The sequence below is a fragment of the Pecten maximus genome, chromosome 7 (assembly GCF_902652985.1).
Source record: "Pecten maximus chromosome 7, xPecMax1.1, whole genome shotgun sequence".
In the NCBI taxonomy this organism is placed as follows: Eukaryota; Metazoa; Mollusca; class Bivalvia; order Pectinida; family Pectinidae; genus Pecten; species Pecten maximus.
This window is the reverse complement of record NC_047021.1, coordinates 18,611,575-18,755,753: the sequence shown is the minus strand read 5'-3', so window position 1 is coordinate 18,755,753 and position 144,179 is coordinate 18,611,575. Positions and strand designations below refer to the sequence as shown.

Genomic DNA, 144,179 nt, shown 5'->3' with positions numbered 1-144,179 from the left:
ACAATATAAGTAGTCTACCCCCCTCTCTTTTGATCGACGTCGGGAAGCTGGTTGACCTGAATCTGAAGGAAAATCGACTGCACAATATTCCACCGAATGTGTTAGAAGCTCAGGTCAACATGGAATACCTTGACCTTGGAACAAATTTATTGACTGGAATTCCGCCTAATATGTTTGATACTACGAAATCACTTCGTAAGATAGACCTGTCTGCCAACAATATCACGTTCCTTCCGGAGAACATTTTCAAGGTGACACATTTTCTTGAAACAGTTAAATTGACAGGCAACCCTATACACTGTGACTGTGAGGTTCTACTTTTGCCACAGAACATTTTCGGTTTAGAATTACACGGGCATTGCTCGTCTCCCCAGGAGTATGCTTCCTCGCCAATACAGGACGTGCAGACCGGTGACGTATGTATTTCCACGACCACGCTCCCGACAACGCTCCCGACTACGCTCCCGACAACGCTCGAGCGCGTCGTCAGCATTTCCCCAACACCCGTAATAACTGTGAAAAACAAGTCCGGTATGGAATCCACGCAGTATGTAGACAGCTTCGAGAGTACACGATGGACGGCGAGTAGTTATGACGATATCCACCCTACGGCTACTTTAACCAATGTCAACATGTCTGCTTCGCATAATAATTCTTACAGGGCAGACGTAGATATGGCTCAAAGTGGTGGTCATGTGTTCGGATCGTTTGGTCTCAATGGATTTTATATTGCCATGGGAGTAGTTGGGACAGTGTTCATTTTTGGTTCAGTTGCTATGGTGATGTATCGTAGAAGGCAAGCTTCACGCAGTATGGTTTATATTGTCAACCCGGAAGAGTCCAATGATCATTCTGGTGACGACCTCGTAGGCAGCTTTGTACGGGTAGAACCTGGATCTTTTGATCGTGTTGTAGATGTAGGAAACTCTGAGATAGAAAAATAAGAAATCTTGATCATCAACGTTAATCTGTACGTATTATTTTCGTTGTTCCTTCTCATATGACAGTGCAGTAGTTAAGGAGTCATTGAACCGTTATCTCATTACGTATTATGTTAATATATATATGCTATGCCCACTTCAATGTACATACTAATGTTTTTATTTCGATTATATAAAGTAGATCGAGATCACGTATTTGTACCATACCTTTGCCATCAACTATAAGCAATGTGTTTATAACTTTCGCCCCCGAAGGGAAGAGATAGGGGGAGGGAGGACCACCCGAGGTAGGTAAAGTTAAGAAAACAAACTCTGCATGTGAATCAATGTATCAATTTCACTGAATTATACAGAATATACGTATGTTAAATCGTCGAAGTGAAATCATGTAATTTTATTACTGTTTGCAATAAATTTGTGTTAAATAAGCGACTCAGATGAACTGTTGTTGGTTGTTACTATGTCCAATTCTTCGTCCGTCAGTAAACCATTTTCGTTAACGCTGATCCTCCTAAACTGATGCTGATATAGAGAAACGACCTCCACTAGCGACGAAAGATTTAATTAACACTTTACCGGTTACTACTGATATTGTGATTTGTATTCTAAATACCTACCTTAGACTAGGGTAGTCTTTAAAAGTTTGACATTTTATATAGTACAGTATGAATATTGTGTTAGATTTACGATTTTACTATTCTAATTAATGATAAATGAAATATGTACTTGTTAATAACTTCGTGACAAAATGAAATAGTCTCTATAAACACTGCTTAGTATTTGGTTACTTTCATAAAATATTTATGTGTATAATTTACCGAATTGTACATTATTTAGTGATTATGCCGATAAAGTTTGTTTACTTCATGTTGAATAATAAAACATACAATATGGACTTAAACGACTCAGTGTTCGTTCAACGTGATAATGAAGGGAAATCCAGGTAAAATTGTTTTTGGACAAACAGGATTTTTTAACACATGTATAGCACAACGTTTTTTGTCTGCATAGTAACTACATATCAACATTAAATACAGATCGTGCTAAATATATATGGATATGCTTACAAATATCATAACCCATACGTTGAATATTTTTTGTTTATATATCTAAACGATACACAATGTCTTTATCTTTTTGTTGTTTTTTTAACTATAAATTACAACATAGTTGTTACACTGTGCCTAATGTGCCTGTATTTCTCACCTTCTTAATTATAAAGGGAAGTATGTATAATTTATCCTGGTAATTTCATTCTTTTGCGTATTTTAGATGCAAAATTAAACAAAGTTATTGCATGGAAACACATTTTCTATTCCTAGTAACAGTGACACAAAAACAGTTTGAAAATGTTGACCCCTGTGACTATGAACTGGCCTTAATCACTGGCATGCGACAGGCCATCAATTCCCTTGTCTTTTAATTGAGTTATTGAAGGGAAATACTTTTTAAATACATTTGATCCAGACCCAGGCTAATAAAAAGTACAGACCAAGGAATATATGCATTATGGAATAAATAATACCCTACTTCGAAAATAAACAGAAAGTTCAAAATGTAATACTGCAGTATTGTTGAGTTTTGAAATATACATGTACTGTATTTTGCCACTGCATTAACGACCCATAGAAACGGACCATATTTACAATCTGATTATTTACAATAGCAATATTAATATATGAAATGGATATTTTATGGACTCTTGCACATGATAATCCTAAATTTGTGTAAATACCAGTAACAAACTACGATAAGGTCCACACAACATCCGAGGTCACTTTGTGTGGTATAACTCCAGTATTCAATTGAATTTGACATGAGGACTGCATTCAAACTAGTTTCAGGTCAAAAGCAAAATGATGTTGCGAAAAATTCATGTAGTGAATAACCATTTGAATTTTCATGTCAACGGAAATAAATGGAACTACCGTTAAAAGGTTTTAACCTTTTTGACCTCTGTGACATTGAATGAAGGCGAAGGTCATTCATAGCAAGACACGTTGTAGCACTTCATCCCAGCATGCTACAGACCAAATATCACGTTCCTGGGTCTCTTGGTTTTTGAGAAGAATTAGTTTTCATATTTTAGCCTATTTGTGACCTTGGCCTTCGGGTAGATGAACTAAAAATAGTGATAACTTAATTACAACATTCAAAATTCAAGATTAAGCAACATGCTTGTCTGCCCTTTAGTTTTCAAAATCCAGCTCAAACCACATGTAAAATAAGGAACCATTGAAGTTCAACCTAAACATTAAGTTTGAAAAATAGTCTTTCATTATAAATATATAATTACTTTTCAAGTATTACTGATAACAAACTTTAACTAGCAAAATCAAAGAGAGCTGCCTGTCGGCCATCTTTTCTGGATCAGACTCAAAACTGAATGTGCACAACTAGCGACCAACAAATGTTTTTGAAAAACAGGGGCCCAATGGGCCCGAATCGATCAACTGCAATCCAGGATCCTTTTCAAACATAAACATAATTAAGAATAGATATGTATCAGAGACATATATAAGATCTCAAGACCTTGAAGTTATTTGAAAAGATGTCATTTAAATATTTGGCCAATTCAACTCTATCAAACATAAATTATGATCAAAGTAATTCATTTAAACAAATTTCCTAGTCTTTATCAAAGCATGCTACAAGCCAACTATAAGATCTCTGGGCCTTTCGGTCATTGAAAAGTCATGGAAATATTTCAGTTTATTTGACCTTGAATAAAGATCAAGGTCATTCATTTGAACAAACTTGGTAGGCCTTCACTCCAGCATATTACAGACCCAATATCAACTCTCTGGGACTCGTTGTTATTGATAAGTTGTTTAAATATTTAAGGCTACTTGACCACTGTGATCTTGAATGTAGGTCAAGGCTATTTATTTGAATAAACTTGATAGCCCTTCACCCAAACATGTTACATACCCAATATCAACTATCTGGGACTCTTGGTTATTGAGAAGTCATTAAAGGATGTTGGCTTGTCTGAGCCCTGTGACCGTAAATGTAGGTCAAGGTCATCCATTTGAACAAACTTGGTAGCCCTTAACCCCAAGATGTTACAGACCCAATATCAACTCCCTGTGACTCATAGTCGTTAAAGCATTTTTGCCTATCTGAACCATATGAACTTGAAACTACGGGTGACGTACGACGGACGACGCACAGGTGACCTAAAAACACATAAGGTACTTCAGTACAATTGTGCCGAGAAAGAATGGAGAATTAACCAAACGGTTTGTAATCATTGATGAACCGGTTTGAACCCCTCCAGAAATGTTTTGATGTGGTTTATTTGTCAAGGGTTGCTACATAATCATTAAAAACAGATATTTCTATATAAAATTGTTTGAATTAGATAAAATGATCCGGCTTATAATTGGTATATGATCAGAAACTATAGAATTCAGAGAGCTGAATTCGTTTTACAGTGATATCATTTTATTATTATTTTTTTATTTTTTATTTTTATTTATTTATTTGTAAAAAAAACAATGTGGAAAGCTCAAATTAGACCGTTAGTATGTTTTTATATGAATATAAGTAGTCGTTTTTTATCATGAAAATTGAATAAATAAGAAGCTTTTGAGACACTTTGTCCAATGTCTTGCTTAAATCTAGATATATCAAATCCACGTTTTTTCCGGAGTCGAGGCACGTGGTCCAGTTTTCCATGGATTCAAGTAGTTGTGTGATGCAAGATGTGCCTGATCTGAACCCTTGATGGAGTGAATAGATCATGGAGGTTCATATAGGAGAGTATCTCGTCTCTTAGAATTTGCTGCATAACTTTTGATGGGACCGATGTTAAACTGATAGGTCGGCAGTTGCTTGAGTCCTTTTTTATCTTTTTTTTTTTTTTTTTTAAATTGGTGTGACAATTGCTTCTTTCAATGCTAGTGGTAGTTTGCAGCTTTCTAATGATTTTTTAAGGATAATTCTTCATGGTATTTTGATTCCTTACGCTGAATTTAGGGTGTAGATTGTCTGACACTGGAGACGTACATCATGTATTCGGGTTTGTTCGTTGAATGACCTTGAGTACATCTTCTAATATGTTGATGTCGATTAAAGCATCTTGTTAGTGTCAAAGTATTCGTTTAGTGTGACTGCTGATTCCTTGTCGGTGGATGTAAATTTTCCAGTTGGTTTGATGACTTCTCCTAAAGTTGAACGGACTCTTGACTTTGACCTACCCCGGTAACATGAGACCAGAAAAGCTTTGGATTTCTTTTTCTTTTTTTCCTTAATGTCCTTTTGATAATTTTACTTTGAATATCTGGTTAGTTTTGTGGCAAAGGTTTTTGCTGCTTGATAAATTCTTAGTTCTGATTTGTTTGGTAGGGAACTTTTATCTTTAACCTACCGTGTTACTCTATCAATACAAATTGTTACATCCAAAACACGATAATCCATGAAAACATTGCCGAATTCCTTCTTCAAAACACAATTTTGCAAAGTGCTCCCTCAGCCTGTCCAGTTTCCTCATTTACATACGAGGGAGAAAGGTCATGCGGGTATAGACGTTTAGCATATTACGCCGCTATTCTGGGTCAGAGGTCAAGCGGTTATACTTTTGTTCATCACAGCTTCCCTTCATTGAACGTCGACAATAGCCGAGTACACCGTATCTGATGTACCACCGTGGCTTGTTGAAACACCCGATATTAACCTGACTCTGCATGAGAGGGTAAAGTCGAGTGCATTACCCGAAGAACACAAATCCTCCTTTCATGAGTGCATTGCAGATTTTCCCGATCATGTTCAGATCTTCACTAATGGCTCAAAAGATGGTGAAAAGGTCTCAGCAGCAAGCTACACCGATCACCATTGTTCCTCAATCCGTTTACCAGATTGTGCCTCTATTTTCTCTGCGGAAGCATGTGCAATCGGTTTGGCCCTCGACCACATCGATGGACACCGCATAAGAAATGCAATCATTTGTTCCCACTCTCTGCCTGTCCTTTATAGTTTACAATTACGAGATCTTAAGAATACACTCGTACAAAACCTTGTCTTTCGAATTTCTCTAATCTTTTTTTTTTTAAAAAAGCAAAATAACATTACTTTGGATTTCGAGCCATGTCGGAATTTCAGGTAATGAACTTGTTGACCGGCAAGCAAAATATGCTTTAAAACTGCAAGAGACAAATATCAAAATACCATATATACAGATTTCAAATATGTCATTTGTACTGCCATTCGAAGTAAATGGCAGCAACGCTCGTCACTCGAGACGAGCAACAAACTTTTTAAAGTACAACCGAGACTTAACATCAATTTCAAGCCGGAAAGATCGTAGAGAGGAAATTGTCCTCTCTCGGCTCCGTACCGGGCACACATATCCTACGCATTCATTCCTTTTAAAAGAGAAGATCCACCAATATGCCATGCATGCGAATACATTTTGATGATTTTTGTTGTATCACAGACGGTGTTTGCATAGATGCCGTTTACACAAGGGTACCCTATGCCATTTCCTTCGCATCAGTCGCTGATCATTTAACAAACTAACGTACCCCTTATTCCTCTTCTCCATAATTTAAGCTAGAGTTTATCGTAAGTAACACTATCAAATGCCTTACTATAATCGACAAATACACAGTAAAGCTTTCTATTCTGTTGTAATGTATTTGTTATTATACTATATAACGCAAATATTGTATCACGTGAACTCAAACCAGGCTTAAACCCAAATTGCACATCTGTAATGACCTGTTAGTTTAGTTTAAATCAATTGTATTGCAGATAAAAGCAAATGGGTTGGACAAAAGTTGTACAACTTACTTACGTCCTTTCCGTAACAAGAGAATATATAATTACAAAATTCGTCACGCAACAGATTATTTTAACTTATATTGTATTTTAACGAAGACGGGAATAAAGATTGAAAGGGGCAGAACAGATAAGAAACACCAACGAAAACAGAGTGTGGAGTTTTGTAAGATGAAGAACATGTATGCGGTTTATCTGGTCTTGTCGACGTAGGTAGACTGCTTTTCTAACACACAACACCTTCACATCCTGTGCTCAGTATCGTTCTCCATGTTCACTCGTAATCCTTCTTTGGTCTCACTACGAATACATATCCTTGGCTACCTTCGCCGACAAGACCAATGAAACCAGGTACACTCAATACGACATGAAATTAACAGATATATATACGATAAATGATATATTTTAATGGTACTTATACACAGCTGGTGTCGGAAGGAAGGGTTTAGATTGGATGTGGAAAAGAAAGAGAAAAGAAAGGGAAGATAATTAGCTACCTGGGTATTTGATTGGACAAACTAATATTTAAGCATTGAACTGTTTTTGTATGGTATTTATGGTCTATTTGAATGCCAGAGCTTTGCAAGCAAACAACATAATGTGCGGATATATTTACATTCCTTTTACTTTTTTTATTTTTTAAATGCTATAATTCATATTTAAAATTCATAATTCCCGCCTTACCGACAGTCAGCAGATTTTTGTCAGTCGTTGGAACAGCCGGAAAATGGTCGCGTGCTTTTTGGCAAACAAAATAGTACATGAAAAATTAAAAACAAAACAAAAAAAAACTCAATTTTGTTAAACATTTTATTATCAACGTAATACGCAAATGGCATATTTTTTATAACAAATTATGTAGACAAACTAATTAGTCGTTAAACTTAAATATCCTGGATATTGTAGTTCCGGTTTATGTTGTATTAATACGTTGATAAGTGTAGCGCTTGATGGATGGCATTTAAACGTACATCAATGCCAGAGCTCTCAAACAGACTATATGGTGATAATGCCAGACAAATATAAATATTACATATCAAATGTTAAATCTTTTCGAACCTGATATGAACATTTGTACAGACCTGCAAATAAGAATATTATGTTAAGTATCGAGATTTGCGTCCCCGAAAAGAAGATGTTCCACGGTGATTTCTTTGTACCAGTTAAGGGATTGAAGCATTATGCTTCCGACTCGATCATATTTTTTACAGTGTAGTAAGAAATGAGAGTTTTCACAAAGGTGACCGCAATCGCAGGTGGAGTTTGCTGAAAGATGGGCTTTATGAAGATCATATTTTACAGGGCTACAACGATTACGTAATTGACAATGTATTATATTGACTTTTCTTTGCCCGTATTCGAGAATTTTTTTAATTTGAATTGGATGGTATCTTGGCGTGATAGAAAGGTTTTAAAATGTCTGATGGATTGTGATGATTTTGCTTCTGTTGCTAGGTTATTCCAGAATTTGATGTACTTGGTATAAAAGATGATTTTGTGACTTGTAGTCTATAAAGTGGGTTTTGGAAATCATCTCTGTTTCTAAGATTATAATTAGTATGATTAGACACTGTGGGTGGGAGTAGGGACTTTAAATAAGAAGAAGAGTTATCGTTACGAATATTATAAAGCATACACAATTTTCTATTTCTTCGTCTGTCTGCTAGTGACTGCCATCATAGTTCCCTATAGATATAAACCGGTAATTTCTCAAGTTTATTTGTTAAAGTGGCGTTACAGTTATCCCATATTTCGGAGGCGTACTCGAAAAGTTGTCTTATAAAGACGAGGTATATTTTTTCCTATTAAAGATGTATTTTAATAGTTGATAGTTTTATTTAAAATGTCGTCAATGTGGGAATTCCATGTACCACTATTATTCATAACTACACCTAGATGTTTGTGATTGTTAACAACAGGGATTGGCGTTTTATCGAAAAGAAATTGTGGGTTAGAAGGTATAGTTGTGTTAATTGTGTTAGTTGTGTTTAATCAAGAGTATTTCGGTTTTAGTAGGATTGAAATTCATTAGCCTTTTTTTAATCAAAGATTAATTTGTTCCATGTCAAAGTTTATTACTTGTTTAATGTCGAGTTGATTTTTAGAAGAATGTGTCAGTACGGTGTCGTCGGCAAAAATCTATCAAAGGCTTTAGAAAAGTCTCAGAAAACAATAGCAGTATATTTATGGTTTTCCAAGGCAAGAAGTATGTTATGATAAAGTTCGATTAGCTGGTGAATAGTAGAATGGTTAGGTAGGAATCCAGATTGAAGATTGTAGAGAATTTTGTTCCCAAAAAGATAGTTGTAAATATGTCTATGGATAATTCGTTGGAAGAGTTCGCCAAGACAGCTAAGAAGTGATATAGGTCTATAGTTCAGGTTGTCCTTTTTAAAAATTGGTGTGATATGGGCTAGCTTCCATGAATCGGGAAATACAGAAGCACGAAGGGATTCGTTGAATATAAGGGTAAGAGGTTTGGTTATTTCCGAGGTTAGTATTTTCATTATCTTATATTTCAATTTCTACTCAAATTGGACTCGATGAAACTACCAAACTTAATCTGTTTCATTTGCTCATGAATTTGACCAGATTAACACTGATCAGTGCGTATGAATACATGGTTAAAATCCTTCCGCGGAACTATTTCACTTTTTCTACATTGTTGTTGTAAACATGGATTAATTATTAAAATTATCAAATTTATAATGTATTCTTGTATTTTATGAAAGACCAGATATGCTAGATACTTTTTTTTTGACAAAATAATGCTGTTTTTAATCCTAAAATTGCGGACTATTTTACTCGACCGACAAGACATGCACAATCCGGAACTCCTCGGGCTTTTCCGCATTTAGACTTGCACAAGCTACAAGATATTAATATCTAGACCGACTTTTTTATTCGAAAAAAAAAACAATTGAAATATAAGGATTGAATCTAGATTTGGTCGATTTCATGGGGTCATGAATTGAGTTGCTCTTGAGACAAATTCAACATGAACTGCTTCGCAGTTCATTAAATTTGTCTCAAGAGCAACTCAATTCATGACCCCATGAAATCGACCAAATCAAGATTCAATCCTTAAATGACTAATTCCGTCAGGACCAGCGGCTTTATTAATGTCGAGGGTATCAATTGTATCAGCAACCTCTTGTTCGCTTATGATAATTTCAAAAACGGATGTGTCAGTCTGGGTTTCAAAGTAGGGTGTATCATCGTCAGGGTCGTCTAAGTCAGAAAAAGATTTTAAAAAGTTATGAAGAATATTGGATTTCTCATAGTTGTCTGAGGTAAGGCAATTCGTTGTTGGGGTTAGCAAAGGAGGAAGAGTAGTAGTGGTATTACCTTTCAAGAGCATGCGCATTAGTTTCCAATATGTTCTAGGGTTAGATGAGCTATCGTTTATTAACCCATCAACGTGTAGAAGAGGGTTTTAGCGTTTTTGAGCATGTTACTTTTAATCTATTTCTACGCTTTATTTCCCTTCTTAGTTGACCGTTCATCCATGATTTGTCGTTTTTGTTCACGGTTATGGTCTTCGTAGTAATATATTTCAACAGAATCGTATTAAGTGTATTAGCAAATCACTTACATTTTCAGTATCAGAAAACAAGTTTTCCCAATTCACATTTTCAACTTCAGCTTTAAGGTTCAAAATATCTGCTATGTTGAATAACCAAATTTTCCACTTAAATGACGCAGGTTTTGTTGAAAAAGAAGATATCGAAATAAGAACAGCTCTGTGATCACTTATGGTTTCTAAAACAGGTTATCTGTATAACCATGGTTGAATCGGTTCTAATAGTATCACTAATGTAAAATGAGTCGATTAGGGATTGCATTGTATTAGTTACTCTTGTAGGACTGGTGATCAGGTTAGTTAAATTATATAGTTGGGCAAGGATGCTAAGATCATTGTTATCACTTAAAGTAGATCAGTGTCAGGGTCGCCTGCCAGTAGAACATGTGTTGTGTAATATAATGCCAAATCAAGAGAGTGTTTAAGTCTTGTCCAGATGCCAGAATTAGCATGTTGCCAAGGAGGTTTATAAACTACACAAAGGAGATAAGTTTTGTTTTCAATGAAAAATTCAATCCACATTGTTTCATCATTTTGAGTTTCGAGGTCAAGTCTGCGTTTGGGAAGTATGTCGTTGGTAGAATATAACATTATACCACCACCAAAAGCATTTCTATCCTTTCTGAATGTGGTTGAGAAATTAGTAAGAAGAAGATCAGAATCGGGGACAGAAGGATCTAAATATCAATAAATGTCAATATCAACTTTCAAGGAAGTCAATTTTGTTTTTGACGCTTCGAATATTCAAATGCATCATATGAATAGAGTTATCGTCTGGAAGAGAGAAGGATTCAGCATCAGAAATATCAGACGAGGAGGAACTAGCCGCTGTTCCTGGATTTGTATATATATCCCCGAACAAAAGTATAATTAGAATTAAAACAGTAGCAATATTGTTTAAATTACTGTAAGTTTGTAGAAGAGCGAAAAAGATAAAAAGCATGGGCAGACGTGTAAAATGTAAGTAAATAAGATCATGGTAGGAATATGATTTATTGCAAGGTCTGTAAGGTATCTTTAATCTGGACAGTTTACAATAATAAAGTCTAATTGCGAATCTCCATGAGGATAATGAGCACCCTGTCATGGCGGATAGAAATGGTAGGAAATTAATTCAAGGAGACTGCTAATGAACATATTTGATTTTAACACATGTATAATTATCAAATAACCAGGATGACGAGAATAGACATGAAAAGACGTAATATAAATGGGAATGGGGATAAAGCCGATGGTAGGGGACAGTGAATATAGAAAAAAGTAAATACAGACATAGTTATACAAAGAAAAGTAAATGGCGGAGGAAATCATCAAAGAGATAAAAAATAAAAGCGCCGGGGGGAAATTGGGTTTAAAAGAATTATCGGGGCCCCAAGGGGAAAAAACAATAAATTTAAAAGCCCGAAATGTTTAAAAATACGTAAAATTAAAAGAAAAACCCAAAAAAAGGCTGGTGTGGCCCAGGAACTTTGGTTAAAAATATGCTTTAACCGCCCCTTTTAAACCCAATATTGTTCAAAAGAATAGTTTTAAAAAAGGGTTAAAAATTAATGTAAAATCCAATGGTTCTGGGGTTTTTTATTTTTCGGGAAAATTTTTAAAACAACCCGTTGGGAAACCTTGGGGGGGAAATTTAAAAATTTCTTTAATGAAATTGGAAAAAACTTAATTTTAAAACCAAGGTCCCAAAAGGGCCTTTTTCCCAATTTTAAAAATCCAAATAAAACGGGGAAAAACCAAATTTTAAAAAAACCCTTTTTTTTAAAAACCCATAACCCTCAATTTTAAAAAATCCAAATTCCGTTTTGGTTTTCCATTGAAAAATGCCATACTCCCTAAAAATTAAATTAATTGAAAGGGGAGAAAAACAAAAATCCCGAGGGGTTTTGGGCGAAAAAAACCAAATTGAAAATTTTTAAAGGTTCCTGTGGGATTGTTTTTCCTATTTTCCCTTTCTAGGCTTCCAATCTTGAAATTTTCAGAAAAAACCCCTTCGGGGGTTTTTTAAAAAGGGGGAAAAACTTAAAAAAAAATTTTAAGTTTTGGCTTGGGCCTTTTTCGGCCAGTTTTTTTGGATTGGCCCCAAAAAGAAAAAAAACGGGGACCAAGGGGAACCTAATATAAAATTTGGAAAGATCCCCCCATTATTTTTGAAAAAGCGAAAAAACCAAATTTCAATTGTAAAATAAAAGGGATGGGGGGGGGGGGGGTTGGGGGTTTTCCCCCCCGGGGTCTCAAAATCAAATATGATAACTAGGCCCCAAGGGGGGAACCCCAAAAAAAATTTGGGGAAAAAAAAACCCTTTTAGAATTTTGAGAAAATAGGGGTAACAAACTTAAATTGTAAAAACCCAAAGAGGGCCCTGCCGTGGGCCCCAGTTTTTTCCATTGGTCCCAAAAGAAAATCTTTGGGCCCAAGGGAAACCTCCCATTTTTAAAAAACCCCCCCTTTAATTTTTAAAATTCAACCAAAAACTTAAATTTCAAAACCCCAGTTTCCTTCCCCTTTTTTTCCATTATTCAAAATTTAATTCAAACACCCCAAAAACCTCTATTTTCAAAATTTCCCCCCCTTTTTTGGGCCCCTTTCCCCTTTCCCCTCTCCTCCCCCATTTTTTTCAATATTTAAAATTTTTTCCTCCCCCCTTTTCCCCGGCATTAGCGGGGAAACAAAAAAAACAGTCCTGGGGCCCGGTTTGGGGGTTGGGGAAACGAAACCCTTGAAAACCCTTACAATAAATTAAAAAAGGGACCCTTCTTAGTTTGGAAAATGAAAAAAAAGGGGAATTGAAAAATTTCCAATTCGGGGGCCCCCATGGTTTAAATTTTTTAAAAAAGAATTTAAAAAAAAAAAATTTCGGGAATTTTTCAAAATTAAAAAAATTTTAAAATCCTTTTTGGGTTTTTTCATTTTAAAAATGCAAACAAAAAAGCCCCAAAAGGGGGAAAACCTACATATAAAAATTTGGGGAAAAAACCCCTTTTAGAAATTTTGGTAAAATAGGGGTTTAAAAACTTCAATTTTTCAAAACCAAAGATGGCTGCCTGTGGCCAGGTTGTTTTCCTAGGTCCAAAAGAAAATAGCATAACTGGGCACGGGGGAAAACCCTAAAAAAAAAAATTTTGAAAGCCCCTTCAGAATTTCGGAAAAAATAGCGTTTAAAAAAAACTTAAATTTGTAAAATTTACAAGAGGTTTGCCGGGCGGTTTTTTTGTTTTCCCTGGGGGGCCCAAAGATAAAATAGGCAAAACAAAGGCCAAGGGAACCTTACAAAAAATTTAAAAAAGACCCCTTTCAGAATTTGAAAATAGCGATAACAAATTTAAAATTGTCAAAAAAAAGGGATGGTGCCGTCGGCCATGTTTTTTTTCTTTTGGCCCCAAAAAATGAAAATATGAAAACTAAAACCAAAGGGGGAAACCCTAAAAAAAATTTTGGAAAAAAGCCCCCTTCAGTACTTTCTGAAAAAATAGGGGTTTAACAAACTCAATTGTAAAAAACCCAAAGATGGCTGCCTTTTGGGCCCAAGGGTTTTTTTTGGTTTGTCTCAAAAGCAATATGCATAACTAGGCACCAAGGGAAAACCTTATATAAAAAATTAAGAAAGATTCCTTAGAAACCTTTTGGAATAGCGATAAAAAAATTTCCATTGTAAAAAACCAAAGATGGCTTGCTGTGGGCCCAATTTTTGTTTTCCGTTTAGTTTTTTTTTCCCAAAAAAAATTTCCCATAAAACTAGCACCGGGGGAAAAACCTAATATAAAAATTTTTAAAAGTTTCCTTTAGTTTTGGAAAAAAGCGATAAAAATTTTCAATTGTAAAAATCCAAGAGGGTGCCTGGGGGCCCATGTTTTTTTTCCGCTAGTTTCAAAATGCAATAGCATAACTGGGCAGGGGGGGGAAAACCAAATTATAAAAAATTTTAGAAGTTTCCCTTCAATTTTTCTGAGAAATAGCGATAACAACTTCAATTTCAAAATCCAAGATGGCTTGCCTGTGGGCCCAATGTTTTTTTCCGTTTAAAGTCTAAAAAAGGCAATATCATAACGGGCACCGGGGGAAAACCTAAATATAAAATTTTAAAAGACCCCTTATATTTCTGAGAAAAAGCAAAAAAAAATTTAATTGTAAAAACCCAGATGGCAAACCTGCCGGCCATTTTGGGTTTTCCGATTAGTTTAAAATTTAATATGCAAACTGGCACGAGGGGGAAAACCAAATTGAAATTTCGGGAAAGTTTCCTTCATTAGTTTCTGAGAAAAGCGTTTAAAAAACTTCAATTGTCAAAATCCAAGAGGGGCTGCCTGTGGGAAAGGGTTGTTTCCGATTGGTTAAAAAGGGAAAATATCCCATAACAACCCCAAAGGGGAAAACCCTACTATAAATTTTTGAGAAAGATTTTTTAAAATTTTTTGAAAAAAAAGCGAAAAACCAAACTTCAATTGTCAAAATCCAAGATGGGGGCCTGTCGGCCAGGTTTTTTCCCCCGTTTTGGTCTCAAAATGCAATATGCTAACTGGGCACGGGGGAAAACCAAATTTTGGAAATTTTAAAGAAAGATCCTTTAGTACTTTCTGAAAAATAGCGATAACAAACTTCAATTGTAAAAAATCCAAGGGGCGCCTGTGGGGCCATTTTGTTTTCCGTTTGGCCCAAAAAAAAATAGGCCATAATAGGCCCAAGGGGAACTTATAAAAAAATTTGAGAAAGCCCCCTTATTAGTTTCTGGGGAAAATGGCGAAAAAAGAATTTTTTAAAGGACGGACGGAAGGGCCAGGACGCGGGCGATTTGAATCCCCCACCATCTGTGAGGGGGCCTAAAAAAACCCAAATTTGTATTAAAATTTTTAAAATATAATAATTTAACCCAAATTTATCTATTCTTTTTCAAATTTTTTTTTTGGGTGGGGGGGGGGGGTCGGGGGTTTAAGGTTGTCCCGACATTTTAAACCCACTACCCCCTCCCCCAACTGGTGTAACGAACCCCAGCTTGTTATTGTTTTAATGTTTTATTGTTTTAATCTTCAGGCCCCATGGGGATATGAAATTTAATAAGTAGTTTTCAAATCATTGTATTGTATTATTTTTACTTGATTTTTGGGAGTCGTCGCCCAATGGCAGGGGAAGGTCGAGGGGGTGCGGTGTTTTTCATTTGTGTTTTGTTTTTGAATTTTAAAAGTGTGAGGGTTGGTAGTGGTTTTTGTGCGAGTTTTGTGTCAGTTTTGATTGGTTTGGGGCCGCTGGATAAAATGTACATTTGGGGGTTTTTTTGGTGGAATCGATATTTTGTATGAGTTGGAGCTTTGGGTGGGTAATTCAGGTTAGTTCCCGAGAGTTGGCCGGTCGTGGTGATTTTTTCTGCTGTGTGATGGAAGCTCCCCAGTTGTGAGGGGGATTTTACGCATGGGGGAGAGAGAGAGGGGTATTGGTTTTTCCGGCATGGGGGTTGGGTTTTTGGCCCAAATAGGGGGGAAATTATGAGTCGGTTTTTAAAAACCCGATTTTTAAATTTTCCGCCATTCGTTTGGGTTTTTTAAACTTTTGGGGCCCAAATATACGCTGTTTTTTTTGGTTATTGATCACCAGGGGGGAAAAAAAGGGGACGAGCTTTGGGGGTTAGATTTCAGACTTCAAGTTCATTAAAGTTTTCCCTTTTCGGAAAACGGGAACCAAAAGAAATTCTATTCGAAAAGTTCAAACATTACTTTTCCCGCTTGAAGTGTTTTACTATTATTTTATATTTTTTTAAAAAAAAATTTTTTTTTTTGGGGGGTAGTTGTGTCTGGGCCCCCCCCCCTTTTTTTTGGGTTTTTTGGGGATTTTAAAATTTTTTTTAAAAATTTTTAAAAAAATTTTTTAAAAAAATTTTCCCCCCCCGGGTTTTTAAAAAAAAAAAAAAAATTTTCCCCCCAAAATTTTAGTTGGCGATACCAGCTAAAGGATAAATTTCCCCCCAAAAAGGGGGGCCCCCCCAAAATTTTTTAAAATTTTTTTGGGCCCCCCAAAAAAAATTTTTCCCCGGGTTCCCCCGGGGGTTGGGGGGGGGAAAGGTTGGTTTTCCCCCGGGGTTTTCCCCCCCAACCCCCCCCCCCCCCCTTTTTTAAAAGGGTTTTAAAAAAAAAACAAAAAAAAATTTTTTTTTTTTTTTTTCCCAAAAAAAAAATTTTTTTATTAAAATTTTTAAAAAAAAAATGTAAAATTTTTTTCCTTTTTTTTTTTTTTTTTTTATTTAAAATTTTTTTTTTTTTTTTTTTTCCTTTTTTTTAAATTTTTTTTGGGGGGGAAAAAAACCAATAAAAATTTTTGGGAATTTTTTTTAAAAAAAATTTTTTCCTTTTTTTTAAAAAAAAAAAAGGGAATTTTTAAACCCCCCAAAAACCCCCCCCTTTTTTAAATTTTTAAAAAATTTTTTTTAATTTGGGAAAAAAAAAAAAAATTTTCCCCCGGGGGCCCCCCCCAAAAAATTTTTAAAAAAAATTTTTTTTTAATTTGGGAAAAAAAAAAAAAAAGGGAAAAAAATTTTTAAAAAAGGAAACCCCCCAAAAAAAACCTTTTTAAAAAAATTTTAAAAAAAAAAAGGGGGAAGGCAATTTTGGGGTTTTTTGGGGGGGAAAAAAAAACCCCAAAAGAAAAAAAATTTTAAAAAAAAAGGGGGGAAAAAAAAATTTTTTTAAAAATTTTTTTTTTAAAAAATTTTTTTTTTAAAAAATTTTAAATTTTTAAAAAAAACCCCCAAATTTAAAAAATTTTTTTTTTAAAAAAATTTTTTTAAAGAATTTTTGGGAAAAAAAAACCGGGGAAAAAAATTTTTTTTTTTTAAAAAAAAAATTTTTTTTAAAAAAAAAAATTTTTTTTCCCCCTTTTTTTTTTAAAAAAAAAAGGTTTTTTAAAAAAACCCCCAAAAAATTTTTTTTTAAAATTTTAAATTTTTTAAAAAAAAATTTTTTTTTTTAAAAATTTTTAAAATTTTTTAAAATTAAAAAAAAATTTTTTTTTTTAAAAAACCCAAAATTTTCCCTTTTTTTTTTTTTTAGTTTTTAAAAAAAAATTTTTAAAAAAAAAATTTTTTTTTTTTAAAACCCTTCCCCCTTTTTTGGGGGTTTTTGGCACTTCCCTATCCTTGTGTGGCTATTTAAAACAAATTTTTTTCCCCCCCCTGGGTTTTAAAATTTTTTAAAAAACCCCCCCCCTTTTTTTTTTTAAAAAACCCCCCCCCCTTTTGGGTTTTTTAAAAAAACCCCCCCCTTTGGGAAAATTTTTTTTTCCCCCCCCACTTTTGGGGGTTTTAAAAAAAAAATTTTTTTTGGGGGACCATTTTTAAAAAAAATTTAAAAAAGTTTGGGGGGTTTTAAACCCCCCCCCATTTTGTGGAAAAAACCCCAAAAAAAAACCCCTTTTTTTTTAAAAAAAAAACCCCCCCCCCCCCCCCAAAAAAAAAAGACCCCCAAAAATTTTTTGGGGGTTTTTTTAAATTCATTTTTTTTTTTAAAAAAAAAAAAAAAACCCCTTTCCCCCCAAAAAAAAAAACCCCCCAAAAAAAATTAAAAAACCCCCCCCGGGGTGAAATGGGGTTTTTTAAAAAAACCCCCCAAAAAAAAAAAAACCCCCCTTTTTTTTTTTCCCCTTGGGGTTTTTAACCCAAAAAAAAAAGGGTTTTTTAAAGGGGTTAAAAAAATTTTAAAGGGGTTTTTCCCCCCCAAAAACCCCAAGGGGGGGCCCCCACCGGGGTTTTTTTTTTTTCCAAAGGTTTTTTTTTTTTTTAAAAAAAAAATTTAAATTTTGGGGGAAAAATTTTTTTTTTTTCAAAAAAAAGAAAAAAATTTTTTAAAAAATTTAAAATTTCCCAAAATTTTTGGGGGGTTTTTTGGGGGTGGGCCGGGGGGATTAAAGGGGAAAGGCGGGGGGGGGGTTTTTTTGGGGTTTTTAAAAAACCCCCCCCCGGGGGGGGCCCCCCCCCCTTTTCCCCAAGAAAACCCCCCCCCCCCCACCCCCCCCCGGGGGCCCCCCCCAGGCCCCCCCCCGGGGCAAAAAGGGGGGAAACCCCCCCCGGGGGGGGTTTTTTTCCCCCCCCAAAAAAAGGGGTTTTTTTTAAAAAAATTCACCAAACCCCCTTTTTTTTTTTCCCAAAAATTTCCCCGGGGAAAGGTTTTTCCCCCCCAAAAAAATTTTTTTTAAAAATTTTTAAAAAAAATTCCCAAATTTTTTTAAAAAAATTTTAAAAACCCCCCCAAAAATTTTTTTATAATTTTTAATTTTAAAAAAAAAAGGGGGGGGTTTTTTTGGCCCCTTTTATTTCCCCGGGGGAATTTTAAATTGGGTTTTTTTCCTTTTTTTTTTTTTTGGGGGGAAAAAAAAACAAATTTTTTAAAAAAATTTTTTAAAAAAGCCTTAAAAAAACCCAAAGGGGGGGGGCCCCCCCCTTAAATTTTTTTTAAACCCCCCCCCCCTTTTTTTTTTTTTTTAAAAAAAATTTTTTTTGGGGGAAAAAAGGGGCCCCCCCCTTTTTTTTTTTGGGGGCCCCCCCCCAAAATTTTTTTTAAAAATTTTTTAATTCCTTTTAAATTTTTTAAAAAAAATTTTTTTTTTTTCCCCCTTTTTTCCCATTAATTTTAAAAAAAAACCCCCGGGGGAATTTTCCCCCCGGGGCCCCAAAAAAACCAATTTTCCCCAAAAAAGGGGGTTTTTTTTTAAGGGGGGCCCCCCCCCCTTCTTTTTTTTCCTTTTTTAAAAAAAAAAAATTTTTGGGGGGTTTTTACCCCTTTTTTTTTTTTGGGGTTTTTTTTCCCCTAACCCCTTTTTTTTTTTTTGGGGGAAAAAAAACCCCCTTCCCCTTTTAAATTTTTTTAACCCCAAAATTTTTTAAAAACCCCTTTGGGGGGTTTAAAAAAACCCTTCCCCTTTGGGGGGGCCCCCCAGACCCCAAACCCCCCCCTGGGTTTTTTTTTTCAACCCCCTTTCCCCCTTTTTTTTAAAACCAAAAAAACCCCCCCCTTTGGTTTTTCCCCCCCGGGCCCCCCCCCCTTTTTAAAAAAAAACCCAAAACCCCCCCCCAAAAAAAAGGGGGACAAAACCCCCTTTTTGGGGGGTTCCCTTTTTTTTCTTTTTTAAATTTGGGGGGTTTTAAAAGGGCCCCCCATTTTTAAAAAAAAAAAGGGGGGAAAAAAAATTTTAAAAATTTAAACCCCGGGAAAAAAAGGGGGGGGGTTTTTTTTTTTTTCCAAATTTTTTTCCCCCCTTTTTTTAAAAATTTTTAATTTTTTAAAAAATTTTTTTTTCCCCCCCCCCCCAATTTTTTTAAAATTTTTTCCCCCCGGAAAATTTCCATAAAAAAAACCCCCCCTTTTTTTTGGTTTATAAAAATTTTTTTTTTCCAAACCTTGGTTTTTAATTTAACCCTCCCCAACCCGGGGGGGGCAATTTCCCAATTTTCCCAAAAAATTTTAAAATTTTAAAAAACCCCCCTTTTGGGTTTTTGTTTAAAAATTTTAAAAAACCCTTTTTTTTTCCCCCCCCGGGGGGGAAAACCCCGGGGGGGGGGGCTTTTGGGGGGGGTTTTTTTTTAAAGGGGGGCCCCAAAACCCTTTTTTCCTTTTCCCCCCGGGTCCCCCAAAAAAAACCCCCCCCCCCAAAAACCCCCCTTTTCCCCGGCCCCGGGGGGGGTTTTTTTTTTTAAAACCCGGGGGGGGGTTTTTTTTTTTTTTTTTTTTTGGGGGAGGGGTTTGGGAAAAAAAAGAAAATTTTTTTTTTAAAAAAAAATTTTTTTTAAAAAAAAACCCTTTTTCCTTTTTTTCCCTTTTTTGGAAAAAAAAATTTTTAAAATTTTTTTGGTTTTTTAAAACCCAAAAAAAAAAAAATTTTTTTAAAAGGGGGGTTAAAACCCAAAATTTTTTAAAAAGGTTTTAAAAAAAGGGGGGAAAAGGGTTTTTAAAAATTTTTTTCCCCAAAAAAAAAAAAAAAAATTTTTTTTTAAACCTTTTTTTTTTTTTTTAAAAAAACTTGAAAAAGGGGGGTTGGGCCCCCCCCGGGGGCCCCCCCCCAAAGGGGGGGGGCCCGGGGCCCCCGGGGCCCCCCCCCCTTTTGGGTTTTGGGGGGAAATTTTTTAAAAATTTTTTTTTTTTTGGGTTTAAAATTTTTTTTCCCCCCCCTTTTTTTTTTCCACAAAAATTTTTAAAAAAATTTTTTTTTTTAATTTTGCCGGGTTTTTTAAAAACCCTTTTTAAAAAAAAAATTTTTTTTTTTTGGGGGGGGAAAAAAAATTTTTTTTTGGGGGAAAAAAAAATTTAATTTTTTTTTCCCCTTTTGGGGGGAAAAAAAAAAATCCCTTTTTTCCTTTTAAAAAAAATTTTTTTTTTTTCCCCCCCGGGGGTTTTTTTTGGCCCCCCAAAAAAAACCCCCAAAAAAATTTAAAAACAAAAATTTTTAAAAAAGGGGAAAAAAAACAAAAACCCTTCCCCAAAAAAAGGGGCCCCCCCCTTTTTTTTTTTTTAAAAAAAAAAAAAAAATTTTTTTAAATTAAACCAAAAAAAACCCCAAAAAAAACCCTTCCCCCTTTTTTTTTTTGGAAACCCCCCCCTTTTTGGGGGAAAAAACAAAAAAGGGGGTTTTTTTTTTTAAATTTTTTTTTTCCCCCCTTTAAAAAGGGGGGAAAAAAAAAGGGGGGGGGGTTTTTTTTTAAAAAAAAAAAAAAAAAATAGTTCATAAGCTCAATAGAACTACTTTCAATAAGCAATTGACAAGTTTTCTTCTTTACTCAATATGTGAGCCTCTTCATCTTTTGTATTTTTATATCCACAATTATTGTATCTATACATTAATCTATGCGCTGGGTTAAGTTAGCAGGCTGTGGTAGATAGTCGCCTGTGGTAGATAGTCGACAAGTTTTATCTATAAGTTTATCTGACGTAAAATAGGGTTCCTCTAACGCCGATCAATTGTGTGTTATTGTACTTGCCCTGCAAGTAGGGCGAAAAAATTGTATATGTTGTCTGCATTGCATGATCGGAAAAACCGACTAAATATGGGATCTTCTTTTCTCCTCTTTCTAAACAACTTTCTGGTCCCTATTGTCTCCATTGACGCTGTTTCACTTTTAGTTCCGCACTACCACAAGAAGACAAACATATTTCAGATTCAACGAAAAACAAGAAGCAATTTTACAATTGAGTAGATATTGAAACATACGAACACACCGCTGCCTCCCGAAACACACAGGCTACACTACACACATACATCCAGGACACAAGAGAGACGGTCTTAAAATGACAGTAGCTGTTGATAGGACGTTAAACAATACAAAACAAACAAACAAAACCTCATTGTACTTTTTTGTCATTATTATTCATTCCTGCTTTGCTTAATTCGGCCGCTTGGTCATGAGGATCGTCTAAAATAAGCATGAATATTAGAAATGTATTGTGTTTTAAAACTTGAAACCTCCAACTTCCTGTTGAAACTGGTAGACGGTCAAGTATAAGAATAGAGGACCGGCTATGTCCCCCTTAGGTGTGATAGTGGAGAGTGCTATGTCCCCCTTAGGTGTGATAGTGGAGAGTGCTATGTCCCCCTTAGGTGTGATAGTGGAGAGTGCTATGTCCCCCTTAGGTGTGATAGTGGAGAGTGCTATGTCCCCCTTAGGTGTGATAGTGGAGAGTGCTATGTCCCCCTTAGGTGTGATAGTGGAGAGTGATACTAAAAGAAGGAAAAAACCTAAAACAAAAATCTTATAGTATGTGTATGCATCTGTATCCTGATACGAAGTTAAAGGGGCTATAAGTAATATGTACAATGTGTACATACAAATGTATCAGTAAGATGAATAGACACACTTGGCTAAGCGTTTACTTCGGTTGTCTTAATAGTCTTAAGAGGATATTGAAACCAACACATTAGTTTTATTTTGTTGTGTTGAGCACCTCTCCTGGTTCTATATTGACGGTATATAAGCCTATACTTAGTGATAACATGACTCTCCGTGTAGATTTGTACAGCAAATTACTGTGTCCACTTATTTCACACATTAGTGTAATTGAGTGTAAATCACGAATCTTTCAAGGTTACCGTTAAAACTCAATAACATTCATATTATAGATGTATCTTACAAAGGAAAGTACATACTACCACTTATAAATAAAACAATGCATGGTATCTCTAAACAACATAAAACTCGTCAACTTTCTGAAAACAAATGTTATGACGTTTCAATTATTATTCTCTCTACCAAATGGCATATCAAATTCTGAAACGAATTCGAAAGCAAACATTGTTAAAACAACAGAGGATATTGAAATTTAAACGAAAACGTAATTCTAGCTCAAAATCGATAAAACTTGGACAACATACATTAGTAAGGCGACCCTTGGAATCCAGGTGTTCCGATAGGATAAGCGTCTTCAGCTTGATCGACGACGGCGTCATACAAATCTAGGTCACGACGACATCCGCCATACAAATCTAGGTCACGGCGACACCCGTCATATAAATCTAGGTCACGACTACACCCGTCATACAAATCTAAGTCACAGGGACATCCGTCATACAAATCTAGGTCACGGTGACACCCGTCATACAAATCTAGGTCAAGTGACGATACCAGCCATACAAATCTAAGTAATGTCCAAGGTAAGTCACATCCTCAATATCAGAACTACGGTGGTGACAACTGAACCACCAGGCACCTCAACAAGTATCGAATACATCCTACTTTATATACAATACACTCAAACAATCTACACCCCATGACCACTATAAGATATTACACTTGTCCTTACGACCTAGACACCACGTCTGCTAGCGAACACACCACTATATATCTAGGATATAACATTTGTCCCTACGACCTAGACACCATGCCTGCTACCGAACACACCACTATATATCTAGGATATAACATCTGTCCTTACGACCTAGACACCACGTCTGCTACCGAACACACCACTATATATCTAGGATATAACATTTGTCCTTACGATCTAGACACCACGTCTGCTACCGAACACACCACTATATATCTAGGATATAGCATCTGTCCTTACGATCTAGACACCACGCCTGCTACCGAACACACCACTATATATCTAGGTTATAGCATCTGTCCTTACGATCTAGACACCACGCCTGCTACCGAACACGCAGATCGGTGAAAACATTACCTCCATCATAACACTCTTTGCCTGACAAAATCTATCATAACACTCTTTTCCTGACAAAATCCATCATAACACTCTTTGCCTGACAAACTCCATCATAACACTCTTTGCCTGACAAACTCCATCGTAACACTTTTTGCCTGATAAACTCCATCACAACACTATTTGCCTGACAAAATCCATCATAGCACTCTTTGCCTGACAATCTCCATCATAACACACTTTGTCTGACAAACTCCATCATAGCACTCTCCGCCTGACAAACTCCATCACAACACTCTTTGCCTGACAAACTCCATCACAACACTCTTTGCCTGACAAACTCCATCATACATACTTTGCCTGACAAACTCCATCACAACACTCTTTGCCTGACAAACTCCATCATACATACTTTGCCTGACAAACTCCATCATAACATACTTTGCCTGACAATCTCCACCATAACACTCTTTGCCTGACAAACTCCACCATAACACTCTTTGCCTGATAAACTCCATCATAACACACTTTGCCTGACACACGCCATCATAACACTCTTTGCCTGACAAACTCCACCATAACACTCTTTGCCTGACAAACTCCATCATAACACTCTTTGCCTGACAAACTCCATCATAACACTCTTTGCCTGACAAACTCCATCATAACAATCTTTGCCTGACAAACTCCATCATAACACACTTTGCCTGACACACGCCATCATAACACTCTTTGCATGACACACGCCATCATAACACTATTTGCCTGACAAAAGAAACATATGTGTTCGAAAGCTTGCAAAAAAGGGGTTTTCAATCGTTGTTAGTGTTTCAGATAAACATCTTTCCAAATCTAACTGCCTAAACGATTATCTAAAAGCGTATGAATCCAGTTCAAACGAGGCAGGTCCGTTTCGTTTTCAATAACCGATATTCTGAAACATATCCATACATCAACAAGTTCAAGTCCTTAAACATTGAGTCTTCCGACTCCTCGATATCACACACTCACATGATACACAAATTCTCATAACAATATCAAAAATAATTAATACATGAAAGAAACATTACACCGTTGGAGCATAACTAATCAAGCTAATAAAGTCTTCTTGTGTAAGTCGTCTATATATATTAAACATGTAAACTATACGTTCGCCTTTCGAAAAACACACACAATGATAGAACATAAAGATGGTAAATATGTAGTTGTTTTAGTTTATTCAAATGTAATAAATTAAGTACTGAAAACAGTATACTCGATGAAAAAATACTCAGACGACCTCAACATTACATACATTGTTCCTTTAAAATGCAGTGAAACAGTGCTTCCTGTTCATCCTAGATAGTCCTATTACTCAACAGTCGACTTGTTGTAACACGTATATTGGATTTTACATCCACAATCATTAATAAACATTGCAAATAAACATGTTTCTCGCTTGGTCTACCGCCCGTCAAATTTATGTAACAAATAAAAAATGCTGGCTGTTCGCGTAACAACAATCAACACACTTCCGGGAAAACTTTATCATTTCTTCATATCTTATGATTGATAACTGTTTCAGATTAAAGGGTAATTTTCTTCTGTCATTAAATACAAAAGATACACATTGTAGTTGTAAATATTTCTGTTTAACTTCTGTTGGGTTCGCTATGTTTATTGAACAATTAAGTTTCTTTTGTTCCTAAGGTAAAAAGGGTTTTCATTGTTAAAAGTGAGGTAGTGAATCCTCTTTGCCAGTTTTACATTTTAGATGTCCTAGGGTGATTTTGGAACATATTTGACTGCTACTAATTTGTATGAAACGCTCAAGAATTGAAAAATTTTGTTCAGTTATTTTTCTGACAGAATCAACAAATTAACCATAATTTCTTCGCAATATCTAACGGCCATTTTAATTTACCAACGGACATTTAGATGTATGCAAGTGCTACATCACAATAGATTAAAAAAACACCCTAATAGAAATCATCTAAGCTTTGTTCACAACATATTTACTACCTTAAAACATGTTGACGTTCTTGTGAAACCTGATAAGAAGCATGGAAACAGAATGCCACACCTCCCTATCACAGGAACGTGTAATAAAACACATTGTTTGAGATACCCTGTAACAGTTACCTACTCAACATGGTAGTAGTTTTTCTTTGATCAAGAAACACATGTGTCCCTTTAAATCGACAACTTTTATATATAAACTCGGTTAAATAGGTTCCTGTTTATTTTAGTAGTTTTCAGACCTTATTGTTAGAGAGGCGACTTGTTGTGGCACGTTTGTTTATAGCTAACGACGTAATGAATATTGAAATCGTATACATAGTGAGAAAAGAAAACACTTTTTTTCAGTGTTCGTCTCTCGTTCTGCTGTGTATTATATCTAACACAACAAACTGGTCATTCTTAAAAATAGATTTTACTCAAGAGGCACGGTCTGTCATAATATTTTAAAGATGATTGGAAATTGGTATTTATGATCGAATATTTCCAGTCGACTGACCATTAGGCTTGCAATGTTCGTGTTATAAGACACGCCATTTATCCACCTTTTATTGTTCCTAAACGGTATAACACGTTTAGAAAGCAGGCAGATTTCTATTGTCAATAAATACCATTGTAAGTAGCACCAATATGTCAGTGCGATCACGGATTATACTCTAAATAAACCAATATATAGGTGTGTTAGCTTAAGTGTTTAAGGTACAAATCACAGGGAACTGGTCATTCAGATTCGGTATAGAGTTACCAATCTAAACCTACCTAACGGTAGTCGGGCGATACATAAGCTAATACAATTAATGAAACGGGGTGGCAGAGGTGGCAACATCGGGGTGAAAGGGACAGGACAAAGCTAAAGTGGCTTGGACGTTTTCTAAATCTGACCATGCAGGTGATAAATCTGACCATGCAGGTGATAAATCTGACCACGCAGGTGATAAATCTGACCACGCAGGTGATAAAACGGACAAAAATCTGTCTCAGAAAAGAAAATAAGTTAAAATGACCATTTATGAGACATTTGCATACAGAGCGTGATCAGGTGAACGATGTAACTGTTAAACGGACACGACGGATTCTAATGCAAAAAGAACATGGTTTATTGAACGACACGATTGTTAAAATGAACACGACACATTTTAATGCCAACAGAACGCAAACGAACGCAGTCAAGTGACAGACACATGTTTTAAAAATCGAACACGACACAAGAACGCAAACGAACGTACTAGAAAATGGAGAAATATTCATTTCTGTGCAGAACTTTATTTGCAACAGTAAAATATGTTGATAATGTCAGCATCTTTAGTTTTCAAACACCACCGAGGTTACATCAATGTTTCCAGAGTTGGAAAGTTAATTTGTCCATCTCATTTTTGTGTGTAAATGTCCGTTACGCCGTAATCGTTTTTTAGGAGAGGAATTAGTATAAACTTCTAGCTTGTTTTCCAATCCTATATGTATATATGATTTGTATTGTGATGTGTGTACTTGTTTTCCAATCCTATATGTATATATGATTTGTATTGTGATGTGTGTACTTGTTTTCCAATCCTATATGTATATATGATTGTATTGTGATGTGTGTACTTGTTTTCCAATCCTATATGTATATATGATTTGTATTGTGATGTGTGTACTTGTTTTCCAATCCTATATGTATATATGATTTGTATTGTGATGTGTGTACTTGTTTTCCAATCCTATATGTATATATGATTTGTATTGTGATGTGTGTACTTGTTTTCCAATCCTATATGTATATATGATTTGTATTGTGATGTGTGTACTTGTTTTCCAATCCTATATGTATATATGATTTGTATTGTGATGTGTGTACTTGTTTTCCAATCCTATATGTATATATGATTTGTATTGTGATGTGTGTACTTGTTTTCCAATCCTATATGTATATATGATTTGTATTGTGATGTGTGTACTTGTTTTCCAATCCTATATGTATATATGATTTGTATTGTGATGTGTGTACTTGTTTTCCAATCCTATATGTATATATGATTTGTATTGTGATGTGTGTACTTGTTTTCCAATCCTATATGTATATATGATTTGTATTGTGATGTGTGTACTTGTTTTCCAATCCTATATGTATATATGATTTGTATTGTGATGTGTGTACTTGTTTTCCAATCCTATATGTATATATGATTTGTATTGTGATGTGTGTACTTGTTTTCCAATCCTATATGTATATATGATTTGTATTGTGATGTGTGTACTTGAATGTTAATACAAATATTGTTTTAACTAAACGAACGTACTCAAGTGACCGACGCATGTTTTAAAAATCGAACACAACACATTTTAATGCTTGCATAATGTGATCAAGTTAACGATACAATTGTAAACACGATCCCGACATTCAGATTTGTTTAACACGATCCCGACATTCAGATTTGTTTAACACGATCCCGACATTCAGATTTGTTTAACAGAACATATGGAGATTTTGATTGGTTGAGATTTGTTTAACAGAACATATGGAGATTTTGATTGGTTGAGATTTGTTTAACAGAACATATGGAGATTTTGATTGGTTGAGATTTGTTTAACAGAACATATGGAGATTTTGATTGGTTGAGATTTCCGATAGTCAATTGTGAAGACATTTGATACTGCGGACAATAGATAATTCCTGTGGATGATTTCAGACATCCCTTTATGTAGGGATAACTAGTCATTTCCTAACAGGCTATCCGGTAGCCATCTTCGCTGTCCACAAGGCTTCTGATTACGTTACATTCCCCGAAAGGTCGTGGAGTGTAAGCCTTGGCTAGCGTCGGTGGCCGGTAGCATGCATTGTATATGACCATGCCATCACAACTGTCACCAACACCAACAAGACTCCACGGAAGTTGGATGGGAGACTGTTTGTATGTTTGTTTGGTTTACAATCTGATTAAAATACAAATCATCATTATTCAAATTGCTGTGTTTATCTCGCCGTGAACAACCAGTTTCATTTTGAGGCGGGGTATCCTTACAATAGTTGGTAAAAAAACCCGAATATGTACAAGACTACCTCACTGAACATAATACGGGAGGCCGTCGCATGCCATCCAGAGCAATTAGAATAAAGCCTCTTGATCAAGGACACAACCACAACAGTACAGACTGACCAGTTTCTCAATTACCCGTGACACAAACCAAACAGGTAGGGAGCGTCGATGGAGAAACGAGGATTCGGAAACCTGCAAAGGCAGGAAATTATCTTTGAAAGAAATAGAAGCAATCAGAGTCCCAGATCAATAATTCGGCAACTACATACAGGCCATTCTTCATGTTAAAATTATGTCAAGTACAGGGACACATCTATATTTGCTACACTGGACTGGTTATAAATCGCGACGAAGGGGCCCATAGATTCTCGGACGTATATTTAGAAATGTTTTAAACAAAGCCTAACCGGATATGTACCATCGCCGTGTACATAAGAGTATAGTGTAGCCGAAAAGATCCTCTCGATTTGATCACAATTTGGTATACTCTCACCCCTCATTGTATATGTGTTTCGATCACTGGTCATTTTTCTGATGAAGGTGACAAAGTGAAGTCATCGAAACATCACGCATAAATGTTAATGCTGTGGTATACGACAATCTGTCCACGAATACACTTCCTAACTAGAAGAAAGTGCTTCGTAATATATTCAACTTCAACTTCTGCACTATCTTTTGTTAATAATATATATGCAACAATATTTGGGTTCATTTCAAACTTCGTAAACTCTCTCAAAAAAGGTCTCTTGCCTATCAACGTCTTTCAATGAATAAAGAGGCAACACCGCCGATTTACAGTGATGACTTTCTGGATGTAAAACAAGGTGGCACTATGCCATTAGATATTACTATTTTGTCGAACAAATGCCATATCCAAAAGAGGGTGTTTTCGTATCTGACTAGGTTAATCCTAGCTCGGGTTGGATTATGACTATTTTACAATCACTTACAAAAACTTTACCTTTGTTCGAAAGAATATTGATACCTAATTGATTCCGTTGAGATAACATCTTTTCATTATTTACAGAAACATCATTGAATAAAATAGAATACAGGTACTCCAAAGAAGTAATTAGTAAGTGTAACATTTTTACACTTTACTGGAAATGCCTATTAATTTCGCTGGCTCGTGTATCCTTATAATAGCTCTGTGGTATTTAAACAAGGTAATACGGGCGGTTTATACACGGCCGGCTAGTGTGTATATATTGTACAGCACGCCACTCTGGCCAGTTATTCTTTGCACGGTGCAGGACGTCGTACGTCAATTGATCGTATCGTACATGCACGTGTCGCAATGGCACACGTGCAAATGTGCACATTCTATATATTGCTACTGATGCTGACCACAGCACAGGGGTGTAGTATATCTGGAAACACATTGACGGTTAGTGCTGGTACATCATGTACGCTTACGTCCAGCGTCACCGTGACCACTGTCCAAGTGGACGGGACCATGACGATCTCTGGGACGCCAACCATTACGGCCGATGAGATTTATGTTGGATACACCGGCTGGATTAAGGCGGATGGACAAGGGATGGGCGCTCAACAGGGCACAGGAGCAGGCTCATCCACAGGATCCGGAGGTAAATTACATACATTTTCTCTAAAAATATTCTAGAATATCTGTTCTTGCTGGTGATATGCTGAGCCAAATCGAAGATGTTTTAGGAGAATTTCTAACAAATAAAATGCATCTATGTGTGAAGCCGTGTAAAAACGCATGAACACGATAGTTTATAGTCTTGATTTCAGTATTGAAACGGAGGAAGCCTTATATACAAACCTGCACTGAGTTCAATTTTACAAATCACGATTTAAATAGCCTATAAATGAGTTAAAGAACGTGTTTAAACAACACTCTTTAATATGTAATATTAAAGAAAAGACACCTTCATTAAAAAGCCATCCTTTTCTGAAAGTTACAAACTACATGTGTTCGTCGTCATCAGCCCATGCGAGAAACAAAAAAAGGTACTCCATCACTGAACTTATATATCATATACACAACAACATCAAAAACTATTCTATTTTCAGTCTAAGATTTGAATAATTATCCATACACTCGCGACACCTATTTTTAATCCTCTTATTGTTTACGAAATGAAAGTAGGTCTCATTCTCATTTTCCCATTAATTAACAAGCTGCATAAAAGATATTTAAGTTTTTTGTTTTTGCTTTTTGGTTTTAACCTTTTTAATTGATTTGACGGAAATTAGAGCTTCAGTTTATTACGTACCATAGTTGTTATTGAGAACAACAACGTTTATATATTATCATTGTACGCATAAGTGGATGTCGTCATCCTGTTTCCGACTCATCAATTCGCCGTTCCTGCTTCCGACACAGAATATGCGTACAAGCCCCCGTTAACGCGATATTCTACAGGCGATATCATCCGTAACTGACGCTTGACGTCACAGACTAGATTTGAAATAGTAATCAAAGTCCGAAACTGATTTGAAATATAAATGAAATGCACGAAATGTTCCTTACGCTTGTCCTATTAAAAAACCCAATATTTTAATCATATCGATATCTTTTGAATTAATTTGTGTATATTTCCCGCACCCTTACTGATAATTTCCGTCATCACTATGGCAATCACGAACGTTTCAGTAGTACTAACTTCCGGGATTATCCGGGGCCACTTGGACTGTAATGTCATGTTCAGTTTTAAGAAGTTTTCATTTGTGGGATTACATAATTTATAACCTAACCAAAGTGCCACATGTTGTATAACCTAACCAAAGTGCCACATGTTGTTTTTTTTCTTTTTCGGCGCGATACTTATAACCAATGTCTATGGGGTCACGACCAGATAAACAAGTACGTATAGCATTTAAACACCACCAAAAACACTTGGTAATCGAAACCATTGTCAAATACAAGATACAAAAGTTTGAAAATGTAACGTGGGTAAAACTGGACTGTTTAAAAACATAATCATTTATTTTCTGTTGAAATATAGGAAGCAAAAGCTTTCTGAAATAATAAACGATTATAGCATTTCAGATTTCAAACTTATGAATATGAAATTCCGTCAAAATTGTATAAACGAAAGCTCAATCTGATAACGAAACAGAGTTTCGTGATCTTTCTTTACAGAAAAGGGATGAGAAAAAAGTACCGACTATACTGGTCTGAAGTCCATTTGAACATGTATACCACCCTTTTCCCATTTTGCATTGTGTCCCCATTTGATGTCCATATTATGTTTTCGCTTTAATTTAATTATTACTCCCCATTCCAGGCCTCAGTCTGGTAATTTGGTGATCGTCGTTATACCCCACGAGAAACCACTACCTTTCTAATTCAATTAAATTTGTTTCCGTAAGTTTTACAACTTCCTGGATAACAGTACATATAACAATAGAACCTACTCTTCTTTGTTCCACCATACACGCGTTTACCAGTCTTGTTCATTATTAATATCAGCTTTAAGCTTGTGTTCCGATCCCAAATGATGAAAATGTATGCATACTAGTACTTGAATTAATGTTGAATAAAATATTGTTGAACAAAACAAAAATACTAGTCTTGTTGGAGCGAATTTATGATACCGACCTTAATATAGGGAATGGAAGTTATTTATTATTTTTATTTTGCTTACAATCAATCATTAACTATCAATGTTCATACGATTTTTAGGACGAAAACAAATGAAATTGATTGTTTCTTTGTTGTTGTTTTTTTAAATAATTATGCGTTACACTCATGCATCTTGTCCGTCCGTCTGAATAAAAAGAAGGTGTAAATTTATTTTCGATAAAATGTACTGTCAACCTGTATATTTAAACGGGCGATTCTGCCTATCTCGGGTAAATATTGTCAAACGACATTTTTCTCAAGTCTGCTTATATACTTGGCTGAGGAAAGTTTAAATGCATTGGTTTTATATATCCTTTTTATACTTATGAATAATTACAGCTGAAAATGAAAACGGAAACATTTCAACATTCAAAACTTTGCAACAATATTAAAATCCAATATTTTACATCTATACATTGCCATTTTGACAGAATAGCCAACTTGTTTAGGTTTCATAAGTTATTTGCCCGAGAAATGCGTTTTGTAACGTATAACGTTTGCTACTGTTGTTAGAAAGCAAAACTATTGACCTTAAAGACCTTAATCCAGAATTAAGATTCCCGAAATAGCTTGATTTGATAAAGCATTAAACAGGCTTAACAGTGGGATTACTGAATTATGTATTATTTGCCTTGGCAAATGACCTGATTAGGCCGGACACGAGCTCAAATCCTTATAGAATTATTTAATCAAATTATGAATTTTATTAACTGAATTTCTGACGATTTCCAATTCCGGCCATTATATGTAAATAGAGATCCACAAAACAATGCAATCATGCTCTGTCTGACCAATAGTTTCTGTTCAATCGCTGTTCTCAAACAATGTTTGTGATCAGAAATCGCCATTAGAATGTTTGACGCGTAATTTAGCCAAATAGAGACCTGGAATGTGATCTATACAGTACCGGGGTTTGTACTGACTATGAGAGTAATGATGGGCCAGTATGATAAGTGGGCTGGCAGGGGGCTAATAGGAATTATTCCGCGTCAATAACCGTATAGTGAAGTTTTGTTAAAAATCGGAGCGTTTTAAAAGAAAACGTTTCTCATCCATTTTATAAAGGCCCACACGTCCCCTGTACGTTAACCGAAATCAAATCGGTAGAACCATTCGGTGAATGTGTCAAAATGGTCGTGTTTCCAATTACGATTTGTTTTGGCGGTGACCTAACATGCGTGCCGGTGACCCAAGGATATGTAATCGCCAACCTTTTAGACATAATAGAATAGCTTATGTTTATTTAGAAATATATGATTATGTAAAAAAAAAAATCACATTCTCACGTCAGTAGTGACAACGTCTTGGCTAAAATGCCATTAGCCGTTTGAACCTTTGAAATCACTCCGCAGTTACATAGGGTATAACTCCGCGGGTACATTAGACGGAACTCTTTGGATACATGTGATATAACTCCGCGGGTACATGTGATATAACTCCGCAGGTACATGTGATATAACTCCACGGGTATATGTGAAATAACTCCGCGGGTACGTGTGATATAACTCCGCGGGAACGTGTGATATAACTCCGCGGGTATATATAATATAACTCCGCGGGTACGTGTGATATAACTCCGCGGGAACGTGTGATATAACTCCGCGGGTAGGTGTGATATAACTCCGCGGGTATATGTGATATATCTCCGCGGGTATATGTGATATAACTCCGCGGATATATGTGATATATCTCCGCGGGTACGTGTGATATAACTCCGCGGGTACGTGTGATATAACTCCGCGGGAACGTGTGATATAACTCCGCGGGTACGTGTGATATAACTCCGCGGGTATATGTGATATAACTCCGCGGGTATATGTGATATAACTCCGCGGGTATATGTGATATAACTCCGCGGGTATATGTGATATAAATCCGCGGGTATGTGATATAACTCCGCGGGTACATGTGATATAACTCCGCGGGTATATGTGATATAACTCCGCGGGTATATATGCGATATATCTCCGCGGGTATATGTGATATAACTCCGCGGGTATATGTGATATAACTCCGCAGGTATATGTGATATAACTCCGCGGGTATATGTGATATAACTCCGCGGGTATATGTGATATAACTCCGCGGGTATGTGATATAACTCCGCGGGTATATGTGCTATAACTCCGCGGGTACGTGTGATATAACTCCGCGGGTATATGCGATATATCTCCGCGGGTATATGTGATATAACTCCGCGGGTATATATGATATAACTCCGCGGGTATGTGATATAACTCCGCGGGTATATGTGATATAACTCCGCGGGTATATGTGATATAACTCCGCGGGTACGTGTGATATAACTCCGCGGGAACGTGTGATATAACTCCGCGGGTACGTGTGATATAACTCCGCGGATATATGTAATATAACTCCGCGGGTACGTGTGATATAACTCCGCAGGTATATGTGAAATAACTCCGCGGGTACGTGTGATATAACTCCGCCGGGAACGTGTGATATAACTCCGTCGGGGTTACGTGTGATATAACCTCCGGCGGGTTATATGTGATATAACTCCGCGGGTATATGTGATATAACTCCGCGGGTATATGTGATATAACTCCGCGGGTACGTATGATATAACTCCGCGGGTACATGTGATATAAATTCGCGGGTACATGTGATATAAATCCGCGGGACGTGTGATATAACTCCGGGGTATATGTGATATATAACTCCGCGGGTATATGTGATATAACTCCGCGGGTATCGTGATATAACTCCGCGGGTATATGATATAACTCCGCGGGTATATGTGATATAACTCCGCGGGTATATTGTGATATAACTCCGCGGGTAGTGTGATATAACTCCGCGGGTATATGTGATATAACTCCGCGGGTATATGTGATATAACTCCGCGGGTATGACATATAACTCCGCGGGTATATGTGATATAACTCCGCGGGTATATGTGATATTACTCCGCGGGTATATGTGATATAACTCCGCGGGAATATGTGATATAACTCCGCGGGTACGTGTGATATAACTCCGCGGGTATGTAATATAACTCCGCGGGTATATGTGATATAACTCCGCGGGTATATGTGATATAACTCCGCGGGTATATGTGATATAACTCCGCGTGTATATGTGAAATAACTCCGCGGGTATATGTGATATAACTCCACGGGTACATGTGATATAACTCCACGGGTACATGTGATATAACTCCGCGGGTATACGTGATATAACTCCGCGGGTACGTGTGATATAACTCCGCGGGTATATGTGATGTAACTTCGCGGATATATGTGATATAACTCCGCGTGTATATGTGATATAACTCCGCGGGTATATGTGATATAACTCCACGGGTACATGTGATATAACTCCGCGGGTACATGTGATATAACTCCGCGGGTATTTAAGCAATAAACTGCCTAGATGCGGCAGACCTACTGGTATAACTGCCACATGTGTCACAGACAAACTGAATGGTGCGCGCTAGCGCACCATGATTGTTTGTCTGTGACACATGTGGCAGTTATACCAGTAGGTCTGCCGCATCTAGGCAGTTTATCGCTTATATTTACGTTCTATTAATGAATCTAAAATATTAATATTAAAATCTCATGTCAATGTGACTTTACAATGTATGGCGGCCATCTTTGTTTACAGGGCAACTTCAGTTATACTCTCATAGATGAAGCTGCTTTTGGTAGGGATTTACTAGTAATATATAAGGGCATTGCCACACCAAATGTAAATATATGTGATATAACTCCGCGGGTACGTGTGATATAACTCCATGGGTACCTTTGATATAGCTCCGCGGGTACATGTGTTGTGACTCCTCGTATGTTTGTTTGTTCTTTATTAGCATGATTATCATCATACTTGTATACATAATGTATTTGCATGCATGATAATTTGTTTTTAATTTTTGACAAAATAAAACCTTTTTTTACCATTTACCATTTTCTTGGAGTCAACATAGTGTACATTTGTCATTCTCAATACACCGTCGGTATGCCGAACTGATGTCTAAATACACCGCCGGTATGCCGAACTGATGTCTAAATACACCGCCGGTATGCCGAACTGATCTCTAAATACACTGCCGATATGCCGAACTGATGTCTAAATTAACCGCCGATATGCCGAACTGATGTCTAAATACACCTCCGGTATGCCGAACTATGTCTAAATACACCACCAGTATGCCGAACTGTTGTCTAAATACACCGCCGGTATGCCGAACTGTTGTCTAAATACACCGCCGGTATGCCGAACTGATGTCTAAATACACCGCCGGTATGCCGAACTGTTGTCTAAATACACCGCCGGTATGCCGAACTGTTGTCTGAAACACCGCCGGTATGCCGAACTGATATCTAAATACACGCCGGTATGGCGTAGTGATGTCTCAATACACCACCGGTATGGCGTAGTGATGTCTAAATATGACGAATCGATATTTAAATATTTAAATATGCTTGATCACTTTTCAAATAAGTGAAGAACACTCTAAGCTCTCCCTAATAACCCACTGGTGTCAGTTGACGAATGCTTGTGTACCCTATGATTCGTCCACCAGGTATGTTTCCACAACCCGTAAACCTTCCCTAAACACATTACAATCAAATTCCGACGACCGAGTTTTATTAAACTTTAATAAACTCTCAGATTACGATATTTCAAACAAAGGTGTTGAATTGATATTGACATTTGAATTGTAAATGATCGACAGACTTGTATTTTGTTTAACCACCGGAAACTACCGAGCACCTCTGAGGGTCAAATGTCCGGGATCTTACTTGACACTGCTTCCGTCGTGGTACAAAATATACCTTATTGTTGTTTATTACCTGTGTGTTAGAACAGTGTATACAGACATTACAGTTTCGTATTTCAGTAAATTCCTGGCACTGTTTACTCCTTTATATGTTCGGTCAGGAACAGGAACTTTAAATCCTATCAATCAACACTTTTACCTACATGTACTCAACGTTAATCTTTTTTCGTCTCAGTTCATTTCGTCATAGGTAAATAAATGCGCATTTATCAGACAACATCTAAACCCTTCGTTCGGACATCAGAAATATGCACATTTTCTATTGCTGAAATCTATGTCCGAACGGTGATTATACGAGTGTCTGTACTTACATGCAATGAAATTAACACCGAAATGTGCAAGAGAAAGGCATAGTATACACATACCATATGTCTTTGCGGTAATTATAGTGATACTTCGGTTCGAATTAAGAATTTTCAGGACTTAATACTCGAAGAACTTTGGTTTATCTTGAGAGTAAAACTGTTTTATCAATGTAAAGATTATAATTTTTACAACTTGGAAAAAATACCTATTTTCCAGTTAGTCTTAAACTGTATTCAAACGAAGGAATGTCCCGTTTAACGTGTTGAAGAAAACAACAAGATAAGGATCGCACAAAATACATCAGATCTTCGCCGGGGGTTGCCCTACGATACTCGGTATGATGACGTCAACACAGTGATGTATTCGAGAAAGTTATATAGAAGCACTTCACGATAAGCACTAGATGTCAATTAGTGTACTATCAATTCTACACAGACAATTGGTACTCGCTTCTTATGCACTTATCATCATGAAGTTTTTATTTAATGCAGCGTAACTATTCACAATGAGACGATCTTGTCAAACGGATATTCGTACTAGAAAACTTACTAAGTGTTTGGTAAGGCTATTGTTAATTATCCTTATGAAAAAAGGAAGATAACGAATTCTTGTACACTGCATTTGAAATTACGATATCAACGTCGTCTGATCAGATTGAACCAATCGAATATCTGTTCTCTCCATTAAGATATGTAGTGGGGTTTTTTTGGGAGGCCATCCCATGGGTAATGGTACGTGACGACAAACAGGTCGTGGCAGATTGACAGATTGACTAATACACCAAAGGTGTGTCTATAGTCGTGATAGGATCCGGGTCACAGGGACCCGGAACACCAGAGGGACCCGGAACATCACAGGGACCTGGCAAATCACAACGACTCGGACATCACAGAGACCCAGAATACCACAGGGATCCGGAACATCAGAGGGACCCGGAACATCAGAGGGACCCGGAACATCACAGGGACCCGGCAAATCACAAGGACTCGGAACGCCACAGGGACCCAGAACATCACAGGGAACAGAATATAATAAGGTCCCATAACATGACAGTTTCGTAGAGAATCACCGGACCAAGAACATCACAGGGACCCGGAACACCACTGGGACCCGGAACACCACAGGGCCCCGGAACACCACTGGGACCCGGACCCACAGGGACCCGGAACACCACAGGGACCCGGAACACCACAGGGACCCGGAACACATCAGGGATCCAGAACATCACAGGGACCCGGAACAACACAGGGACCCGGAACACATCAGGGTCCCAGAACATCACAGGGATCCAGAGCATCAGAGTGGCCAATGACAGCACAGGGATCCAGAACAACACAGGGACCCGGAACAACACAGGGACCCGGAACAACACAGGGAACCAGAATATAATACGGTCACATAACATGACAGTTTCGTAGAGAATCACCGGACCAAGAACATCACAGGGACCCGGAACACCACTGGGCCCGGAACACCACAGGGACCCGGAACACATCAGGGTCCCAGAACATCACAGGGATCCAGAGCATCACAGGGGCCAATGACAGCACAGGGATCCAGAACATCACAGGGACCCGGAACAACACAGGGACCCGGAACAACACAGGGAACCAGAATATAATACGGTCACATAACATGACAGTTTCGTAGAGAATCACCGGACCAAGAACATCACAGGGACCCGGAACACCACTGGGCCCGGAACACCACAGGGACCCGGAACACATCAGGGTCCCAGAACATCACAGGGATCCAGAGCATCACAGGGGCCAATGACAGCACAGGGATCCAGAACAACACAGGGACCCGGAACAACACAGGGACCCGGAACAACACAGGGACCCTTACATCATATAGTTTAATTTCAGCATGATCGCGGGGACTGCCATTTTTGCTGATTTATAGCGATGATATGCTACTATTTAAGATGAACTTTTGACGTTTTGACATTAATCCCGGGCCCCGACGCCCCTGACAAAAACAGATCAGTCACACTGGATAGCTATAAAATAAATGTAGCCCGGAGAAAGGTATTTACTTTATATACAAGAGAAAAAATGAGTATTTTATAGCATGTCGGATAGTCATTTCTGACCATGTAAGTGTTTCTACACAATAGGCCGGGTATACACGATAACACTATAATTACTCTATCCTCTAGCTGACACAGACAGTAACAGACAGTAACCTTGTACCCACTTCTTGCAGGAACATGACAACAATAATGATAGAAGCCGTTAATTAAATTAACCGCGCCACAAAGGGTTGGGTCAGCTCTTCTTTCAAAGACAGACGCACCCTTTATTGAAGTGTCCTAGGCTCGGTTATAACCGGAACAAGGACGTTAAGCCCCATCAATCAATCAATCAAACCCTTTATTGAATGGGTGTATTATTCTAACATACGGGACAGAAGTTTCCCCCTTATTAAGAAATTTTCATTAGAGAAGATTTGTAATCGATAACGGAACCCTTGGATTTTGAAGGAGTTTTGCTGATGATTTTCATATTTCTTCTTGTCACACTTCTATCTTTACAATAACTGTTAAGTAGGATGTTAATATATGTGCAAACATGTTGCCGAATATTGATTATTGAAATTGATGCAATATTCACAAATAAGAAATAAAACCAACATTTAAAATTTGAATTTTTAACTTTAGATAGAGTGCACAATGCAATAATATATATGTAAATATCTGTATGTTGTATATAGTGTACAATACGTATTACATTAGATACCTGTATGCTGTATATAGTGTACAATACGTATTACATTAGATACCTGTATGCTGTATATAGTGTACAATACGTATTACATTAGATACCTGTATGTTGTATATAGTGTACAAAACGTATTACATTAGATACGTGTATGTTGTATATAGTGTACAATACGTATTACATTAGATACGTGTATGTTGTATATAGTGTACAATACGTATTACATTAGATACCTGTATGTTGTATATAGTGTACAATACGTATTACATTAGATACGTGTATGTTGTATATAGTGTACAATACGTATTACACTAGATACGTGAATGTTGTATATAGTGTACAATACGTATTACACTAGATACCTCTACGTTGTATATAGTGTACAATACGTATTACAATAGATACCTGTATGTTGTATATAGTGTACAATACGTATTACATTAAATATCTGTATATTGTATATAGTGTACAAAACGTATTACATTAGATACGTGTATGTTGTATATAGTGTACAATACGTATTACATTAGATACGTGTATGTTGTATATAGTGTACAAAACGTATTACAATAGATACCTGTATGTTGTATATAGTGTACAATACGTATTACACTAGATACGTGTATGCTGTATATAGTGTACAATACGTATTACACTAGATACGTGTATGCCGTATATAGTGTACAATACGTATTACAATAGATACCTGTATGTTGTATATAGTGTACAATACGTATTACATTAGATACCTGTATGTTGTATATAGTGTACAATACGTATTACATTAGATACCTGTATGTTGTATATAGTGTACAATACGTATTACACTAGATACGTGTATGCTGTATATAGTGTACAATACGTATTACATAAGATACGTGTATGCTGTATATAGTGTACAATACGTATTACACTAGATACGTGTATGCTGTATACTGTGTACAATACGTATGATATGTTGAGACCACCACAGGTTTTCGCCATGAACTGAATTCATTGCTTGCGTATATTGACACAAAAGAGCTAATCACCGTAAACTGTATTGATATTACCTAATGTTTCTTATCGTTGCATGTATAATGATATGTTTTTAAACTTAAAAATGTCGGTTAATTGCGTCCTTTTTCCAAATATAGTTCCTAGTTTTACGGGTCGGTGGTTATAAGAGGACGAATTGCTCTGTGATACACCCATGTCACGACTTCTGGGACAAAAGCCTTCATTTCAACAGTAAAACAAACTAATAAATCGTTAATTGTCAGTGTTTATTTTGCAATGTGTATTTCTAATTACCTTGTCTACCAATATAGATCACCGTGACCATTGTCTGTCCATTCTATTACGTACAGTGTACAGATGACAGTGACCATTGTCTGTCTGTCCATTCTATTACGTACAGTGTACAGATGACAGTGACCATTGTCTGTCTGTCCATTCTATTACGTACAGTGTATAGATCACAGTGACCATTGTTTGTCCATTCTATTACGTACAGTGTACAGATGACAGTGACCATTGTCTGTCTGTCCATTCTATTACGTACAGTGTACAGATGACAGTGACCATTGTCTGTCCATTCTATTACGTACAGTGTACAGATGACAGTGACCATTGTCTGTCCATTCTATTACGTACAGTGTACAGATGACAGTGACCATTGTCTGTCCATTCTATTACGTACAGTGTATAGATGACAGTGACCATTGTCTGTCCATTCTATTACGTACAGTGTATAGATCACAGTGACCATTGTCTGTCCATTCTATTACGTACAGTGTACAGATGACAGTGACCATTGTCTGTCCATTCTATTACGTACAGTGTATAGATCACAGTGACCATTGTTTGTCCATTCTATTACGTACAGTGTACAGATGACAGTGACCATTGTCTGTCTGTCCATTCTATTACGTACAGTGTACAGATGACAGTGACCATTGTCTGTCCATTCTATTACGTACAGTGTACAGATGACAGTGACCATTGTCTGTCCATTCTATTACGTACAGTGTACAGATGACAGTGACCATTGTCTGTCCATTCTATTACGTACAGTGTATAGATGACAGTGACCATTGTCTGTCCATTCTATTACGTACAGTGTATAGATCACAGTGACCATTGTCTGTCCATTCTATTACGTACAGTGTACAGATGACAGTGACCATTGTCTGTCCATTCTATTACGTACAGTGTACAGATGACAGTGACCATTGTCTGTCTGTCCATTCTATTACGTACAGTGTACAGATGGCAGTGACCATTGTCTGTCCATTCTATTACGTACAGTGTATAGATGACACAGTGGCCATTATCTGTCCATTCTATTACGTACAGTGTATAGATCACAGTGACCATTGTCTGTCTGTCCATTCTATTATGTACAGTGTACAGATGACAGTGACCATTGTCTGTCCATTCTATTACGTACAGTGTACATATAACAGTGACCATTGTCTGTCCATACATACATTTTTGTTTGCCTTGTTATATAAACATGTACATGTACGTCTTTTCGTAGCGATAAAACACGAGTTAGAAAGAAAGTGATCTTGGTTATGTCCCCACCCCCACCCCACCCTCCCCGAATGTAATAATGATCACATTCGTTCTGTCTCGTCAGAAAAATAGAAGATTTTCCCTGTCGTCTCGAGAAAATAAAAATGAAAAAATAGATAAATAAATAAAAAATAACAATAATAATAACAACAACGGTTTAATATCATGGTAAATATACTGCGTCGCACGACAGGGATATCCTGTTGTCGTTGTCTGCGTTGTGTATTACAACCGGGTGCGAAATGACGCTATTTAATGGGGCAAAAGACGGTAGCATTTATCTGCGGAATAAAACAATAATTACAATTAAACGCTTGGTAGATTGTATTTATTGGCAAGATCAATGCAATCTGGGTGACAGATAAATAGAATGACGTCCGTTAGGGCGTCATGTATATTTATCTATCACCCAGATTGCATTGATATTGACAATAAATACAATCTAACAAGCGTTTAATTGTTATATTTACATTAAGACACGCTAAACTTCACTTTCTCTTTGCTAAATCTGGGGTTTAAGTTCAGCTATTCCCCTGTTTGTTCAATTGAAAGAACGGCACATGTGAAATCGATTTCATTGTAGTGCTTGGCTTGCATTCAAATTCATGTGTAATACAAAGCCTCGGCGTGACTATGATCAACAAAGCACCAAAATGACGTCATATTTACGCGATTGTTCTAAGTCGAAATCCTTGCTAGGTTTGAATTTTTGATTCACCCGCAAGGCATTGACAAACATTTGTTTGCCGCTGACGGAAGTGACGTCATGTGATATGAGCTGCATTTTAATACAGGAGTAATGGGAGACTGTCACATAGAATGTAAATATCACATATTAGTCAGCATATTGTTTCAAACATCTCAAATATCAACAAACTAAAGTTTTTAACGCCCAAACTTGTCCACACGGCCCTGGCCATTGCCGCCCAAATCTATCCACACGGCCCTGACCATTACCGCCCAAAACTATCCTCACCGCCCTGACCATTACCGCCCAAACCTATCCACAAGGCCCTGACCATTACCGCTCAAACCGATCCATAAGGCCCTGGACATTACCGCCCAAACCTATCCTCACCGCCCTGACCATTACCGCCCAAACCGATCCACAAGGCCCTGACCATTACCGCCCAAACCTATCCACAAGGCCCTGACCATTACCGCCCAAATCTATCCACACGGCCCTGACCGTTACCGCCTAAACCTATCCTCACCGCCCTGACCATTACTGCCCAAACCTATCCACAAGGCCCTGACCATTACCGCTCAAACCGATCCACAAGGCCCTGACCATTACCGCCCAAACCTATTCTCACCGCCTTGACAATCACCGCCCAAACCTATCCTCAACGCCCTGACCATTACCGCCCAAACCTATCCTCACCGCCCTGACCATTACCGCCCAAACCTATCCACACGGCCCTGGTCATTACCGTCCAAATCTATCCACACGGCCCTGACCGTTACCGCCCAAACCTATCCTCACCGCCCTGACCATTACTGCCCAAACCTATCCACAAGGCCCTGACCATTACCGCTCAAACCGATCCACAAGGCCCTGACCATTACCGCCCAAACCTATTCTCACCGCCTTGACAATCACCGCCCAAACCTATCCTCAACGCCCTGACCATTACCGCCCAAACCTATCCTCACCGCCCTGACCATTACCGCCCAAACCTATCCACACGGCCCTGGTCATTACCGTCCAAATATATCCACACGGCCCTGACCATTACCGCCCAAACCTATCCTCACCGCCCTGACCATTACCGCCCAAACCTATCCTCACCGCCCTGACCTATCCACAAGGCCCTGACCATTACCGACCAAACCTATCCACAAGGCCCTGACCATTACCGCCCAAACATATCGTACATCAGTATTTTAGAAACTACAATGTATTTACGGGTTAATCCTGATTAGACTCCATTAGAAGTGGTCATTTCTATTCCAGAGCACATAATCAGGTCAATTTAAATCTGCAGTATTTTCGCAGTGCTTAAAACCTGAGCGGGAGCAATATTTAATGGAACTAGTTCTGGGACTGAAAGCTTAGTTAATGGAACCTGTCCTGTGATATTTAAGTGCTGGTTAAAGGATTAACATTGTGGCAAAATTAAACTGGTGACACCACTAAATATACTGTATAGATTAACAACTCAAAAAGACTTAAATACATTAAGTACAAGGATAATACTTACATGGAAAGGAGACCGATACGGAAGAGATCTTTTAATTAAACAGACATCACCCTAAAAACTATAGCCCCGATATGGTTCTATTAAACAAACACCTCAATAACAGACCCGATATGGTTCTATTAAACAAACACCTCAATAACAGACCCGATATGGTTCTATTAAACAAACACCTCAATAACAGACCCGATATGGTTCTATTAAACAAACACCTCAATAACAGACCCGATATGGCTCTATTAACCCCCCCCCCCCCCCCCCCCCCTTAGACTACAGACCCGATATGGCTCTATTAAACAAACACCTCAATAGACTACAGACCCGATATGGCTCTATTAAACAAACACCTCAATAGACTATAGACCCGATATGGCTCTTTTAACACCCCCCCCCCCCCCAGACTATAGACCCGATATGGCTCTTTTAACCTCCCCCCCCCCCCCCCCCCCCCCTGCCTATAGACCCGATATGGCTCTTTTAAACAAACACCCCCAATAGACTACAGACCCGATATGGCTCTTTTAACACCCCCCCCCCCCCCCAATAGACTACAGACCCGATATGGCTCTTTTACCCCCCCCCCCAATAGACTACAGACCCGATATGGCTCTTTTAACACCCCCCCCCCCCCCCCCCCCCATAGACTACAGACCCGAATAGCTCTTTAAACAAACATGATCAGGTAGATAAACGAGTAGACCTTAAATCCAACTAACCTTGTGTTTTGTAACAAATCCTTGTTACATGATGTATTTACACCGAATATATATAACAGGTATGTATTGTTTTAGACAAGGAATTAGAGTTATAATAAAAATTTGAGTGTAATGTACAGAATTTGACAAATGGACTGAATACTGAATTGTTCCGTCATCAATTCAGATAATTATATTGATGTTATCAAATCAACAAAGCTGTGTAATTGAATTAAGGAAAATAAAATACCAAAGTTCATCAAAATCACATCATGCGAACTATGAAACCGAAAATTCTTACTAATATCTATACATACCAGCTTTAAAATCGAATGTCATAGCACGTTTTACAGTTTTAAGTGTTTATAAACTACACATGTCGCTGTTACCTAATATAATCCAACTTGTCCGTTATGACAGCGCAATTTAGTTTTTGACCTGATAACAATGGCCGTTGCCAGTCGACTAAGGCGATTCCCAGTGGATAAGTAATATATTACAGGGGCATTAAGTAGGTACAGTATACAATGGCCCAGTTGTTGTTCTGAAGTATTTTATAATGTACACTACTGCCTTACACAATAAATAAGTCAAGTTAGTTCCCTTACATTACTGTAACAAACTAAATGTCAGCCGAATTTGAGTATACTAGTGGGTTGTTACCTTAACGTTGCCCGAATCTGAATACCAACGGGGTGTTACCTAAATGTTACCCAAATGTGAGTACCAATGGGGTGTTACCTAAATGTTACCCAAATGTGAGTATCAAAGGGGTGTTACCTAAATGTTACCCAAATGTGAGTACCAATGGGGTGTTACCTAAATGTTACCAAAATCTGAGTACCAATGGGGTGTTACCTAAATGTTACCAAAATCTGAGTACCAATGGGGTGTTACCTAAATGTTACCCAAATGTGAGTATCAAAGGGGTGTTACCTAAATGTTACCCAAATGTGAGTACCAAAGGGGTGTTACCTAAATGTTACCCAAATGTGAGTACCAATGGGGTGTTACCTAAATGTTACCAAAATCTGAGTACCAATGGGGTGTTACCTAAATGTTACCCAAATGTGAGTACCAATGGGGTGTTACCTAAATGTTACCCGAATATTACCTAAATATTACCTGACTGTTACCAGAATGTAACGGAGTATTAAAGTCTGTTTACTATAGAGGAGTTAGTTTTTCACGTAGATCGGTCTTGCACAGAGATCAAACCAACATTCAGTATAGTTCCTAAAATTTTGAAAACAAAAAACAATAACCAAATCACGCAGAAATGTTCAATGTTATAAATCGAAAGAGATCTATAACAGACAAATCGTTGTGGCCATAGGAAGACAATCAATAGTTTTAGATATCATAACATATATCACCAGGTCACATTTGTAGATAAACAAGAGAGAGTATATGAGTTTATTGCTGCTGTCTGCCCTAATAGGGACATGTGTAACTGACTTGAGTTAAACCTACACTAAGACGATCATTACTACACTTGACACCCCGAACAATAACTCTATACTTGGTTTTAATATCTTGACCACATCAGGTAAAGATATTTTGATATCGGGTCGTGTTTCGAGCTGAAAATAATCCTTCAGGTTATGTCAACTCCAATTTCACAACCATGTTGCAATTCCTCTAATCAGTATACTATATAATGAGCGGGAGACCATTGATCCATTGATGTGGACAGAAGTCAGAAAATACGATTACAACTGACGTCACTCTATTGAAGATTATCATAAGGTCAAAGATTATCCGATTATCACGTTTCATACTGACACCGTAATCTGTAATATATAATACGCATTTGTATCGTTAGACAATCAATATCAATATAAGACAATGTTCATTTTCTTAGCAGCAACATTGCTACCAGGATTGTCCTATATTGTTATTGTACGGCCTATATTGTTATTGTACGGCCTATATTGTTATTGTACGGTCTATATTGTTAGTGTACGGCCTATATTGTTATTGTACGGTCTATATTGTTAGTGTACGGCCTATATTGTTAGTGTACGGCCTATATTGTTAGTGTACGGCCTATATTGTTAGTGTACGGCCTGTCGTGTCCCTGCGCTAATTACTGCGACTGTCATTGTTTAAATCACTCTTAATTTGAAGTGACATAAGCCATTGCTGATTGTCAATAAAAACTATTAATACAACGACGCCTGGGCGGGAAACTGATTTAATGATCTGATCATAATTTATAAGCGTGATTAATATAAGTTGAGATAACTGGTTTCGCAATTGTTGTAAAATACATAAAATTTACATTATACAAAATGTATTTATGTCTTGGTGTCATTTGTAGAGTAAGCACGCCGCTTCCTTTATTTAACTTACAAGGTAATCCCTATTTACCGAAGCAAACTACTTCACACATCATAGCTGTTTAAAGATCTGTATTGGCCTAATTTAAATAAAACTCCAAGTAATCCCCACATGGTGTTGGTACAACAGCAAAAACGCAGATTGTACAGAGGAACCTGTCTATGGGTGAAAATGTATCGCCAAACAGATAACAAATATGTTAAAGATGTTTTAGTAAGGTCCAAACCTGCATTATTGTTTACCTAGTTGTAATAAGATATCGCCAGTATTATAACGACAAGCTAGCATTAACAATACAAAGGACCGAGAAGTGCCGGAAGTACTGCCAATATCAATAGACATTGGTCACTTACGCGTATCATAATGAGATACCCCGTACAGTAAAACAAAACGTTACCCTACTACTTCTTCACAATGCGCGGGATACCACTATGACTGCCATAACAACCTAACAAACATTAAATAGTTCTTCGCGTTGTTCGCGTTTTTCGCATTGTCACCTCCGTCAAATCACCAATGCGACAGCAGCACTATTTTACCCAGCAACGCGACAAAGAACTGTATCTGACAGTTCGACATAATACATGTATATTGTTCTGCGTTTTCATGGATTTAGAGTATCAAATAGATATGTAGGTATTTGTTGACAGTTTTTTTCATTTCCTCACTGATGAAATATAATTACGGTTATGTTTTGGAAAGGGTAATTCATCCATGCACTGGTATTTCATAATTTACTAAGAGAGACAGCAGTGTAACGTCCGTTTGGATTTCGCGTATAGCAGGAAATAAACAGTTCTATGGACTTAAGGTCGATCAATATTGCGAACGATTATTTTCTCGAGACATTTTCAATCGAAGTAATGTATGATTCTGCGTGTTGAAACATGCAGAGTAAAAACAGAAGGGTATTGTTCCCTTTTTTTCCGGAAAATTTACAATTTAACCTATTTGACTTACAATCATAATTCAATTCTTATTGTGTAACATTACGTCTCGGCATACTACCCACCTGGATGTCTCCCATTAACAAAGTAAATATCAACCTACATTGATGTGTTTTACTGATTCAGCGAGTAATTTTACTGATGAAATAAGCAAATATAATTTATGATTTACGGAGTGTCATACTTCTGTCTTTCCAATTTACGTTTTGTATACAAAGACAAATTTATAATTCTGATAGGCGTCTTGTATGGATACAAAACGGTCACGTTAATGTCGCAGATTCAATGGATTGTGGTACAGGTTGAAGATTGGAAATTCTCATGTGCTAAAACAATATGGAAATCAATGAAGATCAGACAACTGTTTATATTATTTTAAATTCAACTTCAAGTTCATTGGTTCTTACCTCAATTATGTTTTATTGGAAATGTATTATTTTGTAGTCGTCGAAAAAAATGCACTTTTAATTTCTTTAGAAAACAAAATCTCACTGAAAATTGCATAACAGTGTTCTGAACGCATTGCCAGGCAATTTTCAAGATTTTGTTCGGAAGACAACAAAAGTACAACTACATTTGGCGACGAGAAAATGCATAATAAATGCGCCTTAACCAACTAAGTAACTACGCGATAGGTTTACCTGTTTTATAAAGACATACAACACTTAAATACAATAAATCTTTAACTGATACAATAAGACAGAATGAGTACTCAGACAACAAATCGGCAGTGTCATATACAATTAATGACCCTGGCAGTTAATAGGACGTTAAACAAAAACAAACCAAACAAACCAAATACAATCAATACTATTAGAAGTGGTACCTTTAAGGGCCGAGACATAGACACTATTTGTAATACTCGATACAATCCGTTTAATTTTTTAAGATACACATGCCTGCAGCACGCAGTAATTTCTTCTATATATCAATCGCATGTTTTGTCTGTGTTCTCTCACCGCAAACGTTACCGCTATTGTCTCTATTGTTGCCAAAATTTAATTCCAATACAACATGTACTTGCAATGTACAATTATCAAACAGCAATGCTTCTTTATTTCTCGTCATAACACAAAATGCGTAAAAGGTTATCAGATAGTGGGGTATATTTCTCGACCTTGTTAAGAATGCCAACTTTCACAAACATGACTGAGGTGAAATTTGAAAAATCCAGGCATCTTCTGTCGAGCAATGAGTCAAAGAGTCGTAGTCTTTATCGTAAAGTTTGCGACCTACCTGATCATGTAAACCTATCTGACCGAAACTCACATTTAACGTCACTAAAAAACATATCTATACATATATATAGAGGATATTGAATGGTTTCCCGTTTGATATAACATATATTTCACGAGTATGACAGAATATCGATATTTTCACAAGTGCGAGTGGAATATATGTTATATTAAACGGGAAACCTTTCAATTGTCTTTTTATTGCATATTGTATACTTAAAAACAAATTCAAAAACATCGAAAAATTAATAGTGTCAAAAAGTGCGGGAATCAGTAACATAACTCATGACGTCATCTGTTTGTGACGTTATTCCACGTCAACTTGACGGCGCCATATTGAAAGGACTGATCAACGCAATTTAAGCGTTTTCTGCTGTTATCGGAGAATCTGTGCATGAAAAGCTAACGTCAAGTGAGTATTTTGTCAAAAACTAGTCTGAATATTTCAGAAATACAGCAAAATAACCAATTTATCTATCTTCGCTTCGATTGGAAAAATCGGCAAGTTTCAATGAGGTGAATACAAAGGTTCGCTCTGATTAGTCAAAAACGAAAAACTTATATTTCCACAGCAAAACTTAAATATTTGCACTGCAAAATCTTATATTTTCACTGCTCATCGCAGCAGTGAAAATATAAGTTTTATTAGTTTGATAATTTTCTATATTTCACTGGCATAAATGCAATAAATATATAGTCTATATGGATAATCATACTTCGAAATACAAGAGGTTATTTCATGATCTTACGACGTCATTGTGATGGAGATGAGATTTGTAAGTGTCATCTTGTAGCTTTGTCTTGCAATAAAAATAGGGAAGAACAAAATGAATTGACGCATTGTCGCTGTTCACGTCAAATAACATTGTTGTCACCAAACTTTGTGTCCAATCGAACTAATTGCTCTAAAGATTGACGGTTGATTTCGGGATAATGAAATGAATCAGTCAATGTTGTAATTTATTGAACATGTATAATTATAGTTTTTCAAACAGAAATTGTATCTGTTAGCTGATCACTGCGCCTTTCTTGTCTGGACGTTCACCTAAATAAAATGTTATCAATCACGGTATGCCATTCGTCACTATCCACACGTACCTGTTGAACAACTACGCTTATTACAAATACACGGCATATGTCAATTGCTGTTTAATTTCTAGTTCTAAGAACGATTGTATATCTAAATTCGATAACAGCACAAATTCGCAAGCGTGAAAAATAAAAATACCAACGTCCTAATTACCTAAGGCCTACCGTATATAACAAAAATATCGTTTACCTTTAATTTAGATCGCGTGGAATGGGGTTGTTGTTATTGTTGTTGTTGTTGTTGTAAAATAAACTTAAAACTGACATCAAATTGTACAGAACAATTGTCCACTTGTTAAATAGCTGAAGTTAATTGTGTTGAGTAATCTCTTTAAGAGTTCTCTAGTATCTTTTCGTTATTTTGACTTTGATTAAATGAATTCCTCAACAAAATGAGACCTCCTTTCAATCATGCGTCACGTTTTCTTTCAGTATATTGTAATTAAAACGCACACGATATTGGAGAATGTTAACGCAAAATCGAGAATGATAATTTATCATGAGTTTGAGGTTCTTTTTAAAACATACAATTTAAGTTTGTTCGTTTCGCCAATGCCTCCAAACACCTTAAATGATGTTACAATTTCTTATGTCAATGACAATTTTCCATCATTGGCACTCTTGAAGTCATACCATGGAAGATATTCTACCCGGAACCAAACGTATTTCATGTAACATACTATTTTCAGGTGGACACGGCGGGCGTGGTGGTTCAGTGGCTGGCTCCTACCTAACTAGTGCCAACGAATCCCAAACATATGGCTCCACCTTTGACCCCGCACACGTCGGTAGCGGAGGTGGCGGGTCCGGCGGCGGAAGTGGTGGCGGTTACGTCAAGCTGGTTGGCAACACGAAAATCGAGATGGACGGCCTGATTTCTGTCAATGGCGACGACGCGAGCAGTACCAACAGTGGTGGCGGGAGTGGAGGAAGCATCCACATTACGACAGCCTTCATCCAGGGTGTAGGAACAATCAGTGCCCGTGGGGGCGCCGGACAGGGTACCGGGGGTTCTGGAGGCGGTGGTCGTATTCTAGTCATCTCGGACAGCAGTGTCTTTGCTGGTATCATGTTGGCAGACGGAGGTGCAGTTGGTAAGTTATCTAAAAAGGTAGTTTTTAAACGCCTCGAGACTTTATGAGGTAGACAATCTTTTTTTTTAGAATTTAATAGCTCATGCTATGATTCATTGAGTTGGTCTTGAAACAAATTCAATAATTTGCGAAGTCCAATACAACGTCAAATGAAACTGGCAGAAATAAAGTAGTTTCATTGAGTCCAACTTGAGTAGAAATTACATATCCATTTACATTGTAGTATGTATTTTAAAACACACACAATAAAATTTTAACCTAATCAACTTCTCGCTTTGCAGCTTCCGACATTGCTAAACTCTCTATCGGCTCTCTGACGGCGTCGTCATATTATTCCAGCTACTATGCGTCCTACGGTAACATTGACACTCATTCCTCCAAGTCGTGGGTCCCCAGCTCCAACTCTGTGGGACAGTATCTGGAAGTGACGCTAACAGACACCAGCGTGGTCTACTCCATAGAGACCAGGGGCGATTACGGTACCAACAAATGGGTCACCAAGTACAAACTTCAGTATTACGACGATGATATAAGTTCCTGGGTAAGTTTGACGTCACGGTTAGCAGCTGACGTATCGCCGATATTTTACGTCTTCACAGTGTATACCCGTTTCCATGTTAATCGTTTTATGCTTCCATTATATTTTTTCAAAACATGTCTGTTTAATCATATAACATACTGCCTGGTACCGCTATATTCAAAGTGATAACATACAACAGGCAACAATGATTAATTGTACCGCACGTTTTAACCAACATTACACTAAATAAGATCGAAATATAATATACAAATATACGTGCATGTTTGACATAGTTAAAGCTTTAAATTGTCGCGTTATAATCAGAAAATAAAATGATCAGGTGTACGGCAAGTTATCAAACAGCCATACACTAAACACAAACTAGCTCGATATCTGTTTACAATTTTCCAACCTCACAAAGGAGTATCATTGAACGACATGAATCCATGCATCATATGCCAAATATATAATATGGCGATGATTTGAAAGGAAAATGTCACAAACGGAGGTTCTATGGCATGCATATACAAAAAAAATGTATGATAGACTTGACATAGAAACAATTTATACGCCCGTGATGAAATATATTGAAAAACTTACGTGTGCTCAACCGCGTCAACTCAGCAGTTTCGCCTCGTTGGTAGCAATTTCCGGTGTACGGGTAAACAATTTTCCAACCTCACAAAGGAGTATCATTAAACGACATGAATCCATGCATCATATGCCAAATATATAAGATGGCGATGATTTGAAAGAAAATGTCATTGTCTTCGCAATTCACGATGCTGCAACATGGCTCCTTTCTTGAAGTTGTTAGCGGATCGTAACCACTGACTAGCGAAAAGGCGGAATGTAATCTGGTTTATAATTTTTGAGATTATGCTGAATTGTCAATAGATTTCAACATATAGAATTGCGAATTCTTTCTTTTAGAGAAATCGAAAATTTACATTTTAACCGTTTTATCAAACTGCCCAGAATGAAAGGCAAACGTTTTTTTTAAACATTTCAGCAACACTATTTTTTTTCATATCCGTTATATCAAAGTTTAATAACTTTAATATTTTTACTTCCATTTGAACTTTTCAAAGTTTTTTTTTAAAATTTTCCAATGGCATTGTGAATATGTCATTCGTTTTGAAAATAAAGTGTTAATATTTGTGATTTCATCATCCGTTGCTATCTATATCAGTTTATAAAATTTGATCTTTTAATTGATAGGAAGGATACAGATATAATGTATGTCAAATATCAGCAAAATATCTTGATTGCCCACTTAGTAAAGGGAGATAATTAAGTGTGTTTGGTGTGATCAATAAGTTTGATAAAATAAAGCAATACTAGCTGTTATATATGCAGATTGAAACAAAACAACAAGTTAATACATCACAATTACTTTAATTATGCTATTGTAAGAATAGATTTCACACAATAATTTTGAATATATAATTATGAAGAAATTCACAAATTACACATGTATTATACATGTATATTAAAAACAATTATGACCTGGTCCGAAATTTTTTTGAATTTTGGATTCTTTCGATCTTTTTAATGCATCAAATCAAACTTTTTTGGCGAGAACAGGGACGAATATCTCAATTGAATTGGGACTTTGGACCAGATCTTACAGCCCATTTAGTGCAAAGGTTTTAATCACAAGTGACCGGGTCTCTACACCGGCTTGTTTTACTTTGCTGGTAAATACTATATACACTTTATCTTGGTTACAGAAGGAGATGTCCTATCCATACCAAGGAATCACCGGTAATTCCAACAGGAACTCGATCGTTTCACAGACACTGACAGTACCTATCGTCACATCTAAGCTGAGGTTCTATCCGCAGACTTGGTACCGTGGTATCGGAATGTCCGTGCGCATTTACGGTCATCAACCAGGTAAATATATGACGTGGACAGTTTTAGACTTCAGGGACGTTATGGGTTATCTAAAACAGGCGAAATCAGAGACGTTTATGTATACAAACAGAAACTATTTTCTGATAAAGTTGTTCAGAAGATTCTATTCTTTCAACTGACTGTTCAAATGCCCTCTTAATTATCAACCACAAATTTTCTATAATGTTAAGGTCGGGGCTCTGTGCCGGCCAGATCATTGTGTTTATTTGGCTTGTTTCCATAGAGCTATATGCTTTTGTGACTGGAACGGTGGACAGGAGCATTATCATCCTGAAATACATAATTATTATCTGGAAAATGCCTAGCAATTACTGGCCACAAGTTTTGGTATAAAATTTCAACGTATTTGTCAGAATTTATGTTCCCGTCAACACGAGTGAGTGTTCCTACACCGTGATAAGTGATGCAACCCCAGATCATAAGGCTCAGTTTTTTTATCTTTTACTCGGGGAGAAATACACTCAGGACGATAAGCTTCGTCAAATTTTCTCCAAATACACACTCGATTGTTCTTGCCAATCACAATCTGACTTTCATCTGAAAATATAACTTTTCTCCAGTTCTCCTCCGTGTACAGGCGCTTTTCATTACACCATGTTACCCGTTTCACCCTATTGACAGGAGAAATCCTAATTTGTTTCTTGCAAACACATCTACTATATCCATTTGATTTTAAAAACCTCCATACAGTTTTAGAAGAAACATTTTTATTTTCATTAGTGTTGAAATTGTTACAAATATTGTCCAAAGACATCCGTCTGTCGGCTTTCAATTCTCGTAAAATTTTCCTTCCGTCACGCGCAGTTAAACTTTTTGGTCGGCCCGTTTTTTCGCCGTTTTTCACACTTCCACGTTCACAGAAATTTCTATAAATTCTATGTACTGTAGTTTTAGGCATATTCAGTAGCTCACCAACTTTTTGGAAAGATACGCCTTTCTGAACCATAGCTACCACACTTTGTTTCTGGCCTTCATCTCGCTTCTTCTATTTGTAAACAAAAACCATGCTAGCAGACGACAAAAATAGAACGCCAATCAAAGCACGAGACCATGACCTTTCCGATGATGTAAGCGGTGTCGGTGTGCTTTATATACCGCGTTTATAGTTCCGACTTTGACAACGCGAAAACCGATGTGCCGTCATCGTGGAACGATTATCGTTCCACTACTTTTGTCCATAGACTGTATATACAAACTCTTTGTGCGAAATGTTTGGGTAGTAGACCTATTACAGTGGTACTAAACCACATCGTCGGATACCCATATATTGATCGTACTACGCTAAGTGCAATCAACCGTGTATTGAAATGAACGCTATTTGTGGCAAGCCCATCGTCGGAGACCCACGGTTGATTGCACTACGCTATGCTTATGTAGCGTAGTGCAATCTGCCGTGGGTCTCCGACGATGTGGCAAGCCAAGTTATCATATATTTATGGAGCAATTTTGATCTAGTAATATATAATATATCCAATGAAGTCTGACGTTATAAGATGTATTATCTATATTAATATTATAAAGGATATCTTATATAATTTGGTTGAGTACAAGTTAGATCAACTATACATTGCTCAAGAATAAATGACAACATGGTTTCCCATAGCTCTTACTTAAATTGCAATAATTAAATCTTTTTCAAGTTGAACAAAAATGCTAATAGCCTAATAATAATGATGCTAATAATAATAATAAGGGTCTTGCGGTTCTTGTACTAAATTCTGCATCTTAGAAACACTTATTACAAAAATTCATTACAAACACTATCGTGACCAAGATTACAAACACTATTGAGACCAAGATTAATGCAAAAAGACGCTGAGTCATCAAAGCGGGTACTGAAGATGTAACAAATTAGGCCTAATCACGATTGTAGGAAGGGAGATACCGCTGATTATTAATATAGTTTCCTGAATTGTTGAATTTTTTTTCAAGCCAAAGCCATACCTTTTTGTTTTCAACTCGTCGATGTTACATAATGCATAACTGTCTGACTTGCCAGAAAACAACCTCCAGGAGCAACGTAGTCTACTTGGGGTCAGGATTTTATAAAATAAGAATATATTTCCTCTGGAAATGATTGGCATTACTGACCAGTCGAGGAGGCGTGAATTTTGAAGGAATTTTTTTTATTGCAGTATATATTTCAACCGTGAAAAAAACAGGCGCTTGATTCTTCAATACACTTGTGCTGAGATAGATTTAAGAAATAACCAAACGGCTTTGTAATCAATGATGAACCCCTCCACTACTGATTTGGTATATTTGTTAAGGAATAGTTACAGAAACATTGAAAACAGATATTTCAATATAAAATTATTTGAATTAGAAAAATGACCTTCTTTATAATTAACTGGTATATAATCAGTAGAATTCAGAGAGCTTATCTAAAGAATTTTTTTGGGGAAACAGTTACAATGATATCATTGTGTTATAATTACTGTAGTGTTCATCTATGTTGTGCCAGGCTTATATCTGTTCAAATGATCACAATAGTGTTGTATTGATAATTTTCATGATAAAAACGGTTATTTATATTCATGTAAAACCATATAAACTGCCAATTGCTAACTGCTAATAATAAAATGATATTTTTGTAACTGTTTCACAAAAAATTAGTTCAGATAAGCTCTCTGAATTCTTTATATTTAGATTACACACAAAAAAGGTGTGTAAGTTAACCATACATCTAAAGTAAGCTTGTGGCTAACCTGTGTAGACTTATTCCAGGTGTGTCTTGACACAGACGATCAGTATACCTGTGCATGGTGTTACCATTCAGAGCAAACGTTCGCTGGCTAGTCAACTTTTCTCAAATTTTCATACAAAAGTTTTTTGAGCATTACTGATCAACATCAGTCATTTATTGATATCAACTGGTTGGCATAAAATTGCCATAAATATACTACATGTAATTATATACTCTTTTAGGATTCTGTTATTATATTTGATGGTATTGAATATTTATGCTGGCGTAATATGGGGAGTACAAGTGTCATGATCCATCTTAATCGACTCTGGATGATGCCAAAACATGCATGCAATCGGGGCCGGACCATCTTTGTTAGCCAAGGCTTCTGATTACGTTACACTCCACGAACCCTTGGCAGATATGATCAGTGACTTCTATCAATTGATCAAACACTGCCAATGTTTCCCCAAAGATTTTACGTCTCTGTATTTAGGTAAAATGCCATGACATAGTCGACAATGAAGCGCTGTACTGCCACAATTTTTGTTTACTGTGAAACCAAGCCTGAATGTAAACTGCGATTTGATTGGATGCCCTGGGATTCCAGGACGTGACAGTTTGAACATGACTAAATTCCGCCAAGGGTTTGTGGAGTGTAACGTAGTGGAGTTTGGGCCAGACATACATTGTATGCACATCTCTGACGCAATGAATTCTTATTTTATAATATCCATGAGAAAAAAATTCACTATGTAACATCTGCACAAGTATGGCAAATATGCATAAAATATTTCAAGTTTTGAAATAATATGTAACGTTATGCTGTATAAATGTATTTCAATGTAATTGCTGACATTGCAGATACGGTTACCACAGGCACTTGCTGCAGTAATGTATTGGCACATTTATACCACACCCATATAGACTAGTGTAGGGAATTTGTGTCAATGCAATTTCCTGTGACTGACATTTATTGAGTAGATATTCCCACAGGGGCATATATTAAAAAATAGCCAGAAATACCTATATACATGTATAAAGAGATTTAAAATATGTTGGTTTAAGGTATTAGTTTGTCAAAAGCAGTATATAATGTACTTTTGTAAAGTTTGAGAATTCTGTATACACACAATTGGAATCTTTTAAAGTTGGCAGTTAACTTATGAGGAAATGTTTTTTGCTTAATCCTTTGTTGTAAAAACTTCTCTGCAGTTGCCATAGCCTACTCTTACATTTGAAGTAATTAGCATTCTAGCTAGGCGCTCTGATATCTAAGCTTTGAAGTTTGATAACTTGTTAAGCCCAAAAGAGCATGACCTGTTCATAAGTACAGGCATAATCATACCCCAGTACAAGTTGATACAGTGCCAATACTGTACATATTACAATTATAATGAAAAAAGATTCATTGATAGATACTAGATATTGATGATCACTTCACCTGTTTTTGAAACCACTTTGTGCCAAACAATAAACTGTACTGGTAATTTGTGAACCTGCGTAGAGTTAAAATCTGTCTTTATTGCAGTTTTCACTTTTTTTCTGGGTAACTGTTTGTTTTTATGCCCCGCCATTAATGGGGGGGGGGGGGGGGGGGTTATACTGTTGCCAATCTCCATCTCCCTCCCGTACATACCGTCCTGTCCTATCCTGATGTAATTTATCTAGCTAATCTCTGCTGAGGTTTTGGGTTGTCAAGTGGCAGCAGGGGCATTTATGTCTTAAAGACATTTTCTAGTTTTTCTAAACATTGTGATTGAATTTTTTTACCTGTGTAATTTGTCACATGATTATCTAGGTTTGCACAAGGTATCTTTCCAGTCGAGTCCTTTTCAAATTTAATGTGACCCTATCAAAATTTAATGCATCAAAAGGCTACAGGGACACAGATTCAGTGTAATCTCTACCCTAGCTGTTATTTCTGTAATGATGTTCTTTTAGAGAACAAATCGGAGCATCAACAACTTCTTTTCCAAATGTAAGGTTCACTATCGGAAAATATTTCAATGCTTTTATCTTGTTTCAGAATACAATTTGCCACCTGAATTCTGTACAAGTAATACCAACGGTAAGAAAACAATCGCTAAATCAGATCAATGCTATAATCAACCAGACAAAGTTACTACCTCAATAAATAATTTATATGCATATTGATTTTTTGAGTCCAGCTTCTTCATTTTGGCACTCTGTAATTTAGCAGTTGTGCTTTTGTAACCACATGTATTCATTATTTTGAGATGATAAAGTTATTACTGTACCTAGTGAAACTGTTCCTTAGCATATTATATATATAAATGACCAGGTACTGCTTGTGTATAAATTTAAAGGATTTTGATTTCATGTATACAAAAGATGTTTAACTTAATGCCATAAAAGATTTGCTTCATGTGTCCAATTATTGCAGTTTTTAAAGATAAAACATTAAAATTTTGTAAATACAAAAAATTTAATACCAAATTTTATATAGTTAGTATGAAGAGTAAGTAATGTTTTGTGATCTTATTATATTTTCTCTGTTAACCAACTTATAAAAAAATCTTCATAAGGTCTAGGGTCATGTATTTTTGCAACAAGTTTAGAAGCTAGGAGGTACCATCTTTTTTAAGATCACATGATTCAACACTTTTAAAATCTTTAAACAACTTCCTTATCATTGGAACAACATGGCCTGGAGTTATGGTAGTTGGCCTTGAGTTTGCTTGGCAGAAAGAGTCTAAATAAGTTGTCTTGATCCATATACAAGGTCACAGAAGTCAGAAATTGATATCTAGAATTGCTGCAATGGTTGTTACATTAGTGTCAAAATTTTCACTATCTTGTTTTGTTTAGAAATAAAAAGATAGGTAGTATATATAGATCCCATAAGCAACTGAATTGTTCAGAATGAAAATCTGCAGATAAGTCTAGACATTGATGAATACAATTTTATCTTTTCAAATATCTATAAAACAGCTGGTGCAGGTGGGCCCGGTACAGTGTTTTCAGGACAGACAGGAAATGGGATTGCTCGCCTGACCATAGACAACAGAGGCAAAAACCCCATGGTCAAGATGGATGCTGATTGTTTGGAGTTTGATGTGGTGACATCAGGTAAATTAATATTCTGGTTATTAAGTATCGTTTAAGTATTTGTCAAGCAATTTGTTATAATCATATCAAAATAGAAGTTAATTTCATTGTATATACACGTTCACTTCATATTAAAAGCTGTCCAATAATCTGTTGGATAATGTTATGTACTTGTACCACTTTGTAGTAAAATTTCACAATTATTAATGTTTGCCATACATAAGAGTCTTTTGAATTGAACTATATTTAATAGATTTGAGGAATGGCAAATCTTGTTTTTAAAAGAGGGAAAACCTATAAAAACCTGGTGGCTTTAATACTGGTGCATGCTTATCCCCCAGCTCCCTTTCCAAGAGTTCTTTTAAAAACAAGTATTCCCACTGTTGATAATATAGCATTTTTTTCAATTTTACTTCAGAGTTTAACAGTTCATGTTAGAAATTTTGAAAATTAACTGAATAAAATTTAAGCATGTTGCTAAATACTAGGTTAGGTAGGAGGGTGGGAATACATATTTGTTTCGCTGAATTTTGTGTTTTGTATTAGGGGCTGCTGCATGGGTCACTGACACAAGTACAGATCTGGATGAGATTGTTCTTGCAAATGGCGGTCATCTTGTGCTGGACACTGATATGACGATGGAGATCGCTGGGGATGACTATGGTGTTGTTCATTTAAAAGACACCAGGACCTTGACACTGGCAGCAGCTTTGACTGCTAATATGTATATATCAACAGGAGCAACACTCAGACTACCAGCTGGAAATACTGTAGATATCCCTAAGTGGGTTTTTGTCAGGGGCACCTTGCAGTATGATGCTTCAGCAGAAATAACTGTTAAGGGTAACTTCTCTTTGGAGAGCCAGGATATTGATGTGGGTTTACTCAAAATTGACACAGATGCATCCATGGTTGTGGTTGGCAGCAATGACTTTCAAGTTACCACACCCAAATTCCAGTCTTACGGCAACTTTACAGCTGGAATTGTCAACATGACAAGTTTACAGGAATTCTATGTTGGCACAGCAGGAAATGCAACATTTGAACCTGCGTCTTATGACATGTACTTGGGTAAAAAAATACAAGTGCTTGGTGAGCTGAATTTGCTGAAGGCACTGTCTATACGACAAGTTTGTGAGGAGTTTACAATTAGTGGTGGAAAGATCACATGGCCCAACGGTACTACCATTATATTGGAATGTGATGTTGTTACAATCAATGGAGAGTTTGATGCAGGTACAATAAATTTCAGAAATGGTATTGGATCACTAGAAGTTGGATCATCAGGGAAATTCTATTTCACTTCTGATGGACCTGTTTTGACAAATGCTTTAGAAGTGTCCGGTGAAATGTTTGTGAGTAACATTGTAGAATTCAAATCTTTTAACAGAACTGATGAGAGAATTGAACTTGTGATTATACAGCCTACAGGAAATCTCCAACTCAACAAAGATTCCCTTCCGAAGATTTCCGGTGGAGCTCAGGTAAGGCTATAATTTAGTTAGAACAATATCTTATTCAGTTTTGACTCTCTAGTTTAAGTGCATGCTATTGGGAATATGTATAAACTATTATAATTGATGTCCTGAACATTGTGATTTTGATTTCTGAAATTGCTAGAAGTCAATAGTCAACCTGAAGTCCTTGGCTTGGCTTAATGTATACATTCAATTTCTTTGTATGAATCATTTGGAAGGAGATAAGAAACACTCAGACAGGGTATTTCCATCCTTCAGAGCAGGTAATTCAGTCTTTTGGTGTTGGCCATGTTTTCACCTATTTTTTTTTTACCAATTTTAGGTTAGTACCAACTACAGTCTTATGATGGCCCGCTACCTGTTTGTGAATGGAACCATGGATGGTGGTATCCTTGACATGTCTCCCGGTATTGACACCTTATGGGTCGGGTCAGCTGGAAACATGGAATTCACTCCATCCACAAGTGATCTGTTGCTCTCGGATGCCTTTATTGATGGATCGTTTACCTCCAAAACACCAATAGTCATAAGGGGAATAACTGCTGCAAATGCCCATGAACTTTACATCGGAGTAACTGGTGTATTTACTCTAGATTCTACAGTTCAGTCTTCAAAATCATGGACAGGTCCCTCTACACTAGCCTTTACCAACTTGTATGTGAGTGGTAAGCTATACGCCGGACAAATGAGGACACATGTGGACTCGTTGACCAGTGGCTGGGACTATTTATTAGTGGGAACTGGGGGCGATATGAAATTTAAGGCTGATGAGGGATCAGATTTTATTTGTAATACAGTTGAAGACAATGGCATTATTGATGTCTACAATACCATTCAGATGGTGGGCAAGACATCCATGTCCTTAAACTTGGTCATTGGAAATAGTGCCAGATTCAAACTAGACGTGGATTCATCTCATCCTAGTGGTCCATTTAGTAGTGTGTCTAACATCACAGCCAACGTGTTGAGGACAAAGTCCAGCAGTAACACCTACCTGGGTGACACAAACCTACACATTACATCAGTAGAGGTGGATGGCAACTTGTATTGTATGCCCACCCAGTCTGTAGATGTCACTTACCTAACTGTACAATCCAACGGCCACGGCTTCTTCCCAACAGATGTTGTGTTTAACGGCAACACCGTGGACATAGAAAGTGGAGGGAGATTAGAGGTTGACTATCAGCTGGAACCCGATGATCCACTGGAAGGCAATCCTAACAGCAATATCAATTACCAGTCTGTAATTGTTGATGGTACACTACAGGCAGGGTCGCTACAGGTTACTGGGACTAATATGATGGTATCAGGAACCGTGGATGTGTCTGGAGGAGGATACAAGTCACAACAGGGACCAGGTAAAGAATTGGAATAGAAACACAAGAAATAACTATGATGAAACATCTTGTAACATTTTTTACAGAAGGAGGATTGTGCACAAAATTTTACTCATAAGACACTTTTCATGTTGTTCTGGTTTGCTATTCATGTTTGATAATAAATATCACAGGTTTTTGTGGCTACTCTTTTGACAAAAATGTTGATTTTGATATCTCCAGCAGCAATCGGCGTATTTTAATTTGATTCTACAAGTATTTTTTATTTTATTTTTTGGAGCCTGTTGTGTCCCTTTACTTATTTCCTAACATAATTTTCACATAGATGGGGATTATCAGTTAGGCTTACATTTTGCTTCTTGACAACTTGTTGCTGCTTTTGTGTGACATTTCTATTGTTGTTTGTAGGTGCTGGAAAGTCCTCTTCGAGCAGAGGGAGCGGAGGAAGTTATGGTGGCAGGGGAGGTAAATCTACACACGCTTCCGCCTCTGATTCCTATGGTACTATCTATACCACGGGTACCTGGGGAAGTGGTGGAGGAGACTCGGGCAGTTATAAGGGTGGACGTGGAGGAGGACGACTGTTAGTACAATCTACTGAGACCTTCACCATGAATAGTACTGGCTTGATCAGCTCCAATGGTGATGACCGTTCGGTAAGGGTCAATCAGTCCAGTGAGTGAGTGTTGGATCATTGAGGGGCATTTTATTTGTCCAAAGAATTACCAGGTTACTGTAAACAAACTTTTACCTTTGCCCGAGTTCTAGATAACTGGTAGAGCAAGGGGAGAGATATGTGATGTATCGATGATAAAAACTAAATATTTCAGATATGTTTTACTTGTAGCCAGGGTAATTTTAAATATTGCATTGCTATCTGCTGGTTGCCTTGGTAACTTTAGAGATGTATATATATATATTCTGCTTGTTGCCATGGCTACTACATTGTTTGGCCCTCAATGACTCCAATTGTCAATGGGTCATTAAAACAATTCAAATCACTATACTATATATTGCATGTTAGTTACACAATAATCTGATGCTTGTGATGCTACAGTAACGGCTGATATAAATCTGTATTTGTTTCTATGGAAACAGCTACATAAATCTGTGTGTGTTGCTAGGGGAACAGCTGTGTGTTTGGTGTGAAAGGGTGATCTAAATCTGTATGTGTTGCTAGGGGAATAGCTGTGTGTTTGGTGTGAAAGGGTGATCTAAATCTGTGTTTGTGTTGTTAGGGTTCCTATGGTGGTGGTGGCAGTGGTGGCTCCATCTCCATCACCTGTAAAACACTGGACATGTACGGACAAATGACTGTTAACGGTGGTGCTGGCCACACTAGTGGCAGTGGAGGTGGTGCTGGTGGCAGGGTTTATGTTAAGTTTGAGAGCGGCACATATACCAGTGGTCTAGTTACAGCTAAAGGTAATGTCCTATTCCTGTGATACAGGGTATTTACAATAATGTTCCTTTGTAGGGATATAATTAGCTTAATGTTATTGTGCTGTTGGCTCCATCTTATATTAATTACAATTTTTTAGCCCATCACCTGATATGTGCAAAATAAAATGATTCTTCTGAAGAATTGGCAAAAATAAAAACATGTCTTGGGAAAAAGTAAAGTATTCTTAATGTTCTTTTATAAGCATTTCTCTGCAATACATAAACAATGATTTATTATGAAAACATGTCTTTTTTGTCATCTAGGTGGAGTGGGCTATGAGCCTGGAGGTCCAGGAATGATATATTTTGAGGGAGATCAGTCTCGCAATCTTAGAGTTGACAATAAATGTCAAAAACCCACAGTAAGTATGTGATGGCCACTTAGTATAGATTTGAACTGGATACATGCAAAGGAGTTCAACCTTTGTACTACATAGTTTCACTGTCTTGGTGATAAAGAAATATGACTGAGTTGTATTTCCTTTTGACCTATGGGTTCCTGCTTCATTCTCGTGTCTAGTGCTTCACAGGCCAGATTTGCTTACTAGACTAAGTATATTACAATCTTCAACGTAACAATAGCATGATTATAATCTAATGTTAGTTGAAATTCAGAAATGAAGCAAAGAATCCACCTGTGATAATCTTTTTTTTATCTTGAAAAGATATATCAAATACAGAAATAAGTCAATTTCGTTAGGCAAAGTACTATGATGATTTGATATTAATTTTGATATTGTTGGTTTATTTAAGTTCATTTAACCCCTTGATTTATCTATTCAGGAGAGGAGACCACTATTAATCAAAAAAATATAAGACATTAGATTTACAGGTACAGTCTTGTTAATAATTGATGATGAAGCACATGTATGACCTTGATTGGTAAAGCACAGAGGTGACTTTGATGTTCTCTTCTGATAAACAGCTTACTACATGTAATTGTAACTGTCTAACATGGACCTCATTAGGAATAAGTGGGCTATTTTATCTGATTGAAAGAAAGTCCCAAGTTTACAATAATACTGTCGTCATTGTCATTTGTGGGAAACTGTGTATGGTAAAAACTTTGAAAAACCCCTGCAATTCTTTTGCTTTTGATATGATGTATGTACAGCTTGATTACCCGTTAAAAAGACCAGATCGTCTAGTATGATGATGACTTAATAATGGGATCTGAAACTTTCATGTTGAACACATACAATCGTAATTAATTTCTTTAAGTCATTGTTTTTTCAAGTCATTGATAATATTTAGTTGTTAATTATTGATTACAAACTAATTAATCATTTAAAATCCAATTTATATACCTTTGATTTAGAAAATGGGATTATATAGTAATGACGTGGATGAGTTTATCCATAGAATGTTTATATCCTGAAAAAAAAACCTTAACTGATTTGTTCCTATTAGCACATCATTATAACATCCAGTGATACAACTGATTGGATTTAGGGGGTCACATGTCAGGATTTAAAGGTCAATGGTCCTACAACTGGGAAAATATTACTGTTCATTATATATACATTTATATTTGAGTCCCTAGTCACTTTGATTTGATTTATTTAAATTTGTGATACTGATATCTGCTTTATAAAGCAAGTGATGTGAATCGTCATACTTTATTTGTTCAGGTAACAGAACCAACAGGTAACACTGCAGAGGAGTCTCACTTCAATACATACATAAACACAGGTAAGGTTGTAAAGTTTGAAGAGGTGGAAATTACCTGGTACCTTAAGACATGATGATTAATAACATGGTAATTCTCTGGTTCACTCCATCACACACACTGAAGATATTCTCAGAATTGGTCAGGAGGTGTTAGAGACTGACGTTTATATAAAAATGAATGTATTTATTTTTCTGTGAAATATTTGTCCCTATATAAAATAAAATGAAATCTTTCCTTGAATTTTTTTGCGATTCTAAAATAGAAGCAACACCAATAGCCGCCATATGTTAACAATCTCTGTTTCAGGTGCCATTGCTTTCCTCTATCCACCTATGGACGACTTTGTGTATGACTTCACAACTGTTGAGATATATGGAGGGGCCCACCTGACAACTATTGGTAACAGGACCACTATAAAGACATTAAAAGTTGTTGGAGACGACACAGGTCATTTGCATATTCCACCCACCCACACCTTGGAGCTAACTGAGACTACCCAACATCGCAGGGCAAATGTTACCTACCTTCTCTTCCTGTATAAAAATGCTACTTGGATTCTTCCGGATGCTACTGTAGAGTTTCGCGAGTCACTGAATGAAGTGTCCCAGGGTATCAGTTCCTCAGCTTGTTCTTCTTCATACCTTAACAGCAACACAGTGAAGATCTGGGGTACTGTAGTTGGCGACAAGGCAAACCTCTTATTGGCATCAGGTACAGTTGTTCCCTAGAGAACATATCAATATATATCAACAGTGCAAGATTGTTGTCTTTGATAAAAGAAACAAGCCATTAATTTTAGTTGATTCATTAAGTGTCAAAGATTTTATGGTATTGATTACTATCTTATTATCTTTAGTGATAGTACTGTACAGTTTTTATCTGGCAATGAATGCTGCTAGCTGGTTAAATAGACCCATTCAAGTCTAGGCATTTCAGTAAAAATGCTAATTACTTTTAGTCAAAATTTATATATAACAGAATTTAATATGATGACGCCCTCAAAGATTTTCTTTCAACAAAGACAATATGTTTTTGTTCTGTGGACATAGAGTTACTGGCTATGATTATGGTATTCTCGGAAACTTATTGAAACACATCGTAACCAGTCATTGTTTTGTTATACCTTGTCAGGAGCAACCCTGTCGTTTGAGGATTCAGCCGAGCGCAATGTGAGGTTTTCCAACGTCACTATACAAAACAATGCAGTTCTGGATCTAACAGATACTACTGATGATGAGAGTGATTCCTGGAACTTTGTGGTAAGGAGCGATGGTGGATTTAGTTGATAGGAATTCCTGTGACATTTCTTTATCTATAGGATTTGTTGGAAGAGTTCTACATAGTTGTTGAACTTGAAATATTATCCATTACCATATTTGTTTTCATGATTCTTCTCATGGTTATCACTTAAAATGTCATTTTCATATTTATCAATTAAGTAATTTTTTTTTAAGTCCTAAATTTTCATAATGGTCAATCAGATCTAACCCTTTCATAGTGACAGTTTGACACTTTTCATGGTGATCATAAACAATTATTATTTCTGTTACATAATGCTTATGTTCCTGCTCTTATATGGTATGCTAGGTGAAGAGACAAGGTCAAGTTGGTCAGTTCCTTGTGGAGGGTGACGGTGTGGTCACTGCCAAGAACTTTTATTTGGAGACAAACATTTTGAAAGTTGACAAGAATGGTTTGATCTCTGCTGAGGGTTTAGGTCTGAGACAAGGAGATGGGATGGGTACTTCTCCTGCTGGAGGTGGTTACGGTGGTCGTGGTGGAGCTGCATCTACAACAGGTACAGTTTAGACGATACACATTAATGTACACTTGACGGTAGAGTTTTGGCTTTCATGCATATTTAAAGTAAAGGATGAAATGTGCTAATATGTATTGGGCACTGCACATCATACCAACTCGGAATGTAAACATAAACAACTGAATGACTGACTTCCTGATGTGACACAGGTACAAAGCTTCAATGCAGAATTGTGTAACAGTACTTTTTAATGCTGTGTAATTTTCATTTATCTTGCATTTTGATTTTCAGTTTGAGTGAATAGTGAAAAATGAATTTGTTGTCCAGTTGAAAAAGACACTTTAATTTTAGGTGCAACTTTTTCAGGAAAGCAGGTCATTTTAAAGATAGTTTTAAAACTAACAATGATATTAGAGATAAAAAGCTAACAACGTTTTGATTTGAAATGTAGTATGTTCTGGTAGATAAATAATTACTGAAGAATTCTTTGAGATTGTTGTAGTCATTATTTTTATTATAAATCTGTAATATGTGTAATTGGTATATAGCTTAAAATAGTATAGTCCGACAAGAATGACCTGTTGCGCTGACCTTTTCGTGGAATATTCAAAGTAGGAGAACCTATTTGTGCATAGGTATGTCAACCTGTTAATTGATGTTTTGGTGCATCGAGTACATAATGCAAGTGTACATGTTGAGTAACTTGGCTACAAAATAAAATGATCTCTGATATGCAATATCAAATATTGTATTCAAATTATTCAAAAATTAACATACACACAATTTTGGCTGACCGACAGCGAATTGCCTTACAAAATTATGCAATATAATCAAGCTTATTGAGCCTGGTCTCTGTGTCGCATGCTCAATGTGCCTATAGACATAGGTAAAATAAAACAAAATAACAGATGCGGTCTTTGATTAGTATATATTAATTAAAATAACATTGGATTGTTAAGGTTATCAAACATATTTTTATATTTTGATTATCAAAATTTGTAAAACGGTATGTTCTCAATCGTTCGGGGTGTCTCGTCTCATATGTCAATAGTTTAGTCGAATAGTCAAGTTGCCAAAAGTTTGATATTAATTGAATGTAGAATTTAAAAAAAAACCCAAAAAATAAAATATAAAAATACGAACAAAATATGCACCGACACATGTTAAATAGAATGGAAACAAAAAAATATCTTCTAATGGGAAAAAGTACTCTATGGAATTTGAACCCCATAAGACTGTCACCAGTACTTTGATAATGTACCACTTAGCCCACACGACTGGTTTGTCAATGTGAACAGTTAGGTACATCATTAAAACTTGTTGCATATATACACTTTATGAACAAAAGACACAGAAAAAGTATGAAGATTCAACAAATTTATTTACATATTTAAATATTGGGCTGAGGAGCTATAACAGCTGTGGCACTTGACTAGACTTCAGTTAGACATGGCTAGATGTGAAAGCTTAGCATATATAGCAGAAAAGCTGTTGCCGAGTCAATGTCACTGAAGAGTGCAAGCTTTATAAAAGAATTCTTGGGGGACTTACAAATACGAAATGAAGTAAGATGCCCAATTGATGCTGCAGAGCGGGGTGCCTAAACCCTAACTTCCATAAAAGAAGGGGGAAGGTACGATTATCCATGCTCGGAAACAGCTGGCAAGTGTTGTCTCACTTAAAATGTCTTATGAATTTAGAAGCTGTTATAGTTCCCGGCATCACCTGATTCGTATAACATGTATATATAAAAGCATAGACATGTATGTCTTTGTTCACAAAATGCACTTATGTGAAACATAAGTTTTAAGTATGTAATGCCTGTATTTCCCTATATGATTATCGACTCGACTGCAATCTAGATGCTAATCATAGTTCAACATGACAGGTCAATCTGGTCAGACTAGAACACTGCAACTTTGTCATGTAAAAGATGGATTTGGACATACATCGTAATTGGACATCTTTTTATGTTAATCTTTTAGGATACTATCCTGGTGAGATCTATGGATCCTACATGGAACCTCGGTCATTTGGTAGTGGATCCAATGTAGCTTCCTCTACCTATGGTCGTGGTAAGTAAGGGGTTAAAACTATGTTTACCTCCCTTGTTGTTGGGTAAGAAAGGATTTTGGATAACTGGTTGCTAGGTAAGAGGGATATTATATCTCTGGTTGCTAGGTAAGGAGGAATACCAGATCTCTGATATTCCTTAAACTTCATGTGTAGACTCCCCTTTTTCACTTGTTGTGCCATTTGAGTTTAGATTTTTGATCAAAAAACAAAATGGCTGACAGGTGGCCATCTTGGATTTTGAGAATTGAAGTTTGTTATCGCTATTTCTCGAAAAAGTACTAGAGGGATATTCCTCGAACTTCTTTTGTAGGCTCCCCTTGGATTTAGATTTTTGATCAGCAAATCAAAATGGTCAACAGATGGCCATCTTGGATTTTGAGAATTCAAGTTTGTTATCGCTATTTCTTGAAAAGGACTTGAAAGATGTTTCTCAAACTTCACATGTAAGTTCAACTTATTGATGTTATCAGAAGAGCAAGAGGTAAAAAAGAAAGAAGGGAAAAGTAGAGAGAAGATCAGTCTGACATAGAACCATTAAAGATCATTCAATGGTGTGCACAAAGATCCCTCTGGGATCTCTTGCTACTTATTAGTATGGAGTGTCTATTACTTAAGAATCAAGTGTCTATTACTTTAATATTAGTATTGAGTGTCTATTACTTAGTAGTATGGAGTGTCTATTACTTATTAGTATGGAGTGTCTATTACTTAAGAATCAAGTGTCTATTACTTTAATATTAGTATTGAGTATCTATTACTTAGTAGTATGGAGTGTCTATTACTTAGTAGTATGGAGTGTCTATTACTTAGTAGTATGGAGTGTCTATTACTTAGTAGTATGGAGTGTCTATTACTTAGTAGTATGGAGTGTCTATTACTTAGTAGTATGGAGTGTCAATTACTTAGTAGTATGGAGTGTCTATTACTTAGTAGTATGGAGTGTCTATTACTTAGTAGAATGGAATGTCTATTACTTAGTAGTATAGAGTGGTCTATTACTTATTAGTATGGAGTGTCTATTACTTATTAGTATGGAATGTCTATTACTTAGTAGTATGGAGTGTCTATTACTTAGTAGTATAGAGTGGTCTATTACTTAGGAGTATGGAGTGTCTATTACTTAGTAGTATAGAGTGGTCTATTACTTAGTAGTATGGAGTGTATTACTTCATGGTATGGAGTGTATTACTTAGGAGTATGGAGTGTCTATTACTTAGTAATATGGAATGTCTATTACTTAGTAGTACAGAGTGTCTATTACTTAGTAGTATGGAGTGTATATTACTTTGTAGTATGGAGTGTATTACTTCATAGTATGGAGTGTATTACTTAGTAGTATAGAGTGGTCTATTACTTAGAAGTATGGTGTAAACATATTTCTAGGTGGCGGAATTTTGAACTTGGTGGCATCGAAGAGTACATGGATCGAAGGTATAATCCAGGCTAATGGTAAAGTGGGCACCTCCTCTATCCCAGGAGGCAGCGGGGGTAGTATAATGATCACCACTGACCACTTAGAGGGCTCTGGATCCATCCAGGTATGACAATCAATCCTTTACTATATATAAATGAAGCTATAGCTAAATAGCAAGTAAAAGATTACAGAAAAACAAAATCAAGATAGAAGTATTTTCCTTCATGAAAAATAGGATTAAAGCTCCAAAATTTGAATAACCTTTTTTTGGAATGTAAAGGTTTTAAATATAAATGCAATATTTAGAAATATAATAGTAAGAAATAAAAAGCTTACGACTTTTTTTAAAGATAAACAAATTGAATATTTACTAATTCAGCAAGAGACAACTACTAATCCAGAATTGGTTAACAGGTCAAGGGAGCAAATGGTGTGTCCTCACGTGGATCTGGTGGTGGAGGACGGATGGCTGTTTCTTATAAAAGGATACAGTTTTGGTATGGAGAGTTCCAAGCCTTTGGCGGTACTGGGGGAGCAGGAAGTGGCGGAGCAGGGACCATATACCTAACTGTAAGTTTTATACACAGGTTAGAGTAAATAGGAACACAGGTGATGGTACTTCAAAAGTAGGTTCTACATCTAATGATTTGAAAACAGGTATTAGAGGTAGAATGAAAAAGGGTGGGAATAGTAATGGAGATAATTTACACAGACATAACATCTGATTCTTAAATAAGAATGATGGTATGGATAGTTCATTAATTATTTTTAGTTTTACTGAATGTTTTGCCCTTTGATAACTATACAAGGATTGACTGTTGTAGGATACGCTACTGAGTGCTGGGAATACCACTCTGTACATTGACAACAATGACTACACGCCTTCCACCTCCACTATAACTGCCTCCTACACATCAACTGTATACAGTCGTGATGCTGGCCGTACCTGGCTCAACACCACTGAAAAGTTTGATAGGATGGCTCTTGTACGCAATGCCCACCTGGCAATCCTCCCGGACATTATCTAGTAAGTTAATATAAGAACCATACTTCTCCATCATTTCTTCTGTATGTCACTGATTCTATTTTTATTTGTCATTGTTCATTCTTCAATCACTCCACTCAAGGGACTCTTCCTTCATTAGTTCATTTTATCACTTCATCCCCCTATCCACTGTTCAATTTTCCATACCTCTATGTCTTTATATTTTCAGTGTAAACAGTATTTGAATAAGTTTTGCTCCAAAGCTTATTCTTAAAACATTGTATATGAGGGATAAGAAAACAAGCTGTAGACTTATATCAATCTATAATGGTGAAATCACATTTGATGGCACATTGAAAATAAAATATCAGCCATAAATTTCAATTCTTTGTAATGCATTAAAAATGTATTTGTCCCCTATTGGTGAAACCAGGGAAGAGTATAGGTTTCCTCTCTGTCCGTCTTGTACATATGAACGTAACACTGTTGTTGGGTCAAGGTCACTTTTACTATTTTTAGAAAATCTAAGTTTCATTAAAAAATATTACAGTGTAATAGTTGGTAGACGTGTTGCTTAAGCAATACTCGGTGTGCTTGTTTCATTAGTGAATATTTATTTTACTTAATTTTTAGTCCAGTAGAGTTTTCGTCACTGAAATATGTTGGAGACAACACAGGAACTGTACACGTTGGTCCGGACCAGGTGCTAGTTGTTGATCACGCTAATGATGGTGAATTCCTAGTCAATGTTTACGTGTATGAGGGAGGCACCCTCCTTCTTCCTCCAACTTTCCAATGTTACGACATTAACATCATCGTCTGGTAAGTGAAGTTACATCACAGCTTGGACCAATCATTTTGGTTTTTAGGTCAACTGAGATCTTCGATCGCCTTGTGTGCGTCGTAAACAATTTACATTTTCAACTTCCTCTCAATTACCAACAGGCCTAGAGACCTGATATTGGGTGTGTAGCATTCTGGGATAAAGGGCTACAAAGTTTGTTCAAGTGGATGACCTTGACCTTCATTCAAGGTCACAGGGGTCAAATTTGCTAAAATCTTTATACAACTTCTTCTCATTAACCAAAAGGCCCAGAGACCCAATGTTAGGTCTGTAGCATGCTGGGATGAAGGGCTACTATCTTTGTTCAAATGGATGGCCTTGACCTTCATTCAAGGTCACTGGTCAAAATGCTAAAATCTTTAAATGACTTCTTCTTGATAACCAAAAGGCCCAGAGACCCAATATTATGTTTGTAGCATGCTGGGACGAATGTCCACCAAGTTTGTTCAAATGGATGACCTTGATCTTCATTCAAGGTCATAGGGGTCAAATATGCTTAAATCTTAAAATGAATTCTTCTTAATAACCAAAAGGTCCAGAGACCCAATATTAGGTCTGTAGCATGCTGGGATAAAGGGCTACCAAGTTTGTTCAAATGGTAAACCTTGACCTTCATTCAAGGTCACAGGGGCCAAATATGCTAAAATATATCAAAACTCAGGTGACCGTTAAGGCCCATGGGCCTCTTGTTTAATGAAAACTGTGTCAAAGTCATTAGAAATGAAAAACCTTCAAAAAAATATAATTTGAAATATCATGTTATATCACATAAAAAATATTTAAAAAAAATAAATGAAAATAATGTTGCAGTAGTACTGTTGTGTATAGTAGAATTTAGTATAATACCTCCTATTAGGTTTTAATGCAACAGTTTTTATTCAAAATTGGAGATAAGCTAATTGTAGGACAATGAAATCACAATTTATGTAAGCATTTATATGAACTGTAATAGATATGGGCTGCCTTATAACCAGGCATGGCTTATTTTCAGTGTGTTAAACCTAAATAATCTGAATATTATATAAGTTTGATGTTTTATAACAGGGGTATACTTGGTGTTGAAGACGTTATAGTCAGTAGTGGCTGTAAGTTGAAGCTCGGGGCTTCAGGTACAACACGAACAGCAACCACTCAGCCTGGTACCGTGGGCACATACACATTTAACTCCCTCACTGTGACTGCTGGTGGAGAGGTTACTGTTACTGACGACCTCACCAATGACCATAGTGAACTCAACATCGTCGTAAGTACAGTCTGCTAATGTCAGTCAATCTTGTTATTCTTAGGCCTGACAATTTATCTCAGTGCTTTTAATAAAAATTACAACTTTTTAAAACTACATTTTGCAATCTTCCTGTATTCCTATTGGTAATTTGGTATGATGTTTTTTGTTCTATTCAATAGTTTTGTTGTTATTGTTGTTGGAGCTTAAATTAATTCAGTTTTCAAACTAAATAATACTGTAAATATTGAATACACTTGCTCACATGTACAGTAAACCTTTTTGTTAATTTTGGTCAACACACAATGCATTTTATGAATGTGAATTGCTCCAATTAAATAATTTCAGTGATCCTGTCAGACCATAGTTTCATATACATTTCGAAAGTCTGTTTCTTTGATAAGCTTGTCATTGCACGAAGTCTTTAAGTTAGAAGATTTTGTATCTAAGATTTGTGAATGCTCAGTAAAAATATTACAATTTCTGTTACAGGCCAACAATCTTTGGGTAAAAGGTGGTGGTCATTTGCATGCAGTCAAAGTCAACATCGATGCTGACACAATGATTGTGGATGACCTTGGGGAGGTCACAGGTGATGTTCACACAAAATCCTGTACTGTAGGTCAAGGTTACCAGGCATATGGTGGATCAGGTAAATACTTAAAATCTGTCACTTCTGTAACACTGAAATATGATGATAGGGTACACAGGAAAATCTGGTTTAGGAACATTTAATGTTTTAAATAAAAAAAAAATCATATGAATTTTACACTTCGATATTATGCTTTCAATACTGTATCATAGTATGTTAAGTAATTCTACATTGAGTGGCTATAATATTTACCATGTTTGCTTGAATCAAGTTTCTTAAATTTAAAATTCAAAAAGGAAACATGCTGTGAACTTTTGAAATATATTGTTGAAAATACCCAGTAAAGTTCTTGATATTCATACATGTATTCAATAAGTAAAAACGAACTTAAAACTGCATAAACATTCCTAAAAGCTAATTCAAAATAAATTTTGCCCTTTAGGTGCTGGCCATGGTGGTTCTGGGGGACATGGAAGGAATCAAGCTCGGGTTGGCATGCCATATGGATCTCTTTTTGAACCAACTGACCTTGGATGCCGGGGCGGATCAGGAACAAGTGGCACAACAGGAGGACGAGGTGGTGGCTCTGTGTATTTACGGGTGAACACCACTCTACAGAATGATGGCACAATCAGCTGTAATGGGGAGACTGCCACCAGCTACGCTGCAGGTGGCGGTAGTGGAGGGTCTCTTTATATCAACGTCAACAACATTAAGGTAATAATCAGCAATAGAAATTGTTGATTGAATTCTATATCTGGTGGTGAAATTTCCCTCATACCTCTAAAATGACTGACAACTGATGGTGTAGAGTTGGGCAAATTATACTTAATGTCTTGGGTAGTCATGTGGTGCAGTTGTAGCAAATTTGCCTTTCAACTACTAAGTGACTGTGGTTTGATTCTCTGATCAGGTGTGAAAAGGTATGGAGCTCACCTGCTTGACCATAAAGGATGCCCGCTTTCATCCAGGCTTACCTTAAGAACAATTGATATCCAAATATCTACATGCAGGTTGGATAAAATGATGTGTCATATCTGCATAATGATTTTGTTTTTTTTTGCTCGTCTTTTCAAATTCCAGAAATTTCAGTAAAATATTACTTTGCCAATGGAAGCAAAATAATCTCTTGTCTTTATGTTTCAGGGCTTTGGGAAGTTCCAGGTAATTGGTGGAGATGGTGATGTTTACTCTTCCTACACAGGTGGAGGGGGATCAGGAGGCCGTGTAGCTGTATACTTAGCCCAGAACAAGACATTTATGGGGAAATTTGATGCATATGGTGGTCTCGGTGGTAATAGTGTGGGCAATGGTAGTCCAGGGACAATCTTCTTCTTTCACACAGGTAACCATAATTTAAATGTCAGCTCGAAGAAAAAAAAAAAATAGTAATTGCATTAAAATGCTGTAAAATTGATACTTAGATTATAATACAATAAGTAAAATACATTCTAAAATACTGAATGTTAAGGTCTAGCATTAGGATAAACCTAGATGCAACAAAGAATTAATTCTGTGCCACTGTTTAGTAATGTACAGTGTAGGAAAGTTTAATTCTGCAAATTAACAGGAATTTGGATAATTATGTTCATGAATTACAAATTCCTGTAACAAAGCATCAATTTTGAAGTTGTGAGGAACAGGTTAATATTTACATTGTGACTTTCATTTGTCATTATTCAAACTATCAGGATAATTTGTTGTTAAGTAGACTGGTGTAATCCTCTTTCAGTTCACAAGCACTCTACTCTGTTGCTGAATAACAACAACAGAGGACCATCCAATAGTGACGCTATCACTGACTACACAGACCTCACTGAGGATGAAGGTCGTGCCTGGTTCTTACCAGAACATGGCAACCACAGATATGGTTTGTAATCCAGGAAATAACAATTTCAAAGAACTGAAAAAAATTATATGACAAAAATCAAAAGAAACATCAGAAAAGGATACCAAAGGATTTATCTTTAAGCCCCATCCCCTACATAGTGTTAAAGTTTGGGGAGGGCTTATTTCATAACCACATTTAAATTACTGTTTTAAAATCAATGATTCTATCAAAATGAAGGACAAGGTTATTTGTGTACAGGGGCATATATATGTAAAATTGATATCATGGTATATTTTAAATAAAATTATCAAAAGAAATCTATGGTATTTCATTATTTCGATCCCTATAATTCATCCATTTTGCTTTTTAAAATGTTTATAAAACCATGTAAATTGAAAGTATAACCCCTCTTCCAAACCTTTATGGTATGTGCATAATATTATATACACAGGCAAACTTCGATTTTTGAAGTTCAAGGGACTAACAGAAAAACTTCGAAACAGCGGGACTTTGAATTATTCATGGTTGACAATAGACAGATGTTTTCTTGATAATTTCCATAATTGTTACATAGCTGTTACATGTCCTTGATGTTTTCGTCTTCGTGTTGATCGTCGCCTGTCAGGTTCACATCAAAAAGTTTAGTTAATTTACCTCAAACACAGCAGAATAGAAAACACTTTTAGTCAATTAAGCATTTTATTATTCAAACAAAGTATGTATTGTTTACAAAACAAGTATATCAATTGTGTGTGTTTAAAGTTGATCTGCTTGTTTTATGTTACTTAAAATTTACTCACCGACTGCTGGTTTCAATGGCAGAGGTGATCATCAAAGATGGCCACCAGTATGTAATACCAGAGTGATTAAATTGGGCCCGATTATTTATTAACCCCATGAGCGGCAGTAGACAACACACACTATTGTAATCCCTATTGTGAGAGCGTTTGTGGTAGAGGTGTGAAATTTTGCCGCGCGAGTAGCTATATCATAGATAACCGTCCATGAATAAAGTTTGATACATTGTAAACTTTGATTTGTAGACATTTGAATCATGCCTAGGTTTGTTAGTAGCATTATATAGTGAGAAAATTCAAGCAAAAAGTTTGATACAGTGAGAAAATTGAGTCAACAAAAATAAAATCATAGAGGTTTGACTGTATATACAGAGAGAAGATATAAAATATAGGAGAAAATATCACTACATTAACTTTTTCTTGCTTTTCTGAACAGCATTAAACTCTGCCTTCCACTTCAATGAGCTACAAATCTACGGTAAAGCACACCTTGCCATCCTCACGAATCCTGTCAACACCAATGCTACCATCTACTTTGACAACATGATAGGTGACAGAACTGGAGTACTTCATATTGGAGACCAGCAGGAAATGGATTTGGAAAGGCAGAAAATAGACCTTCCATTTAGCGCTCGTATTTATAATGGTGGTCATCTTGGCTTAGCTCCTGACACTCATATTCATGGTATTGATATATACATGAATGGAACAATGTCTCATGTCCAAAATCTGACAATCTATGGGAATGGAAAGCTGTACCTCTATCGGGAGGGCAGAACAACAGGAAGTGATCCCAGTAACTATGTTTATAAGTGGGTACATGTGAAAGCCAATGGATTTATTCATATGATCACCGACATTGTATACCAAATCGGCATTAACTTCACCACGATAGACCTTCAGATTGACGGTGGTGGACTTGTGAGAGGGACAGCTGTGTCCTACTTCTCAACAAACATCACTGTTGATGCTGGCGGTGTTTTGAGTGCAGATGAACTGGGGTATGAAATGGCTAATGGTTACAAGACAGACAATAGCGGTAATTATCGCATAGGAACCAATGGTATAATAAACCCTGGCCGAGGAATAACAGATTCGTATAGAGCAAGTGGTGCAGGTCACGGAGGAAGTGGTGGTAGAGCTGAAGGTAAATCTGGATTTTTAGTTGGGCTACAACATTTACCCATTTTACTCTAGGCCGAAGGATAATTCGTGAGCTATTGATTCTGTTGTCAGTTTTAATTTGGTAAAAATATTCTGGTACTCTGAGACACAAGTAATATTCCAATTGATTCAAAAATACTGTACCGCTCAAGAATTCATTAACTTTATGCCCTACTTTTGAAATGTCTCTAAAAGCTGAAATGTTAACTTGTAGAGTTGACTCCTTAATACTATAAGTTAATCAGTAATGTATATGAAAGTTTTTCTTATTCTGGTGTAAATTTACAGGTTCTACTAAAGGAGGAGGAGAGGCGTATGATGACTTGTATGAACCAAGTTTGCCTGGAAGTTGTGGAGGAGGCGTTCTTGGTGGTAGGGGAGGTGGGCGTCTTTGGTTCAATGTCACCGATACTTTCTGGATTGATGGCACTGTCTCTTCTAATGGTGGTAACGGTGCCACATCTGGCTCCTCTGTCAGTGGTGGTGGAAGCGGGGGTAGCATTCTTATCCATACATATCGCATCACTGGCTTCGGTAATGTTGTGGCTGCTGGTGGCCAAGGCTCCACATACTATTACTACACTGTCAATCATCGAACGGGTGGAGGCGGTGCTGGAGGCCGCATAGCCATGTATTTCCATGTCAATTCGACCTACAATGAGTTCCGATTCCTGGCAAATGGTGGTCTGGCTGGCAGAGTTTGCACTGACTGTGAAGCCGGAGGACCTGGTACAATTTTTGTCTTCCATGAAGGTTATGAACACCGAACTCTCATCATTGACAATAATGGTGCTCCAAGACCAAGAACCTTAAAGGTCGATTGGGAAGACCCATCAAAAGATGGTGGACGTGCTTGGATTCTGCCACTCTCTGGAAACCATGACTTTGCAGGAGGGACCTATAGATATACATTTGAAGAACTACAGATTTACGGCAATGGAGACTTGGCATTGTACCCACCCCAAACAAATCCTTCCTCAACTGTATTTGTTCCAGGACTGGGATCTGTGAACCTGAACTCCTACACCTCAGATGATTACAATATGACTGTGTTCTTTAAATACATGATAGGGGACAGGACTGGTGCAGTACACCTTGGGGCCGGACAAGTGATGGATCTGAACAGACTGGAGATCGATCTACCATTCAACTGTTACGTATACAACGGAGCCTACTTAGGTCTCGCACCAATGACTTATGTTCATGGAGTTGAGATACATCTGAGTGGTATCCTTGCTAATATCGATAACATTACAATCCATCATGGTGGGTATCTGTGGCTGAAGCATGGTGGAAGAACCCTTAATGCTTCTCTTAGTAAATTTGAATTTCAATTTGTAAGAATTCAGGACCTAGGTGTTTTGAATGCCACCACAGATCCAATAACTGATCCTGGTATTGAGTTTGACACAAGATCTATAAGTGTTGAGGGTGGAGGTGTCCTGCATGGAACATACCTTACATTCAACACAGAAAACATCACTGTAGATGGTGGAGGAAAAATCTCTACTGAAGGACTGGGTTATCACGGACAACACTCACAAGCCAGCCATGGTTCTCAGTCGTATGGTGGCAGATTAGTGAACTTAGGACGTCCTGCAGGAATAGGAGTTGGAGGTGGGCATGGTGGTACCCCAGGTAAAGGCAGTAGATCTGGACAAACTACCGGTACACCCTACGGAAATATGTATGAACCAGATGCCATAGGAAGTTCTGGTGGGCCTGGTCCAAGTAGTCATCGTGGCGGAATTGGAGGCGGAGTTATTTGGATGAATGTGACAAAAATGATTGACATTGATGGAGAAGTCACTTCTAATGGTGCTGATGCAGATTCAAATGGTGGCGGCGGTGGCAGCGGAGGCAGCATTTGGATGTTTTGTAACATCATTAGAGGGTTTGGTAAAATCACGGCACACGGAGGTCAAGGTTCTCAAAATTCGGGTAACAGTGGCGGCGGTGGTGCTGGTGGTCGTATAGCCATCTACTTCAAGGTTAACCTAACTATGATGAGCTTTAGCTATGAGGCCCACGGAGGTCCTGCTGGGAATGAAGTCTATTCACAGAATGGAGGAGCCGGGACAGTGTTTATTTACCACATGCTGGAGGACCATAGGACTTTACTGATCGACAATAATGGTCGGAAATGTAATAGTGATAATGTTATAGCCGACTACAGTGACCTAACAACAGACTTCTGTCGCACTTGGATCAATCAAGAGTCTGGTAGCCATTCATTTGCCAATAGTAATAATGAGTATCACTTTGAAGAGTTACAAATATATGGTGATGCTCATCTAGCATTTTTGACTGAACCGGTTGGGGAGAAAATTGATGTCTTCTTCTTATACATGATAGGTGATAGGACTGGAACAGTGCATTTGGGTCAGAACCAGGAAATGGACCTGCTGAGGTACGAGATCGATCTGCCCTTTAGTGCCCGAGTATACCCTGATGCCTATCTAGGTCTTGGCAATTTCACAATCATCCATGATGTACATATATGGCTGCAAGGTACGCTGGCCAACATCGAGAATGTAACCATGCACCAACGGGGAGAATTAACACTCATGCACAGAGGACATACAGACCAAAAGCCATCTGATGAGTATGAATTTCAGTTTGTGAGAATCCAAGATGATTCTCTTATAGAATCTATCATGGACCCTGTCATTGAGCCTGGTATCATTTTAACTGTACACAGAAGTATGTACATTGAAGGGGGTGGTACCATGGTGGGTACAAATATTACCATTCTGGCATATAATTTCACCATTGATGATGGTGGCACCCTTCATGCTGATGGGCGTGGATACAGACCAACAGATGCTAGTACACAAGTCTACAACATAGGAAAAGGTGTGGTAAGTGGGAGCGGTAGTTCTGGTGGGGGTCATGGTGGTACGGCCGGATATGGTGTAGGCACCTCTCGGACTGGACAACCTTATGGACATCTGTACCAGCCGTATGCTCTCGGCAGTTCTGGAGGTGGTAGTAATGGTGGAGCAGGAGGCGGTCTCCTATGGCTGAATATCACCAATCGTATGGAGGTGGACGGAGAAATGAGGGTGAACGGAGGAGTGGCTGGTGCCACCCATGATGGTGGTGGAGCAGGTGGAAGTATCTGGATGTACTGCCATTTGTTCAGAGGTCTAGGAAACATCACTGCCAATGGAGGAGATTCCTATCCAGGAAGTGGTACTGGTGGAGCTGGGTCAGGTGGCAGGATTGCCATTTATTTTACTGTCAATGATACATATTTAGGCTCTTATAACAACCATGGTGGTGAGGTGACATCTTCATCAAGTGCTAACCATGGAGGTCCAGGCACTACGCTGCTGTACCACCAGGTCCACGGACATATCACCCTGTATGTCAATAATGACAAATTGTCAAGCAAGAAAAGCGACTACATCTCTGACTATAATGATATCAGTGAAGACAGCTGTAAAGCATGGATCATGCCCAGTGCTGGAACACATGCATTAGCATACGGCAACTTTGATTACCGTTTTGATGAGTTGAATATTTATGGTGCTGCCAATCTTGCGATTTTACCTGAACCTGTCTCTAACGGAGCAAATCTACACTTTAAGAACATGATTGGGGATAGAACCGGGACCGTTCATGTTGGTCCACACCAGGTCATGGATCTCAAACGACAATTTGTCGACACACCTTTTAACTCTTATGTCTACGAACATGGGTACTTGGGACTCGCCCCAGACACTAATGTTGAAGATGTCTTTATCAATCTAGAAGGCACCATGGACCATGTTATCAATCTAACTATGATTGCGGAGGCAAAACTGCTTCTTCAGCTGACTGGTTCCACAAATAGTAGAGCTGCCCGTCAGTATCACATCAATGGAACTACCATTATAAAGGCCAGGGCAATCATCAACTGTTCCAATCCGCGGGCCAGCAGTGATCGGTATGACTTGGTGTTTAACTTTGTCCAGGTGGAAGGAGGAGGTGCTATTGAGGGAAGCTATATGAAGATACAAGCTGAGGATTTCCTGATAGATGATGGTGGTAATGTTTCTGTCAGTAATGGTGGCCACTCCCCTGATCAGGGATCTGGTGAGTTTAAATTCTTATTTTGTATCCTTGTTTTCACATCTTTAAATCTTAAGTACAAGGCAGAATATATTTGAAACTGAAACATTGGAATTCTGAAATTCTAAACTGAAGTATTAGATAGAATCATGGTTACTAAATGTCTGCTTACTAAGCAAAAGTATTAATGAAATATAACATTCACAAAGTTATCAGGTATCAAATTGGAACTTCACCTCGGGTATGAGTTTGAAGTTCCACCTTTTGGTGTCACAAACAAAGTCACAGTTACTATAGATATAATTAGAATTTGTGATCCTATTGGCTGCAATATGATTTCTGTTTATACCAATTCACTCTCAGACTTTTACTGAAAATATCTGTGGAATAGCTAAGTGATCCACAAAGTGCCCTTTACTTTAGGTAAGGGTGAGGCACACAGACTAGGATCCAGTGGGGCATCTCATGGAGGCCTGGGAGGTCGCGGAGCCTGTGACAACTATATGGCGTGTCGACTGAAACGGAACAATCCATATGGGAGTCTTTACCAGCCTCTGGAATTTGGCAGTGGGGGAGCTGGTAGTAATGGTGGTTCAGGTAAGAACAGATTAGGGTGAGTAGAAAGAAGTAATTGTGTTTAGATTATATTTAGTCACATGGAAAATTTAATATTTCACCACATGGCCATATATCAGGAGAAATTGACACAAATGTCACTGTCAATGGTCATACATATCACTGACAATATTACATGGTTTTTAGACAATTTATTATGTACTAGCTGGTCTCAGTCTAAAATGAAAACCGCCACTGACTGTGCCGACTGAAGGGTGCTGTGTTAAAACTAATAACCATATTTTAGTGCAGGTTGACCTTAAAAATGAGACATTTGATTTAATAAATGCGATTTATAACTATAACTAGTCTAGCTTTGCCTAGTCTATATATTTTTCATATCAAAATTACATATATTGGAATGTGAACAATCTTTTACTAATAACACAATAAACAATTACCTGTAAGTACTGTAAAACCAATTATCGGATCAGTTTACTTTGCCGATTCCAACCAATCATCGATTTAGATTTTTAGCCGATTATACAACACTACCTACGATGGATGTCGGAAAGGCAGCACATAGGCGTTGCTTATCCGACGGGGGCATCAACAATTTTAAGGTTTTGCATTTAGCTCTGTTTCTGACAAAGCTAGGCCAACAAAACCTCATCATAGATGTAGCATGGGTAGTAGAGCCTTCAACACTAAAAATATTTCATGGATTTTTGCATTTTTGGGGTAAAAATCTCAAATTTCTGGACAATCAACAGTAAGGTTTTGCATTTAGCTCTTGTATATTAAGCTGTTTCTGACAAACTATAAAAGCTAGAACAACCAAACTTGGGTTATAGGTTTATCGTGTGATGTATAGCTGAATGCATTACACTCTTCACTAGCATTTCTACAATTGTATTTTTCCCAAAAAAAGTGAAGACCTCATATTATTTCATTAGTCTCTTCAAACATATCCTGGTGTTCCTATGTAAAATGCTTATATTAACAAAGCGGGACAGGTGATAGATATCATTACAATAATTCCTGTCCATAATACCTAGTATTGAGTTCATCCATATGTATTACAGTTCAATGAAATATGTTAAGAATGGTTATTTCACACCACCCCATACTTAGTGTCAATGTTAAGGTTTTGGTCCCTGATTGATTTTAGGTGTTGACAAATACATGCTAGGGTATTCTGTCTATTTGATTGTAAATGCTTTTCTGGTCAAAATTTAAAAAATAATCAAAATGGATGCTTCATGCTGCTGTTTCAGCTGTTCAGAACAAAAATATTTGTTTCTGTAATAAGTTGTCTTTTTAGTATTTCTTACATATGGGGATCCTAGTCGTTATCCATCATTACTTCATTGTTTGATTTTTATATGCCTGATCATTACCTATAAATGAAATTGTAACTTGCTGTTATTTTCCCAGATCCAGACCTTTCATGATTTTGTACCTATTTTGAGAAAGTAGATTGACAACTTCATAGATATAACTCCCAAAGAAAGATTTCTACTGAATTTATACTTGACTGCTTTATGAGAAGATATTGTAATGTGGACAGGTGGAGGTCGTCTGGAGATTGAAGTGTCCCATACCCTGGCTGTAGAGGGATACATCATGGCCAATAGTGAGGATGTGTCTGGGAATCCATCTGACCTTTCCAGTGGTGGAAGTGGAGGCAGTATCCTCATCAACACTGTCAATTTCACAGGTAAGATAGTGTTGAATTTAAACTTATTCTCATTTCTTTGATGTCTTTAATAGACCCCTACCTGTGAAATTGGGGGGGGACTGTAGGTTTCCTGCCTGTCTTGTATGTTCCTATGTAATCATTAAGTATGTAACACTTAAGTTTGTCAGTGATCTAGCGGCTTCATTCCTTGAGAGATTTTGATAAAACTTCACAAAATGATAGAAGACCATAATATCTCTGACAAGTTTGAGTTACAGGGATTTTGGGTCAAGGTCAAGGTCACTTACTATTTTTATAGGGATTCAATAGGGGACATGTATTACTACTGTATAAAATAAAACGTTTGTTATGATTAAACTATTTTCATGGTTACTGTGGAACCACGAATAAAACTAAACATAAATCTTGTTGTGTGTATTATTGTTAATAATTATTGCTGCATGGGCTAACCACAAAAGTTTGTACCCTCGATATAATTTGAAAGCTCCAAACCATGTAAGAAATTAAGCATGTACATTTCCTGTTATAAAGCAATATGCTTGTTAAGAGTAAAAAGAAAATCTAAGAATAATTGAATGACAAAGAAGAAAATCGTAAGAATGATTGACTGACAATATATATATTCCTTTAAATTGATGCTGTTTCTCTGAAAGTACTGCATGCATGTGATTCAAATTCCATACATAGTTCTCCTTTTTGCATAGTTGTATTAGTTTAGACTGATCAGAAATAGCTGTGCTTCAGTCTTGGATTTTGACTGTTGGATAAAGATATTTCTCAAATTAGATGCCTGTAGATCCCCCTAAAATATCTGGTTGTGCATGTTTAATTTTGGGACAATTTAAAGAACAATCTCAACACCTGACCACCCAATGACATAAACTGTTTACTTTATACCCAATATGGGATTTTGGATCGTTGTATTGATTTCTGAATCGGTATTTTGTCATTTAAGAGTGTCAAAGTAAAGATGGTAAGACATATTCTGTGAATTCTTGTTATTCAACTTATTCAAAACCTACCTTAACAGGAAGCCACACTGGAAAGATCATGTCTAAAGGTGGTCAGGCTGACCAGACAAAAGGAGGCTGTGGATCAGGAGGAAGAGTAGCTCTGTACCATGCATCAAGCTTCAACATACCACCATACCGCGGATACTACAAGGTTCAGGGTGGGGCATGTGACTCAGGATCAGGGTCAGAAGCTGGCGCATCTGGAACTGTGCTCATCCAGAACACGACCTCAGGTCACACGACCCTCAGAGTGGATAATGCTGGACAGACACAAGTGCAAGAAGAAACCAGTATCAAAAATGAAGGACAACGCCTTGATCTCAGTTATTCTGGTAGGTTTTCAAGTGATACAGCTATTTATAGTGTGTATTTCATTTTTTGAAATGATCATTATAACTTTGAATCCTTCAGACACTGTCATTGTAGTGGATGAAATATTTTCTCTAAATTCTGTACATACCAGAGTTGAGGTAAATTCAAGTATATCTCTAATTTGATATAGATGGTAGAGTATTCATATCAATTAATTGAAAAGTTGTTGAGCAGATAGTGGCAGTGTAACAATGTTTTATTGTACACTAAGGAATATTACAGCTACTGAAATAATACTAAGTTTTCTTTGTGGAATTTTTAGATCACCTGAGACGAAGATCTCTTTGTCTCAGACGAAGATCTCTTTGTCTCAAGTGACCTATTCTAACTGTCTTTTGTCCGTCAATGTCTGTCTTGTGTCCTTAAACAATTTACCAATTTTGTGAATTATTTGGTCCCGACCCTCCCAGGGGCCTGATGGGTGGGCCAAATTAACTAAATTTCCAAAATCTTCTTCTCAACTTCCAGATATGGTAGAATCAAATACTCTTCACAGATAGAAAGGTCTTAAGGTTCTTTACCAAGATTGTGAATTTCATGACCCTGGAGTCTCATGTTTGCCCCTGGGAAGGGGGTAAACTTTGCTTATAGTTTATATAGGGAAGTCATATTTTTGACTATCATTTGTATTGATTTCTATTGGAATTCATTCTAACTTTGTTAACACTATCAACATTAGATGAAAGCTCGAAGGTATGTACATGTTGGCCCTGACTGACCCCCTTGGCTGATGGGTTGGGCCAAAAAGGGTCAATTTAATTAGCTTAAATATTTCAAAACAGATTGCTTGATAGATACGAATTGACATACTCATCTATATTTACTTGTTGATATCTCTTTTTCTCCCTTTCATAGGTACATACTCCAAAAGTTCTAGTTTCACATCAGTTGGGGGACACACGGTGTCATTATCAGCTTCAACATTTAACTATTACCAATATTACTGGAGCACATATGGTTCTACCTGTTACTTCTCCAATGATGGGACATCATACTCGCTGATGAACCTGTTTGACCAGACGCTGTCTAGCAGTCGTTACCAAAGTTACCTGGCTCAATCAGGGTCATTTACTCTGACCATCACTCTCAGCAGTGCGAAGTTTGTCAACCACATCAAAATCTATCCCAGCAGCACCTTCCCATCAAGGTTTAAGGTGAGTAAAGTTCCTTCTGTATATGATGTGGGATGGCCTTGCATATACAAAATGTTACTTAGTTTTAGCAGTTCAGCCTTGTTGACGGATATGGATCCCTTTAATGATGGAATCCATATTCCTTTGATAAAGTTGATATAAAGTTCAGAGTTTATTATTATTCCCTCCCCCTCCCCCTGGCGACAAAGTGGGAGGGAGGGGGGGGGGGGGGGGGGGTGGGTATACTGGAATCAGGTTTTCCATCCGACCGTCTGCCCGCCCGTCCCTCTGTAGCCACAACGATCTGTCAGCTTTTCCTAAACTACTAAGGGGATTTCAACAAAACTTGCTGGCAATAATTCTTATACATTGTAGATGTGCATAATCTATATTGTGTTTCCAAACATTTATCCAAGATGGCCTTCACAGCCTCTGATTTGCTGAAAAACTAATTTGCTATTTAATGGAATTCAATAAAACTTTGGTGGAGGGATGGTTACAAGATGAACCTTTAATTTTGTATTAAAAAAAGTTCTAGCTACATTTACAAAGTTTCAACATTAAAAAGATACTTCAATCATTTAAGTGGCACAGACAAAAATTGTATTCTTATTAAGTATTTATTGTGTTGTTTTCTAATTAATATATTTAATTCTTAAATAGGTGACTGGATACGATGTTGCTGGAAACTCCTTCCCAGTAACTTCAACCTACGTAAGTTTGAGGAGCCCTGTAATACAAGGGTCGTACCTTGTGCTTCCTTTGATGCAGACAGCTACCAAATTTAAAGTGGAAGTGACCACCACGAACACTGGACGGTGTAATTCTTACGCTGGCATGACTGAGATTGAGATTTTTGTGGATGGACAGCAGTTGACAGACAGGTACAGATGTATAAAGACCTTCCATAGTGTATAGGTAGTGTATAGGTATCAGTAGAAGCCTTTCTGTACTTGCAGGAAATCAGTTAGATTTTTCGAAGTTGGTGTACACCGATGCCTTTTCAAGGCTATGGGTATAATTGCAAGAGTGTACATAGAAGTTGTGTCTAAATATAATGGAGGTTGTAGAGGTGTTGTTTGTATATGTGTTCAGTTATCTCTGTTTTCTTTTGTGTAAGTGAACTACTTGGTGTGGGTCTGTATTTCAAAGGGTTCATAATATCACACCACTTTTAACATTTTTTTTCATTAAATTTTATTTAATGTATAGATAATTACAGTGATATTTTTAAAATTCAGCTTGTTTCTGTACATAATGGCTTGCTTTAATGATTTCTGGAGTTATTTTTGTTGTCTCTTCATTAGTTAGTTTGGTTGTTTATGGTCAAATTTATAAACATTTTTGCTACAGAAAAAAATTGAAATTCAGGCTACTAATCCAAGATGGATATATTGATCTAATTGACTAAGTGCTGTTTAACAGATATGATCACTTGGACCTCAATGGAGCTGCCACCTGGATATTTACAGACAGTTACCAGGGCACCAATGGAAATTTTGTATTTGACACTGTCCAGCTCATGGGCAGTGCTCATTTAGCTTTTATGCCTGATCCTATAACCTCTTCTATTTCTTTGAATATTGGAGAGTTCGAAGGTGATAAAACAGGTAAGCTGTAAGTTTAAATCATTCAAAACTTCAAATAAGAAATCTTTGAACCATAAAATATATATTTTACCTATGAAATATCACTTGAAATAGATGTGATCTAGATCTGTACACAACTTATTGTAATAAGTTACAATTTGTGAATGAAAATTTAATTGCTTTATCCACTACACAGGCTACATTCACGTTGGCTTCAATCAGCAAATGTTCGTCAATAAATCTGACTCGGATATTCCATTCAACACCCATGTTTACGAGACTGGCTATGCATTATTTCCTCCGCGGGCATTCTTCTACAAGACACACCTACATACATCAGGGGAGGTAAGAGGCATACTAAACAGTCATGTTGAAGTTTAGTACATATAAGTAAGGCTGGGTCCTGATGTTAGTTTGTGTAACTCTAAACAGTCATGTTGAAGTTTAGTACAGTGCATTCCGCTTAATTGGGTTGCCTATTTGCGGGGACTTTTTACCCGATTAACCGACTTATGCAATAAGCTGAAATGCACGTCGCCATCTAAGATTTGGTCCGTAATGGTTGTCAAGACTTGGGTTGATTTTGGATGAAAATATTTGCATTATTATTGTTAATAAACGGTGTTGTTGTTTGTGCTTTTACTGATGTCAAATTATCAGATTACTATTACTAATTGTATAAAAATATATGTATTAAAATAATAAAAACTTAAAGATTGTTTCTTATTCGCGACACAGTACAATCGTAGCACCTCAAATCGGGGGTCATACATCCCTGTTTCATCCACGTGTTCCTAATTTGACATACGATCTAAGGACTCGCCGACAATTACAGCTAAAATCATTTATGTTTATCATTGAGACATTCTTATGTTCGCTATGAAGTTTAAAATATTCCATATTATTTTCAATTGCCAAAGCACAGATATCGGAGAAACCGAGTTTCGTTTCCGGTGGTATAAATTTCTACGAACTTGACACTGGCAGTCACTGATAAAAAAACACGAAATCCAATGTAATGTTTTTTATTAACCAGTTCTAATCCTTACCTAAATATGAATTAAAAGCTAACGTCGGGCGTCTGTCCTTCTACTGCTCGCTACTGTTTTATTAATAACTCACCTGTGTACCGGTGTTGTCACATTTCCCCGTGGCGAACCCCTCACTTTGGATTTGCCACATACAGTAAGCGGTGATATCAATCGATCTGTAGCAATGTCAGACCCAGGTCAAAACCTATTGTTTTGGTTTCTGCTTCGAAGATTTTACATCCCAGAAGTAAAAGTTTAATAGTCTAGTAGCTTAATTATGCTTTTAAACCCCCATTACGTTGGCCTGCTGCTGACTCTAAAAATAACATTTAATTTTACCCACAATTCTTAATCGACTTCCTGTTGGGGAAAATCCCCACGAGGCAGAATTAACAACAACACAGTTCTGAACATGACAAAACCCCGACATAACATTATCGTTTAAGGTAATATTTTACCGTTTTTTGACATTTTAACCATCTAAATTACCCTATTTGTTGATAAATGTCTAAAACTTAAAGAAATACGTGATGACTTTCGTGAAAATCGGAGCATTTCTGTATTTTTTGTCAAATTATCGTATTCGAATAACCGAAAAATACGACTTTTCCAACCCAATTAAACAAATTTTTTTAACATGATTTAAGAGAAAATGGTTTTGGTTTTTGAAATTTTACTCAATTAAACGAAATACCCGATTAAGCGTTACCCGATTAACTGGAATGTACTGTACATACAAGTAAGGCTGGGTCCTGAAATAAGTCTGTGTAACATTAAACAGTCATGTTGAAGTTTAGTACATACAAGTAAGGCTGGGTCCTGATGTAAGTTTGTGTAACACTAAACAGTCATGTTGAAGTTTAGTACATACAAGTAAGGCTGGGTCCTGATGTAAGTCTGTGTAACATTAAACAATCAGATTAAATTTATGTATCTATCACTAGGTAACACTGTATGTATTTCTACAGGTATAAGGTAAGGAGGATATCTATGTATCTAGTACTGGGTAACACTATGTATTTCTACAGGTATAAGATATGGAGGATATCTATGTATCTAGTACTGGGTAACACTGTATGTATTTCTACAGGTATAAGGTATGGAGGATATGTATGTATCTAGTACTGGGTAACACTATGTATTTCTACAGGTACAAGGTATGGAGGATATCTATGTATCTATCACTAGGTAACACTGTATGTATTTCTACAGGTACAAGGTATGGAGGATATCTATGTATCTAGTACTGGGTAACACTATGTATTTCTACAGGTACAAGGTATGGAGGATATCTATGTATCTAGTACTGGGTAACACTATATATTTCTACAGGTACAAGGTATGGAGGATATCTATGTACATGTATATAGTACTGGGTAACACTGTATGTATTTCTACAGGTACAAGGTATGGAGGATATCTATGTATCTAATACTGGGTAACACTATGTATTTCTACAGGTACAAGGTATGGAGGATATCTATGTATCTAGTACTGGGTAACACTGTATGTATTTCTACAGGTACAAGGTATGGAGGATATCTATGTATCTAGTACTGGGTAACACTATGTATTTCTACAGGTACAAGGTATGGAGGATATGTATGTATCTAGTACTGGGTAACACTATGTATTTCTACAGGTATAAGGTATGGAGGATATGTATGTATCTAGTACTGGGTAACACTATATATTTCTACAGGTACAAGGTATGGAGGATATCTATGTATCTAGTACTGGGTAACACTGTATTTCTACAGGTATAAGGTATGGAGGATATCTATGTATCTAGTACTGGGTAACACTATATATTTCTACAGGTACAAGGTATGGAGGATATCTATGTATCTATCACTAGGTAACACTGTATGTATTTCTACAGGTACAAGGTATGAAGGATATCTATGTATCTAGTACTGGGTAACACTATATATTTCTACAGGCACAAGGTATGGAGGATATCTATGTATCTAGTACTGGGTAACACTATATATTTCTACAGGTACAAGGTATGGAGGATATCTATGTATCTATCACTAGGTAACACTGTATTTCTACAGGTACAAGGTATGGAGGATATCTATGTATCTAGTACTGGGTAACACTGTATTTCTACAGGTATAAGGTATGGAGGATATCTATGTATCTAGTACTGGGTAACACTATGTATTTCTACAGGTACAAGGTATGGAGGATATCTATGTATCTAGTACTGGGTAACACTATGTATTTCTACAGGTACAAGGTATGGAGGATATCTATGTATCTAGTACTGGGTAACACTATGTATTTCTACAGGTACAAGGTATGGAGGATATCTATTTATCTAGTACTGGGTAACACTGTATGTATTTCTACAGGTATAAGGTATGGAGGATATCTATGTATCTAGTACTGGGTAACACTATGTATTTCTACAGGTATAAGGTATGGAGGATATCTATGTATCTAGTACTGGGTAACACTATGTATTTCTACAGGTACAAGGTATGGAGGATATCTATTTATCTAGTACTGGGTAACACTGTATGTATTTCTACAGGTATAAGGTATGGAGGATATCTATGTATCTAGAACTGGGTAACACTGTATGTATTTCTACAGGTACAAGGTATGGAGGATATCTATGTATCTAGTACTGGGTAACACTATGTATTTCTACAGGTATAAGGTATGGAGGATATCTATGTATCTAGTACTGGGTAACACTATGTATTTCTACAGGTACAAGGTATGGAGGATATCTATGTACATGTATATAGTACTGGGTAACACTATGTATTTCTACAGGTATAAGGTATGGAGGATATGTATGTATCTAGTACTGGGTAACACTATGTATTTCTACAGGTACAAGGTATGGAGGATATCTATGTACATGTATATAGTACTGGGTAACACTGTATGTATTTCTACAGGTACAAGGTATGGAGGATATCTATGTATCTAATACTGGGTAACACTATGTATTTCTACAGGTACAAGGTATGGAGGATATCTATGTATCTAGTACTGGGTAACACTGTATGTATTTCTACAGGTACAAGGTATGGAGGATATCTATGTATCTAGTACTGGGTAACACTATGTATTTCTACAGGTACAAGGTATGGAGGATATGTATGTATCTAGTACTGGGTAACACTATGTATTTCTACAGGTATAAGGTATGGAGGATATGTATGTATCTAGTACTGGGTAACACTATATATTTCTACAGGTACAAGGTATGGAGGATATCTATGTATCTAGTACTGGGTAACACTGTATTTCTACAGGTATAAGGTATGGAGGATATCTATGTATCTAGTACTGGGTAACACTATATATTTCTACAGGTACAAGGTATGGAGGATATCTATGTATCTATCACTAGGTAACACTGTATGTATTTCTACAGGTACAAGGTATGAAGGATATCTATGTATCTAGTACTGGGTAACACTATATATTTCTACAGGCACAAGGTATGGAGGATATCTATGTATCTAGTACTGGGTAACACTATATATTTCTACAGGTACAAGGTATGGAGGATATCTATGTATCTATCACTAGGTAACACTATGTATTTCTACAGGTACAAGGTATGGAGGATATCTATGTATCTAGTACTGGGTAACACTGTATTTCTACAGGTATAAGGTATGGAGGATATCTATGTATCTAGTACTGGGTAACACTATGTATTTCTACAGGTACAAGGTATGGAGGATATCTATGTATCTAGTACTGGGTAACACTATGTATTTCTACAGGTACAAGGTATGGAGGATATCTATGTATCTAGTACTGGGTAACACTATGTATTTCTACAGGTACAAGGTATGGAGGATATCTATTTATCTAGTACTGGGTAACACTGTATGTATTTCTACAGGTATAAGGTATGGAGGATATCTATGTATCTAGTACTGGGTAACACTATGTATTTCTACAGGTATAAGGTATGGAGGATATCTATGTATCTAGTACTGGGTAACACTATGTATTTCTACAGGTACAAGGTATGGAGGATATCTATTTATCTAGTACTGGGTAACACTGTATGTATTTCTACAGGTATAAGGTATGGAGGATATCTATGTATCTAGAACTGGGTAACACTGTATGTATTTCTACAGGTACAAGGTATGGAGGATATCTATGTATCTAGTACTGGGTAACACTATGTATTTCTACAGGTATAAGGTATGGAGGATATCTATGTATCTAGTACTGGGTAACACTATGTATTTCTACAGGTACAAGGTATGGAGGATATCTATGTATCTAGTACTGGGTAACACTATATATTTCTATAGGTACAAGGTATGGAGGATATCTATGTATCTAGTACTGGGTAACACTGTATAAATTTCTACAGGTATAAGGTATGGAGGATATCTATGTATCTAGTACTGGGTAACACTATGTATTTCTACAGGTATAAGGTATGGAGGATATCTATGTATCTAGTACTGGGTAACACTATGTATTTCTACAGGTACAAGGTATGGAGGATATCTATGTATCTAGTACTGGGTAACACTATGTATTTCTACAGGTACAAGGTATGGAGGATATGTATGTATCTAGTACTGGGTAACACTATGTATTTCTACAGGTACAAGGTATGGAGGATATCTATGTACATGTATATAGTACTGGGTAACACTATGTATTTCTACAGGTACAAGGTATGGAGGATATCTATGTATCTAATACTGGGTAACACTATGTATTTCTACAGGTACAAGGTATGGAGGATATCTATGTATCTAGTACTGGGTAACACTGTATGTATTTCTACAGGTACAAGGTATGGAGGATATCTATGTATCTAGTACTGGGTAACACTATGTATTTCTACAGGTACAAGGTATGGAGGATATGTATGTATCTAGTACTGGGTAACACTATGTATTTCTACAGGTATAAGGTATGGAGGATATGTATGTATCTAGTACTGGGTAACACTATATATTTCTACAGGTACAAGGTATGGAGGATATCTATGTATCTAGTACTGGGTAACACTGTATTTCTACAGGTATAAGGTATGGAGGATATCTATGTATCTAGTACTGGGTAACACTATATATTTCTACAGGTACAAGGTATGGAGGATATCTATGTATCTATCACTAGGTAACACTGTATGTATTTCTACAGGTACAAGGTATGAAGGATATCTATGTATCTAGTACTGGGTAACACTATATATTTCTACAGGCACAAGGTATGGAGGATATCTATGTATCTAGTACTGGGTAACACTATATATTTCTACAGGTACAAGGTATGGAGGATATCTATGTATCTAGTACTGGGTAACACTATATATTTCTACAGGTACAAGGTATGGAGGATATCTATGTATCTATCACTAGGTAACACTATGTATTTCTACAGGTACAAGGTATGGAGGATATCTATGTATCTAGTACTGGGTAACACTGTATTTCTACAGGTATAAGGTATGGAGGATATCTATGTATCTAGTACTGGGTAACACTGTATTTCTACAGGTACAAGGTATGGAGGATATGTATGTATCTAGTACTGGGTAACACTATATATTTCTACAGGTACAAGGTATGGAGGATATCTATGTATCTAGTACTGGGTAACACTATATATTTCTACAGGTACAAGGTATGGAGGATATGTATGTATCTAGTACTGGGTAACACTATATATTTCTACAGGTACAAGGTATGGAGGATATCTATGTATCTATCACTAGGTAACACTATGTATTTCTACAGGTACAAGGTATGGAGGATATCTATGTATCTAGTACTGGGTAACACTGTATTTCTACAGGTATAAGGTATGGAGGATATCTATGTATCTAGTACTGGGTAACACTGTATTTCTACAGGTACAAGGTATGGAGGATATCTTTGTATCTAGTACTGGGTAACACTGTATGTATTTCTACAGGTACAAGGTATGGAGGATATCTATGTATCTAGTACTGGGTAACACTATGTATTTCTACAGGTATAAGGTATGGAGGATATCTATGTATCTAGTACTGGGTAACACTGTATGTATTTCTACAGGTACAAGGTATGGAGGATATCTATGTATCTAGTACTGGGTAACACTGTATGTATTTCTTCAGGTACAAGGTATGGAGGATATCTATGTATTTGATGGCGGTTCTGTACGAGTAGACAGTAATGGCAGTATTGGAGTGGCCACCCCTGCCCACATATCTGCTAATACACTTCACGTTCAGGACAAGGGCACATTTGCCATGCAGTCTTACAACGAGTCCAACATGTTCAATGTCTTCATCACTAATGTCACTGTAAGTATACTCTAGGAGTCTTGGGATAGAGGGAATGTCATCTTTGTCTGGCTACTTATATATTTAGAAAAAAATCAATAAGCGGTAATTCTGCATAGGATTATCCAGGATGTCTCTGTGAATTTTCTTTGTTTACATTTTCTGCAAGCCACAATGAAAACAATTAAATGATGTCACCATTTAGAATAAGTTTTACATTGTAGCTGCATTGGTGTACATACAAGGCATGCAATGTATCATTTTACATATCCTGACAAAAACAAGAATTTCAGTCCTTTGGGATATTGGATAAAAGATATTTTACTTCAGAACCCTTTGATCTCAAACAATTGACAATTTAGGTTTTTTTCTCATTTGAGTTGAGTTATGCAAATTTCATCTCTAGATCTATGGTGGTGGAGAATTCAATGCAAACACGGGTGTGAACTTCACCTCTCACCATCTGTTGGCTATTTACTCGGGTGGTCTGATTGACCTGTCAGGAGCTGGACAGCGTAGGCCAGACGGAGTAGGAGGAGGCACAGGTTAGTTCTTCAGGCCTGTAAGAGTTCCCACTGACTGTATAGAAATCTAAATAGTTTTGTATGATTGTAAAATCTTAATGTTCAGCAGAATGCTACATATCTGAATTGACACATATCTTTATTTTCAATCAAATGTATCAAAACTCCTGGTCCTATTGAGATGAAATCACATATCTGAATATCTACATTAACGTACCCAGAGTGTTCCTGGTATGATACATTCTATCTACTGTTCTATTTGTCTCCTTTACTAATAATGATTTTGGTCTGTATGTAAATTATATTTCTAGTTATTGTGTTTTGGTTAAATAACTGAAATCCTATTCATTTGTAATGTGATACATATTTTTGAGTTAAAAACTATTCAGGAAATAAAATGATACTACTGCAATTTTGTGTCAAAGCTGTTTTCTTGAAATTTGAGAGCTGTATCAGTTTGTGGAGACATGAATTAGGAGTATGGTAAGCCTGACCATTTGTTATAGGTTCAACGTCTGGTGGTAGTGGTGGTGGTCATGGCGGCAGTGGTGGCCGAGGCTCGTCACAGAGTACTACGGGGCTAGGGCATGACTCCATCTACGGCCCAGACCAGTACGGTAGTGCTGGTGGTCATGGTTACTATGGCGGTAAGACACTTACAATGTAAACTCTATATAAGGAAATTTGTTGTAAAAGCTGTGACTTTGCTATTAATTTAAATAATGTTCCCTTCTAAAAGGATTTAAGATATGGTACAACTGTATTTGAAACCATGCATTAAACTATCACAACACATTTATATCGTGCGTGTTGATTATATTTATTGCTCTTCATGCTGGTTATACCAGTATTCTTGCTATTACAGATTCACTGTACTTTGGTGACAACTCTCTGAGAAATTATATTGTGACTGGTGATGTCGGTGGAGAAGGTGGTGGACTTTTGTACATAAAAAGCCGACATGTTGATATTGATGGCGAAATACGTTCCAATGGGAAAGAAGCACACAGTACTTTTGGTTTAGGAGCAGGTAAGAAAGTCTTTGTACAGTAATCTATACAATCAATTATAGATTTATTGTCCAGGAATCAAAATCTTTGCTCCAGACTGACTATCTAGTACAATGTTAGACTTATGTGGTAGTTGCTGTTGTGATGTTTATGCATATTCCTTTTTCTTAACAACAGCTGGCCATTTCAGAATTACTTCAGAGGAATTATTTGGTTTGCTGGACATTAAAGATACTTTGTCCAGGAAATGACTTACCTGCTATTATGTTCACCAAATTTTAAATAAAGTGACATGTTAAAAAGACCAAACTTTCTGTAATTGCATATTGTAGGAATACAAAGAATAGTGTTTGCATATTGGGACTGAAAGCCCTTTGATATTTTGTTACAGAGATTGTATTGGCTGCAAGTCTTCTTTGCTATTTCATTTCTGTTCCTCAAAGTGATGGAATTGCACACTGAACCCTGGGAAGATCAAAGATAGGGAATGACAGTTCACATGTCATGCAGATAAATTTATTTATTTATTTATTTTTTTTAATTGATTGGATTAACTGATTATTGTTTGATATATTTCACATTCATTTGATAAATTTTTCAGTCATAAAATGTACTAGTAGAATGGCATTGATATATTTTTCAGAAGTCACAAAGTATACCGGTAGATTGGTAGATTTTTAGGTCACCTGAGACAAAGTCTCAAGTGATCTATTCTAATCAACTTTTGTTCGTTCATCTTGAATCATACATCGTCAGTCGTGCATCGTCTTTTCATAAACAATCTACATTTTCGACTTCTCAATAACCAAGAGGCCTAGACACCTGATATTGGCCCTATAGCATGCTGGGACGAAGGTTATGCTATCAGGATTGTTCAAATGAATGACCTTGACCTTCATTCAAGGTCACAGGGGTCAAATATGCTAAAATCTTTAAACAACTTCTCATTAACCATGAGTACCAGAGACCTGATATTGTGCATATAGCATGCTAGGGTGAAGGGTTATCTAGGATGTTCAAATTTATTAGCACACCTGGACCGAAGGTCCGGTGAGCTTATGCCATGGTGCAGCGTCCGTCGTCCGTCGTCCGTCCGTCAACATTTGCTTCAAATCGCTACTAGTCATAAAGTTCTTATTGGATTTTGACCAAATTTGGCCAGAAACATCCTTGGCAGAATGGGAACAGATTTTGCATAAATGGTGACTCTGACCCCTGAGGGGCCAAAGGGGCGGGGCCCAATAGGGGAAATAGAGGTAATTCCTTTAAATCGCTACTAGTCATAAAGTTATGAATGGATTTGAACCCAATTTGGTCAGAAACATCCTTGGGGGAAGGGGAAAAGATTTTGCATAAATGGTGGCTCTGACCCCCGAGGGGCCAAAGGGGCGGGGCCCAATAGGGGAAATAGAGGTAATTCCTTTAAATCGCTACTTGTCATAAAGTTATGAATGGATTTCAACCCAATTTGGTCAGAAACCTCCTTGGGGGAAGGGGAAAAGATTTTGCATAAATGGTGGCTCTGACCCCCGAGGGGCCAAAGGGGCGGGGCCCAATAGGGGAAATTAAGGTAATTCCTTTAAATCGCTACTTGTCATAAAGTTATGAATGGATTTCAACCCAATTTGGTCAGAAACATCCTTGGGGGAAGGGGAACAGATTTTGCATAAATGGTGATTCTGACCCCCGAGGGGCCAAAGGGGCGGGGCCAAATATGGGAAATAAAGGTAATTCCTCTAAATCTCTACTAGTCATAAAGTTATGAATGGATTTGAACCCAATTTGTCAGAAACATCCTTGGGGGAAGGGGGAAAAGATTTTGCATAAATGGTGGCTCTGACCCCCGAGGGGCCAAAGGGGCGGGGCCCAATAGGGGAAATTAAGGTAATTCCTTTAAATCGCTACTTGTCATAAAGTTATGAATGGATTTGAACCCAAGTTGGTCAGAGATATCTTTGGGGGAAGGGGAACAGATTTTGCATAAATGGTGGCTCTGACCCCAAAGGGACTAAAGGGGCGGGGCCCAATAGGGGAAATAGAGGTAATTCCTCTAAATCGCTACTAGTCATAAAGTTATGAATGGATTTGAACCCAACTTGGTCAGAAACATCATTGGGGGAAGGGGAAAAGATTTTGCATAAATGGTGGCTCTGACCCCCGAGGGGCAAAAGGGGCGGGGCCCAATAGGGGAAATAAAGGTAATTCCTTTAAATCACTACTAGTCATAAAGTTATGAATGGATTTGAACCAAATTTTGTCAGAAATATCCTTGGGGGAAGGGGAACAGATTTTGCATAAATGGTGATTCTGACCCCTGAGGGGCCAAAGGGGCGGGGCCAAATATGGAAAATAGAGGTAATTCCTCTAAATCTCTACTTGTCATAAAGTTATGAATGAATTTCAACCCAATTTGGTCAGAAACATTCTTGGGGGAAGGGGAAGAGATTTTGCATAAATGGTGGCTCTGAACCCCAAGGGCCAAAGGGGCGGGGCCCAATAGGGGTAATAGAGGTAATTCCTTTAAATCACTACTAGTCATAAAGTTATGAATGGATTTCAACCCAATTTGGTCAGAAACATCCTTGGGGAAAGGGGAACAGATTTTGCATAAATGGTGATTCTGACCCCCGAGGGGCCAAAGGGGCGGGGCCAAATATGGGAAATAGAGGTCATTCCTCTAAATCTCTACTAGTCATAAAGTTGTGAAGGGATTTGAACCCAATTTGGTCAGAAACATCCTTGGGGGAAGGGGAACAGATTTTGCATAAATGGTGGCTCTGACCCTAAAGGGGCCAAAAGGGAGGGGCCCAGTGGGGGAAATAGAGGTAATTCCTTTGAATCGCTACTAGCCATCAAGTTATGAATGGATTTGAACCAAATTTGGTCAGAAACAGGGGACCAGATTTTGCATAAATGGTGACTCTGACCCCCGAATGGCCAAAGGGGCGGGCCCAATAGGTGAAATAGAGGTAATTCCTTTAAATCGCTACTAGTCATAAAGTGATGAATGCATGTTCTATAAACAATTCTTGAGGTCTTTCAGACCTTAGAGAGTCTGGACTTCATTAATCTTTAAAGCAGTTGGGATTCCCACACTATAACCATATATAGCATTGTTAGAATTTTACAAATAAAACAACTTGAATATGAACATTATTTCAACATTTGGTCTAATCCAACCAGGTGAGCGATACAGGCCCCATGGGCCTCTTGTTCAAGGTTACGAGGGTCAAATATGCTAAAATCTTTAAACAACTTCTTCTCGCTAACCAAAAGGCCTAGAAACTGATATTGGGCATATGGTATGCTGGCATAAAGGGCTATCAAGATTGTTCAAATGAATGACCTAGACCTTCATTCAAGGTCACAGGGGTCAAATATGCTTAAATCTTTAAACGACTAATTCTCATTAAGCAAGAGGTCCAGAGACCTGGTATTATGCAATATGCATGTAGCATGCCAGGATGAACGACATTGACCTCAAATTCAAGGTCACAGGAAGCAAATCTGCAAAAATGTAACACAACTCGGGTAACATTTAAGGCCAATGGGCCTCTTGTTGAAAATGAACTGATAGCTCTCACTTTCTGAGTAAGGTCTAAGCAACAAAAGTTCAAAATGTCTAATAATAGCAAGTTAATATCTTATACTATACAGGTGGAGGTGCTGGAGGAAGCATATGGATTGTCTGTGATGAAATTGTTGGTCATGGTATAATGAACGCCAATGGAGGCAATGGTCTGTCATATAACAGTGTCCATGGTGGTGGGGGCGGAGGAGGCCGTATTTCTGTCCAGAGCGGCAACATCATCAAGATGAATATCACCATGAAGGCATATGGAGGTTTGTTAATGAATCTTGATTTTGATTTCATTTGTTTTTGTCAAGAAATGTCTCACAACGTAGCTGAAATCTTTTGACATTTTGAATTTAAGTTTTTTGTTAAGGAATATTTCACCATGTAGTTGTTTCGTTTTTTAAGGTTTTATCTCACACTGACTAATTTAAGCAAAACATTGACAAGTACAAGAATCTAATGATATAGAGAAGATAAATAATTAATATTGGTATTCAGGTTTCATCACAAATGTTTAAGATACATTCAGAATGTTTCTTATGATATAAATCATGATGAGAAAACTAATGCTTTCTTTGAATTTATAGAGTATAATTATTGAACCGTTTGATGTCCTTTATGATACTGATATATAAAAGGTAAAGTAATTCACAGTGAATCCTGTCTAATCTGAAACCATGTGGGACATTACACATTGATCCAAAAGGATGCTGGAATGCTCCAGAATATGCAGGAAAGCATTAGATGTTTCACTAAATGATTGTTTTGACTTTGAACACTTATTATTACAATATTCCAGGTACAAGTTCTGCAGAGACAGGTGGAGCTGGAACCATGTATGTTGAGACATTTGACAAAACTCACAGAAACATTACCAATCGTGCCCTGTACATTGACAACAATGGCCACGCTTACCCTAGGGGTTACCAGTTTAGTCAAGGTGACAGACGAAACTTAAATGACGGTAATTATGTTGACCGAACAGAAGCAGGTGGTATCACTTGGTTGTACCATGATTTAGGAGACTTATACGAGTTTGACACGATGTCCCTCAGCGGAAATGCCCATATTGCCATCCAGTCCGTCCCCCCATCTACAGCTACCCTTGACCTGGATGTCATCAGCGGAGACAGAACTGCTGTGTTACATTGTGGTGTATTTCAGACCTGCAAATTTTTGAAGTTGAACGAATATTTACCATTCAACCTACAGGCATATAGGTTTGTAACTCCAAGAGTGTCATTAAGAATGCTTTTTATTCCATATACTGTCAAGTTTCCTGCATTGGACTGGAGACTCCCGAATATTCAATACAAAAATAAAATTCTCCAGTTTAAAATTAATGACCCGCATGGGTCCGGAATTTTATTAAAATTCTCCAGTTTTCTCCCGCTTGGCCCAAGTACCTCGGTTCATTGACGCAGCAACATGACGTGCGTCAATTTGATGCTTCAAATTCTGACTAAAACTAGTGTGTATATCAGTCTTAAAACATTGTCCAATATACAGACTCAACAAATGGCATATTAGCTATGGTCAATGACACTAATTGACCCCTAGGGGTTAATTAAAAGAGTCGGTCAACTGTGACAAACCCCGACTGTCACCAAATTGGGTCTCAGGTGAAGTTTCCAATAATCAACATACCTGTAGTAAAATAGGCTATTTGCAACATAGATTTTTCCAAAGGAGTTATACAAACCCTAAACTAGTCATATTTGCATGCCAACAAATCAGATTATTTTTGTTATTGATTTAAGAATGTTGGCAAAGAACTGCAGTCAGACTCTCAAAAAAATCAGCACTGTGCTGTTGACGGCGGCCATGATTGTTGTGATGAATGTTCTAAAATTGGATCCGGAATCCGGAAATGGACAATTTTTTCCGGATATGTTTTTTTCTCTCTCCTGATTTTAGACATTTGTTTTCTGGGAAATAACATAACTAAAAAAAGAAAGATACTTAATACTTGTTATCAAATTGAATACTATTAATCAATTAATTAGTGGGTTTTTTTTGTTGATGAATGCAATATGTTAGGAAAAATGTCGTCGCGCGCAATCTCCAGTTTGAGGAAAGTCCTCAAACTGGAGATCTCCAGTTTGTCAACATTTGATCCTTGACAGGTATGCAATTCAGTTATCAGATATTCTCATTATTCCCTGTATTGCACTATCATATTTTAAATCTTTTTCTGCAAATGCATTTTAAAGGGATGTTTAGTTTAAATTGTACAGGATATTTTTTTATTTCTATCTTTTTCCAAAAGTTTTGTATATTGAGTTCAAGGAATCATGGGCAGGTTTCAAATATTGCAGTACAAATGTTTGCACCAGTTTGACCAAAGTTGTTTGTGAATGAAATAATGAAGAACCTAGTGATTTCATGTTACTTTTAGACAAGTCTTGACAAAGACTTTCAAGGCCTCTAATAATATTTGCAGGTCTGTCAAAATTTATGCCAAAATAGTACAATTCAAAATTTACAAACCAGTTTTTCAGCAAAAACAAACAGGCCCTCAGTATGCCGATTTCTGTAAAAGAAGGTTTTTCCTTTAAATTTGGAAAAAATTTTGTTCTTCCATACTTCGAGCCCTTTCATGAATTCATTATTTGTTAAACGATCCCCCTATGTACCATTCTATTTTGAGTGTAATACTGTGTCTTTGCTATGCAGACTAAGTGTCATAGAAATTCCCGAGAAGATAACAGTTCGAGAGGTTTGGTCTGAGATTAACGGAACAGTTAAAGGATTACAAGACTTAGCAGTAGAAGATAAAGGAGAAGTCTACATCTGGTCCTATGTCAACACCGAGGGCTCGCCATTGGGGACGTTCTCCGTCACCAACATATCTGTACGAGCTGGCGGGAAGTTTGAGCCGCTGATGACAAATGACACACAGATCACTGTGGAAGCCATCAGAGTCATAGTAAATGGTAAAGGCTATATCAGAACTAACAGCCTTCAGATGAACGCCGTCAATATCACTGTGGACTTGTCAGGCAAGTATTAGCTGTAGTCTGGAGATTTGTTTAAAATAGCAAAATATAGCATTCATTGAAAATAGCAACATTCAGAGTGCATTGTAAGTAATGAGGGTGTGATAAATATTTATTATATTCTATACAGGTGACTTCCATGCAGACTACACCGGATATTCCTCCGGCCAGGGTCCAGGTGTCGGACAATCGGCTACAAACCACAGGGGAGGATCAGGTGGAGGTCACGGAGGCCGTGGTGGGAGGTCACTTTACGGTTACTACTCTGGTGAAGCGTATGACTCCTTCAGATTCCCTATTGATTTTGGTAGTGGAGGAGGAGAAGGTCTTCTAGGAGATCAGGGAGGCCGTGGAGGAGGTAAATCTAACATGCATTACAAGCAGTTTTTTATCACAATTATGTATTCAAGAACCTTAACTTTTTGTGGAGAACTGTTTTTATTTTATTGCCAAGATAACGTCAATGTGATGTGGAATCTGTTGAATGATGTAGAATCTGTGTCGGATTAAGATATTGTTACTACAGTGAAACACACATTAACATCTAGAGTCATTTAGGAATCAGTGTGATGAAGCCAAAATTTGTTTATCAGTGTGATGAAGCCAAAATTTGCTTATCAGTGTGATAAAGCCAAAATTTGCTATTTACAGCTGCATTTCATATTTATGGGACATGTTTTTTCCACAAATGAGTTTTACTGCACAATTATTGACCTGTTCTGTGATTCTTGCATCTCTATTTCAGGTATTATTCATCTGAATGTGTCTGATGAGCTGAGAGTAGAAGGTCGCCTCCATTCAAATGGAGAGATTGGTGCTGGGTCTACTGCAGGAGGTGGTGCTGGTGGCTCCATATATATAAATGTTGGCCACTTGGATGGTGCTGGAAGTATAGAGACCACAGGTGGATCAGGTATATCTTTATTACAACACTCTGTATGTTCTCTCCTCTTTTTTATACCATGTATTTTCTCTTTTGAAACAAACCAAAAATTTTTCTGCAGTAAAATGTCCTCTTTAAATTAAATTTGAATTAACTTATATGTTCCTGAATCTTTGACAATTCTCAATAATGCATTACATATGTATTGAATAAGATGTTGTACATATTGTTTCATTATCACAAATAAAAAAAAACAGCTTCAGACTCACTTGTCTTGGAAAACAGAAATGCTATTGAATGCCTAAGCTTTTCTTTCGATCTGAAGTTGAATAAACAAAATAATTCAGAGTATTCCATCCCTTCTGGAAGAATGCTGTCCTTCACTACTACCACTTGTTGAATTGTTGACTTACTGGAAGGTTTCATTGGCTGTATCAACAAGCAAAAACATCCTTTAATATGAAGGTCATTCACGTTCTTTTTGTTTCATAGGAGCCTCTACACAAGGAGGAGGTGGAGCAGGAGGGAGGATTGCTATAGTCCATAGTCAGGAGAATCACTTTACAGGCGAGTACCTCATCCACGGTGGTTACGGTAGAGAACAGTACGGAGGATCTGGCACTGCCTATCTCCAGGATGATACCAACTCCACACACACTTACCGCAAATTCATCGTCGACAACAATGGACACTCAAGTAGTGAAAGGATATCTTCTGAGTTACTGAGTTTGGTTTCTCCATCCAGTGGTACAAGCCGTTCATATCACACCTATGGTAATATTCTGGTGGAATCTACTGGTTCTCCCCGTTTCAGTTCTCATCCACTGTCAGGAGTTACCAACACCGGGGCACCATTCATCAGCTCTGATAGGACCATCAATGTAACCTTCACCCTGCCAGATAATCTATATATAGAGCATGTCCGAGTCTATCCATACTGTGATGAGTAAGTATATGTCAAAATTTACAAATCTACTGTTGGTGAATGTCAGAGCTAATCTATCTTTTTTGTACATACAATCTAACCTTACCTTTAGACTGAAAGGTTCTTCTGAGGTGGTTGTTTAGAAAGTAGTAAATTAAATAATGAATTAAACGTGGTCATTACTCCTTGAAAATGATTTAGAATATTTACACCAGGCCAAAGGACATTGTTAGGGATTTTCACCAACTGGTGAAAAGACCTATTGTTTCTTTTGGTTTATTATTATTATTCTGCATTCTATTTTGTCTTAACAACTGCTCCAGAATGGAAAGAGGTATGTCAATATATTTTTGTTATGTTTTATGTTTTTTGGCATGAATCAAAGGGTGACAGCAACTAAATCAAGTATGTCAAAAATCCAATATGGCTGCCATGATGTCATACCTAAAAAGGTTTAAATGGCCATAACTTGAAAACAATTTAATCGTCAGGGTTCATGCAACAACAATATTTGTAGGATATCTTTGGGACTAACTTCTCTGACATGTTAAAACAAAATACGTCTAATTGAAAAGCTTGCTTAGGGTAAAGTTTGCCTATTTTTTCAACATTTTTTTTCATAGATTGATGCAGTAATGTAATTCCAATGATTTTGATGTCTTTAGTTTTTCGGTAACACAGCAGCCATTTTGTAACGCGATCTCACAATAATGGTTATAAGAAATGGACAAGTTATCTCCCCTCTTCCAACTCATTTGTTGACACGTAATATCTCTGATGCTGGCTTTATAATGGTCTGAAATAGTTTTTACGTTTGGAAATATTAAGCGTTTAGGTCAAAATCCCATCAAATTGTCTGACATTTCTTGTTTTCTATTAAGAATTGTTGCATTGTTTTGTTGCTACTGTTTTAAGAATATTTCTAACAATCAAATTAAGTAATGATAATGAAATGTTTTGATTTATTTTAATCTTTGTTCAGTAAAAGTTATAAAGAATTATTTACTGCTTTTGATTTAAATCATAACATCTCCACATGTGTTTCTGAAAAAAATTGAGATAAGAAAAATTGTATGAAAGTGTTTAAAAGGGGTTGCTTCAATGACTACGTCTGTTACTGGTTGTGTACAATTCTGGTTGACTTTTCTGCAGCTCCTATGGGAGATACCGCAGTGATTACTGGGTACTGAGTGAACTAGGAGGAGTGGAGGTGGACCATACTGGGAACTACCTCGCCAGTGAAGGCTGTCAGTATCCAGACACGCCACAGATATATGAGGAAGTGGACATCAAGAGGACTATTAATAAGGTAAAAAATATGGGTGACTTAAGTATTCAGGTACTGGGTTTGATAAAGAGATGGTTTTTTACCGACAAACAGACGGTCTTAAAATCTTAATTTTATGGAAGAGTGTCACCATTTTGCTGCTGTGTACAGGTTGTTGTTATTTCTTATTAAATTTATGCTTTTTAGGTCACCTGAGACAAAGTCTCAAGTGACCTATTCTAATCCCCTTTTGTCCGTCGTCGTGCGTCCATAACAATTTACATTTTCGACTTCTTCTCCAAAACCACTAAACCAAATTCCATGAAATTTGGCAGGAAGCTTCTATGGCTAAAGGTCAACCAAACTTGTAAATTATATGGTCCCCAACCCCCAGGGGCCTGAGGGGCGGGGCTAAAAAGGGTCAAATTGACTAAAACTTCAAAAATCTTCTTCTCTACTCTCAGATATGGTGGAATCAAACACTCTTCATAAATGGAAGGGTCTTAAGGTGTTTTACCAAAATTGTAAATTTCATGACCCAGGGGTCTCACGTTTGCCTCTGGGCAGGGGGTAAACTTTACTATAGTTTATATAGGGAAATCACATTTTTTACTATAATTTGTTTGATTTCTATTAGAATTCATTCTAATTTGGTAAACATTGTCAGCATGGGATGACAGTTTGATGGCATGCACATGTTGGCCCTGACTGACCCCCAGGGGCTGATGGGCGGGGCTAAAAAGCGCCAAAAATCTTCTTCTGAAGACCAAAATAAGGTGGAATCAAATACTCTTTATAGTTGGAAGGGTCTTAAGGTGCTTTAATAAAATTGTGAATTTCATGACCCTAGGGTCACACATTTACCCTGGGGGAGGGGGTAAATTTTACTATAGTTTCTATAGGGAAATCACATTTTTGACTGATTTGTTTGATTTCTATTGGAATTCATTCTAACTTGGTTAACATTTTCAGCATGGGATGAAAGTTTGATAATATGCACATGTTGGCCCTGACTGAGCCCCAGGGGCTTATGGGCGGGGCCAAAAATGGTCAATTAATTTAACTGAAATATTTCAAATCTCAGGTGACCGTTAAGGCCCATGGGCCTCTTGTTCCTCAATAATAGACCATGGGACCTTTTATTGAGTTTGAAAGGTTTTGAAATTATTTCCAATAAATTAAGTTGCAAAATAGTATGAACACAAGACTGGTAGTGTGATGGACAAGCTCCCTGCTTTATAATTAAAAGTTCCTGGCATTGAATCCTAGTAAAAGAAGATTATTTTGTTATTTGAAAACAAAAAAAACCTCTTTCTTTTGTATGTGACTCTTTGCTTTTATAACTGGGAATATGACACCAACACCCAGTTAGAAAAAAAGCCTATCAAATTAGAACGCTTCTTTTTTATAGATGTGTGAGATAATATAATGCTCTGGGACACTCTATCTTAAGGCAAATTCTATGTGAAGTCTTTTTCAGCCACATCCCAGATGGTATGTTTGATAAAGAAAAGTTCACTGCGATAACAGTAGTTTGTTTATACCTTTTCTACTAGCTAACAATAAGATTACATAGTACGGACCAGCAAGCTTCCCTCGACCAGGTAGAGTTTGTCGTGATTGAGGATCCAGCTGTCAATACTCAGACCTCATACTCAAGATACCAGGGAACTGCCTACATTCTCCATGAAACAGACAACCTGGCTGTTTATGAGTTTGAGGAGGTGAGACATCAGACTGACAGACTTATATTTTTGAATTTCCAATTTAAAAAATCAACTGCTAAATATTAAAGTATGCCTTTAAAACTTTTCTGTTTCTAGCTATATTTTAGGATATGGAATAAATTTGCCACCTAAAATAGGTACTTTGAAAATAAATCTTATAGTGAAATATATGTTCTGTTTCATAATTTCAGTGGAAAAATACATATCTTTTGCATCAAACTTGCTAAAAATATGATATTTCATTGAGTACAAAAGAGAAATCTGTAACAGATATGCAAATAGTTATAATGCAAGATTACAAAAGTCAAAATTAACATTTGGCAGTATTGTTAATACAGTACATGGTTTGTGTTTGTCCAGATCCATATTCAGGGAGGTGGTAGCTTGGCCATGTCGGGTAACGATGCACACTTGAAAGTTCATCAAGTGAATGGAGACAACACAGGTCTGATGAAAGTGAAATGGAACCAGACGATGACCACAACGCCAGACCGAGCACTAATGCAGTTTAGTGTTCTTACTGAACGTAGCTCCCACCTCACCCTCCCACCTACCATTGACTGCAGGGATATTGACTTCTATATCAAAGGTTAGACTTTCGTCTATTAATATTAAAGGGACATACACTTCTTCAGTAATGGTTCAATATGGAACCGATACATCTTTCTATACATCCATTAGAGGATCTTTAATTTCAATATCACGTGGACACAAAAGTAAGATTCTACTTATCAGATAACACTTATTCGTACAAAACAAGTGAAAAACTTTCTAGTGAAATTCCTTACCACACATGTGAATTTTGACTCTGAGTCAGAGTCAAAGTATATCATTGCTGAGAAAATGATGCGACATCATTTTATTACATACATGCTGAATGATATACTTATGACACAGGTGTGTTACATGGCAGAACAGCAAGGTTGATTATGTAATGAATCACTACAGACATTATATACATCAAACTCATATTGCACCATATAAAGTTTTCACAAATCTGTTGTTTGTTTGGCATGTGAGATGCTGAAGTGAAATTTCAATTTGAATTTAATTTTTTTTAAATTTATTTTAAGGTCACTTTGATGTGATGGATAATGTGACTCTGAACTCTGGCTGTAGAATGACTCTCGATCACTTTGAAGAGACTGTTAATCAGATAGAGAACCTGGACATAAAGACGTTTGGGGAGTTGTATGTTTTCACTGATCAAGAGGCACTGACCACACTGAAGGGAACCTCCCTTACTGTGAGGAGTGGAGCTAAGGTATACACTCAGAGTGATACTGAGAAACTTAATGGCCAACAGGGAATGTTATAGAGCTAAGGTATACACTCAGTGGTATTGAGAAACTTAATGACCAACAGGGAATGTTATAGAGCTGAGGTATACACTCAGTGGTATTGAGAAACTTAATGACCAACAGGGAATGTTATAGAGCTAAGGTTTACACTCAGAGTGGAGTTGAGAAACTTAATGACCAACAGGGAATGTTATAGAGCTAAGGTATACACTAAGAATTGTGTTGAGAAACTTAATGACCAACAGGGAATGTTATAGAGCTAAGGTATACACTCAGTGGTACTGAGAAACTTAATGACCAACAGGGAATGTTAGAGCTAAGGTATACACTCAGTGGTATTGAGAAACTTAATGACAAACAGGGAATGTTATAGAGTTAAGGTAGACACTCAGTGGAGTTGAGAAACTTAATGACCAACAGGGAATGTTATAGAGTTAAGGTTTACACTCAGAGTGGAGTTGAGAAACTTAATGACCAACAGGGAATGTTATAGAGCTAAGGTATACACTAAGAATTGTGTTGAGAAACTTAATGACCAACAGGGAATGTTATAGAGCTAAGGTATACACTCAGAGTGGAGTTGAGAAACTTAATGACCAACAGGGAATGTTATAGAGCTAAGGTATACACTAAGAATTGTGTTGAGAAACTTAATGACCAACAGGGAATGTTATAGAGCTAAGGTATACACTCAGTGGTACTGAGAAACTTAATGACCAACAGGGAATGTTAGAGCTAAGGTATACACTCAGTGGTATTGAGAAACTTAATGACAAACAGGGAATGTTATAGAGTTAAGGTTTACACTCAGAGTGGAGTTGAGAAACTTAATGACCAACAGGGAATGTTATAGAGCTAAGGTATACACTAAGAATTGTGTTGAGAAACTTAATGACCAACAGGGAATGTTATAGAGCTAAGGTATACACTCAGTGGTATTGAGAAACTTAATGACAAACAGGGAATGTTATAGATTTAAGGTTTACACTCAGAGTGGTATTGAGAAACTTAATGGCCAACAGGGAATGTTATAGAACTAAGGTATACACTCAGAGTGGTACTGAGAAACTAAATGGCCAACAGGGAATGTTATAGAACTAAGGTATACACTCAGAGTGGTACTGAGAAACTAAATGGCCAACAGGGAATGTTATAGAGTTAAGGTATATACTCAGTGCTATTGAGAGACTTTGCGATGAACAGAGATTTTTATATTGGGATGGTATCAAGTGACGTTTGGTGAACAGTTATTTTTATTTAGTGACTTTCTGATAAACAGTGATTTTTGTTTGATTTTGAAAATAAACTGAAAAATCCTTTGAAAGTGATTCATTTCCTTTTTAACTTATTTGACATAAAGTTTGTGTCAACTTAGCTTTAGATGCATCAGCTTCCTGAAATACTATCTGGAGACCAATTTTAGTCACAGGTGATCTTTCTTTATCACATTTAATGATAAGTGTAAACATATAGATGTATTCATGTTGTAGCTGGATTCCAATGACTTGGCCCTGTGGTATACAAACATCACGGTGGAACCATATGGAGAGTTGACAGTAGCTGAAGCCGTACCAAAACAAGAAAAAAGCACTGGTAACAACTCTAAGTCTTTCTCTTCATTTTGAGTCTTCATACTGTATTATTTGGAGTCTTAGTAAATACTACCATTTTCATTTGAAATCTTGAAAACTATTATTAAAAAGAATTTTCTAATTGCAGTTATTGTATAAGAATTTTATAAATGGTAACCCATGGCTCGGTAGATTTCGTAATGGGTTTATTTTCCAAAATCACAAATATTACAGTTATGTATCTATGTATGAAATAGAAATTTTATGTGATGTACTGCAGGAGTAATACAAATTGTATGGAGTAAAACCTGTCTTATCTGAGAACTTGACATATAAATTAGTTGGATTAAACCAGTGTCCGAATACACAGATATAATGTTCACAAAGTATAGTATAATTATAGAATATTCAGGGTTGGAATTGTCAGTTTTTGTGTTTGATCAATATAGCAATTTTTTTCTGAATAAGAGTCATTGAAAAGTTACCATCTGGAATTTTTGTCAGAAAAATAGATTATTTAATATGCGTTTGATTTAGGTATTTTATACTGAAGGATATGAGATGAGCAGTTATTTATATGTATGTATAAATTCAGGGTAATATAGATAAGATTACTAGGTGGTTATGTATTTATAAATTCAGGGTAATATAGATAAGATTAGTGGGTGGTTATGTATTTAGAAATTCAGGGTAATATAGATAAGATTAGTGGGTGGTTATGTATTTAGAAATTCAGGGTAATATATATAAGATTAGTGGGTGGTTATGTATTTAGAAATTCAGGGTAATATATATAAGATTAGTGGGTGGTTATGTATTTAGAAATTCAAGGTGATATTGATAAAACTAGTTGGTGATTATGTATTTAGAAATTCTGGGTGATATTTATAAGTGGGTGGAACCTTTTTTGATATGCAGACCTAGTACTAAATACATTCATTACTATTTAGGAGTCATTGTAGTCTACTTATTGATCACTGCCTGATACTTGCTTTGTTACATCAGTTACAGTTGTTTTGTAGGCAAATTCTGACTTTATAGTGTATGTTCCAAATATATTTCTGACAGGTATTGGTGCTGGTCACTGTGGAACTGCTTGTTCTGGTGGTGGTCATGGTGGCAATGGAGGTCAAGGTCAAGGTCAAGAAGTCGTAGGAGCAAGTCACGGGTCTTTTGTTGCACCAACTGCATTTGGTAAAGATGGCGGTCATAACTCCTTCCCTCACAAAGGAGGTAAAGGTGGGGGTCGATTGTTTATCAATACAACACACACCCTCACTGTAGATGGTGTGATATCAGCTCAGGGAGGTAACTGGGGCTCAGTGAGGAGTGGCGGAGGATCTGGTGGCAGTGTCATGGTCTATACCTATACAATGGATGGTGATGGTAAATTTGATGTCAGTGGTGGGAATGGCTACGATGGATCTTACACACCCAAAGCTGGAGGTGGAGGTGGTGGAAGGCTGGCCTGGTACTACGAACACAACTTCTTTGTTGGTAAGCAGACTTTTTTTTTATTTGATATAACCAGACGAAGCAACACAGCAATGCCTTGCTTTTCAGTTCCTATGAATTTTTTTTTTCCATTCAGAATTTTATGATTTGTTTTTGCAGGAACCTTCCAAGCTTTTGGTGGTACTGGTGGTTATGAAAATGGTGGCCCTGGTACAATATATGCACACAAGATGCCAGACCGTGAGCAACCATTCTCTTCTTTTACATCCAACCGCACATTATACCTCGACAACAATAACAGGAGACCCCGTGACCCTTCTCGCAATCTCACAAGTTCCTATGGTAACTACACATTGGGGAGTGCTGTAGCCTGGCTCATCCCATCAGAGTACCCTTCGTTTGTTAATGAAACCAGAAATGACACACAAGTTGTACTTGAAGAATTTCAAATATATCGTGGAGCTCAGATGGCTTTTCTGATGCCAGACAATCCTTTTGGCTGGATCGACATCAAAATTGGAATCATTGAGGGTGACCGATCAGGTCATCTCCATGTTGGTTTTAACCAGTCACAATATATTGCCAGTGGCAAACTTCCTAATGACCTGTCCATTTATCATGGAGGGGACATAACTCTGAAGGGAGAACTGCGAGCAGCAGGTGTGACCATCAGTATGGAGGGAGTTATCAATAATGTTGAGAACTTGACAGTTGTGGACGGAGGTAGGTGACATCACATTATTATATGTAACACACATTTCAGTATTATTGTAATGTTTGTCAGAAAAATATAATTTCAATAGTTATATTCATACTGCACAACCCTCACAATTCAGAAAGCAGACTCAAGATTTTGGACCCTGAACTAAGACATAAATCATCAGTTAAACCTCTTTATTGTTAAGATGCTAAATATTTAATTTATCAACACAAAGAGCAGCTTTTATTATGTAGTGAAAGTGTCATTTTGTCAAAGGGAGGTCTCTGACTGTGTTTTTCTTAGTCTTGAACATTTCAACAAGTGTAATCATTCAAAGAAGTTGAAAAGTGTGATAACCCAAATCAAATTGAAGTCTGTCATATTAGTTACTCTAAGTATGCTAGTTTCTGGTCAACATAACCATTATTTTCTTTCATGAAGTTTAGACAAATGGCAGCTTTAATTTTCTTTTGGTTGTTGAGTTAGTAAGGATAAATTCAGTAATTTAAATGTAAATTTGTGTCTCAGTTTCAGAGTAACACTCATCTTACTGAATAATAAATTCTTTTCAGGTATCTTGAAAATTTATGAGATGATAGATGTGCATAATGTTCGTCATGATCAATTGGTATTCAACACCCTGAATGTCCGTAATAACGGCAGTATGTATACAGAGAATGGCAACGATTCCCACAATCTAATAGGTAAGATTTGACAGCATGTCATAAGGAATCAAAAGTATCGTATATACAATAATGATTATTCAAGTTGTCTTATACTGTAATTATCTGGCAACAATCTAATGCCTTATAACCCTGGCTTATAATTTGCTTATTTTCTATTTAGTAGAATAACAAAAATGTTCTTATAATAAGCCCAACAAATGACATTGAGTCAGAGATTAGGCATTGGTACCCAAGGCTTTTTTCAGGATAAATATGGTAGTTTTGTTTGCTCTGACATTCATTATCTTTGTTAAGTCATAGAATTACTCTTATAGAAAATTTAATGAACATTTGGTAGAATATATACAATAGTAAATGTATTCCAAATAAATTCATGTATTGATAAAAAATATGCTTGAAATATAAAGTCAGTATGTTGTCAACACCTTAAATGTGAAATCCGCATGTATGCTTTATCATTAGCCATAAATGATGTTGAAGTGATTTTAGAAAGAGTTGCATTCAGATATTAAGATGATTTCACTGAAGATATGTGACCTTTTAGGTGATACACTGCGCGTGTTTCCCGGGGGACTGTTGGAGTCAAAGAACCTGTACATAGAGGCAAAGACAGTCATCATCGATGTGCTAGGAAAGATAAGCTCAGACTTCAAAGGTCACTGCGGGGGAGGTAAGTGAACGAAAGGTCACTGTTAGGAAGAGTAATGAATTAAAGATCACTGTGACAGAGGTGAATAATAAGAATATTTACATGAATACAAATATATCTATATCTTCTGACAATTACAATTGTTTGGGCTAAGAAAGAAATTAACATCTTATATATGTTTTGATAGAAAAGCTGTACAGTATTGAAAAACATATAATAATACAAACTGATCTAGTTATAAACAAGATTGTTTGCATTTCAGGTACTGGAAAAGGACTTACTATAAATGATATAGGTTTAGGAGGTAGTTATGGAGGTGAGGGTGGGGCTGAGAATGAAAACCATTCACCTGCCACAGGCTACGGCTTTTTTAATTCTCCCAGTGAGTATGGTAGCTCTGGAGGAACCGGTCTAAACAGTGCAGGCAGTACTGTGGCAGGTGGGTGTGGTGGAGGAATTCTCAAATTTCACTTGAGTTCAAAAATACAAATTGATGGGGATTTAACTGCCAATGGACAATTGGCTGACTCCACCTATGCTGGTGGTGGATCTGGTGGCAGTATATTCATCAACACCACAGCATTTGATGGCACCGGGAAAATTGAGGTATGTTGTGTCAACACAGGTACTCTTCCTAATTATAGACTCATCCTTATTGCATATGTTGTGATTATATCTAGTCTTGAAGCAAGTATACAATATTAACTTACTCTGTGAAAATTTTTATGGGATCACTAAAAAGTATATATATATGTATATATACTTCCCACATATTTTGCATATCATTGCAAACTTTTTGAAACTAAAGTGCCATTTAGGAGGTCTATGAAAAAAATCATAGATCGTTGTCTGTAGCATTATGTATAAATGCTGGAGAATGTGTGAATTACTTTTCAGTTCCAGTTGGTGTCTTAGAAATAGGTGCTATATCTGTAAGGATTTGTTGTACTGGTAATTTCTTCACCGACTTGCATCTCAAGGTTAATGGTGGAGCAGCGAGGAATGGAGGTGGAGGAGGTCGAGTAGCAATCATCTATGAAGACGACTACTACATTGGTGACATTACATCAACTGGTGGTCTTGGTGATGGTGAGATAGGTGCATCTGGCACTGTCTACAAACGTGACATGGTTACCAGCTCCGGTGCTGAATTTAAACACCTACAAGTCTACAATCAGCAAGGCAATGGGGTAGGTTCTGGGTCTGTGTAACCAGTGTGAACTTAAAATCACTATCATCATAATAAGTAACAGAACTTGTCCATATCGACGACTTCATAAAAGTTTTGAAAGTTATGCTTCAAATTAAATTGTGGAATTGATTGGAAACGATCATTTAAAGGTAAAATAATGAATCATTTAGTTAACATTGATGTAGTGTGTGAAATAAATATAGAACCAGGATACAAAATACAATTAAGGCCCTTTTGGTAAGGTGATATGAAGGTTTGTCTACCTGAAGTAGTCATATTCCGCCGAGGGTATAGCCCAAGGTAACATTGCATTTCAAATTTTGACAGTTTGTTATGGGAACAAGCTTTAGGTTTTTATGGTTATTTGGTTTACAATATAAAACTGACAAGAACGACAACTCTTACGAAAATCAGAGAGAAGGTCGCCATGGAGGCAGGGGCTCAAGGGAGATGTTTTATTTCCCTTTGCTCATGGGGCTCAGGGAAGGATGCGTTTTGTCAAATCACAGGTGCTGTTATAAACAGGGACTGTCTAGATTGTTAGTTTCATATGGTGCTATTTTTTGTCAATTTTGAGGAAAGAATAAGATTGTGGAAAATAAAATGAGAGAAAAGAATTGTTTGTTTCATAAATTGCACAAAAACACATCCTTTCTGCTACAGGCTGATGTGCATAGAAATCCTTAAATCAATTATAGTAGTTAATATGTAAGGTAAGAAAATACCTAGTAAATATGGTATAAAATCTATATAAATTTGGTTATTTCAATAATATGTGATTCTATTTTGTATTAAATAATAATATCTGATATTTAACAGGACTCCAAATCAAGAATCTCAATCTCTGAAGTTCAAACGCCTGAACAAGAGCTTGATTTGCTTGATCTCGGCCAATATGCACAAGTTGGTTTCCTGGCTGTGGACTCCGCTGGCATGCCTGTTGTTGGGGAAAGGACACAGAACTTAACCCAAGTGGGCGGTGATCATACTGCTGTAGTCCATATAGAGCCTGGTTATAAACTAAATATCGTCTTCAACGATTCAGCAATACTCTCCTTTGATGTCCATTTGTATGAGGTAATTGTGTGATATGCTATTATTTTATTGATATTAGCTATTTGCAAATGTTGTCTGGAAACTGCTGTCTGTTAATTCTTTAGATGGAATAATGGGAAAATACTGCTAACTTCAACCCTTCATTTAATTTCTACCACTATTTATGATAATCCAAAAGGGCAAGCACTCACTTTTACTCAAAGTGAAGGGGAGGTGGGGCTAATAATAGGAAAATGAACTGATCTATAATAGACATTGGTGGGCTTATAAACAAAACAAGGACTTATTGTCAGATAAATATGGTAAATATACTGTTCAATAAACCATTGCAGAATGCTACCGTAAACCTGCCGTACGAGACCTTCCTGCTAGACTGTCGTGTGATTCTGTATGGTGGAGTACTACAGGGTGTTGAGAAACTTAACATCTCTATGGATGGCTCCTTCACCATTTACCCACCGGCTCAGCTGGGATATTCCCAAAAAGTTGTTCTGAACAGCATTGATATTCTAGATGGAGGGTTTTTCAATTTCCAAGGCAATGCTGAAAATGATTCCTTGATAGAGATTATATTGGATGGTGGATTCCATGTCCATGGAGGAGGTGAAATGCAAGCTAACAACCTTGTCTTGAGAGGTATGGGTTCTTTTTATGCTAGCACTTTGTATGTAATCTTTATTTATTTTACAGCAATTGAAAAACAAGGTATACCAACTTAATACTTAATATCTTACTGTGGGAGGGTACCAGAGTGCTCTGTGAAAACCCAAGTGGCCAGGTCTGGTCTGGAAATTGAACCGTAGTCACCTAGGTGAAAGGCAAAAGTGTTTATTTATAGAATTGACGTAGATTGTATTGGTTTTTGTGTAATTGCATGACCTGTGAAATATACTGTGTCATATCATTTGCAAGCCATCCACACAAACGCACATATCATCCACATGATTTTCATTTACTGATGCTCATATACAAAACACTTGTGTTTGACCTTTCATCTCGACTTCCAATACCAAAATGCAGGTATATCTAGGAAATCTGGAAATCTGCACCACTTTAATTGAAATCTCATTAAATAACGTGTTAGAATTAATGCTGAATTATTACTAATTAATGTTGAATTATTACTGATGTACTGATCACAAATTTATCTATAAATAATGTCTGACCACTAACCAGTCACTGTTGCGTTTATTTGATTTTAGCTGTCAACATCACTGTAGATGCTGATGGTCTTGTCAACAGCAGTGGAAGAGGTTATGATGCGGGGCAAGGTCCAGCTGCTGGAGTATACAGTCAGACAGGAGGGTCTGGTGCCTCTCATGGAGGTCTCGGTGGTATTGGTGCTGGAACCTCTTATGCAAATTCTGCAATCGGTGACATGACTCGTCCAGTGAACTATGGCAGTGGTGGGTCGGCTGGTAGTGGAAGGGCCTCTGGTGGTGGTATCATCCATCTTAGGGCAGAACACCTGATGGAAATTGACGGATCCGTGACAGCTAATGGCATGGATGCAGAAAGTGGTAGTCAGGGTAGTGGAGCTGGAGGGAGTATACTGCTGGAGGCTCTTCACTTCCTTGGTAAGTAGTGTACAGGATTAGAAAGTTCTGTGGGCATTGGTGGTTCAAAAGTACTGCATATGAAGAGAATGAAGATAAAAATAATGAATATTATAATAGATGTATTACTTAACGGAAGATATCTAATGAAGTTCATGGGGAGTAGGAGTTGTGAAAGGAGGTTAAATTAATATACATCCAAATTGAATTGGATTTATATCTTTGTAAAAATGAATTGTTCAAACAACTTTGATTGTTGACAGGAACTGGAACAATTTCTGCCAACGGTGGTGGGGGTGGAGTAGTACCTAACTGTAACAGCTATGACAGTGAGCGACGCTGCCTTCAGTGTAACTCTGGCTATTTCTGGGTCCAATATAATTGTGTGTCAGACTGTCAGAGTCAAAATAGTCGCTGCTGTGAGTCGTCTACCTTTGTCACCAACTGTGTCAGTGGGGGCAACAGCCGATCTGCCTGTAGCGCTAATGGTGAGAACTGTCAGAGTGGATTCTCGCTTGGAAGCAACACTACATTCCTGGATTACTGTGGGGATATTGGCAGAACTTGTGCTGGTGAAACCAATGTTCTACCTCTGGTAGGTGATATGATCCTATCTCAAATGGCCCTGGTTTCATAAACATTCCTTAATTCCATAACATAAAAGAATGTCCATAGGCAAGCATTAAAGAAAAAGTCTTCAAGTTAGTAATACTGTAAATTCCTAAACTTCTTTTTATATATTCTTATGAAAAATTTGAATTAAGGAATGTTTAGGAAACTAGGGCCAGTAGAGTAGTTACAGTATCTGATAATTACAGTCAAAACTTGCTACTAAAGACCACTCAACAGAGAAAATGGACCTTTATAGATATAGATAGGTGGCCTTAATATAGAGGTTCAATTACTATGCACTTTGTGAAATTGGGGAAGGAAGTTGAATTTATCGACAGGTATTTGATATATTGAGGAGGCCTTTATGACATTATTGATTTTATATGATATTTTGATGTTCAATTTATTTTCAAAAGCATGGTATGTTTTGTGTTGTAAAGTAGTTGTATTTTGTCAAGATAAATACCAACGTGGATTTTTTTTTTTTTTTGCAGAAATTCGGAGGTGGAGCTGGTGGAGGCAGAATGGCTGTTCTGGCCAATGATAGTTATTCCTTCCGTGGCAATTACGAGACCTTTGGAGGAAACAGCGGGAAGGAAAATGGTGGATCAGGCACTGTTTATCTCAGGCAGCCAGACTCTTCTGGTGGTTACCAGGACACACTCAGAATTGATAATGACGGGTCAAAACCTCTCAACACCTTCATTTCAAACCCAGACCAGGACAGCGGGAAGACTTATGTTACTATGGCTAGCACCACAAATACAGAGCTCTACATCCATAATGTCCAGATTTATGGATCTGCACATCTTGTCTTCAAGAATACCACACAGGATGGATCTATCCCTGTACAAATTGGTCATCTCACTGGTGACAAGACTGGAATGCTTCATAGCTTGGCAGATATACCGGAAATCAAAGTGAATGACAGTGACAGTCCTTTTCCATCATCCTTTGCCATATATGAAAATGCTGCCCTGGTGCTGCCTTCAGGTAGCTATATAGCATATTTAATGCTAAATAGAACTTGAGTTTCACTCTATTACATCATATAATTTTAAACTGATTCTACAAATATTTTTATACATTGTATTCACCATGCAGAGTATACCGGTAGTTGGAAATAATTGCCATTGTTTGCAGTCATTGAAGATACCTGAAAATAAATACAGTGTACATAGCAAATACATCAGAATATTTATACCATGGATTATAAATATGGACAATAATTATTATTAGCTTATATGTATGCATGATGTAGTGCACCAGTATAAGTTGCAGGGCTTGGTGGCATATAACGTGAGTTTGAGGCATAAGTCATAAAATTTACTTCTTTCGTCATTTAAGTTACTATCTGATGTATGTAATTATATATATCATATATATCATTCACTGTGTTGTTGATATCACTGTGTTGTTGATATGAAAGTTAAAGATTTGAAATTCTTGTTGTAATTGTACTGTGTTGAAAACATGCATATATACATGCTTACTGCAGAATTTAGGGTGTTGCCCAAAATTTATACCCGTGAACTAGGTCTGACAAGGGCAATTGTCTGTAGTACTTAGCTATTCTATACAAACTGTTTCTATAAACAGTCAGTAAGTGTGTGAGTGTTCTATGACTTACACTTTATTTTAACACATGGTTTCAGAGGTGCACCTCATTCGACTTGAGTACACGACAATCAAACTGGATGGAACAATCAGTGGTGCCGGAAATTTCCACATCGGTCAGGGAGTCAATGTCCTTGTTGGTGAACATGTAAGATCTTGTTTTATATATTTATCGTATGAGTAAATGATCAGAAAGTCTTTTCTTATAATTGAAAAATACAGTTACATGCATATTTCACTTAATTTCACTTAAAAGTCATCAGAGGCATGATGTATTGCCCATAATCCTTAAAGAATAAACAATTTGGTTAAGAAGTTTCCTTGAGTTTTTCATGCACTCATTTAAAGTGATAGGATGCTTGTAATTTACATCAACCCTGTGCAATCGTCAAGCAGAAAATGTTATGAAAAGTTTTCTTAAGTTTTGGTTTACACAACAAAATAACAAACGATGTAAGATAAATTTACAGTATTTATTAAAAAGTTTGCAGATAAGGGGTGCATATCACCTTAGCAGTTACCTCCCTTGGACCGGGTGGGGTATAGCCGTGGGCTATTTGAACCCCGTAATGCTGAAGAGCATGGTGCTGAAAAGCTATGGCCAACAACCCGTTGAGAACATGACTTGGAGGTATGGCTGACCTGAAGCTCATGGGTACCATAGCCTGGTCGCTCAAATGTCCAGGAGTCGGCAAGAGTTGGGAGTTACATCACTTAGGCTTGGGGTTCGACTTGCTGTCTTACCCTGGGCCAGATAGAGTTGATGTATGCAGTCCAGCTAACCCTTGGTTCTGGGGTTGGATTGACCGATTTGTGGTGTATAGCAGTAGTCTGGCATCATTAATAGTCCATGTTATTATGTTATTACATGGTGTCAGTTTACTGCCATAGGCCCAAAGGAGTATGAGAGACATGGTTTATAAGCATGTGATGATACGAGGACCCCAAAGAGGGAATGTAGGGTATGAGACACCTTTATCCCCAGCGCCACCGGGAGAATATGACATAATTGAGAAGATATACAGCAAGTCATAGACAAATTCTGGCAGAATGCCTCAGTATTGAATATAGTTATTGTCCTAAGAGGTACTTAGGTGTAAAAGAAAACAGGGTACTAATGTCAATGACTAGTAAACCTTAGTTCGGTTCTGTATCCCAATTCGGAATGTCCAGATGTAATCCTTACAAGAATGCTGGCCTGCATGGCTACAGAATGTGTTCTGTTACCTTCGTTTCTGTTAGTTGTTGAGTATGAGGGCCGTAATAGTACCGTTTAGATATACTCGCCCTAAACGAATACACACATATATCCCATCTGAATGGTGACAGATAAGCACATTTACACACATATAAATCCAATGGAATATGCACATAAATCCTGTGTGAATGATGACAGATTAGCACATCATTATACATGTTAATCCAGTGGAATATATAGTACTCATTATAGATATACTCGCCCTATAAAGAGTACACACTTAGACACTCCTGAACACAGAAGGCAGCCACTAGGCTACTAAGTATCGGGTGAAATCTTGCACATTTCTGCTTGAGCTTTCCGGAGAATATGATGAGGGGTGCGGATGTATCGACAGTAGCTATCCGATTGCCAGCGTCCGAGCACTTTGATGAGGTGATCGGGGACATCTGACTGGGTGGCAGTAGTTGTGGCTCCTATTCTGAAAGAATGTCCTGTGTATAGCGAATGATTTAGACCTAGTCGGATCAAAGTCTGTCTTAGTTTGTTGATGAAAACATGTCGAGTCAAGGAAGCAGAATGAATGGAAAATAGGGGGTCCGAAGGACGACAACCATTCATTAATCTTTCTGTCAGCATTCTGATGACAGCGGCTACAGCACATACATGGTGATGGGTGCGGAACAGGTGAATAGTGACTCCTTGTCGAAAGGGGTCGGTTTTGGACGCCTAGAGGCGCAATGACATGCTGTTACTGTCCGGTGCTACTTGTATGTCGCTGATACACAAGTGAATTGAGGAATCAAATATGTTAGTGGTGCATGTGAATTCTCCACACCGTAATAACGCGAAGAAGGCCACACAGCAGGCAGCCTCCATAGTAGTGTCTGTGGCAGGATCGAAAACACCCTGTCGAAATGCTGAGCATAACTTAGACAATATGTTGAAAGTTATGGGGAGTCTAGGTTTTACCGGAATTCCCTGTAGTTTCTTTAATCCCCATAATATGGTCTGGAGTCGGTAAAGTGGTAACCCATGAGTATTCACAAGCGGTTTGCTGAGCCCCTGCATAGTACAATGGAACTTAATTCCGTATAGATACAGCTTAATTGTAGAATATTTCAATCTGAGGTTATGATAACAATGAGTCACGAAGAGTATTAATAATTCTTCTGTAACGTTGGTAAACACACTTGCTTGGTTGTTTATACCATTCATGAGGATGATTTAGTTCTTGAAACAGGAAACACCTGATGTGTAGGTAGCTCTAGTCGAATGAGCCACTGCAGCATTCCATAGGTCACGCACTGCTGGTTCTAGTATAGAGGCACATTGTCGTAATCGGGAATAGGATTTTGGCTCTTCTCTGCTGCTGGTGCCAAGTCGTGGAACCGGTCCATTTGGAAATGAGATAAGGCATCAGCAATATTATTCTGTTTTCCAGGGATATGCACGGCTGTGAGAACGAAGTTGTGGATAAAAGTACACCAAGTTAAACGTCGCATAAATGGCATGATATAAGCGCATTTAGAACGCCCTTTCTTGATGATATCAACAGTTGCTTGATTGTCACAGTGTAGTCTAATTCTGAGACCTGACCACTTGTTTCCCCCTATCATACAGGCCAGTATGATAGGATATAGTTCCATGAAAGCAATTGACATTTCAGAACTGTCCAAGGATATTTGATGTGGCCAGTGACCGTGGAACCACTGACCGTTATAAAAAGCACCAAATTGCCATTGTTCGTTCAGCTACCATATTTGGTCTGTCGATTGTAAGAAAGTCATCCAGGTAGTGAATTATGTATTCTATGTGATAGTTAGTTGATAAAATTCAACAGAGAGCGGTTGATAAAAGGTCAAAGATCTTAGGACTGGAACGACACCCAAAAGTGAGTTTGGTATAAAAATAGTATTGTTGTTTCCAGCATATACCGTAGAAAGGCCAGAGTTTTGGAGAAACAGGTATAAGTTTAAAGGCATCTGTTATGTCCAGTTTACACAGCTTGGAGTGTCTTCATGTATGCTGGATTTGATTTATGGCATCATCAACACTAATGTACGACAATGAGTATTCCTCTTTAGCGATTAATTCATTGATGCTGTTACCTTTGGAGTCATGGGGGGCAGAAAGGTCCGCGATTAGGCGTTTCTTGTCAGAGTACTTCCCTGTCGTTATTCCAATTGGGTGGATCCTGTATATATCAAAAGGTGGTTCTGTATAAGGGCCAATTAAGAATTTCTTGTTAACTTCATTAGTTATAAGTTCATCAAAAATGTCTGGTTCAGAAGTGGCACTTTTTAAGTTCTTGCAGATTAGAGATGTGTCTGGTAGTGCAGACATTCCCGTGTCAAAGCCGTCTGATAATCCAGAAATCAAAGACTGCACAAAGTTCTTATCAGGGTGGTTTTTTAGTTCTCTCTACAGTGCTGCTATATTGATAGGAGTTGACGCCTTGAAATCCTGGAGGTTGGCCTTTTGTCATTGTTTAGCTGATTCGTTGGTTTTATGTGTTTTACTTGATTTAATTGAAGATTTCTTAATGTGAAGGTAGGGGTAATTGTTACGGTTACAGCCATCTTGGTCGTTGTAATCGTTGCAGACCTCTTTACCATGGTGAATGACCCTGGTCCTTCCTTTACTGTCTGTGTTGCTGTCCCCATTCCTATTGTTTCCTTTATGGTTTTTTGCTGATGATCCTAGGCCATTCAAAATGAGAGGACAGAAGTCTTCGGTATGATTCATGTTGTTGCACAGTTTGCAGCTGTTACTCCTAAATCCGGAACATATCGTGGTGTAAAGTTGATTGTCCCGAATCGCCCAGTTGACCTTAATGCCACGCTGGTGTAAAAGTGCTGCGGCCCTAGTGGCGAAAGCTTTATGGTATTCATAGAATACAGGACCAGGATATGTTGTGGCTAGTTCTACTATGTCTCGCTCGTAGATGTCTAGCTACTGTCTGCGATTAGGGTAATGTTCACACATGATGCTCCTATATATTGAGAAGGCCTTGACAAACTCTCCGAGAGTGAGAGATTTACATGGACGTGGGTCTGTTTGGAGCGGGACAGTACGCCCCCCAACTTCAGTGAATCGATTGTAGCGTGTGCAATCATAGTCATAAGATGGCAGTAATAGTAGAGCTAAGTTGACGTCCTTACCTTCTATTATCTGCTGGCGTATGGCTTGAGGTACGACTTCTATTGATGGCAGAGATTCTGATGAAATTCCTGTCTGTTGTAGAAGGACATCAGGCTGAGGCACATAATTGTTTGGTATGCCTCCTGCTACAGCTGGGGGCTCTAAGGTCGGTGAGGTTGGTGAGGTCATTGAGGTCATTGAGGTCGCAGTCAGGACATGACCTGGTACAGCTGGGGACTGTCCCGCTGCTACTGTATTTTGGCAGTATTAATTGCTCCAGCCTGGTTACATGTGCTTGTAGAGCCTACATTGCCTCATTTGATGAGGGATTCCTGCTGTGGTAGCCAGGCTGTGTAAGGTCATTATCTCTGTAGGTGGCGTCACATCACTGTTACCATCACTAACACTGGTATTATTTTCTTTGTACAGTTTGACCAGCATAGTTTTGGTAAAACCTCTTGGTGGTCTGATGTTCTGCTCCAGCAGTCGTGTCCTTATTTCACCTATAGTCCAGTTTTCTGGCTTATTAGAGTCCCAGTTGCTGACATTACCACCTGTCGTACTGACAGCAGAATAGAGAGTATATTGTTACTGTCTTCACGAGGTTGACCTTTTCCACGTCCTGACATATCTATAACTGATGAGTGTTTTGGAAGAATGTCTTGCTGAGGATGTGTCTGTTAAGTTGTGACAATTTCGGTGAATGGATGAAGTTGTAGCAGTCTCTGATGAGAGGCCAACAAAACACAGAGTTTTGGAATATGACTGTTTGTTCCAGCAGTTAGAACAACAATGGCAATTTGGATAGAATTTCTGAGGAGAAATTGACATTAGCCATGTGACCGAGCGTGGTCTTCTGATTGGATCTCTTGACATCCTTACCTTGTTAGTAAGGGGCTGTTTAATTAGAATATGTAAATTAGGTGCAGGAGTAAAACCTCCCTTCATAGATAACCGTAGGGTCAGGGAGGTCATGGATAGAGCCAGACTGGTCAAGACTGAGTGATAAGGGTAATTAGATTCCCCAAGATAACATCTGCATGCAAGTCTTATCTGTGCCCATTACATTCAGACTGGGAAGTTGCTTTGATAAGGTTTGTTTATCTGAGAGACAGAGAACATAAAGACTAGCAGGTGCTTTGAGTATATATTTGCACATGTGTGCAGTTGACAAGCGGACATGAGATGTCCTTTGATACAGTTTATTTAGCCTTGGCATGACCTGTACTGGTCAGCAAGGAGGAGCATAAATCTCCAAAAGCTTCAAGTGAAGCCCTGCAGTGTGTTAAATTGACTGTGTTTGGATGACAGGCAGGCCCCATATCTGCTGTGTAAACCTGCCTAATATTTAATATTAGACTTTAACTAAATTTTAAATTTCAAATAGCTCATTTCCCTTCAAAGTCGGAGTTGGGGGCATACATTTTTCAAGAACATATTTATTGTCCAATTAATATGATCTTAGTTTTAAACATCATTCTCTTTAGATTTATTCTATCTACCAATGGTTGTGATTTCAGGGTAAGACAAGTGGAAGTGCAGATAGAGAGTTTCATTTTGATACGCTGCAAGTGTACGCAGATGGTAAAATGTCATCCGACTTCATCAACGAATACATTCCTTCTTTGGTTCTCAATGTGACTGGTCTTGTCCGCCTTCATGCTGGTGGAAGGATTGAGGTATGTGTATTATGTATCTTTTGGCTCTCTTATACTGTGGAAAAGAAAATCTCCATTTCCTGTCAGAAAGAATATTGAAATATTTTGAATTGGACTGTTATCAAAATCTTGGTTTTATTAGAGAAATCTTTTCTGGTTTGTTGAATATTGATTCTACAAGAAATCTTATTTATGGTACAGGCACCGTGGCTGGAAATAACAGCTGATCAGGTACAACTTGACCCTGCTGGGGTCATTGATACCACCTTACGAAATGTCAAAACTGCCATGGATAGTCAGGATGGAATTAACGCTCCTACTGGAGGTTGGTACAATCTTAAATTAAAGAACTTTCCTTTCAATAAAGAAATATTAGAATATTTTACTTTCAGTTTTCATGTTATTTCAAAAAGAGATCAGTGTTATTTTTTTACTGTAGAAATCGCACTTTATTGTAATTATATAATACTATACATGTTTTTCATTTAAAGCTTTGTGAGAAGTATACAAATTTTGAGCGTAATTTAATATATCATAAGGTTTGTTTTGTCATGATGGTGATTATAAAAATTATTATATTATTTAAAAGAATTTTTTGAATTTTACTTTTTAGTTTTCATGATATTATTTTGAAATGAGATGTTATTCTTGACTAGTAGATATGCCACTTTATATGTTAATACTTCATGAAAAGTATACAAAGGACTATCAGCTGGTATTGTTTGAGATAAAGGTGTAAGAGATATTTGTATGGCCTCTGCATTATAGGAGGGTCTGGTGGTGGAGGAGGTGCTTCCGGTGGACAGGGGACAAACCAGACTGTTGTTGGAGCTTCCCCATCCTATGGTGATATGTACTTCCCAAAAGAGTTCGGTGGCACTGGTGGAGATGGAGGTGGTTCTAACCTCAACCTTGGCTGTACACCAAATGAAACCCATACAGGTGGCAATGGTGGTGGTATTGTCCAGATGACCATCACCAGGGACTTGGTATTGGATGGTGAGATATTGTGTAAGGGGTCACCAGGGTCCGGACCAAGAGGAGGTGGAGGTGGTGGTGGCAGTATCCTTATCAAGACCAATCAGATGACTGGAACCGGACTTCTCAGTGTAGAGGGTGGCAGTGTGGCCAGTGGCACTAACACTTGTCATGGTGGCGGTGGTGGTGGTGGGCGTATTGCCATTCACTACAACAACACTTTAAACTACAACGGGGAAACTCACTCCCACGGTGGAAGTGGTGGATTGGAATGTGGTGGTGCTGGCACTGTGCTTCTGAGAGACACCTTCACCGAGTCTGATATCCTCAGGATAGATAACAAAGCTGTCTGTACACCTCTGGATGATTCTATTGACTTCAGCGTGTTGTCTGATACAAGACGAGGGGAAGTAAGCTGTCAGACATGGCTGTTTGATCCAACATCTCCTGTGTCTCACACACACAACTTCAGTGAGGTCTCCCTCAAAGGCAAGGCACAACTTGCTGTATACCGACGCAACATTGACTCATTCAATCAGTATGTCACCATTAACAAAGGCAGTGGGGACAAAACAGGCACATTCCATGTCGGTAATTTACAAGTGTTTTCAGCTACTCTCCATGTGGATAGCCCTGAATTAGATTTTGGACTGAAAATATATCAAGGTGGTACAATGAAAGCAGAGGAAGTGCTACTTGTACAGGGTATTACCATTGAATTCCAGGGGACGCTAGAAGGAGCAGAACATCTCATCATTGGGCCTGGGGGACGCATCATTCTCAAGTAAGTTTGTTACTTTCTACAGTAACAGTTTATTTGTAGCCATGTTAAAGCAAAATGGAAACTAAACAAGCATTTCCTGAAGATTTTCCTAAAAATATTCAAACATGATCAATACATTCCTTTAATATATTGATAAATTCTAATATAATATTATGGTAGTATTTTCTATACATTTAATCAAAATTAAGGCTGAATCTGAAGAAAGTGAATTCCTATGTTATAATTAAGATAAAATGCAAATATTTCACAAATTGTTGCAAAACAAAAAAATCATTATTTGAAAAGTTTATTTTAATATGTCATTTAGTAACTTTTGAACACTTTATGAAAATGTGATAATTATTATAATTGCAGATAAGATATTATTCTAAAGTCATACAATTCACATTTTATATATAATAAGTAGATTTTATGAAAATGTCCAGACTCATTTAAAACATTGAAGAAAACATTGGCTCAGTGGACCTTTCGGACAATTCTAAATGTATTGGTAATTTGATTTGAACTGGTGACTTTGTATTTACTAGTAAATACATTTTTTACTTTGTGAATTAAGGCCGTACACCAACACCAGTGTAGCCACTACAGTAACAAATGAGATCACATTCACAAGCATCACCATACAGGGAGGTGGAGTACTGGAAATCAACAGTGAAGCACAGGGAATGGTCCTTATTGGCAACACATTCCATGTAGAGAGTCGTGGATTACTGGACGCTGATAAAATTGAGCTCCGAGTCGCCAACCTAATTGTGGATGACTCTGCTACCATCCGAACTGATACCAAAGTGAGGGAAATTAATGACTTAATTTCCTGAAACAGGGTGGAGGGATTTGGTTGGGTCCCTGCTAAATTTATGTATAATGAGTGGATGATTTTTAATTAATTTAATTGTATGGTTTGTACCTGTCTGTATAAACTGTATAGAACATTGCTGGTAGGGTCCCAAATGGGAGAACTGGCAGCTGACTAGCTTGGCTGCTAGCAGCACCCACACCAACCTGGAGAAACAATTGCATAAAATGTAGTAAACATTCTAGCTTGTAAGACATTCTGGAATTTTGATTTAAAAAAAAAAGGACCAGGATCAGGTTCAATATGTAAATCAGTTTTCAAAAAGGTAATTTCTGTCTATTGAAGATTTTGAGCAAAAGTAATCTTTATTGTTTTGATTTTGTATAAAACTATGTATGCTTCTAGATGATGGATATTGTGCAGTAATAGGTGTCTTTACTTGAATGATATAGTACTCAGTTCTGTAGAACATTTCTTTGTGTAAGATAACTAGGCTTTTGGATTGTCTACTATCTGATACCAGTTAGTTTTGATGCAAAGACTGTTAGCTTAATCTCTGCATGAAACCATGGTATTGCTGGTTTAGGGTCACACAGGAAAACAATAAAATTAATTAGATAAAGGGCAGCAGAGGTCTGGGAATGGAGCCCTATCTCCAGAGCTATTACTTAGTAATGAAATCTGCCCAGTCACCAAGTGTATAGCTTTAAATCACTGATAACTAGCTGTTGACAAATATGTTTTGGGTATCAAGTGTACCTTGTGTAAATATGGTCAATATCAGAAAACTTCTGATAATTTAAATCAAATTTGGAGAGAGTCTATAGGTTTCTAATTGATTAATCATATGCATATATATTATGTAGTGATAATGTGCAAGTGGAAAGCATGTCACATTGATACTATTTATGACCAATTCGAACTGTGACCTTTGGTGACATATATATCACTCTTCACATTGCTCTATGTTGTGACTTGTGCAAATGAAAAGTAGGACAACATCTAGGATGAACACCATATGCTCATCCTGGATTTTACAAAATTAGGTCAGTGACCTACTTTTTAAATAATAATGATAGAACAACATCAATTGACATCTAGGGATGATAATTGCATGCCGATAGCAAATATTACAAAATTAGGTCACTGTGACCTACTTTTACAATAATTATAATAGGGCAATAGAAATAGACCTCTAGGATGGGAAAGGCATGCTGATAGCAAATATTGCAAAATTAGGTCTCTGTGACCTACTTTTTGAATAATTATACTAGGGCGACAGAAATGGACATCTAGGATGAGAAAGGCATGCCGAAAACAAATATTGCAAAATTAGGTCACTGTGACCTACTTTTTCAATGATTATATTAGGGCAACAAAAATGGACATCTAGGATGAGAAAGGCATGCCGATAGCAAATATTACAAAATTAGGTCACTGTGACCTACTTTTACAATAATTATATTAGGGCAACAGAAATAGACATCTAGGATCAGAAAGGCATGCCGATAGCAAATATTGCGAAATTAGGTCACTGTTACCTACGTTTTCAATAATTATGTTAGGGCAACAGAAATGGACATCTAGGATGAGAAAGGCATGCCAATCACAAATATTGGAAAATTAGGTCACTGTGAACTTTTTGAATCATAGTAGCTATAATTACATGATCAGGTGAGTGTTTAGGCCTATAGGCCTCTTGTATGTATATGATTTTGATTTTAACTTGATAAAGAAAATTCACATGTAATAAAATTTCAAATATTGTGCCAAAATTCTGGATAAAACTAATTTTTAGTTTTCAAATTGGCTGTAATGAAAATGATTTCAGTTGTGGATGGGCATTTAAAATTTTTTTAAGAATTTCAAAATGTATCTAAACATTGGGATCATAACATTAGAATTTTGGCATTATTTTGATAAATTCTATGTAAATCTTGGCATAATAGGTGTTTTGGTGCAGACACATTTAGTCAAGATATAAACTTTCCTATTCATTCTGAATATATACAATTTCAAAAAATATAATATTACAAACCATTCTTATAAAATGTATTGTAATCTCTTGTGATTGGCAGGCACCTATTGGGGTAGACGGTGATGGCGTAGGAAGGGACAGCAGTGGTGCCGGTCACGGGGGTATGGGTGGAACTGGTACTATCGGTAGTGCAGGTGGACTGTTCTATGGGGCCTTAAAAATGCCCCAGTCATTTGGCAGCAGTGGTGTAACGAATACAAGCACGCAGACCTATGGAGGTGGCGTCATCAAAATAGAGGCATCTAACTATACAACTATTGATGGTAGGTCTTGATTCAGACTTTTATGAAAAGTGACAGTAGTGTAAGTCATATCTTTAAGTTCAAGTTCTCTGTGCTGTATCTCTTATCCATCAAGCAAATTTGAAAGAGTTTTATAAAGATGATACTAACATGACAGAAATATACTTACAATCAGTATCATTTTCAAAAAATGAAACGGCTCCACACATCACTTATGGGATTCAAACTCAGAACCTTTCGGTTGTAAAGCATGGAGCGTATTCATTACACTACCAGTCATAATACTTGTCTATAATTATCTGTATATGGATATCCACTCAGAGAAAGCATAAATTTAATCAGAAAATAAGTTGACATAAGCAAAGTAGTGGGACACTCCCTAATTATTTACATGGTTTTGAATCAAATCTCTGATAAATGTATACCGTAAATATTCGGGTATAGTGCGCACTCGCGTATAGTGCGCAGGTACGTTTTTGAGGTTCATTTTCAAAAAAAAAAAAAAAAAAAATTTTTTTTTTTCAATATTCAACTGAGCGGTAGAAATCTAGATGAATTCTAAAGCATGAGATGATAGGAATTTGTAACTTATGAAAGCTTATTTACCACATTTAATTGGAATCACCGGTCAGATTTGACACATTGGATTGACAGGTTGTTTACATTATACCGCGACAGGCCTGGTCAGCTTGCAAATTGTAGCGGTCCCATCTACGCTGTTGTACAAACAAAATAATTAATCCTACCCTCAATTACCTTGTGATTTTCACGCAGGTATGATCTCTTGTGTTGTCTGTCCACGAACATACAAAGCTAATTAAGCTCAATTATAACAAGATTGACTAGTAAGCTGACTGCTACGTAATGTAACACAGGCCACCATTTTGTATACAGTACGGAAACAAGCCTGCTGTCGTCGTGCTGGTCACAACTTTTATGTCAATGAATTAACATGTGTAATGGATAAATCTACAGTGCAGACAATAAATAAGAGTACCCTGGTAGTTTTCACAGTCAGATCGTATTTTATATGGCCAGTTGGTCAGTGACTGCCGCACGAGATCAAGGCATTAGTGTTACCCTTGCCTAATTGCGCATGCGTGCTGTTACAGCTTCCGTAAATAAACAAGTTGAACGTTATCAGTTTCTGGCAGCACTCTGGATTAATAAGATGATTAATTTAGAAGTATGAAATAACTAAGTACTGCTATATCATTTCAAGTTTTGTTTGATGTTAATTGAGATGTTATACATCGTTTTGGACCTGAATACGGGAACATGCTCAAGTGAGATCGTATGTGTACGGAACGTGTGGCTCACGATCGACTTAGATAAATCCACGTAGACCGTCTAATTGCTGATAAATACACAATTTCAAGGAATTAAACATCAAAATAACTATTCATTTCTTTGATTATTTGTTAACTATTACTTTCTTAATGCTTTATATATGTAATATATATATATAAGTATTAAATCAATCCTGCTGTGAAAGGAAACGATCACAAATCACAGTCAAATCACATTCATTCTGACTGGGAAAAGGCTTGTACTTGCGTATTGTGCGCAGTGGTCTTTTTCACTTGTCAATTTTTGAAAAAAAGTGCGCACTATACGCGAATATTTACGGTATATTAAAATTTCTCTTTAATTTGGCAACTCCTATACAGTACTGGGAGGGTGATTTGGTACTCAAACCCTGCGGGAGCGGAAAAGTTTAAGCCCTGTCGCTCAAAGCCGCGGGATATTTGCAGGGTGTTCGCGGCGGGTTTGCAGCGGATCCGCTCGACAAATCAGCCGTCGTAGTCCTTCGATGACCGGCGACATGGATTAAGTCTTCCAGGCTACCTGTATACATAATTTTCAAGAAGCAGTCTTCAGTACTGCCTGTGTAAATATAACATGCGTCCGTGAATACCAGTTTCGCATTCAGTCATTTATAGATGATCTACGGTAAAATCGTATTCGAAGGTGTTGGTATTTAGTGGTAAATTTCACGCTATGAACGTGTGTGTTCAAAGAGTTTGTCGTTACTGTAACTCATCAACGTTAGCCATAAATTATGTTTCGTTCAATCCATGTTGAAGCTGACAATGTTTCAATATATCGAGGAAAACACTTTAGCTGATCTTGATGCAGATGGCGCTGTGTAAGTGAACTCTGAGAGGCTCACATAAGGGTACGTTATAAATATAAATGAAAATATCTGAATGCGTACCACTTTTATATTGTGAATGACGATGTGGCTAACAACAAAGTTTTATGACACAGAATATATATGTTTTAGTAACTACATATTATGTTTATGTTCGATAACACAATATTTTATGTAACAAATGAATGATAGACAACACAGATGAAAATACGGCCTGAGACAGATGTCTGCTTATTATAATGTTTAAGTCATTATTGTCAGTGTGATTTTAATGCATTAAAATGTAAAGCATTAATGGAATGAAATATGGTAATAAAAAAATAATCACATGCACAGTGACACTTACACTGCGGTCGGTATTGACGATCTGCGGGGTCTGATTTTTGCCGAGTCTCTACGATTTTGCTATTGTACAGGTAATAAATAACTGTCTTATGTGCTCAATTATGATTAAATATATTTATACATGTGCGGTAACGAGCAAGTTTATATGTCTGTTTATACCCCATACATTAATTTTATGAATGTGCAGTGACATTCTCAAACGATTGAAACTTCGACGATGTCCTTTGTAAAAATCCTCTTGACATGTCAATCACACTTGTGGCAACAAATCTAAGAGTATGTAGGCGGAGCTACATGTATAATAGGCTGTGCCTGATTAGGGTGTGTCATCAGGTAAACTGTCCACCCCATTCGATGCAGGTATCCCAGCAATCTGATTATTGTCTAATTAATTCTCTGTAAAGCCGTCTTACGCTGGCATTTATGAGAATGTTACACAAAAACATAAGGGTATAATTTCACAATATTAAGATTATATTTACATTAAAAATTAAAAAAAATTCTATTTTACGAAAGCTGTTATCCCGTGTATTTGTATTTACTTATTGAAATAATACACGAACACTGATTGTTGAGATTTAAAATTTGTAATTTCATTTATTTATTTCAACCAGGTACTCTATCCATGTTTCAACGTGTGTACTTTATATGCAACAAAACTTTCTGCATTAAATTCGTTGTACGTTAATAAAGCGATTGTCATATATTTGATAAAATAATCTTAATGAATACCAAGCCAATGTTAACATTTAAATTACTACAACCGTAAATATTAAATCTATAGCAACAATAACATTGCGTTCCTAAAACTGAAATATGTTTATGATTTAAGAAAATTTCACAAGGCCTAAACATCGCATTCGAAAATTAATGGAAAATGGCAGGTGTCATATACTTGAAATCCTACACGTAAGATGTGAGATACAGGTAGTAAACATGGACCAACTAAAGCCTAAAAACCTTCTGGATAACAGCATACTGCCCACAGGTAAAAAAAACGTAGGGGGGCGATGGAGTCATTGCGAAGCAGGTATACTCTCTATTGTAATTAAAATATGTGATTGGCAGGTGTTAGCTGCAGGTGAAAACATTTCTATAACGGTAACTACACGACTGGTAATGGTCCCGTGTATAGAGAATTAATCTATATCGCTTTAACTAACTTCAAGTATGATTAGATTACGCGATATAGAGATTTTTTTCTAGAAAAAATGATAAACCATTTATAACTCATTTATAAGATCTGTTTAATAGATCGTTTAGTTTAGTTTCTTTTGGATTTGAGCGGTAATAATTTGGAATATTAAATCATTATGATTTTCTAGCAAATTTTCAATGATTGTGGTAAAAATAATCAAGATAATGATATATATATCATACTCATCTCCAATATTCTCGTAACATAAGGTAAATAATTTCTTCTTCTGGAACTCCTTTGTTACCTACCAGTTTCAAATTACATGATCTAATATCAGGCTTCCTTGGACGTAAAATAGACTGGTAGAGGAAGAACGAAATAGTTCACATTGTTTGGACGGTGCAATTTGTAGGTCTTGATCGTAATGGTGATGTCTTTGTTTGTACGTTATTTTGGTTTGCTTCAAAAATAAAAGGGACAGGAAAGATTCCTATATTATGCTTATTACTAATTAAATATGTTAGAATGTATTTTATAAAAATTTTTTATTACATACACATGCCAGATGACACCAATGTATTGTTTTTCTCACAATAAAGAGAAAACATTGGACTATGCATACACATCATTCTGTGGTCTATATATCTTAAACAATATTTTATTTGACAATTTCCATTTAACAATGTATATACAACATATAAAGTATACACCCCAGTGGGCACACAACGTCTGGAGAACGTTGCAGTTACGTCAGGATGCAACGTTGCATTTAGGTTGTAGTAATGTTGCAAATGAAAGTTTGGGGAACGTTTTCATACAACGTTCCCACAACGTTACTGAGTTACGATGTGGCAACGTTTTATTTACGTTGTATAGACGTTGTCACAACGTCGTATTATTTTCTTTTCTACTATTGTTACCTATCATGTACAACAAAAACTCAAGTTTTTTAAACATTATTTTAATGTCTTTATTTCCATGTGTCCATGTGCTTGCACTCCTCCCATCACTCATATCTCTGATGTCTCCAATTACCTCGGTGCATCCAGTTATCACCATTTAATCTGTAAATAGAAAAACAATCAAACAATTATTATTGATATACCGTAAACTTTTCGGCAATATATCATAACGTGCTCGGTTAACAAATATGCGTGAAACTAAACTTATGCCCGGTGATACCAAAAACGTACATCCGTTGTACGTACTACGTGAAGATAAATCATAGCATGCCCGATCTGTTTGTAAATAAACACAAGTCAAAATCAAACGCAGTGTAATTAACAAAATACGAATCATACAGAACTTACCTTGAATTACTGATCTGTATTCGGGAAGAAAGCTGATTCCATATGTTATTTTGAAAGCAAATACATAATCCAGTATAGCAAGTCAACAGTCCGATTGAAATGTGTGTGTGTACGGCCCACGTGTGTTTGCAGAACAAAGAACCGGTAGTTAAAATTACCGCGCAAATATCAATACTCTTTTTTCTTCTCTCTATCTATTTCTTTTCCCGAAAATAATTGCAACGGTTTCAACCAAAACATGATATTTTCATGCAGTTAAAACTGAAATTAAAGTCGTTTAAAAAAAATGTTTTTGAAATGAATGCGAATGTTTGCATTGCCCCCTGGCGGATATATATTGCAACATAAAGGGAGGTAACACCGATTTGTTATCGTAACCTTGTAAGTTCGTTTGATCATATTTATCTGTATTAAAGGAGGTCTTACAGCAAAATTGGATCAGGAAAGGATCAATAATCGATATTATATAATTAGGGCACATTATAGGCGACGTAGGTTGCTTTTAAACTAATCTAAACATATTCATTATTGACAAATAAAATTTCGAGCAAATTAGATAATTAAATTTATCTTTATCATGAAATTTGATGTTTTCGTTCGGTATGTCTTTGGCATTTATGTAAACTTGCAAGCCGTTTAAAATTAACAACAAATACACAAAGTTTGCATTAAAACCTTGTTACAACGTTGTCACAACGTCAAAAGCTAACGTTGCACTAACGTTTGACATAAAACGTTCTCACAACGTTGTAGGAAAGTCCCGGACGTTGTGACCTGAATAGGACGTTTTCCGGACGTTCTCCGAACGTTTTGTGTCCACTGGGACACTTAGATCAATCCTGCCATGAATTCGAAGGCTGTACTATTTCTTTGCTGGCCAAAAGCAAGCACCTGAAATCAATTAATTAATTAATACATCGATTTTCAAATTAATTAACTACTATATATATAGTTTGGAAAATATGAACACGGATTTCGATATCTACCGGTTATATAAACGCACCGAAGTGTATATCTATGCTATTCGCCACATCAGAGTCGTCCCTGTAAACTACAAGTAGCATATCAACATATATAAGTAATGATAGTAAAAAAAACCGCAACGTCTTTAAGCTGCGTATTTAAATTTCGAAATGTTAAAATAATGTTACAGTCTATGAAACCCGCTACAAAAAGTCAAAAACAAAATAATAATCAGTTTTATTAATGAAGATATTTTTTTTAAACAACAACGAAACAAGTTTAGCAAAAGCATGTGGACCAGGGATGTACAGATATAGATCCTACATTTGTATGTATGTCCCAGCGTGGACAAAGTAATTATCTGATGTTTATCGTCTTTTCTTCATTCACGGGTCGTACATGTATCTGGATCAACTTCTCAAACAGTCATGTTACAAGCTGAATACTTCAGATATATGTGATGACTAAACTGAACTTTGCTAGATCACATAGAAATAAGTCCGTGATCTTTAAAAAAAAAAACTAACCCCTTATGTGGCCTCCCAGAGGTCATGGCATCTGCGGTCATGCACAAAGCGCCATCTATAAACAGGTCAGCTAAATCTATACTGTACAACCAATGAATTGCAGATCATTTAAACCACATCATTTAACAACGGCAGCAATTGAGACGTTAAGCGAGTTTCGCAGACTCACTATACGATATCCAGATGCTTTTTAGCTCACCTGGACGGAAGGTCCGGTGAGCTTATGTCATGGTGCAGCGTCCGTCGTCCGTCAACATTTGCTTCAAATCGCTACTAGTCAAAAAGTTCTTATTGGATTTTGACCAAATTTTGCCAGAAACATCCTTGGCAGAAGGGGAACAGATTTTGCATAAATGGTGACTCTGACCCCCGAGGGGCCAAAGGGGCGGGGCCCAATAGGGGAAATAGAGGTAATTCCTTTAAATCGCTACTTGTCATAAAGTTATGAATGGATTTGAACCTAATTTGGTCAGAAACATCCTTGGGGGAAGAAGAACAGATTTTGCATAAATAGTGACTCTGACCCCAAAGGGGCCAAAGGGGCGGGGCCCAATAGGGGAAATAGAGGTAATTCCTTTAAATCGCTACTAGTCATAAAGTTATGAATGGATTTGAACCCAATTTGGTCAGAAACATCCTTGGGGGAAGAAGAACAGATTTTGCATAAATGGTGACTCTGACCCCAAAGGGGCCAAAGGGGCGGGGCCCAATATGGAAATAGAGGTAATTCCTTTAAATCGCTACTAGTTATTAAGTTATGAATGAATTTGAACCCAATTTGGTCAGAAATATCCTTGGGGGAAGTGGAACAGATTTTGCATAAATGGTGACTCTGACCCCAAAGGGGCCAAAGGGGCGGGGCCCAATACGGGGAAATAGAGGTAATTCCTTTAAATCGCTACTAGTCATAAAGTTATGAATGGATTTGAACCCAATTTGGTCAGAAACATCCTTAGGGGAAGAAGAACAGATTTTGCATAAATGGTGACTCTGACCCCAAAGGGGCCAAAGGGGCGGGGCCCAATATGGAAATAGAGGTAATTCCTTTAAATCGCTACTAGTTATTAAGTTATAAATGAATTTGAACCCAATTTGGTCAGAAATATCCTTGGGGGAAGTGGAACAGATTTTGCATGAATGGTGACTCTGACCCCAAAGTGGCCAAAGGGGCGGGGCTCAAAAGGGGAAATAGAGGTAATTCCTTTAAATCACTACTAGTCATACAGATTTGAATGGATTTGAACCCAATTTGGTCAGAAACATCCTTGGGGGAAGGGGAACATATTTTGCATAAAAGGCGACTCTGACCCCCGAGGGGCCAAAGGGGCGGGGCCCAATATGGAAATAGAGGTAATTCCTTGAAATCGCTACTAGTTATTAAGTTATGAATGAATTTGAACCCAATTTGGTCAGAAATATCCTTGGGGGAAGTGGAACAGATTTTGCATGAATTGTGACTGACCCCAAAGTGGCCAAAGGGGCGGGGCTCAAAAGGGGAAATAGAGGTAATTCCTTTAAATCACTACTAGTCATACAGATTTGAATGGATTTGAACCCAATTTGGTCAGAAACATCCTTGGGGGAAGGGGAACAGATTTTGCATAAATGGGGACCCTGACCCCCGAGGGGCCAAAGGGGCGGGCCCAATAGGTGAAATAGAGGTAATTCCTTTGAATCACTACTAGTCATAAAGTGATGAATGCATGTTCTAAAAGCAATTCTTGAGGTCTTTCGGACCTTAGAGAGTCTGGACTTCATTAATATTTAAAGCAGTTCGGATTACCACACTATAACCATATATAGCATTGTTAGAGATTTACAAATAAAACAAATTGAATATGAACATTATTTTGACATTTGGCCTAATCCAACCAGGTGAGCGATGCAGGCCCCATGGGCCTCTTGTTTTATTTAGTTATACACATGGTCATCACGGAGAACGGTATCACTTCGAACTCGAGTCCTACGTTTGGAATAGTGAACACTTGCATGTAAGTCACAAACTCGAGTCTTACGTTTGGAATAGTGAACACTTGCATGTAAGTCACAAACTCGAGTCTTACGTTTGGAATAGCGAACACTTGCATGTAAGTCACAAAATCTACCAATCGTCTCAACTGCTAGCGGTCATACCCATCGCTCAAGTTATTGCTGCCGGAGCGATCTCGCTGCGGGATCGCTCGGGCGACATCGCAGGGGATTTTAATCCCCTCCGCTCGACCTCCGCTCGTCGCTCCCGCAGGGTTTGAGTACCAAATCACCCTCCCAGTACTGTACATGCAGCACATAGACAGGTTACAAGCAAAATTAATTTGAATAATTAGTAAATGTGGTTATAATTTTCAGTCTGTTTCTTGTGAAATGCTCAGCTTTTCTATTTGCATCAGAATTGGAGTCAAAACCATTCAAATCTTCAAGTTTTATTGTAAATTAAGTTTACCTATAACAATGTATGACACCTGTAATGACGGCTATTTATAGGTATGATCAGCTGTGACGGAGAGGCAGGTGTGTCTGGTGCTGGAGGTGCCAGTGGAGGATCACTTATGTTGGTGACTAACTCTTTCTCTGGATCGGGTACCTTACAAGCCAATGGTGGAGATGGTTAGTATAATCTAACCCTTCATGTCTATTAAATAAATAGGATTGTTTGTTAGTAAAGTCAAGGTCACAGCTAAGGGCAAAGTCCAAACTCAATTAGGAACTACCAAACATTGGATTAAACTGTATATAGAATTATGTATTTATGTGTATTGTATTATGCACCAGTATGAACTACATTGGTAAAAGTAAAACAGAGGTTAGCCATAAGAAAAGTAAAACAGAGGTAGCTTTAAGAAACTGTTGAGGAGTTTAACTATGTACCCTTAGATATGTGACTGGGATAATGTGCCACACACTGGTGCACTTCTGAAACCTTGTACATATCATGACAAGACAAAAGTAAAGAAAACAGTTATATAAATGAAGCAGATACTTAGAATTATAATAATAATTGTTTTTATTATTCAATTTCTTAACCTAATTCAACCGTAAAAAAAAAGAAAAGAAAAGAAAAATGAACCAGGGCCATTTTCCTTTTTTTGCAATCCAAGCGATTAGAGCATTTGGACCGGTGTTGATCGTTTATAAAATAAAACGGACCTAGTGATTTTATATTGTTTTCAGATGAGACTTGACAAAGACTTCCAAGGCGTGTATTAACATTTTCAGGTCCGTCAAGATATATGTTTGAAATATTACATTTAAAAACTGATGAACCAGTTTGTTCGCATAAACGAACAGGCCACAGATGCTTTGCTTTTATTTCTATTTGAGATAGTAGAACTGGATGTGTGCTGGTTATCTTTGAAAACTATAACCTCTCCTGTGTTCTTGTTTTACAAGGTGATACCATCAGTGGAGGAGGTGGTGGGGGTAGGGTCTCGATTACCTATACTACATCTGAGTTCACTGGGAAACACCTGGCTTACGGAGGTCGAGCAACCAACGGGGACGGAGGAGCAGGAACGGTTTATGTAGAGGGCGCGGGCAAAAAGATGCTTTACATTGATAACAAGACACCCAGCAGTAATATAAAGGTATTAAGTACCCTAAATCATGTAGATATTATAACATATTCTAAAACATCCTCAGTCTAGTATATATATATATATTATATATAAAAAATTTTTTTTTTTTAAAACTTAGAAAGTTAACATCTTTATTTACCCTTGCCAAGTGAAAATAGATATAATATTTGCAATGTAATGCCAATATTAGCATATGTTACTTATTAGAAAATCAATATATTGTACAATTCAGAAATATTTAATTCATTAACTTGCAAAGAGAAGATAATGCAATGTTACAATACAATTATAATGTTTGTATTTCATTTATTCCCAACAGTCTAAAATCTCAAACATGGACATGACTTCCATCACTGGCGATGAATCTAGTCGTACCTGGGTGCCCTTTGATACTGCATCCATTACTCTTGATGAACTGTATATTCTGAATGGTGCCCACATGGCTTTAGAGCCAAGTGCCACAACTACAACACACTCTCTGACGGTCCAGAACGTCTACGGTGAAGACTTCATCAATAACCCAGAAAATAAGGGCGTGATCCATGTTGGTCACCACCAGTCATTGGCGATAAGTCAGTCAAACCTCTATCTGCCATTCAATGCCAATGTTTATAATGAAGGCGTTTTACAGTTGCCATCAACTGTGAAGATGTATAAGGGTGACTTCTTCTTTGAAGGAATACTGTCTGGTGTTTCTACTTGGGACATGATCAATTCTAACGTAGAACTAAAGGGAACCAGTAAGACACAGAACACACTGACCCCAGCCTCTTTTACTATCACAACCCTTAACATACTGGCTGGCAGTACACTGACCATGAGGGACAACAACACTAACTACAAGCTTGACCTCAACTCCCTCTTCATTGGAGCGACTGGTACCATCCTTGGTAGGAAACTGGAGATCGAAGCCAGTGCTAGTTTTGTGACAGAAGATGGAGCCAATATTGACCTTGATGGCCAAGGGTCCTCTGTTTCTGGATCAGGTAAGTCATACTCTGTACTGGAATCCATTACGACTGTGTCATTTGGTCGGTTTACAGAGGGTTGCGGATTATAGAGAATTTACTTGTTATACATTGACTGGACCAAATTATTTGGTTTGATAAAATATTCTACATTGGTTAATTTGGATATCTTTCACAGGATATATCAACATGATTTTAGTATCAATATTCTGCTGTATGTGGATATAAAATGTTTTCCAACTATCTATGATATGATGTCAATACCATGTTGTATTGCAGACACAGAAAGTAAAACCTTTGACATTAATCTTGATTAAAACGAAAATCATATTATTTCAATTTTCATTTGTCTGATACTAACCAGCGTTCTAAAATAAATCCTCAATTTAAAATTCTTAATGTTTTTACAGTGTCAAACACATTAGGAACCAGTCACGGAGGCCAAGGAGGAAAAGGTACATCAGACACTAT

The 144,179-nt window shown here is 37.1% G+C and overlaps 5 protein-coding genes across 5 annotated transcripts in view; all 5 read left to right on the top strand.

Annotated features, from left to right (window-relative positions):
- Positions 1-1,379, top strand: part of LOC117331815 (phospholipase A2 inhibitor-like) — a 1,719-nt gene extending 340 nt beyond the window's left edge. The window contains exon 1 of the mRNA XM_033890715.1: positions 1-1,379. This exon is cut by the window's left edge and continues 340 nt beyond it. Coding sequence (XP_033746606.1) covers positions 1-944 — 944 coding nt within the window. The 3' untranslated portion in view covers positions 945-1,379.
- Positions 1,380-29,904: 28,525 nt separating this feature from the next.
- On the top strand, positions 29,905-77,168 carry LOC117331107. The gene is made up of 25 exons (XM_033889702.1): positions 29,905-30,037; positions 51,638-52,042; positions 52,324-52,583; positions 54,296-54,506; positions 59,198-59,239; positions 60,124-60,261; positions 60,787-61,724; positions 62,041-63,076; positions 63,464-63,711; positions 64,294-64,480; positions 64,763-64,860; positions 66,130-66,190; positions 66,477-66,881; positions 67,302-67,429; positions 67,758-67,968; positions 69,915-70,004; positions 71,389-71,543; positions 71,834-71,989; positions 72,244-72,446; positions 73,038-73,226; positions 74,293-74,491; positions 74,963-75,122; positions 75,505-75,779; positions 76,209-76,407; positions 76,795-77,168. Exons 1-25 carry the CDS (start codon positions 29,905-29,907, stop codon positions 76,938-76,940), a joined length of 6,273 nt encoding a protein of 2,090 aa, XP_033745593.1. The 3' UTR covers positions 76,941-77,168.
- A 20,218-nt stretch (positions 77,169-97,386) lies between these two features.
- Positions 97,387-115,063, top strand: LOC117331106. The gene is made up of 18 exons (XM_033889701.1): positions 97,387-97,399; positions 97,616-97,756; positions 97,975-98,139; positions 101,777-101,962; positions 102,496-102,916; positions 104,373-104,698; positions 104,826-105,053; positions 105,150-105,184; positions 105,347-105,608; positions 106,071-106,524; positions 107,656-107,812; positions 109,327-109,494; positions 109,858-110,086; positions 110,571-110,761; positions 112,289-112,391; positions 113,438-113,866; positions 113,984-114,547; positions 115,059-115,063. Exons 1-18 carry the CDS (start codon positions 97,387-97,389, stop codon positions 115,061-115,063), a joined length of 4,077 nt encoding a protein of 1,358 aa, XP_033745592.1.
- Positions 115,064-115,961: 898 nt separating this feature from the next.
- On the top strand, positions 115,962-133,052 carry LOC117331105. The gene is made up of 14 exons (XM_033889700.1): positions 115,962-116,001; positions 116,122-116,465; positions 116,840-117,049; positions 117,871-118,128; positions 118,440-118,743; positions 119,310-119,684; positions 119,927-120,258; positions 120,770-121,268; positions 121,931-122,040; positions 127,755-127,913; positions 128,094-128,217; positions 128,661-129,654; positions 130,211-130,442; positions 132,529-133,052. The coding sequence occupies exons 1-14, from the start codon at positions 115,962-115,964 to the stop codon at positions 132,760-132,762; spliced, it is 4,215 nt and encodes a 1,404-aa protein (XP_033745591.1). The 3' UTR covers positions 132,763-133,052.
- An 8,599-nt stretch (positions 133,053-141,651) lies between these two features.
- The window catches only part of LOC117331104, a 5,963-nt gene continuing 3,435 nt past the window's right edge, over positions 141,652-144,179 (top strand). Inside the window, exons 1-4 of the mRNA XM_033889699.1 lie at positions 141,652-141,772; positions 142,556-142,749; positions 143,060-143,726; positions 144,119-144,179. The exon at positions 144,119-144,179 is cut by the window's right edge and continues 129 nt beyond it. Of these exons, the coding sequence (XP_033745590.1) occupies positions 141,652-141,772; positions 142,556-142,749; positions 143,060-143,726; positions 144,119-144,179 (1,043 nt within the window). The remainder of the gene's footprint in view (positions 141,773-142,555; positions 142,750-143,059; positions 143,727-144,118) is intronic.

Coding starts and splice junctions, on each gene's coding strand:
- LOC117331107 (XM_033889702.1), top strand. CDS start 29,905: ATGACGATCTCTGGGACGCCAACCATTACGGCCGATGAGATTTATGTT. Junction 30,038..51,637: donor CTCATCCACAGGATCCGGAG/GTAAATTACATA, acceptor TACTATTTTCAG/GTGGACACGGCGGGCGTGGT. Junction 73,227..74,292: donor GACATTAACATCATCGTCTG/GTAAGTGAAGTT, acceptor GTTTTATAACAG/GGGTATACTTGGTGTTGAAG.
- LOC117331106 (XM_033889701.1), top strand. Junction 98,140..101,776: donor TACTTTTGGTTTAGGAGCAG/GTAAGAAAGTCT, acceptor TATACTATACAG/GTGGAGGTGCTGGAGGAAGC. Junction 105,185..105,346: donor TGTGGAATCTGTTGAATGAT/GTAGAATCTGTG, acceptor TGCTATTTACAG/CTGCATTTCATATTTATGGG.
- LOC117331105 (XM_033889700.1), top strand. CDS start 115,962: ATGAATACAAATATATCTATATCTTCTGACAATTACAATT. Junction 118,744..119,309: donor TAACAACCTTGTCTTGAGAG/GTATGGGTTCTT, acceptor ATTTGATTTTAG/CTGTCAACATCACTGTAGAT. Junction 119,685..119,926: donor GGAGGCTCTTCACTTCCTTG/GTAAGTAGTGTA, acceptor GATTGTTGACAG/GAACTGGAACAATTTCTGCC.